This window comes from Anser anser (genome assembly GCF_964211835.1).
Source record: "Anser anser genome assembly, chromosome: 25".
Taxonomy (NCBI): Eukaryota; Metazoa; Chordata; class Aves; order Anseriformes; family Anatidae; genus Anser; species Anser anser.
Genome location: NC_139746.1, coordinates 2,838,386 through 2,960,281, shown reverse-complemented (window position 1 = coordinate 2,960,281; position 121,896 = coordinate 2,838,386). Strand labels below are relative to the sequence as shown.

Genomic DNA, 121,896 nt, shown 5'->3' with positions numbered 1-121,896 from the left:
CACTGTGTGAACAGTAAGTCACAATTATCCCCACTTTTAAAATTCTTGCCTAAAGAGTTTTATTCCTATAAAATCAAATAATTTCCCCTCACCCCCGTCTTCTTGTATTGGTGGAGCAGCAAATGTGTGCAGTTGTGATTCTCTCTTTACTCTGTTTTTGGTGGTCCTATTAAATCCACCTCTATATAGTTTTTATTATCATGTGCAATAAGACCACTTACGGTCAGCGAGTAAAACGCAATGGTGCTGCTGAGACTCTCCAAGGAGCTTGGCAAATTGGCTTTAGTTGGTTCCTTAGGATTACATTACACTTTGCAGTCCAGTGCTGTCCATGTCTGCATATGGTGCATTCTTGCAGAGAGCTGGGATTGGGCTGGGACCCAGTTACTTCTCATTTCTGCTTTCTCTCTGCTTCCAAGTCTCCTGTGTTAACTTCACTGACATGGATAAAATAAGCCTTTGGTACATGGTAAACAGAGTTATGGAGGCTGTGAGCAATAAGTAAACTGGAGCTTTTGTTTTTGTATCAACAACACAACCATCAGGTGCATCCTGGCTGCAGGCATTTATTCCAGGTGATGCTGTAAAGAACAGAAACCAGATAGGAAGACTTTGCATGCTACACAGAATCTGCAGTGCCAGCAATGAGAAAGCTCTCACAAATTAAGTATAGCTGACCTGCAGGAATAAGCCTAAGCAAGAGTAAGCCATAATAATCACAGCTACTTGAAAGCCTCTGTTTCATTTGAGAGTCCTGAATGGCTTTATAAAATCAGGCAAGTATTTATTATAACAACTTACAGATGGGAACATAAATGCCCTGAGAGGTAGTGGCTGGCACATTCAGATGCTGGTTGAGATCCGTGTGTGCTTTGTTGCTAATGACCCAGAAAAGGGTGATTGCTCATGTCTCAGATTGAACACCTACGCATGCAAGCAGTCATAGAGAGGGGCCACTTGTGAAAATCTTGGCCAATTAACTTCCTGAAGATCCCACAGAAAAAACAGTGGAAGAGTGGGAACAAGTGTTGCAGACCAGAGTGCTCCCCTACCTCTTCTGCCCAGGAGACTGATTGCAGGTGAGTAGCAAGTCCCTTGAAAGAAGGGTGTCCAAGCAAACAGTTATCCAACTTTCAGAGAACTCTTTTACCTTGAAACATTCTCTGTAACTGTGACTACTATTTTGGGTGGTTACCAACAGGATTTGTATTTTAATAATGTATTTGAATTTGAGTGCTTTGCCCTTCCCTGAGTCCCATCGACTTAGGGCTTTGTGCATCATCGTCTTCTCTTGTTTTAGTTCAGATACATTTTCCTAATTATCCAAGAAAAAAAAAAAAAACACAGATTAAAACCTGAATGGTATAAGGAGCTGGGGTAACTGATATTCAAGGGAAGGGGCTGACATGGCTGTGCTCTTCCTCGGACATTGTGCTTTTCCAGTAACTTTTATCCAGGAAGCCTAGTTTGCAGCTCAGACATTAATTAGCCCTCTCAGCTCCCCCATGAAGAGTGCCCCATCAGCAACAGGCTCCCATGGCCAGCTGCACAGAGGCACAGAGAGGAACGGTAACTTGCCCAGAGGAACAGAGTGTGACACAATTTCCTATTAGACACATTAGGGAGGGTTACAGCTCCTTTCTGACCATCCGAACACAGCAACAGCAGAAGTATGGTGATATTTTGCTTATCTACTGAAAGGTCTCCTGTGTATTCTAGGAAATAGCTGGCCCTGACCATTGCTGGTGATGATGGGAAGATGATTTGGTGTGCTTTGGGGAAAAGAGAATAGCAACAGTCTGTTTTCACGTGAGCTCAACCGTACTACTGCATATTGTGAACAAAGAGGGACGGGAGCAAGTTTAAGTGACTCCAAAACCAAGCTCAGTACTTTAGACTCATCATTTAGATTCTGAACGTGCTAGTGAGAGCAGGGGCTCATTTGTTGATGTTTGTTTGCAGGGGTTTATTTGTTTGAAAAGGCTAATCAGCTATCAGGATGCAGAGGCAATTGCTTAAATGTAAAGGGAAAGGAAGAAATTGTTCAAAGCTATTCAGATGAGGTAGCATGGTTTGTGTTTTGATGTCGGTGTGCAGCCAACTGACAAATGCTGAGCCACGGTCTGGTGTAAATCCAGATGAATTCCATTAGAATCGACAGACTTGCTTCCAATTTATTCTGATGTAACAGAGAGCATGATATTTCCATTTAGATTTACATTTGATTTGTTTTCTGTTTCCCATAATTCAGTCAGTTTCCATTGTGTACAAAAACAGCCTGCGCCAGATTTTGATCTCATTTGCATTGGATGAAAACAGTTGTTTCAAATGGAACCACACTGGATTTATAATTGCATAAATGAGAGCAGAATCTGATCTATTCTGAGTGAGAATTTCCCAGGGCGTCGCCATGTGAGAACACCCCTGCCGTGGTGAAGCGATCAGGTGCTTTGTCATCAATTTCCGTGGAGAATTTTCATCTAAATCCTGGACCGGAGCCCTGAGCTTGACAGCTGCTGCATCGCAGACCCGAGGTATAGATGCCCCTCTTTCCTTCAGAAGATGAGCTAACAAGCCAACACTGCCACCATCCCATCAGCTGGGGATGAATACCACGCTTTGGCTTAGAAGGTCAGAAACAGAAAGAGCTCAGTCTTGCCTGGCACAACTCTTCTTCAAAAGATATGTTGGCCCTGATATATTTCACTTGTCACACACATCATTTATAAGCCAGGTTCTCCATGTTGCCTTTTGCTTTCTTCCTTGAGGCCTTTCTGACTCCTCGTGTTCAGTGGCAGTTCGAAATGTTAGGAGCAATGTAATTATTCTCTGGCAGATAAGGCTGTTCTGGTGGCTACAGTGCTAGCAATAGGTTGGGTTATTACTAATAAGTAATAAGATGCTTATTCCCAGCAACGTGGGCAATCAAATGGATTTACTCCTCCCCATTGAAGCTGCTTATTTCCCTGCTAGCGGGAAAACATTTGGAGTCATTAATGGCAGTTGCAAAGGTTTTTCTGAGTAGACAGATGAGCTATGGTGCCATAGCTTCTCAGAGGACTTTGATCCCCACTCATCCGTCTGGCTTCACAAACTCTCATTCTTGTTCCTTGCTCTCTTCTAGAAGTCACTGTTTCAATGGGATGTGAACAATCATTACTCTCACTCCGAATCTTACAGGTACTTCACAAGCTTTGCTAAGCCTTAAAAAACTTGCCTCCTGACTACCAGCAATGACATATGAAACATGGATAGTCCACCTCGGTCCTCAAAAATGAGTTTTGCTATGAAAACATGCAGCTCAACTCTTCGTTGCCAAGGGCTTGGGGAAATGCAAAGCTGATGTGCAGTAAAAGCAGCTACACCAGCAGCATCAATAAGGCTTGGCATTTTAAACGTGCACTCTTCCATGTGCATTTGCAGGACTCCTGTGTGTTTAATTCCACAGAAACTTTAGGTTCCTCTTAATTTACAAGGCTTAGCACCAGACTTGGGAAAGATAACAATGGCAAGAACTACAGCAACACTGCTGATGACAACACACTTATTAAGACCATCAGTATTAGGAGCACATTATGTGGCAGATTGAAATTTCAGCATCTCTACGCTTCTCTCACCACGTCAGCTCAGCCCTGTGCAGAGAGACTGGAAATTACCCCATGGGTTTGGCCTGCAGTATATAAAACAGAGCCTTGGAAAAAAACAAGGCAATCATCAAATTTCCAGTGTAGGCGGCAATCTGTCTGTTAGGTTTGCACACATACGTATTATCGGGGCCCGCGAGTGCCTAAAGGCAGTCTTACCCAGAGCAGCTCGGCAGCTTGTGCCTATAAAACACAAAGGCACACCAGGTTCTCCTCTGTCTAATGCTTCACAGCGAGCAGTAACTGAGCGGGACCTATCACGCGGTAACAAAGGCTGACATAAATACTTATTTGTGATTTTGTTCCCCACAGTTTTTATTCCACCGTGCAATTTGCATTACAACTGGATCCTAATTGTCCATTTTAGCAAGCAAAGAGCAATCTGATACAGATTATAATACGCAAGGTAAAGCGGCAATGTCACAAAATAAGTGCTACCAGCCAAGGACAGCCTGCTTGTCTCCCAGGGTTTTGACACTGGCTGATTAAGCAACTGGGCAATACTGCGAGGGAATATGCTTAACCAAAGCAAAAATGCCCAAAATCGTTTCATCGGGGCTTCCTGATAGCCCTGAGTATGAGGCAACGAAGTCCTGAAAACATTTTTGAGGTGATTTGATGCAACTGTCCTTGGTGAAGGAACACCAGAGGCACCATAGCATGACAGCCTGGCCTGAAGGCCCTGCAAAGCCTTGAGAACAGAGCCCATGTGAAGCACCGCTGGTCCCGTGGTGTTGCTGGAAGCCCCTGCGAGGTACTGAGGCACATCTGGCATCAGCAGCCTGTCTGAGGTAGGATGGCAGAGCGACTGCGGGGACAGAGCCCCAGAAAACAGCGTGGCCCTGCAGAGAAAGCCACGTGGCTGAAAACCAGGAGCACCTGGAAGGAGAGGAGCAGTTTCCAGGAGGGGACACCACACAGCCAGCCTCCCTCAGCTAACGGGGCACAGCTGCCTGGTGCCAGCGGCCCCTTGAAGGAAATGCAATGCAGCTGCCATCTATGTGCAAGTGCCTCTGGGGCAAGGAACACCATTATGAAGCAGCCTCAAAGGAGACATGACACAGCCTGCTTGAGACCCTGAAAGCTCAGCTGGAACAGCCACCACATTGAATTCTCCTGTATATGAAAAAACTTCTGTATTCCCAGGGCCAGCAGTGCAGACTCATTGATTAGAAGGCAGGGCAGGAAATTAAATGAGGCAGGTGAATTAAAGCCAGACTTCACAGACTGCATCTGTTCCTCCGTTCCCTCTGGGTACAACACTGATGTAACTTTAAAAAGTAAATTTAGTGCTGAGGAAAGCTGCCAGACTGATGGCCCTGTAAGCTGAAGCACTTGATGCATCCACAACTCGGGTAGAGGAGAGGCACGGAAGAGCTGCTGAGACATGCCTCAGCCTGACCTGCCTTGCTGAAATACAGCAGCTGGGGGAGACGGCCCTGCCTGGGCTTGTCTTCTGCTCATGAGGCTCAGGAAAAAGCTGGTTGGGAAGGCCTGGCTGCAGCTGCGAGGTGGAGGTGAGTGCAGCAGCAAACAACAGTACTCGTGGTAATCCTGGCTGTGATGCCTCAACAATAGGAGGATCCCAAAGATAAACACTCCTGGCAAGAAGAAAGCCCATCCGTGGTGCAGCAGGCGAAGTTGCAAATGTCTCCATCTTACGATACGCCCAGGCTGATGTGCAAACAGGAGCTTGCACACCTTTCAGCTTTGGTCATCGGTCTTGTCCACACCTGTGTTTGCAGAGAACAAGGAAAACATCTATTTCAGAGCAGTTCTTAGTATCTTTCCTGGTATTTGGACATACAGCAGCAGCCCTGTACTCTGCAGTCTGAAGAGACTGGCTGTTTCTTATGCACCTAGATGAGCAAGAAGAGACAGGACGTCTCAAATGAGACCCATTTTTCCACCTAAGTGGCATTTAGATGATTTGAAGCCAGCCTCTGCCTGTTTGGAGACCCAACCTTCTTCTTGACCAGACTCAGGTAAACTGTAAATTATATTGTAAAAAGAGCTCACCTCTTCTGTGAGCAGCTGAATGGTGTGATCACAGCATTTAGCAAGCACTGAGGATGCCTCAAACTATGGAGTAAGGCAATGTGGGGAGGATGGGCGCTAAAAGGGGACCAAAGGGGGACCAAATGAGTTTAAAAAAAAAAGTTGTCCCACTGCCTTCTCAGCCCTCCCGTCCCTGGAGGGTGGCACAGTGCTATCTGCAAAGCATTCAAAATCTCTTGAAGGGAAAGAACAACAGTCAGATAAAAAGAACAGTCAGCTCTTGTTCCTCAGAGTATAGTCTCTTTTCTTTTATATCTTGCACTGGATTATGCCATAGAGGGAAAAGAACAGAAATAACTCAAATAGCTCCAGTTAGTTTTACCTCTTTTTGTGCTGTACCTGTGGCTGTTTGCAGGTGGTTTGCTTTTTTTTCTTCTTTTTCCCATGTGATAAGATCCATCATTTGAAGGACAGCAACCCAACCAGCTCTTCTTGCTCTGAAGAAAGGCAGCAACTTACACTTAGAATAAGAGATTGTCAGGCAGATCTGAAGTGTCAATCAAAGCCTATCTCTGAAAAAAACATTAGTCCAAGCAGTTCCCCACACTACCGCAGTTAATTTACTCTTTCCAGATATTCCCCTGAGCTGCAAAAAGGCTTCCGGAGCTGACCAGAGCTGCCAGCTACAGGCATGAGGTGTTAGAGCAGATACTGGACCTAATTCTACTCAGGTCAGTTTGCCTTCTACAGAGCATAAGACTGTGATTGTCAGGTCCAGAGAAGAAAATACTGGTCCCCCAGACTTTGTGAGACAAATTGTACATTTCATTGGAAGGGAGACACTGATTTAGGACTCTGTTGCTGAGTGTGTCCCATCTTCAGTGGCACGCCTCCACTTTAATATTATTATTAACATTTAAATTATTATTTATGACTGCACCTAGGCTGCACAAGGCACTTTCCAAGCTCTCAGGAAAGTACTGGCTCTGCTCCAAGAAGCTCATTATTTCAGGACAGACGGATGCACAGAGGCGCCGCATGGTCAAGTGGCAGAAACGCTGACCCAACAGCGCCAGCACACTTTCCAGCGTGCACCCAGCTTGGTGGTTGACCTTGGAAAAGTCACATTCCTTCTTCCCATGCTTAGTCCCATCCCAACCTTTGTCCATTTCTGTTGCTTGGGCTGAAAGATCTTCAGGTGTGACTAAGTTCACAGCTTTGTCTGTCCTAGAATCTCTAGTCCAGGGAAGTACCTGGGGAAATACTCTTTGTTCCTAGGGGGGAAAAAAACAACTCCTGGAAAATGAGAAACTCCATTTTATATGGCATTTCTTCAAATGTTTCTATTGGAAGAAAAGAATCAAACATTTTCTTGTTGCCAAAAAAAAATCCAGAAAGGCATGTGTTTCCGCTGAGCAACAGAGCACGCAGGTTTTATGGGGGTATTGGTAACACAGATAACAATCACTGAAATTTTCTAGGGGAAGTACTGTAGTGGTTAAAGAAACATCTATTTCATCCTGAATATAAGTTTGAACCTAAAAAGTGAGTTGTTCCATGAACAGGGGAACTGGTGAAACCCGTTCTCCTGACTTATATTTTACAACTGCTTTTTATTTCTTCCTTTCTTGATGCTCCCAATATCCCCAGGGCACCCTTATCCCCTTCAGACCTCCCCAGCAAAGCCCTTAGCTCTTCTGAGAGCTTCCTGCTTTGCCAGCAAGGAGCAGCAGGTGCAGTAGCTGGTTGGAAGTCAGGCAGGTACTGATTGACCAGCTGGTATGTCTCTCTTATATCATGCTGCTGGTTTTTGTTTGTTTGTTTGTTTACAAAAATTGCAGGAATCTAGGGTCTGTGAGACCTCTCTTCCATCGAACTGGATTGAATCAGGTCAGCTGGTTCAGAAGTTATTGGAGTGGGGCAACTGGCACACAGTGGGATGAGCAGCACAAGGAGGCTCATTGCTCTCTAAACCCTGGCTCAAAAATATGGCAGTTTTGGTGTAACAGTGGGGCCCTAACGTCAGGTAAGGTGGTCACTGTAAGAGCAGCGAGCCAGTCTCTGTCCTTTGGATATATAAAGGCTCCAGGACTGTCTCTAGTGCACTTACCACTTATTTGCTGTATAGAGCCTTCAACCTGGAAATCAGGGCCCCGCCTCATAGGAACTGTTCAGAAGCACAGTCAATCCCTAACCTGAGTCACTTAAAGCTGGATGGATAAAGAGTGGGAGAGAGGGAAGGAGAAATTATCTCGGAGTTGCACATAGGGGAAAAAAGAAAGGCCAAGACCAGCAACTTACTGAGGAATCCTGTGAGCAGGTTAGAGGGAGGCTCAGATGTCCAGTGTCCCCATCTAGGGCCCTAAGCAAAGCCCACCTCAGCTTCTTCTTGCTTCATCGCCTGGGCAGAATTCACCCTTTCCTGGGCATTTCGCTCTGATTCACTGCCCCCAGGAGCTGAGTCAGTCTTACCCACGCTTCTCCTTTGGCAGCTCAGACCACATGGTGAGCTGGTGAGGAAACGGTATTTGTAGTTTGTTTGGGTTAATTATTCGTGAGCACTGTGCTGAAAACACTTGGAGCTGCTTTCTGAACAGTCCTGGAGCTGGCGTGCAGGGAGGGACTTACCAAACGCCTGTGGCTGGGCTGCCTTTCCACGGCCAAGCTCTCTTCCATCTGCTTCCTTTCAGCCCTTGTCACGCTCCCCGTTTCTCATGGCTTTGGCTGTGCTCTTTGGCATTATCTGAATAAGAAAGAGGCAAGTACTTGGAGCATTGTAGACATGCAATCAAAAATGGCATTTGACCAAGGAGGCACTGACCCAGGCGTGGGGAGAATATAAACCTGATCCTCTGACTGTTTTGTTTTTCCAGTCACACTAAGCCACTTCCAGGTTTTCACACCTGCTTTTCCTTCTGCAGGAGATGCCCTCACCCTTGCTTCTGACAATCTGCAACTGCCTGGAAGTCTTTTTCCCATAAGCAAGGCTCTGCTTACTGAGTGCGTGATCCTGAGAATCCATTTTTCATCTCAGAACAGGGCAGCCTGTAGCTTTAGGAGCACTCTAAGGATGTTTACAGTGAGACAGCTTGAATTTCTCTAGGCATGCTCACCCCCATACGTTAGCACTAAACAGTGGTTTTCAGCCTTTCTGGGGTTATGGTTCCATAAACATTTTCTGACAGGGGTACAGACCCTGCATAGAATACTTAAACTTGGCAAAATTAGGATTACTTTCGTAGTTACTCTTCTGAAGACCCTTAAATATTATGCAGGACTACCCCCGGTGTCTTCAGAACAGAGGCTGAAGCTCTTGAAAGTTTCTAGGGGTACCTCTTCAGGGCCAGCATCTGCTTAGAGAGCTCATTATCATGGCTTGGACGGCAACCAAGATGCTGCTCATGGCCCGTAGGCAGCAGCTCTACCAGGCAGCCACCCCACCCAGCCGAGCCAGTAAGTGCAGGGCTGAGTCTCTTGACTCCTGTGAATTGCTCTTTCCAATTATGCAGACGAGAAACCGAGCTTGTGCTGCGAACGTTTAATCGGGAATTAGAGAAGTTCGAAGTTTATGTGGGGTGGGGTTTTTTTGTTGGGTCCTACCAAAGGACACTATGATTCTGCTTTGGCTGACAACAGCTGCTGGCTGGGTTTTCTGCAAATGCCAAAACAAGATTTGTATTCCAGCGCTCAGTTATTCACCTGAAATTTCAGGGAACTGTAATAGCCTAGGATTTGCTGAGAGCCCACCCTGTAGCACATATGCCCCATAAAACACCAGGACACAGGAGAGAGGATTTATCCCAACTGGGTAAAATCCTCATCTGGTATAAATCAGCACAGCTACAGAGAAGTCCAGGAAGCTGTGCCATATCACACCAGAAAAGAGCCTGGTTTAGAATATACTTTCAATTCATTAATTCTTTGCCTAGAGCCAAGATAGATGCCCCCTGCCACCATGGGATGCGTGTTAGTTCAGTTTCATCTACTGAAATCTCATGCAACTGCACAGGGAAAGAATTCTGACCCTATGGACTGTGTTCTCTGCTGATGCAACCCTCAGCTTTTGTTAAATGAGTTTCTTGGGCTGAACAATAGGTAACTGAGCTAAATAAAGGTGTTGTTTTCTGGCCTGCGCTATACTAGGGGTTACCAGAGGTGACTGCGCTGGTCCTTTCAGAATTTAAACATTGATTTCAAGGCGTTTACACCAGCAGAGAGCTTGGCCCATTAGTAATACACATAAATATTACTTTTAGCCACAGAGATGGAGAAGTCAGTCCCCCACCTGGCTGTTGCCTAAGTAACGCATCTCCAGGAGGATATTTTTTAAGCCAGTGTTATTTATCTAGTAGATGGAAGCAGGCCTGTTAAGGCGTACCAGGTCAACATATGTCTAAGCATGTGCCGAAGAACTTAATTGGTTCTCCCTGAGAAGAGAGACTCCCAGTGCTATTTAAAGGATCGTTATCCTACTGCGAGATGCCTTGGAGCCTGCTGCTAGGTCTAAGCTTAACAGGGCAAGTCCAGAGTAGCTGTACGGGAGTGGAAAGTCTCCCCTCCATGCTGAGGAGCAATTGCTGAGCAACCCCAGGAGCTGGGAGGTCAGTGCAAGGAGCAGGCATCAAAAGATCACACTGAAGCTCAGCGTAAGGGGCTTAATTCATGCTTGGCTGTAATGTTGGCTTTCTGTACAGGGTCAAACTGTGTAGGCCCCATTTTTTTTCTGATTTCTCTTTATAGAGATTTGGCAACACCTGTGGTCACTGGTGACTGCTTCCCAGGCGATTCCAGTGAGAGTGAGCAGGGGTGACAGGACGGTGGAGTAATAGAAGCCTGGAGGGAGCCACCGGTGAGTATCTATGGAAAACATTGATCCTTATGTCATCATCGGAGTCAAACATGGAAGCGGTTTCTTAGCATCAGCTAAACTGGACCTTATGGAAGTGGCTCAGTCACAGTTTTCATGCCAAGCTATAATTTACGAGTCCAAAAATCAGAGATCATAAACTGGATGGCAACAAGGGAATTAGCCGGGTTCCCCAAAGATGGATGATTTTGCTATTCTGCCAGGAGGTAGCTCCTTTAGTGGGTGGACCTTTGGAAAATCAGGCTGAGCAGCCTCTGAGTGATAAAGCAGGGTCCCAAGCATATTAAAGCGTGTGTAAGCACTGACGCTAGGGACGCTGAGGCTGCATTGCAGAAGAGGGGGAATCCTGGATATGCTTATCTTGACCTAAGGGTGGCTTATATACCACCTAGCACCTCTGTCTGCTCTTTGAGCTGTCAGAAGTTATTCCTAGATGAGTTGTTATGGTAACTGAGCTAATGCCCCGAGATAGATGTTTTCAGGTGGCTCCAGGCCAAAAAATCAACACCAAGAGATTCCAGATAATAGACTTCTACTAAATTCAGTGCTGGCATCTACTTTATTTAACCTATTCACCAATGACTTACTGAACTCCATTCTCCACGCAAGCCATATGTGATGACAATAGCTGCTTGACCTCAATGAACCTTGTCTTTCAAAAGACTGAGGGGATCCTGTGTGCTCTGGCTGGGTCTATGCCAGTAAAATAAATGTGCCTGGGACTTTCCTCTGCACTGAGAAGACAGCTGGCACAGAATGGCCGTTGTTTTCATAACAAATTCTTACCCTCCAAACCTGTGTGGTCACAACCAGACGGACCATAAAGAAGAGTCTTTGACCCATGCTAGCGCTTGAAATGCATCTGGACTGGACCAAGCTGCAGAGCAATACTCCAGCAGTGTAACAGAGAGCAGTCCTGGCACTGGTTAATTTATTAGTACAGACCTTGTCTGACTGACTGCAGTCACCTGTAAGAAAGGAGCCTGAAACCAGGCGTGAAGGCCCTGTCAATGTGCTTGTGCTCGTACCATGTCCAGAGCCAGCTGGAGCTGTGCGTCCTTAGGAACAGTCGGTGACAGGCACACAGAACGTCAAGGAGTCACTCTGGATCACCCATTTCTATCCTCCATTTGAAATAGCTCATGAGGTCACAGAGAGAAAAGCTCCCATGGGTTAAGCGGTGGATTTGCCCCTCCAAGATACCTCACTTCTAACATGGAAATTAGCAGCAGGGGGCAGCTGATGCCCTGTGGCCGCCATCCAGCCCTGCTGCTGAGTGCACCACGGAAGGCCTCTTCGGGCAGTGCTCCACAGCCTGCAGCCGGCGGAGAGCACTCGGGCAGCTCCGACAAACTTCAGGAAGAGCCGTGCCACTTTCAGAAACTCCCACATCACCACCAGACCAGCTGAGCAGCTACCTGGCTCTGGGGCCCTGCGCCTGCCGCCTCCGGAGCGAGCCAAACAGGTTCTGCCATGGCGTGGTCCGCAGTGCCAGCACTGATCACGCCTCGGGCATTTGGGACAGCCTGCTGCATGCCCTCGTGGATGCTGTTGCATCTCTGCTGGGTGGCTGCTTTTTTTCATGCCGAGTCTCCCTGGTGGTCTCCTTGCTTTGGACACCAGTAGCTCAAACACCACGAGGCCCGAGGCCTCTGAGCTGGGGGGATTCTACCTCGGCTTTCTCTTTGGCATTTCAAGTCTTGTTTTGCCCACTTGTGAGCTGTGTTATTGTAATATGCAGCTCTCTAGGGCAGAAGCTGTTTTTCCGCATGTTCTTTGCTAGGCTTCCACTGCAACAGGATTGCAATCTTAATCAGTGCAGCAGTAATGTGATTAACAAGCTTCTGCACAAGTGGGAATTGCAGCCTCAGTGGATGTGATTTTCCCAGTTCTGGCCTGCCTGGGTGTTTTCCCAGGATGAGAGGTCATGTTGACTGAACTCCAAAATGGCTTGCCCGAACTTTTGAACACTGAGGTCCAAATAAATTTTCAGCATTAGCTGGTATGCTGATCCCTTTCCTGCCAAGCTGCAGCCTTAAGTGATTTTTTATGGCTAAGATATAAACCCCAGAAAACACGAGCAAGAAGTGGAAATGCTGACTTGGCCGTTGCTAAATGCCAATTATCTACAAAGGCATTAAGGGTGGGGGGTTGAAAAATAGGGTCATTTTCATGTTTTCTCTGGTTCAAAGTAAACTGTCCCGTGAGCCCCTTATAGGAACACATAGCATACAGAGTGACCATTAATATTTATAGGCACGACACTGAGATGCAGACCTTGGCAATCAGAGCAACTCCACTTTTGGAATTAATATAGCTCTGCTTGGCTGGCCTCTCAGTGCAAAATACTAAGTAGGGACACCAAGTTTTTCAGGGAGAAGTTAAGAAGCAGATGATGACCTTCGATGGCGAGGGTCCATACTTCACTGAGTCTGTGAAATAATAAAGCCAGCTCTTAAAACCTTGGGGCTGCTGGCCAAACCCAACACCAGGTTCTTTGTTCCTCTCTGCTCTTGTGGCTCTTAGTCCCAACGCTGCATAGGCTACTCTTGTCTTATTCCCTAAGGTTTCCCACCATTGACCAGCTGATAAAGACCAGCATATCTCCACGGATGCTACTGGAGCAACGTAGAATAGATCATTGAATGGTTTGTGTTGGCAGGAACCTTTAAAGATCTAGTTCCAGCTCCCCTGCCATAGACCTGGACACCTCCCACTAGACCAGGTTGCCCAAAGCCCCATCCAGCTGGCCTTTAAACGCTTCCAGGAATGGGGCATCCACAATTTCTCTGGACAACCTGTTCCATCGCCTCAGCACTCTCGTGGTAAAGAATTTCTTTCTTTTCTCTAATCCAAATCTACCCTGTTTTAGTTTGAAACCATTACCCCTTGTCCCGTTGCTACAGGCCCTAGTAAAAAGTCTCTCCCCACCTTTCTTAATAAGCCCCCTTTATGTATTGAAAGATTGAAATGTGGTCTCCCTGGAGCCTTCTCTTTTCTAGGCTAGGTTAGCCAGCGTGGTTTTATAATACCTAAAGGTCTGGCCCAGTAATCTTAAGCCTCAAAATGGTGCTGTAATCTCAGTTGCGATGCAGCACCTGCCTTCTCCCACCCTGTATTTCCAAACTCCGACTTCAACTGATAGAGAGAGCCCTCTAAACCTGTCCTCTGTATGCTGAGGATCTGGCAAGGTGCTGAGTCACGGAGGCTGCACTGAGCCCAGGACTACGTACTGAGCAGGTGGTGACTGCTGCCAAGGCACACACACGAGCACGTCTCAGAAATACCGAATGGGGGGTCATGCTGCAATAACAGCCCCGTCACCCCCGCGAGCCTTTAGAGAAATGTATCCCCAGTACCTGGGCATTTACCACTCGTGCCACACAAAATAGTTTGGAATTGTCTGAGGTTGTCATAACCCACTAACCCTCCATGCCCAATAAATCAAGGAGAGATGTGACTTCAGGGAGAGACTGTCTACCCACCACAGTGCTCCCAGCCCTGGGAAAAGGGATCAGAGAATACACAAAGGTGCTTGTTTGGGAGCTGGGAAGGTTTTGATTAAATTCAAGACAAAAACATTATAAATCCTGCTCCCTTTTTCATATACTCACAGAAATTGAGCCTGAACGTTAAACAAGAGGCTTTAAATTCTCAGAAATGGCTAGCAGCTTCAAACATGTACCCAGAACTCAGCACACTGGGGTCAGGATCTCCTGGTGATTCTTGCATTGCTGCAGTTACAGCCCTGCTTTTGCAGCACATGGGAAGGCCCACAGCACATTTTTGAGCACCAATATGTGCGCTCCATCAACCGAGCCCCTCTGAATCCTTTCCTACCACAACAAATATAAATGCTCCTGCTGTTAAAAACAAGGTGAAAAGGAGGAGCTGTGTGAAGTTAATCAGAGAGTTGAAATGAGATGCTGGAGAAAGGGGCCATGGGTGACTTGAGGTTTGCAGTTAGCTGAGCGATGTGAAATCCCTTGTGTCTGGCTGAGCTCTGAAAGGAAATGCTTTATTAAATCTTCTTTGTGTGAGATTTCAAGCTGCCTCTGGACTGGAAAATAGGACCATTCCAGTATATGGCATCTAATCAGAACTGAAGTCTTTAGTGCAGGTTTTTCTGCAGAGCAAACTCTGATCAGCACAGATGCATAACTCAGATGGCTCAGGATTCAGAAAGCTGAATTAGACACCGTACACCTGTGCTCTGCCGTGCCTCTCTTCTACCCAGTAGCCCCGAAATGCTTCACAGAATGAATCGTGATGACAGCAACAAGCCAGGTATTAGCAAAGATGGTGCAACTGGGCATAAAATCACCCCACTGAGCCCAGGCTGGCCAGAGGGGCTGAGGTCCATTATGTCGAATTGCATTCCCACTGGAACGTAGGAGTTGCCCTTATTGAAAAGATTCACTGAATCTCCTTTATGCTGCCTGTCTTGGAAACCTCTCGCATCACTGCTTTGTGCCAAGATCTGGCCACATTTGGGGAAGTCGCCGCCTCTCACCATCTCTGTCCAGCACTCACCAAGCTTTGCTGCTAGCAGGCGGCTCACTTCTCTTGCCTGTCAAAACAGGGCTGCGCCACCCCCAAACACTTGCCGAAACTAACTACTAAAAAGAAATGGCGAGAGCCAGGCATGACAGCAAAAGACGAAGAGAAGGGATAGGCTCCCACAGCACTCCCCTGGGTCGCACAAGCTCCCATTTGCACGTCTTCTCTCTCCCTCTGGCCATGTTGTCAGGAAAGTGAGACCTGATCGGAGACAGGAGTGGCAATATCAACCAGATTTCCTCCCCCTCCTCTTTCTCTCTTATTTCGCAGTGCTGCATATCTGGGGTTGAAGAGACTTAAATCTCAATCTGCCTGCTGGAAATTGCAGGTTTTCAGCTCCTGATCTGCTTTCTGCAAACCCCAACAGGAAAGCGTCCCAAAGTGCTGAGATACACAGAGTATTCCCCTTCCCTTGCACCACCCCTGCTGCAGATGAGCTCCTTGCCTACCTTTTATTGCTGACGAGAAGCAGGACAGAACCATTCTGGATATTGGCTTCTTTGAGAGTCTCGTGTTCTTCGAGCTGCCTGGAGTTGTAATAAAATGTCTTCTTCCAGGAGGTGACGCCCTCCCGCACCAAGTGAGCCCGCAGGTCCATCACCGTGTCTCTGGGTTTGACGGTCAGTGGCATCATCAGGTCCTCATCGGCCAGGTGCACCTTGATGTGGTACCTCTTCCAGCGAGAAAGACTCCTTCGCAGCGTGTCCATCCTCTCCAGCTCTCCGGGGACAGTGTGGCAGAGAGGAGCATCCAGCTGGGAGGTAGGTAAGGCAGGGATGTGGCTCTGAAGAGGCTGTCTGCCGTGAACAACTTAAAATGTCCTGCCAAACCTGTTCCTCCCAGTTGCTAAGCTGCATGCTTCACATTCCAGGGAAGAGCTCACCTGGCTCCAAGAGCCTGCTGGCTGGGAAATGTCTCCATGAATCATTTCCACACACCCCTAAATCCCTTAATAATTACTGCGTCCTCACAAAGTGCTCTTCATTCCAATGGCTTTCACAGGACTTTAAAGATGGATCTCCACAGCCATTTGAAATGTGGGTGCCTTTGAAAAATGAATGGGTTTAGCAACCTCATGTCTCCTGCTCTAAAAAGCTGCCAGCTGTGGGATAGCTCAGTTCAAAAAGTAGACATTGAGAAACCTCACAGCTATTTAACATGGCCATTTTAATGAAGAACAGAAAAATATTCTGCATAGAGAAAACTTCCTCATGGGGGAGAGCCAGAACATCCTGAAGGAGACTCAGAGCCGGTGTGAACACCCCTCACTAGTGCACTGCAGTTTCATGTTAGGAGATCTGTACAGTTATTGTAGGAGAACAGGCTGGGACCCCCCGAAAGGGCATTCATTCATTGCTCCTCATACCATCATGTATCTAATACTGACTCACACACTCCTCGGCAGTTCATCATCTTGATTTCCTCCTCCTTGAAGATCCATGCCTAATTGAAGTATTGGTCGTATCCTGCTCTAACACGTGAGCAGAGATAGCATCACAGGGCTGCAGGCACATGCGAAAAGGTGACAAGAGAGGCCTCAGAATACCAAGAGGAGCAAGTGATGCTCTGGTAAATACAGTGACACCTCCAAAAGGAAGGAAGCAATGCCAGCTGCGGGAGCTGGCTGTAATTGAACGATCCTGCAAGGCAAAATCTGACAGTCACAAGATGGTACTTCAGAGCAAACATCATCAAGATAAGGAAGTCATTTTTTTTTTCTCAAAAAGATCAAGTCACCCTCTTATCTTGCAGGTAGTTTCCTGCAGCCCGTATTACCGGAATTAATTCCCTTATCCATTCTTCTCAACACACACCAGTATTTCTAGACCAAAGTACTGCAATATAGTTGCCCTCAGAGTGTGCTCTTCACTAAAAAGGGGCTGCTCTTGCCTATTAGATAATGAAACAAATTGACAGATTTTCAGATATGGCAGCAGTCAGCTCCCATTGAGAACAAGAGATGTGTCCCCTCTCCCGCTGAGAAACAATGAGGTCTCTACCCTGTCTTCTCACGTCTCTTCTTTTTTCCCTCCCCAATACGTTAGGTCTCTGTCAAGAACAACAGCTACACTACAGGCCATGGAGATTTCCCTGTGCACTTGATAGGAACTGAAACTTCTGCTAGCAAGTTTTTCGTTCTGGATTTGTTCACCATAGAGGTATGATTGTTTTGGTGGGGACTGGGATTCCTGGGTCCTCACTCTGCCACTGAGTTACTGCAGAGGTTTGAGATGAGTCACGTCACGCCTTCATGTTTGTGTTTGCTCATCTTATGATTGTTGCGTGGTATAACACGTGTCCTTCAAGCACCTCATGTGAAATAGGAACAGCTTTTAGCACAGCCATGGCCCCTTTCATGGAAGCATTTATAAATAGAATAGATCTGCAGATATGTCAATATTTTTCTCAAACACATGACACCACCACCATCATTAGTGAAGGAGAAACGGAGGCACAGAGCAGTGCAAAGCTGTTTAAAAAAAAAAAAAGTAAAAGGCTCATGTCCCTGTGTCTAAGAATCTCATAGGTTGCATTTTCAGAGACCTACAGAATCTTACAAGTCTGGGGCATGGTGCATCCTTCTCCTTTGGGGCGTCATTCACTTGGGGAGCCAAAATTCATCTCTGGTGTAAATCCAGAGTCTCAGGGGTAAATCCGGGGTCTGATCCAATTCCCACTGCCATCCAAGGGCAGACTCTCATTGACGGCAGTCAGAACTGGATCGTGCTCCAGACACACTGAGGTCTGATGGCTCCGGCCAACAGAATTTGCCCGGTGAGTGCCAAGGGAAGCATAAGGCATTCTCATTTCAGCAGAGCCCGTCTGGTGTCAGTGAGTCCATCAGCTCCATCCTTCTAGCATACGTGACAGCCTGACAGCTGCCAAATACCTCCCTCAGACACCTTTCAGACGGCTCCTGTTTATTTTTAGGACAGCTCTTTCCAGTCAGGGCTCAGATGTGTGTATCATTACATAGAAAAGGGGGATGGTGGCAGAAAGAAAACACACAGCTATTATTTCTATTATTTTTCTTTCTTTACCAATTACGTGGCTGGAGATTTTCTCATGTACCCCTATCCCCCATCTGACCATGTTGGGACCATTCATTTTAAGAAAAGGGGTGATATTTTAGCTGATGAAAGCCAGCAGAAGGAGAAGCATAGCAGTGAAGTCAGCTTATGAAATATTGAAGCAGTGAAACCCTCACTGGAACACGTGAATGGCTAATGCCAGTTCCAATTAATTTTGAATTTTTCATTAAACCATTATTAAAAGCAAGAGGACAGCAGAAATAAGGGAAATTGACTTGGGCAGTATATTAAGTACCTTAGTTTTGCTGGAGGATGTTTTATTATCTGTCCAAAGCAATTATTTCACAAGCTCCTGATAGTTTGTGGGCTAAACAGAGGTATAGGTTGAAGTTCTAGATCGTCTTTTCTTAAAGTTATTTTAATCCTCATCCTCTACCCTGTGCCTCACAGCCTAATTGGGTGATGTCTCTGGTATGTCATATCTGGAGGACAAGACATGGAGTCAGAGTTCTGAGAATCTGTGATAATGTGTCACTCTGGCATTATTTACAAATCAAATAAAAACTTATTGACTTAAGCTTTTCCCCATATTGAGGGCAAACAGAGAATGTGCAAACATTCAGAGAAGCATTCATTAGGAAAGCCTGAAAAGCAATTTAAAACCTAGGTGGGCTATGATTTTTTTAAGAACTAAAGCAACAACATTTAATAAAACATAGTCTCCTCCTCCCCTGCTCTCAGAGCTTCCCTACTCCATTGACTAGAGCAAAAGAGAAACACCTGCTTAAATTAGGTGCTTCATTAAGATGTCTCTTGTTGGTTGAGATAATCCTAGGCCTTATAATGTCTCCTTATAATACCAGAATAGAGACGCATATTTCTTAGCCTTTTTTTGGCAATGGCTGTGTTTTCCTGCCTGCTGTGCTGCTGTCCTTGCAGAGGAGGACAGAAAAGTGGGATGTTGCTCTATCAGGTAATAAAGGTTTCTTCATTTCCTGGTAGCAATCATATGGAAAGTGCGACATCTGGGGAAAATAAGACCTCAATTGCCCTGGAAGATTCTTTGGGGAAACCCCTCTGTCAATGCTGGCCTTTCAGGCAAGTAAGATACTGTGCTGGTTCCTGAAGCTGTCTGATCCCAGGACTCACAGTCACTAAAGCTTAATACTAAGCATTAGCTAGCAGGCTCATTCTCTACCCCATGGTCATTCTCCTGTTCCATTACTCGATGGCGCAGAAGGAGGCTGCAGTGTTGTGACCTCTGAGACCCACACTGGCTGCTGGGGAGCATGGGGCTGGGAAAGGTTCACTCACTGTGAATGAATGGCTGTGCAGAACAAATCAAAAGGTTCAACAGTGATCGCTTACGGTTAGAAATCTCCAGTCCAAAATGCAGCCTGCCACCTAATCCACTCAGTGCCCCAGATATCTTCGGTAATGGGGCAGCTTAAGGTGCTAATATTTATATTTCTGAAAGCCCAGAGGTCCCGACTAGAGCTGTACCACCATGTGCCAAGTGCTTTACAGATAAGAAAGATGAGTAAGGCCTTTTCTATCACCCAGTGCTTCCCTCCTCCTGAGATGTGCTTGATTATAAAATGACTGGGCTCACTTTAGATGTCAAGTTACATCTACAGGAAATGAACAAAGAGCTAATAAATGATTAATAAATGCTTTGAAAAATGGGTAATTAAATGAAACAGCTTTTTAGAGTTCAACAGAAAAGCACAAAACATGTAAGCCCAAGCGATAACACTTCTCCTGATATAACTTATCTACAGCATACTGCTCACATCTGGAAGAGTGCTTAGAAATACTATTAACTTCTCGTGCACCACGAATAAAGAGAGCCTTTGTGAAGGAGGAGCAATTCTTCTCCTGGGGATAAGGGCAAATTCCTCATTGTTTAGACCATTTAAAAACCGTAAAAGCTGGAAGGTACTTATGGTAACGTATACTGGGAGGTGTGCGTGATGATGGAAAGTGGCAATCTTTGCACTGACCCTATCCTGTCATCTGCCTGTCAAGCTATAGGGTCCTATTCTCCCAGGCCAGATGTCCTTTCTGTTACACTGTATTCCTATCCTACATCTCCTTGCCTGGCACAGGGGAAAATGTCTTGTCATCTTGCCCTGCTCCATACAGCAGTCAGGAGTTCTGATCCCATGTTTGGCATGGGATTGAACTTAAAACAGGCTTCAGAAAAAGCTGTGTATTTTCAGCTTTGAAGGAGCAAACTTGTCTGGTTTTGGAACTGCAAGTTTCTAAGTGAAAGCTAGTTGTGAGATGGTGACATTTTCTGGTGGAAAAGGAAATGTGAAGGAACAAAAAAACACTAACGCACATGTTAAATGAACCAGTCAAGTGCAGACAATGGAAAAGATGAAAAATGGATATAGGGGAAAGCATTTTGCAGTGGTAGTTACTTCTTGCTGCAATTCTTTATAACTTCCCAGATAGGAGATTCATGACCCTAGGAAGCAGTCTGTATCCTCCAGGGTTTGGCCTGCAGCAGCCCATGACTCACTCACCTGCCAGGTTTGGCAGTAAGCTGAGAAACAAGCAAGATAGCAAAACATCTTGTGGAAACAGCAAAACAAGAGACGAATGAATTAAATGCTGGATGAGTGAAAAAAAATAAACCTGTGTGGACAAAGGGGTGGGGGGGGAGGGGGCTAGATAGAGCGAGCGAGTGCTCATGCCACTGGAAACTCCAGAGGAGCCTGCCTCCAAGGCAGCCAGCTCCATTTATTTGCAGGCAAAACAAATTCAGGATGCCTCGGTCTTAAAAGGTGAGGTAGGCGGAAATAAAAGATTTGAGGCTCTACCAGCCATTCCACCAGCAGCAAGATGGTTTTCCAGGAGCCCAAGGAAGGAAGAGGATTTGTGGATCTACATTGCCATCTAATGGTAAGGAGGAGCGTAAAGCTTTCGGTACAGCCCAGAAATGGGCTACACTAGCAAAGTAACCGAGGAAGGAATGGTCCATAGCGATGACTGTCCTTTGGTCTAAAAGGAAATCCTTCCCTGTGACAGAATGGCAGTCCCCGGTGAAGGCAATACCGCTAACCCAGATAAAGGAAGGGTAGCCAAAGTCTTGGGATAGAGGCTACTGATTTCTCCTCTTCTGGCATCCTCTCCACTCCATTCTGAATTAGCCAGGAACATGCACATAGGATGGGATTTGCTTTCCCCTTTGTTTGTACCAGATACTGGCATAGATATAGGCTTCCCAAGCAGGTGCTGAGTGAATCCTGACATCCCATTCAAAACAGTTAACTCAGCATCTCAGGTGTTGAAGACTCTGTTGAAAAATACAGATAACCAGGATTAGATATGAAAAGAGGTCAATTCCCTTTGGATCTAGGCACAGGAAGAGTAGATCTGTCCTTTTGCTCACACCTAGCCCAGCACATTGTCTGCATCAGTGGTGAGTCATGGATACATAATGAGACAGTAGCTGAAAGAGGATACTACTACCCTGCCATACCCTTTACACTGGGTGTTAGCCCTGCAGGGAAGACATACAAATAAAATTCAGTGAGATGTGAGGTTTTATGGATTTTGTCATTTCTAACCAAACATTTAAAAGGAAATGCCAGGAAGAGACCAATTTGGTGTTCATTCTGGTGCCACCTTTGTTACAGCATGCTGCTAAGGATGCACTGTATTACATAGTTTCTAGAACAGAAACTTTACAAGGGAGAGTTGAGTGTTAGGAGATACCTACATTAAGAAACCAAAGGAAACTTGGTAAAGGATTGTCAGAAGTTTCTTCTACTTTGACACATTGTAGCCTTGACACATGCAGCTTTGCATATAAGGAGGGGTTGGAGCTCATTCAATGTGAAAGAGAGGAAGGTGATATTTTATAACCATGAGTTTCAAATAAGCAGAAGCCAGAGAATAGATTAGGGATGTAAAGTATCAGCTCTTTCCGGATAGTGAAATGGGCCATGGTGTCAGTACCAATTAATTAAAGAAAGAAAGAAAGAAAGAAAGAAAGAAAGAAAGAAAGAAAGAAAGAAAGAAAAGAAAGAAAATAAAAAGAAGAAGAAGAAAATAAAAAGAAAAATGGAGTAGGGATTGAGAATATGGAAAAAAATGGAGAACTGCCAGACCTCAGTCCACAGGACCAAAAGGACCCCCCCAGTCTGTTAAAACGCCTGCTGTGACATGCTTCCCATGCAGTGTGCTGCCAAAGAAATGAGCACACTCCCAAACAATCCAACTTCATTTCCTTCTGATATCGTCTCATATTTACACACAATCTTGCCAAGCCTTGCTAGGCCCAAACAATCATACTGAAAGAAGAGGAATAAACAAAGGAATTCCTACAGCCTATAAAACACTCTCCTGCCTGCCCAAGAAAAAGGAAATGGTTTGGAGGGAGGTCTCTTTTTTCTTTCTTGGTTGCTCACTGTTTCCCAAGCTAATGAAAGCCAGAGGCTGTGGGAGTGACGGGATTAACGTTGCTGAGGGACCAGAGTGGATTTTTCAGGTATTTCTCTCCAGTTTGTGAAGCAGGGAGGGGAAGAAGGGAATGTACCTGGTTGAAGGGCTACACAAGATGACATGTTCCTTGACGTTCCTTTCTAAAAGTGGCTCTGAGTCATGCTACAGAGTTGATATGAAAAATGTTTCTCCTGCAGTAGAAATACAATAGTAAAAGAGCCTTTTGAGCGTTCAGTTCTCCAGCCCCAATTCTGAGCCTGCCCAAGCCTGCAGCAGGAGAGGGGCTGGTGAGCTGTCTGGAAAGCCTCCTCTGCCCCCCTCAGTAATCAGAAATTATGGAGAGGCTGTGAGAGCTGTCATAGAAACAGCTCAAAGCATGCCGAGGGCTACATGCAGCTGTAGTCCCAGGGAAAGGCATGCACGGTCTTGCAGCTACCTCCATTGTATGGGTTCCTGTAAGCGCTGGGTCAGATGGGGTGAACACCATACTTCCCCCACACACACCCCCACCCCCCATTTTCTCCCACACTTAATGTGTTTCCAAAGCTGTACCCCAAAACCTGCTTCTTTTATTAGTTTTTAACATCATTCGTGAAGGTTTAACAGCACTGCTACTTAAAAGCCTCACCCTGTCTGCTTAAATCGGTTCCATGCTCAGAACTAGCAGCTCTTTGTTTTGGCTGCTTTGTCTTTCACTGTTCAAATCATGGAAATCAAAGTACACCCATGGGGTCACCTTGCCACAATGGTACCTGTGGGACAGAGAAGGGGAACAAGTATTCTAGTTTCTGTGAGGAAAAAAATACATTTAATTATGTCAGGTGTACTGAGGAGTCATCCGCAGTGTGGGCTGGCAGCGGACACCACACTGGGGAAACGCAGGGCTGGTGCCCAAGCATGCTGCTTTGTGCTTCCAAGCATACACTAGAATTATATCTGTTAAAAATTCAGATAACATTTTCGTAAAGGTTAAAACCCTGTAGTCAGGGTTATTTAATTGCCCCTGATGAGGGATAGAGGCACGGGCGGCGTGGAACGCGCGGGCAGGAAGGGGGCGCACAGCCCTCTGGGAGCTGTAGTCCCCGGGCGCTCCGCCATCTTGGCGCCGCCAGAACACCGACCCCGGGACGCTCCCTGGCCGCCATCTTGGGCGGGGGGCGAAGCCTCCTTATGGGGAAGCGGCAGGGGCTGCCGGGGTGGGGTTTTGATTTGGTAGCAGTGTGAGCAGCGCTTTTATTTTGAATTGGGAGAGCTGTAAGTCCTTTACAAAAGGCAAACTGAGCAGCCTTGTGAGTGCTCTGGCTGGCCTTGTGGTGCTAAAGTATGGTTTGTGAGATTCTAATCTTACTTGTGGGTGTTGTGGTAGCTTCATGTCCATTCTACCACCAGAGCAAGCTTAGATTAATAAAGGTGGCTTGCTTTTGTCCTTTTTTTTTTTCCTTCACTGACCTTCCTTCACTGAGGTCTCTTCTGAAGGTCTGAATAGCGCTGAAGTGCTGTTCGAGCTCACCTCAGATGGCAGGGGGGCTGCCAGGCTGGAATTTGTGGTGCCCCCATGTCTGGGGATGCAAGTGCTTCTGAGGGAAGGTCTGTGAGGGTTTGTGTAGGTGTGGGGAGCTTGGGCTCTGTGTGGCCTGGGAGGATGAAGGCTGGGGAGAGCACGCCAGGGGGCAGAATCAGGGAGGGGGAAAGGCTAAGTGGAGTGGGGAACAGGGCCTGAATTTGGTGAAGCAGGGGCAGATGAGGGTGTGGAGGTTCCTGCACAGCAAAGTCAACAAGTGCTTCTGGTCTTCCCTGGAGGGTGGGGTAAGCCCTTACTGTGGTCAGGGCAAAGCTGATCATGAAGTTAAGTTAGAGCATATGAAAGGATGTGAAAGGGTAGCTGGGCTTTGGGGATTTATGGGTTTAATAGGATTGGAGTAGGAAATAGGGCTCATCCCAGGGCCATTGGATGCTCTTCTTGGGTTGCCTGAGGAGCTGCTCCTGATGCTCTTCCCAGGGCCTGCTATTGCCTTGCTTGACAAGACAGGAGGTGGCTGCTGCATATAGGAGAAGATATTTACAGTGCTTATCAGGCTGCAGTGTCAGATGTATTGTTCAGTCCTGAAATATTTAGCAAGAGAAAGTTCAAAGTCAGGTGCTCAAACTCAATGAACTCCTTTGAGCCTGAACTTGGAATCCAAATCTGAACTCTGTTATGTATTATACCATTATAGATTACAGTCGGTTCCTTAAAATAAGTGGATACTTTTACAGCACAAAATAAATAAAAAATCGCTCTCAGCACATATTCTACATCTTTTTATGGTGTAAGTCTAGCTATCTGTTAAGTTTTTGTTGTTGTTGTTTTTAATTTTTAGTGTGGTTTTATTTTGCAGGAATTAAAAAAGACACTTCTTTGTACTTATAATAATGGCATAATAGTAATGAAGTCAGGCCATTCCCATTAGATCTACGGGGCTGTTTAATTGCTCTGCAAACACTAAGGGGTGCTAATAAGCTTTCTTTCAAGCATGTGTTCATGTGTCAACACTTCTGCTTTGTCAGAAGCTTAAAAATGGAAACAGTTTTCTCTTTAAGAAAACAGGACCCAAATAAGGATATGATGGAGTGGTGAAGATTCCTCTAGTGAGTCTGTTCCAGCTCATTCCTTAGAAAGGCTGCATATGAAAGATCAGAGAAGAGGCCAGTAGATCTGGTTTTTGTCCAGGGGTCTCCAGGTTTAAAGCTCTCTACAGCTACTTGAGCTCAGTTTCCCTCTGACTTGGCTGGGCACAACTCCTTTCTCTGCCCAACTCATAAAAAAAAAATTAAAAGTTTAGTCTTCAGGATTTTTTCAGTTGTGTGACAAACACAACCTATCCTTTAGCAAAAATGGAAGCTATCAAGAAAAAAATGCAGATGTTGAAGTTAGACAAGGAGAATGCAATAGATAGAGCAGAGCAGGCTGAAACGGATAAGAAGGCAGCTGAGGACAAATGCAAACAGGCAAGTAGAAATAAAATCACAGATTGTGCATGTGCTGTGGAAATAAGTGTAATTAAATATCATGTTGCAACTCTGATTCAGAGAAAAATATAACTTGAACTTGGGTTTTTTGTTAATCTTTTGCCTTTTTAAGATGGTATGCTCGTACAGCCGGTGCTAGGTATTAACTTTTCAGCTATATTTGCAAATTTTTAAAGACTATCTTGTTTAAGTTTTTTAAATCATACATAATTGCTTTAATTTTCTTGTGCTTATGATTCCATGGAAAAGACCACACAGACTTTAAATCAAAACTGTATAGCTTGAACACCTGTAGGACGAGTGTTAATACCTCCTGCAGTCAGCTGTGTCTAAAACTTAATTGAGCCTCTCCTTGAAGTGAATTAAGAAAGTTCACTTGACTAGTCTTTGGTATATAGATGCCACTTAGAGGTGCTGGCTGTGACTTGACGGTAGGTATGCTGTGTTATTGTTTTGTTAGGAATGATCAGCAATATCTTAATTTGAAAGCCCTAATTTTATCTGAATTACACAGATAACACTTGTATATTCTGTTGCTTTTCAGTGTGCTGTATTCTGGGTGTCTACCTCATGTACTTTCAGAATGATCTTGAAATGGATGTTGACTACATTCCAGTTTGTTATAGAACTTCTTATAAAATTCTCATGTCTTTTCCTTTTATATGCTTTAAATATGTTTGCTTCTGCTATATGTTCCAGATTGCTCTTACGCATTGTTAGCGTTCATTTGGCCAAATGTTGCTTCTGTTCAAGTTCAGTTTGAGAACTTTGGGTAATAATCTTTCATTCATGTAGCTAAAACAACAGGAAAGATGTTTCCAAAAGGGTCGGCTGCTGCTGTCTTTCTCCCACCCCCAGCTTATGGAAAACTACTCTTCACTTCTGTTCTCTCACAGTAAGCTTCTGCAAGCTTCGTACACCACCACGTCAATGTAGTCACTGTTTCTTTTGTAGCCTCTGAGGTGCTGATCAGATGCAGCTCTGCTGGGCCACACTTTTTCCCTAACAAATGTTTCTGCACTCAGTGGCAGAGGAGCCACAGCAGATTGTTATTCAGAATAGTTAATGGTGATTGAAATGCTCAGCCTTCCTTTGCATTTAGTTAGCAAAAGTTTCCTACTAAGTGACACACTTGTGGGAACGTTTTAAGTACATGAGGATAATTCACAACAAAAAGCTAAAAAGAGAAAATAAGTCTTTGATCTTATTCCTTTTCTCTGAATTGTACCCAATTTTTTATCTTTTTTTTTTAATATAGGCACAGTACTCAAGTAGTGATTTTAATGTCATACACAAAGGAAGCATCACTTCCTTCATCCTGCTAGTTGTACCCCTGTTAGAGCATCCAAGTGAGCATATTCAGTTCTCTCACACTATCTGGTTACTCTAAAAGTATAGCAACATAAACAGTGTTCAAGAATAGCTCACTACCAAAAATGCTGTTAAAGCTATCTTTGAAGCTAGAATGAAGAAAATACGTGCCCTAAAACATACACTATTTTGAGTGAACTATTTTGATAGCCTAAACTTCTGTGGGGGCGGAGTTAAATTGTTAAATCTGTTTCTGTACAGACTGAACTGTTTTGTATCGCAAATGGAGCAGATGGGCTTGCAGGCGCACCCTTATCAGCAGCAAGCCTCCTGATAATGCAAATTCTAAAGGGAGCATGAGACAGTTTGTCATTAAACAGTCTCCCAGCAGGTTATAAATAGTACCATTGTAGTGCACGATATGGATTTATATGGTATGGAGGAGAGAGCCTGAACCTCATGGTGGGATGGGGTGTACCTTGTTGGCCCACAATTAGTCACAGAACGATTCAGGTTGGAAGGGACCTCCAGAGGTCATCTGGTCCCACCTCCCGCTTACGGCAGGGTCTGTAGTGGGCCAGACCAATTCCCTCCTGCTTCCAGAGGACCACTTTTGAAGTGTGTCGAATGATGTGCAAAAAAGATTATGAAAGAATGACAACTGCCTTTTTCTAGCTATACAGAAATTGAACAGTTTCCTAATAGATCACCAGGTAATGCTGTTAAAACAAATAAAAAGATCTAACTTTAAAACATTTTTCATCATGCTGTAGAATTAACTGCTGCAGGATGTTGTGGAGTCCAAAATAGAAATGTGTAAAAGGGACTATACCAGGCGTTAAACCAGATCCTGTGTGTGCAGCGATGAGGAGTGTTGTTACAAAGACAGTATGTTTTTAATGATCTTTCCCTGGAACCTGCTACCAGTCAGACTACTTGCAGTAAGAGAATCTGGCCTTCTTGTGACTCTGTTATGATATGTTAAAACCGATAGTAAAGAGGGGTTTTAGCCATGTTAAACTGTAACTGATTATGTGCCACAATGTTTTTATTTTTTTCCTCTTGAAAGGTAGAGGATGAGCTGGTAGCTCTGCAGAAGAAGCTGAAAGGAACCGAAGATGAGCTGGATAAGTACTCCGAGGCTCTCAAAGATGCCCAGGAAAAACTAGAGCAGGCTGAGAAGAAGGCCACTGATGTATGTACCCTCCAGCTAACGTCTGTCTGTAACTACGCTCTGTTTTGCAGTATGCGTATAGTACGTTGGTGGTACGAATCGCTGAGAGTTGTTGTATTGCAGGACTTCAGTCAGGGGATGGGAAAAGCAGTGTTCGGTTTCAGGTACGTAAGCCGCCTGCCTGCTCCAACAGCATGAACGCAGGCTGGCTGCTCAGCACCCAGCGCACGGTGCACGGCTGCCCTAGGGAGCTGGAGCAGGGCCTTGGTGGGCCACGCGGTGACCTCGCAGCCCCGCAGCGGTCGGGGGGTGCCGAGAGGGGGATTTCCAGGCCCCGGCGTGCGGAGGGAGCTCCTTGGCGGCGGTGACGCGGTCCCGGAGCAGCACAGAAGCGGCTGGGGGAGCAGCACGGAGCTGCTGCAGCTTGGCTTTGGCTGGGGGCTCCCGGTGAACCGGGGCGGGGGGGGGCAGGGGGGTCGGGCCCCGAGCCGCGCCCGGCCCGGTTCCTCCGCGCTGACGTCACCAGCCCACCTCCAGCCGCGTGACGTCATCGGCCCATTGAAAGGCGCGGGGCCGCGCGCCGCCACGTGCAGCACCTCCGCGCCCTGCCCGCCGCCCGCACCGCGCCCATGGCCGCGCCGAGCTCCCTGGAAGCGGTGAAGAGGAAGATCCAGTGCCTGCAGCAGCAGGCCGATGAGGCGGAGGATCGCGCCCAGGTCCTCCAGCGGGAGCTGGACCTGGAACGGGACCTGCGGGAGAAAGTGAGACCGCCCGGGCTGCCTGCTCGCCTCTCTCGGTCGCTCTCTCCCGGGCTGCCTGCTCCTTCCTTCCTGTCTCTGGCTCTCTCTCCGCTGGGGGGTCCCGGCTGTCCCGTCCCCACCCCCCCGCCCCGTTCCTCAGCTGTCCCCTCGCTGCTCCGCTCCGCAGCTCCCCGCGGAAAGCCGCGGTGCCGCCGCAGCGCCTCGCCCGCGCCGTGCTCCGGGGGCACCGGGCTCGGCCGGGGCGCCGGCTGCTTGCCGCTCTCGGGGCCCTGCCCTGCGGAAAAGGCAGCGATCGGCAGCGCGGAGCGGCTGGGAGTCGAGTAGGAAATCGGTGCTTAATTAGGGGAAAAGCGCCGCATCGCAACGAGCCGAGAGTTCCCGCCTCGGCGCCGCACCGCTGGCTCCGGCACAGCTGGGAAATGTCCGAACTGCTGGAAAATAACTTCTCCCTCCTGGTTTTCACAGAGAAATGAGAGCTCTCCGCTAGCGTGCCGCTCTCCCGGGGCTGGACAGCTGGTTTCACTTAGATTTGTGTGTGATCAGCCTTCCCGGCATCTTCCTGCTATTTTATCACATGTCAGCGAGTTAGTTTTACCGTATAAGGACTGCGGGCTGCTTCTGGGAGAGGTGGAGCCAGGCTAACTCCAGCTTCCCAGTGGCCCCATCTCCGTAGCTTTGGAATCTTGTTTAATTAAAATGGGACTTAAAAATGTCCTGTCTAGTGGAAGAAGTTGCAGACTGCCACGTAACAGACGCCAGTTTTCTCCATGATCGATGCCTTGTGTGCAAATCTAGTAAGTTAAGTATATAGCACTGGATAGAAAACAAATGAAATGCTGGGTAATTGTGACTAGAGGAATCCTGTGTCAGCTTCCATTTGGATCAGAGTCGCAGAAATCCTTTCCAAGATGGTACAGCTATGAGCGGAAACCACATCCTCCAACTTAGGAGGAGCAGTCAGTAACCAAGTTTCAGAAGCTGCTGCAAAATGAGTATTTTGCAGAGTGTTTAACATAATGCGAAAAACGACTGCTCTTGCAGAACCTATGGCCCATAAAAGTGCATTTTAAAAAAAGCTGTTAAGCTGGTATATGGCAATCATGCTCAGATTTGGGGAGACCTATATGCTAAGTCGTTGAGCAGACTTAGCAACTGTTAAAGTGGGTCTTTTTTTCCTACAAATAACGAGCAATTAAAGGACCCGTATCTTAATAAACATGATGAATTTATGGACACTAATTTGTTCATATTGTGTGTGTGCAAGCATTTCTCCCAACAACCTCTTCATTTGTTACATAGTCTGTCCTGAAACAAAAGGTAACTACTGCTCAGTTTATTCAATAATACATAAACAGACCTTATTATTAAGAAATGTTTATTGCCTAATTCCTTAAGTACCACAGGAAGCAATGAAAAAGGAAAGTGAGCTTATTTTAAGAACATATTTAATTTTGCCCTATTTATGTTACAAAGAAGACTGACTCTCATGCTGTGGCCAACTGTATCCCCTGCCACTTAAAGATTATATACCATTGGCAGGCTTAGGAGGCCAAAGTAGCTTTAATTTCGGCAATGTGCTGTGATAGGATATTACTGTAATTTGTGATGGAACATAGAAATCAAATGTGAAGTTTTTGGAACAAGCCATTATGCAAACCAATTGGTTTTTAACTTTGAATTCTACTGATCTAGCCATGTGAAGTGACCTGAGAACACTTCTCCGTTTGCAATCAGTGTCTAATCCTTTGTTGTGTGGCAGGAATGACAAGTACCACTGAAAAAAAAAAAAAGAAAGGAGAAGCACATACTCCATACCTTGACATTCCTGAGATGCCATAGTTTAAACAAACAAAAAGCAGAGAGAGAGGGAAAGGTTTTCAGAGCTGCCCTGCTGTAGCAAGGAGAAGCCTTTGCAATTAAAAGGAAACTGATTAGATGTGAACATTTGTCAGATGGCAACTGGCATGCACAGAACCTCAATTCTAGGTGGTTATTTCACATAGGCTGAAGGTGAGGTGGCAGCTCTGAACAGACGTATCCAACTAGTGGAAGAGGAGTTGGATCGTGCCCAAGAACGGCTGGCCACAGCCTTGCAGAAACTGGAGGAGGCTGAGAAAGCAGCGGATGAGAGTGAGAGGTGTGTTTCCTTTTCTTCTTCTTTCTTTTTTTTTTTTGGTAGCAAACAAAAAGGAATATACACAACTAAAATATTCCAGCATCTACGTGTGCTAATGTGTATTGGAGGTCAGAGACTCAGAACTAGAGGCATGGGGTTTTTTTCTTAATGGAGTAATTCTGTTAGCCTAGAAGAACATGATAGTATGGTTATAATGGGATGCTTTCTAGTTATAAATATTGAATTCCACTTCAGGACTTAAAAGTGCTAAAATGCTTCTACATTAAACACGCACTTTGATTTCTGCAGAGGAATGAAGGTTATTGAGAACAGAGCAATGAAAGATGAAGAAAAAATGGAAATCCAGGAAATGCAACTGAAGGAGGCCAAGCATATTGCTGAAGAAGCTGACCGCAAATACGAGGAGGTAAAAGGGATGCCTAAATAAGGAAGTGATAAACCATATGGGAGAAGTGGGAGCAACTTTGTTATTCTTCAGTTTAGTCATTCTTTGTACGCTTTTCACTGTGTGATAGCAACCTTTGAATGTTCCCTAAAAGGAATAACGTTAATGGTGACTCTAGCAGCATTTAAGATACTTAATTCTAAGAACACTGAAAAGTAACTTATTTGGGGAAAAAGTCTGTGATGTCTGCATGTTTGTTTTACTCTAGTTTCATTCAGAAGGGAAGCACAAGCATAGCGCTCTGAGAGAAACATGCAAGAAACGATAGCAGCTTGATACAATTGTTTTCTCTTTCCAGGTTGCTCGTAAATTGGTTATTTTGGAGGGTGAGCTAGAAAGAGCTGAAGAGCGTGCAGAGGTGTCCGAAGTGTGAGTAGCTTCACAAACACAGAACTAGTTTAGAATACAGTAAAGGTTAAAGCTACATTTCATTAGAAAAATCTAATGCTAGCAGACAAGCACGTAGTATATTCGGAAAAGCTTTTTGCACCTTATACACTCAACTTTCTGCTTTCAGACTTAATAAGTATTTTGCATCTTATATTTTTAAGACTTCTTGAAAGTAAAATTAAACCATAACAGGAAGAGTAGTAATTTCTCCTTTTTTTTTTCCCTGTAGTAAATGTAGTGACCTTGAAGAGGAGTTAAAGAATGTCACTAACAATCTGAAGTCTTTGGAAGCTCAATCTGAAAAGGTTGGTTCTTTAAGTAACATAAGGGATGGGGGCAAAATCGAAACCTGTAATTAAAATTCATAGAAATAATCCAGAGATACAAAGAAATTAAAAGGGGTTAGCTGAGTGCCTGTTTAAAGAGACTATGGAAAATGCTGAATCGGTTCTCTTACACTGTCAGCCTTTTTTGTGCTGCATATGAAAGTAAGGCAATTACCAGTCTTAAAATGATGGTATTTGAACTAGAGTTTGAGATGTCTTGACAAAAAGGAAAAAAGTATGGGTGTATGCAAAGGGTGTATGCAACTGTTGTAAAAGTGGTTATAAACAGTGGTCATGTTTCCACAAACATTTGTTGTTGCTGCCACAACTTCCCTTAAAGAGTGTTTGTTTTCACAGTACTCGGAAAAAGAAGATAAATATGAAGAAGAAATCAAGATTCTCTCTGACAAGCTGAAAGAAGTAAGTTTATCCATCCCCAAACTGTATTTTGGCAGCTTTTTTTTTTTTTTAACAGCACTCAATTATTCTATTTGTTCTTTTTAGGCTGAAACTCGTGCTGAATTTGCTGAGAGAACAGTTGCCAAACTGGAAAAGTCTATTGATGATCTGGAAGGTATGAAATCACTCCGGTTCTTGTTTTTAAAATCTTCAGTTTCAAGTCAGAAAACAAAATTCTAGGAGTGAGTAATTTTAGTAATTCTAGGAGTGAGTAATTTTGTTAGGAAATGACAGAAGTATTCATCAGGTATATAGGTAAGCCAGCATGATACAGCTGGTAATCCACTGGACATACCTGTCTAGCCCAGTTGGTACCTATGGAACAGAGGGGATTTTCCTGAAAGAGGTTCTCTTCCAAAAACTTGGTAACGATAACCTCATTTTGGCTACCTCACAAACGTATATGCTCAAACACCCTTTCTATTAATAAAATCATAATCCTATTTAGCCTGAATACTGAAAAATAAGTGAGAGATTATTAAAAAAAAAAAAAAAAGGACATGTAGAGACCTGGCAGGTGGGTGTATTTTTGTTTTCATACCGGTACTCAATTACAGATCTGTTTTCTTCTTTTGTTTTCCTCCGCAATTGCTTCGGTCGCTGCCTTCTGCCTGTCTTCGTGTCTTCTGCTATACGCCTTTTCCTCTGGACTGTTTCTCTGCATTTCTTGCTGAAACATGCCTTCTGCCCTCGTGACTGATAGATGAGCTGTACGCTCAGAAGCTGAAGTACAAAGCTATCAGTGAGGAGCTTGACCATGCTCTCAATGACATGACCTCTCTGTAATTTGCACTTGTTTGGGGGGGCGCTTTGACTTGCTGCATTTCTTAAGCTTTTCTTGCCTTTAATACCTGTCACTTCTGTGCAATTCAATCCTCTCTGTAAGAACCGAGCTCAATAAAAACGAGATACCTCTGCCTTTCAGCTTTTGGGTTTCTTTCCTTACAGTTCACCTAAAACAGACCAGTAATGACACTTAAGTTCAGCTCCTCACACCAGGGTGCAGTAGATGCAGTCAGCACGGGTGGGACAGGGAGGGTGGTGTGGCCCAGGATACTGGGGCAACAGGGCCGTGCTTGTCCCTGACAAGTGCCGTAGACCTCGGTCTGTCTCAGCACCCCTGGCAGCCAGGACAGAACCCAGGGGACTGCCAAAGGCCTGGATTTTGCTATTCCCAAAGACAGGCCCAGCGGTGAAAAGCTCTGAGCTTGCTTCTGTGCAAGTGTGGAGCTCTGCGTGGTTTAAAATTGACGGGACAATGAAAACTGTAGGATGTGTCCTACAAGTCAGATGTTAAATCAAAACGCGAGTCTGGCATGTAACGCAAGAGATGCCCAAAACCTCCCGAAATAAAGAGTGATTGCAAAAACAATAAAAATAAAAATGGGGGAATGTGATTGTTTCTCTTGAATGTCAAGGTAAGTTTTTTTTATTTAAAGAGATTTTTTTAAATATATTTAAAGTTTTATATTTAATGAGAAAAGATGTAAAGAGAAATTTATTTATTTTTTATTTTATTTATTTAAAGAGAAAAGGCAGTAATGTGATGTGCGTTTTAAGTCCTGTTTTTTCTCCTTTCCCCCTAGAAAAACTTGCTCAAGCGAAAGAAGAGAACTTGGGCTTGCACCAGACACTGGACCAGACACTAAACGAACTGAACTGTATATGAAGCAGGGAAGAGGAGCTCAGCAGCCCCCTGAGGCTTAAACCCTCACCTCCTGTACCGCGCCACTCCTCTCCCTTTCCCTCTCTGTACCCTGGAAGACAAAAAAAAAAAAAAAAAAAACACCAACAAACTTTAAGTTATGACCAGTACCGAAACACGAAGGGCTCCGGGGGTGACGGGGAGGGAGCCTCGTGCGTTGGGTGCTGCCCCCGGCCCGAGCCGCCCGCTCTGGGGGTGGCCGTGGGGCCGGGGTCGGCGCCACCCCCTCCCCTCGCTGGCCGTGCCCGGCGGCCATTAAACGGTCCTGTCAGCCCCGCCTCGCCTCGGCTCCTTGCTCCGCGCCTCACGTGACGCCCCGCCCCAATCGCGTCGCTCCTCGCCGCGCCGAGCCGAAGCCAATGAGGGGCCGGCTCCCTTCCCTTCCTGCCGGGTCCTGCGGGAGCCGCGCCGCTCGGCTCGGCCAATGGGGAGGCGGCGGGCGGTGATGGGCGGCGGGCGCGGCCTATGAGGCGGCGCGGAGGGCGGGGCGGCGGCCGGGCAAGATGGCGAAGACGTACGACTATCTCTTCAAGCTGCTGCTCATCGGAGACTCGGGCGTGGGGAAGACGTGCGCGCTCTTCCGTTTCTCCGAGGACGCCTTCAACGCCACCTTCATCTCCACCATCGGTACGGGCCGCCCGCCGCGCCTCACGGCCGCTCCCCCGGCCCCCTCACGTCCTCGGGCCGCTCCGGGGCCGCCTCAGCCCCGGGTCGCTGCAGGGCCGGCGGGGCCGTGTCGCCGTGTGCCCGGCGTTGGGCAGCCGCGGGCCCGGGCTGTGGGTGAGGGAGGCTCCGCGTGTGGTGCTCCGAGAAAGTCCCGGCCCCAGCCGGGAGGTGAGAGGGAAACGCGTGTGGCCGGTCTGTGAGGAGGCGGGAAGTAACTCGGCTGTTTCTCGTTTCAGGTATCGATTTTAAAATTAGGACCATAGAGCTAGATGGGAAGAGAATTAAGCTGCAGATCTGGTAAGGCTTTCCTTCTGCGCTTCCGTGAATTAAGGTCTGGTAGCGCGGTGTCAGTGTGGTGAGACCGCGTCTGGGATATTGCCTCCAGCTTGGGGCCCTCAGTTCTAGGACAGGGAACTGCTCGAGAGAGCCCAGCGCAGAGCCACGAGAATGAGGAAAGGAGTGGAGCATCTCCCTTATGGGGAGAGGCTGAGGGAGCTGGGGCTCCTTAGCTTGGAGGAGACTGAGGGGTGACCTTATTGATGTTTGTAAATATGTAAAGGGTGAGCGCCAGGAGGGCAGAGCCAGGCTCTTCTCGGTGACACCCAGTGATAGGACAAGGGGCAGTGGGTGCAAGTTGGAACATAAGAGGTTCCGCTTAAACACGAGAAGAAACTTTTTCCCAGTGAGGGTGGCAGAGCACTGGGACAGGCTGCCCAGGGGGGTTGTGGGGTCTCCTTCTCTGGAGACTTTCAAAACCCCCCTGGATGCGTTCCTGTGTGACCTGATCCAGGTGTTCTTGCTCCGGCAGGGGGATTGGACCAGATGATCTTTCAAGGTCCCTTCCAATCCCTAACATTCTGTGGGTTGCAGTAGCGATGTTATCACCTTTTTTTCTCCCATTATGCTTCTCAGCAGTTTATGTTATCGTAGGAATCAAAAATCTAGTTTTAGCATATTTAAAGACTGGCTCAACAATATTTAATTAAAATTTCTGGTGGCTTTAATTTGGGCATGGGAGCTTGGGTGGTTTGTGTGAGCCCCGCTGTGTTCTGTGTGTTGCAGGGATACGGCTGGGCAGGAGCGATTTCGAACCATCACAACGGCGTACTACAGGGGAGCAATGGTAGGAGCAACGCAGCTTGCACTAAACGTAAACCAAAGGGTGCAGCTCTCACAATCAAACCAGCTGGGTTGTAATGTGGGACGTGTGTAACCATTCCTCTTCCAAAACGTAAACTCTAACCTGGGTAAACACTTACAGTCGTGCTCCTGTTTCTTAGTGCGGTGCTGGAGCTGTACTGGGGCAATGTGGGAGGTCCCAGGGTTGGATTTCCATAGTGACTCACTGTAAATACACATCCGGTACGCCTTATCTAGCAAGATACAAACTGCAATTAAACGTTATGTGCAGCTCTGAACCACCTTTTGTTTTAATAGTGCTTGTTAAGTTGTTCTTTTCTGTTACGGACAAGCCTTTAACTCTTGCTTAAACTGATGCTGAAACAAGGTGTTTATCTCCTTAATCTTTAGGGCATTATGTTAGTCTATGACATCACCAATGAAAAATCTTTCGAAAATATTCGGAACTGGGTCAGGAACATTGAAGAGGTAATTTCTGTATTTACTTACTCGATATTGAAGATGCTGTTTCCCCTCCAAAAAACCTTAGAAGTTAAATGCTTCAGAAATGTTATGTATCTTTAAAATAAATATGCTGAAGGCTATGTGGAAAATAAATTGAATGAAAATCAGTAACATCTTGTAGAATTTCTTGGTTAGCAGTAATTCATTATGCTTACACAGGAGCAAGCTTTTGTCCTTGTAGTGAGTAGGGTTCCTATGAGGTAACGTTTTCTTGCCATGACAAGCAGACTAAGAGCTGTCATTACGCAGGACACACACTGAGCTATCAGTGTCTGCAGTAAGCTGCTGGGATCAGGTGTTTTGGGAGAGCTCATAAATCTACAGAAAATGCTTAGCACCACCGTCTCTATTTTAAGTACTTGATGACCTGAATCATCATCTTGTCAATATTTGTCTACAAAAAAATAAGAAGTCCTTCCTTTGGTCTGTTTCTGCCTCAGCACGCCTCTCCAGATGTTGAAAAAATGATCCTTGGGAACAAATGTGATGCAAATGACAAAAGACAAGTTTCTAGAGAGCAGGGGGAGAAGGTAAGTGCTACAGCCTGGTCTCCACCCTGGCTGGTTGTATTTATAGCTGTTCCTGCTGATCCAACTAACGTGAAACTTGCTTTTGTTCAGCTTGCAGCAAGTTTTGGAATTAAATTTATGGAGACCAGTGCAAAAGCAAATATAAACATAGAGAATGTAAGTACTGCAACCTTTCTTTTATTCATGTTATAATAAGTGCTAACAAGCAACAAGAAAGCTTGCTCATCCTGATCGTATGCAAAACTCAATTGTTAGGTGCATCAGATGTGTTATTAAATACATGTCCTTGCATCCTGTGATGGCATTGTGTTACCAACATTATGCTAAGTAATTTAACTTGAACTTGGTACTTAGACTGTAACACAAGGGCATTACAGTAACTAGTGTTAGAGGGACATCCTAAAAAATCTGGGCTTATGTCTCTGCATGCAATAGTGCCATTTACAAAGGACATCATTTTGCTACAATATAAAACGTGGGCATGATAAGGCAACTTATTATTAAACAGAACTGTTAGAGCACAAGCTGTTAACCATGTAACTTGCAACTGTTTTGTTACAGGCGTTTTTCACTCTTGCCAGAGATATCAAAGCAAAAATGGACAAGAAGTTGGTGAGTAACTTTTACTTAGTCCAATCCCTATTTAAAGAGGGGAAGAAAAAAGCCAAATACCAACTACTTTATCACAGCGAGTCAAAAAACATTTTGTGGCATCTTTCATGGGGGATGCACTGAAGGTTATAGAAATATATTTTTGGTTTTCACAGGCTGTGCTCTTGCCTGGGCTTATAAACAATTGTCTCTGCATTTCAGAAATTAGTTGCAGCAGTTGAGGTTTCCCAAATAAAATTCTTTTGTTTGTTTTATTGAAAGCCAAGTGAGAGGTAGAGCAGAGCAGTTCTTGCTCTTTCTGTTTGGAGAACTGAATTGTATGGATTAGAAGTACAGGAGGCCCACTTCATAACACTGTTCCTTATGAAATGAAGCTAAAGAAGATTTCATCTACTTTTACTGAACATTCTACCTTTATGTGACCAGACAGGCTGGTAGAGCTGTAATATTTTGGGTCTTGCTGACAGTTCTGAGATATTGTAACAAGAACCGAATGTCCTATATTTTTTCTAATCTCGTTTGCCTTTTGATGTTATGGAAAGAAGAATAGGCACGGTACGTGTTAGTCAAAGCCAAAAGTAGCAGATGCAGTTCTCTGACTTCTCAGAGTGAAGGAGTGGAGACTCCTGTTGATTTCTAGTAACCTTTTTTGTGTAATGAAAGGCTTGATTCAACAAAACGTATAGATGAAGTATGGATGCTAGATCTTACAACAGTACTAGAAGCTGTTAAGTATAAAAAAGTAACTGAAATTCTTTGCATCTTCAGGAAGGCAATAGCCCACAAGGCAGCAACCAGGGAGTCAAAATCACACCAGACCAGCAAAAGAAAAGCAGCTTTTTCCGATGTGTTCTTCTGTGAGGGACACGGCCTTAATCTGAGCCTCTGCTCAACTGAACTGGACTGTGCCTGTTCTGAGTGAGACTTCCTCTGTCTGTGGACTTAGCATTTTCAACACACATTGTCACTTTGTGACCATCTGAATAAGAAATTGTTTATTTTAGTAATTGTCTGACTCTTCAATTTTGGAGATGAAACAAGTTTATTTTTGTCAGATTGCCACTGGGCATATATATTGTCTAGCAGAGGGAATACAGATCAAATGTGACCTGTAATAGCACCTTTGCTGACAGGCTTCAATCTTATTGTTCATATCTGTAATGTATCCAAATTAGAAAGATTAAGTTATGATCAAAATAAGAAACTGAAATGCCAATATTAATAAAGTACAGGTATGTGTACATGATACATGTGCATATCCATATCTAGATGCATATAAACCATTTGCATCAAAACATCAAATAAATGCACTTAAGTAAGCAGTACAGGTGTATACCTTTTCAGAAGGTAGAAGGAAGCTTTCTACATCTCCACCTTTTTGCTACTACAGAGTAAATCCTTAATCTGCCTAATTACTCAATTGTGTTTTTCTAGACAATCCACAAGTACAATTAGAGTAAAAAAAAAAAAAAAAAGAAAAGAAAAAAAAACATTCAAATGAATCTATTAAAAAAAAAAGAGTACTGTAAATGTAATGGTTCCTTACCATCAGGAATTTCTTTATCCATGTTAAAGATGGCCATGTTTAAATAATCCATACATTTAACAGGAGATAATAGCTACAATGTGTCCCATGCAAACAATCTGTGGTCTGTTTTTGGAGAAACAGACCGCAGGGACATGTATTTCAGCATATAATATCACAGTGGACAGCTTTTCCTTCTCCAGTTGAGAATGACTCCAGATCTGTCATGATGTAGTAGCTAGTTATAAATTGTGACAAGAAAATGTATTGCACTGCTTCCAGTTGTGTGTTCCCATGCACACTTGCTCACATATGCAAATAAATGTTGCACATATGAACACTTTCTGAAAACAGACTTTTTAAACTGAGATTTGCCTTGCTGCTGTGTATTGATCATTTCAGATTCCAAGCAGCAACAAACCTGTTAATAGCGTGCATCAATGCAAATGATATTTAGTTCTCAGTGGAAATATTTATTCTTATAAACACAGTCTCGTACATTCCGATGTATAAAATGTAACAGCCTAGTGAAGCACCTAGGTAGCCAGTTGCTCTGAGTTCTGAGCTGTAAGCCTGACTCTAGTTAGATTGATAAAAGGAGCCAGTAAGAGCAATCTACTTAGAAGTCTGCTGTCAAGTAATTGGAATTATGGTATATTTGACCCAAATGAACATATCACCTGTGTCCTGCAACTCACTGGATTTGTTAACGTGCTGCTTTGTTTACATTGACAACTGCACTTAAGGGTGAAATTAAAGCTCATTTTAATGTATTTACTTACCAGCTTTGCTTTCTTCAAGGTTGTGGTAGTACATTCAGGCCTCAAAGTAGCACTCGTAAGTGTTACTGTTGTTAATTATGAATCTGATAGATATTTAAACTTTATAAATCTGCAGCATGCAATTGGGCTCAACAGGAATATTGCCCCTTTTTCTAAAATAAAAAGAAATTTTATTGCATAAGTTACTGGATTATAAAAACGCATTTTATATGCCACCAACTTTTTTCTTTTAATAGCTAGCAAATTAAAATGAGCTCTGTTCATTATTAAAATCATATGTAAAACTTTCCTCTAACCAGTACCTTATGATGTTTTGTTCTTGTTTGTTTGTGTGTTTGCTTGTGGCTTTTTAGTGTGAGGACGTGGTGAACACGCACCATGCTGAATTACATGCAGATGTATCTGTAGGGTAAAATCATGTTAAGGTACTGAAGAGCCCTCTAGTCAGTATGTGCTTCAAAGGGTAGGTAATACACAGCTGTAGATTGGGCAAGCAATGCTACTATCTTCATATAAGGATGCTTTAAAAAAAAAAACAACTATGCTTCAAGAAATTACTGGGGCAAAATTGGGGAGGTGATTCAGGCATGGTCTGAATGCTGTTCTACACAAAGCAGATCTGTTTAATGTGTTGTTTCTGGCTTAGTAGTAAATGTGGTTTGTATCACATCTATCCTTTTTCTTTAATATAGCCAGATGTTGCAGCCAGACTTACTTTTGGAAATGACTGGAAAAATCAGTGGTTAATCTAAGTTGATATCGTGGGGCTCTGCACCACGACAGTGGGTCTTGCCTGTTGACAGCATCTAAATAGATAACTTGTCCTGAGATGAGAAAGAAATACCATATTAACTTAAAAGTGGATAAAACTTGAAGGATTGAATTGTTTTTCATTCCCCATTTTCTACATCTTATGTTACTCTTTTGCATTAAAAACTAACTCTGTCTGTGAACAACTTCATTTAAACTTATGCTGGTTGTTGCACGTGTTTATATACCTAATTTATAGCATGATTTCCAAACTGATTGGTTTTGTTCAAGGAACATGTTACTGCCCGATCTCAGGAAGTTTCACGTAGTTACTGTGACCTACAGTCATCACTGTACTTCTAGGGTATACAGACTCGCAGAAATTATATCAGTGTAAGCAATATGAAACCTCAAAATATGAATGCAAATGTAAGACAGGGAAAGGTTAAAGACACTGTAGTTGCATGTATGCTTGGCTATGTATTGCTAAGTACTGACATCAAATGTTGGATAAGTACAACATGCAGTTGATGTTTCCATCGCATAATTAAATTGTGTTTTTTAAGCATGAATGTTATGAAAACACAAAGATCAAAAGAGGTACTGTGTAAATGAATACAGGAATGTATTTATATGTAAGCTTTCTTTAACTAAGATGGAAAAAATCTGAAATTGGATACAGAATTTGTAAAACAGGAATTTAAGTAGATCCGTAAAGCTAACGATGCGCTTGCTACGCATTCTCAGTGTCTAAATACCACTAAAATGTCAGGTAATCAGTTAACACTTGGTTTGTAGAGAAACAAACCCATTTTTGAGCATGTTCTCAAACTCCCTTACTTTAATGAGTATCATAGAATTCTGTGGTTGACCTTATTTTTGAGGCTGATTGCAATTATTCAGATAGTCTTCACCCTTTCAGGTGTAGAACTGTCAGTAGCTTATCTGTCAATAAACAGTGGAACTGCTGTTTTAATGCTCACGTCGTCTAGTTCCTGTGCAGATAGGCACATCTAATGTTCTTTGACATCAGAGCCTTATGCCACCGTCAGACTTTCAGCCTCAGATTTATAAATCCTATGGATTATATTAAGTCTCTTTATTGCTGCTGAAAATTATTCGGTCTCTACTTTCATGTGGGATGCTAATCATCTTACTGACAATTGTTAAGGGTTTTATTGTGGTGGCGATGTGTTTGGCTGATGCTCATACTCAAAAGCTACCGTGATTTCTTGCTCTCTTGGACTTGAAATGGATGGGGGTTTAAGCTGGAGAGGAAATGGACAAATGGCTGCTTAATGGTCTCCATTTCTGCCAGAAGTTCATAGGGGTTGGGAAAGAGTGATGACTAACTTGTGTCCTCATTTACAGATGAAATAAAGATCTGTTCAACAGAACGTTAATGGTAATGTGCAGTCTGATTATTTCAGGCTGCCTTATTCTTTGACCCATTTCTTTCACTGATCATTGGAGTTCTTGTTTCCGTAGTTAATACATGTTTAACAGGCTGGTCTCTCTAGCCTTTCAGCAGGAATCATGCTCTAAATTGAGCATGAGTTGGGACTTAAGACTTTGTTTTTGAAGGGAACTTAAGGGAACCAGCATTTAAAAAAGCAACTGTAAACTGTGTGTTTAGAATGACCACTTTTGACTGCCACCCTTCCCACAACTGCTTTCTTAAACACTTCTCATTGATTTTCATGTTTGTATTAAAAACAAAACTTTTTATTACAGTATGTATGTTTTTACTCTGTTGTACAGGACCCTGAGCACTGCATAAATAAACTTCTTATGAAAAGAGAATTTTAAAAAATTAGTTTGTCAGTTCCGTTCATCATTAATACACATAGATTCTCGTGTGGAAAACAGGACACTTTTAAAAACAGAAAAGAGTGACAGGAATCTGGGATAGGATCTTCTTTTGTTGTTTAAAGTATGTTGACTTTTCATTACAATTTCTGAAATAGAGAGCACTTCCTGATACCCGTCTCAGAACTGTAACGGACTTCTGTTACACACTAGGAGAATACTTTAGCAAATTGCTTCACTGAACCATTTGTTAAAACTGGTAAAGCTGATCAGAGGCGTTGTTTACACAATTTTGAATTAACTGTGATTTTTCTAAAAGTATTTTCAAAGTAGGTGGCGTTCTCACGACTTCAAAACCTGAGCTGAGTGAGTACTTCCTGCACTCCTTTTAAGGAAAACCAAGTTCTGTAGGCAGCAATATGTTTTCCTAAACTAAAGCTAGATTTGTCTCTCAGGGGAAAAGGAGTAGGTCAGTAGGAAATGGTATGGGGATTTGTGAATGTAGAGTGAGTCTATAATGGTTTTGTTTTTAGTGGATAGTAGGGTATTTTCTTAGGATTTTTTTTAGAAGATTTTTTTAGAATTTGATACAAGTTCCTTTCCTATCTGCTTGTATCTGAAATTAAAAATAAGATTTTTTTTCTATATCAGTGTCTAGACCAGACTTGCTCTAGTGGAGGAAGGGGATAGGAATAGACAATTTTAGAAAAACACGCACCTTCTGTGAAATTACAGGGAAATTTCAGTGAAGATGGATTATTCCTTTTAAAGAGGTAAACAAGAGAAAGGGTTCTCTGACTGGTTCTGTTTCCAGAAATCATCATCTGTGGTCCTCTCATTTATCACTCTCATGGATGGTCGTCTCAAGAGAAACAACAGTTGTTGCAGGTTCAAGAAACACTTCTATCATGAAGTTTTTCTAGGTTCAGATTCGAATGTGAAATGTGCTATTAAAAAAAAACCAGGAAGCAACGTTAACTTGTGTACCGGTGTACTCCATTCAAAGGGATTCACTACAGTTAACCCTAGGATTGTAGTTTAAGTTGGAAACTATTTTGAACACTTGCAAGGAACAGTTACATTAAATAAATAGAAGATTTAGAATGCTGCTTTATGTAAGTAATGCATCAGAAACCATGCTTGGACCATGTTACGCATCAGCTGAACTAATGTCATATACTTACCAATGGAGCCTAAGTGCTAATATCAACTTTTACAGTTACTAGGACTTTTAATCGTGTAAAAATATATAGGTTCAAAAAACAATAGTCACATACAAGCCTCTGTGCTTTCTCATGCATCTGGCAGCTCTACTAGAAACTGCTGGGGAAGACCAGTGGTCTGTAATGGCTGAGGAGACAGGAAATGCACGTTTTGGAGACTTCTGATAAAAACCCAGCAATTATGTGTTATAAATTAAAAGCAAATATTACCTGAGGAAATCTGGAGCTCGTATTATCATATGCTGAAAGTCTTCCAAAGAAAGCTTGCCATCGTTGTCCAGGTCAGCTTCATAAATCACCTTTTCACATACAAGGCGAACTTCTTCTGGGGTAAGCTCGTTGCGGGTCAGTTTGTTAACAGTTTTCTCTAGATCTGATTTGCATATGTAGTCGTCATTGTTAAAATCTGTGAAAGGAAACAAAATGAATTCAATGCAGGAAAGGTCAGTATTTCACATGGCTGACTGCCAAGACTTAATAGGAAGGGTTTAGTTTCCAGGCTGTAATGTATTGATGTAAGCAGAACTTTCAAATGAGGTAGGAAGTTACATGTATTTGTATAAAAATTCAAGAAGAACAAAACAAAAATCTTGGTCTCATGTCTCTTTATCATACCTAAGGTAACAATCGTGAATAGTTTAATGGCTAAACGTAGTCTAGCCATAATTAAATCACCCTAGTAAATCAGTACTACTGAATTAAATGGCAGTAACAGGAAGTCAAGAGAAGGGGGCTGTTCAGTTTTGGTGGGGGTTCACTTTAAGATTTTGCTGAATCACAATATTTTACTTATTTATGTATATAAATTTGCCCTTGGAGAAAACTGCTAGAAGTGTGATCCCCACCTAACCCCAGTCAAAACCACGCTGCAGCTTTATGGGCAACCAAATCCTTTGTGGTGAACTTTTCAAGGCAGTTTCTCAGACAGAACTATTTATTAAATGTTTATCAGTTCTTGAAAACTGCAGATAAATTCAAGTTGTAAATTTTATAGTAAATCCTAATTCCAGTTAAATAAGAACAGAGACAAGAGGGTATAAAGGACGAGAAGTTTTTGGAGAGAGAATGGGCATTCGAATGCAATGCAGAGAAAGGCTGTATTAAAAACACATCTAATTAGAAAACATTCTGGTGGCAAAATTAATTATTTTACATTTCCATGTGCAGCTACAGGCTTTTCCCAAAGTTTTTTTTCTGTTGTTATTGTTTTTTGCCTATGTCACTCACCATAAATTTTAAAAGCATAGTAAGCTTTTAAGTCTCTGGGAGCCATTTCACTCAGCACAGAAAACATGTCCAAAAAATCATCTAAAGTCATATTGCCATCTCCATCCTCTGAGAAAACCTCAGCTATCCGCTGGCGGAATGGATTGTCCTGGGAAACAGAACAGAGGAGCGAGGGAAGGTCATTTTTACTAGCATTTATTTCAGTGCAGATAAGATACAACTCGAGCAAGATTGTTTTTGTTGTAACCCCTTTTTGGCAGTCAAATACTCCTTTTTCAGTTCTTATGTTCTTGTCTAATTTATCAGAGTTAGACACAGCCGCAGCTGCCTTCAACCTCTGTTCAATTTCAGGGTATTTTCAAGGAATCACTAGAAGCTTCCAGAAGGACTTCAGTAGCCAAAATTTATTTGTATTTCATCCTCCCAGCAATTAGTACTGAATGAATTATTAAAAAAGGGTAGATTAAACTGAAATGTGTCACTTGATTCTCGTTGTGCTCTTCAGTCTGTACCTTCAGCTCTGGCATGCTGCCAATGAGTTCATAGGGAAGTGTCACGTCTGGTTTATCGGTGTAGTCGAGCGGAACTAGCTGTGGGGCTAGATCTCGGTATCTGTAAAACAGTCTGAAATAGAAAGGAAGGCTCGTTTAGGGAACAAGTTATTTAGACCCCTGAGATTAATGTGTTTGCCTTTTCCATCTCATTCTTCACACTTTACACACTTTCACATTCTTTACCGGAGGGATGATACCATTCTCTAAATAACATTTATTATGCCCTGTAGTTATTGGTGGAAGAGACAAAATTAAAAAGAACAACATAGTATAACTGGTGAAAAATACAAAGCCTTCATGCTTACAAAAAAATGCTTAAACAGGTTGGGCAGCCAAGCCACTACATAAGGTGTATCTAAAAAAAGATTTTTCACATACTTTCAGATTCACTTCTACGTTGCCAGCAATGGTATTCAGACACACAGTGTATTTAGAATTTATGTATTTATGATAACAAGGCACATGACCTTCAGCCTGAAGGTCCACTTAATCAGTTTTCAAACACACACAAAAAATGTTTCAAGGCAAAAGGGATCTGTTTTTCAAGTCCACAATGAATATGACCAAAAATAATGGATTTAAATTGGAGCATGAAAGAATCAGTTTAAATGTCAGAATAAAATCCCAGATGACTAAAGACATAGCCAGGGAAAGACATATCTGGGACCAACTCTAGCAGGTTTTTATTCACTTCTTTTTATCTCTGTTTTTCCATAGAACTGGGGTTTGGAAGACAGAAAACATGCATAGTCATTTGAATGCATTTACTACTTTTTCAGCATGCTATTTGCTTCAGTTCTTTATGCTAAAGGATCCCATTCATAGCTGTTATCAACAAAACAATAGGGTAGAATTTTAAAAGGGATCCTTATCAATAATAAATGTCTTATTCATGACACAGAGGTTCTGGCATCTATTTACTACGTGGAAAGGCAGATAGATTTAGATTTCAGTTATTACAGATTCATTCATATTTTATTTGATATTGAATTCATACATGGATATCAAGGTTCTAAAGAGGGATGTTTGCACAAAATTGTTATTCATGCTCTGTGCTTCAGAGAGATTAGCAAATAATGTCTGATTACCTGTTGAGAGATGCAGGAACTGAATGAACAGTTATTTTTTCTGTTAATATGCCCAATGGTTAGTAAAGACAATGAAACTTCAATGTTATGTATGTTACTATCTGTGTAAATATATATATATTTATGATAGAACAAGTTTTCAGTGAAGACTCTCAGTCTCATATGAACAGAATACCAAACCTGTAGATCTTGTGGCCAGAAATGAATGGAGTATTTGATGAGGCCCATGAAGGCTCCAGGAAAAATGCACTTTAGAGTACCACTGCTAATTATTTACATGAAGACATGAAGAAAATGTGAATAAAATTTGACAAAATCATTTATGATTTCATAAAACAGGCTACATGTCCCAGTGAATAACAGTACACTTTGAAGCACTTGACTATAAATGAGGTGAGGGAATGTGGAAGCCAATGGCAAAGTACGCACTAAGACATACTCTGTTACACTTATTTCTGGCAAAGAGACTGGTACCTTAACATAAAATTTAGAATCCTGTCTCAGTTTATGATAAATTACATTGTTTTTGTAAACTAAAAAAAAAAAAAAGGCACATTGTCCAAATGAATCACTTTAATTTTTAACTTTGTATAAATACATTTTTGGGTTTTTTTAAATATCCTATACGTAACCTGTTTTGTAGCAATCTCCATATTTTATACATAAAACACACACACAACACACACACAAGACTCACCTCAGAATTTCTTTCCTGGTAAAGAACGTGCAGTCCTATGAAATAAGAAATGACATAATATGTAATGACAGTTTTTAGCATGCATTGGCCCTAACTTTTCCACTACAGTGACTCAGATGGAATTATATTGTAATGTATGTGGCCAAGCACTAATACTCTTTCCTTTTGGCATATAATTTATACTTTATAACCCTTCCTGATGTAAGAATCCAAGCATGTTCCTAAAAACCTTTGCTGTAATTTAATACTCTAAGTAATTTTTAGAGAGACTGCTTAAAAAAAAATAAATAAATAAAACTTGCCATTATTCAATATTCTGTCTTAATACCCATTTAGTTTGTTTTGTACCTGATATGCATCCAGTTGCTCTGGAGTGAAAATGGTTTGCTTGTTGCCCATTTCTGGCTCTGACTGCTGAGTCTTGTCCCATCATTCTTTCCTCAAAGTCACCTTTATAGCTGGTCTGGATATTCAGATATTAAAAGCTACAACAATGAGGTTCAGGTAAAGCAGAGGATCAAGTAACCAGCTTCCCTATTCCACAGGCTGCAGAGAGTCATAATAGGAGCATTTCATCAAATCTCTAGTCTGACTACTCAAGGCTCTTATCCAGCATCACTCACCTGTCTCCTGTGTGCATAATAAAGACTCACGTTACAGTATTTAGCCAAACAACTAATAGCTTCTTGTTTGTGTCTTTGGAGCAGCAAGCAGACTTCATGGACTGTACATTTTCATTCCTTCATATGGTAAATTAACTGAAAAGTGTTAGCAATGTCCTTCTTTAAGAATGAACACCAAATGCTAAAAACTAGCAACAGTGATAGTAACCTCTTGTCCTTTTTGTCTCACTTTTCTCTATAATATGCACTGTGCACTGTCCACTAATGTTAATGGTAGTTTGCTCTTGAGGTAGTATCTATGAAGCCCTCTCAGTCTCTTTATTCCTCCATTATCTATTAATACACATTATCACTGGTTAGTGGCTATTAATGTAACATAAATGCATGTAAGTACATATACGTTTTTTACACTGAAAATACATGTGAATATGCTGGTTATACATAAAACCAGAAATGTGCTGGTAAAGGCTATATGAAACATGAAACACAAGGGCAGAGGGAGGACCTGACAGCACTACTACGGCCTGTGGTGGGCTCCCTGATTTATTGCCCTCAGGCAGGCTGTAACATCTTCATTCCTTGGTCCTTCATACTGTCTGCCCAGGAGGTATGTCTGGTGTCTGAAATTTTGGTGGCCAAATCTACTCCCTGCTGTGAAGATATGTAGGCCTTGCTTAAAATAAGTGAAGATCTGAGAATCATTAAGGTTGGAAAAGACTTCCATGATCATCTGGTCCAACCGTCCCCCTACCACCAATGTCACCCACTAAACCATGTCCCCAAGCACCACGTCCAACCTCTCCTTGAACACCCCCAGGGACAGTGACTGCACCACCTCCCTGGGCAACCCGTTCCAATACCGAACTGCTCTTTCTGAGAAGAAATTTCTCCTAATTTCCAACCTGAACCTCCCCTGGCGCAACTTGAGGCCATTCCCTCTAGCCCTATCACTAGTTATCTGTGAGAAGAGGCCGACCCCCAGCTCCCCACACCTTCCTTTCAGGTAGTTGCAGAGAGCAGTAAGGTCTCCCCTGAGCCTCCTCTGCTCCAGACCAAACACCCCCAGCTCCCTCAGCCGCTCCTCACAGGACTTGTGCCCCAGACCCTTCACCAGCTTCGTAGCCCCATTCTGACTTCAAACTCTTCAAAAGATGCCTCACACTGGGACTGTTCGCTGCGGAGCGGGGTGTGTGGGGAGGGGACAGGGCTTTGGGTCGGGCACTTGGCGCTGCCGGGCTCCCGGGGCCGCCCTCTCAGGGCCCGCCCGGTGCTGCCGGTTTCTTCCCTCACGGGGAAAAAAGGAAAGGAAAAAAACAGGGACCGTTCTCGCCGCCAGGGGGCGGGTGGAGCGGCCATGGCGGACTACGAGGCGGTGCAGCGCGGCCCGCTGCGGCTCAAGGGCAGCGGAGCCGGGCTGGGGGCCGGCAAACGGTGAGGGGACGGCGGCGGGGGGGAACCGGCGAGGGGCTGAGGACCGGGGCTGGGCGCTGGGGAACCGGCGAGGGGCTGGAGATCCGGGGCTGGGCGCTGGGGAACCGGCGAGGGACTGGGGACCGGGGCTGGGCGCTGGGGAACCGGGGCCGGGCGCTGGGGAACCGGCGGGGCGCTGGGGACCGGGGCCGGGCGCTGGGGACCCGGCGAGGGGCTGGGGACCGGGGCCGGGCGCTGGGGACCCGGCGAGGGGCTGGGGACCCGGCGGGGGGCTGGGGACCCGGGGCCGGGCGCTGGGGAACCGGGGCTGGGCGCTGGGGAACCGGGGCTGGGCGCTGACCGCCCGCTGTCTTCAGGAAGAAGAAGAAGGCGAAAGACAAGGCCCAGATCCTGGAACAGATCGTGAGCAGCAAGAAGCAGGAGGAGGAGAAGAAGCGCGGCCTGGACAAGCGGACCCCGGCCCAGGTGGCCTACGAGAAGATGCAGGAGAAGCGGGTATGGCCAGACCCTTCCTCTGGGCTCAGGGAGCGTTAAAAGCCCCAAAGGCTCCCTCAGATGCAGCCTCTGAGGGGCTACTGCAAGTAACCGGCCTCTCTTGTGTCTTCTTCCAGCAAATGGAGAGGATCCTGAAGAAAGCGTCTAAAACCCACAAGCAGAGAGTTGAGGTGAGCAGAATTATCCTGATTTGTTCATACTCGCATGTATTTATCAGCACACAGGCTTGCTGGACTGGAGGAGCTCTTTTATTTCTGTGAAACACAAAAGCTGTGAGAAGGACATCTTGTAGTTCAACAGCGGTGATGTCTGCGTCATGTGTTAAATGTTTTGTTTTCTCATCCCCTAGGACTTCAACAGGCACCTGGATACTCTGACTGAGCATTACGACATTCCGAAAGTCAGCTGGACCAAGTGAATGGACTGCTTTTCGAGGCTTTGCATCAGGAGTTCTGTTTGTATTGAACGGGGTTGCCATGTAAATCTGTGTATTCTTGATATTGAGTATTTAATATATCTTCTGAACATTTATGACCTTGTACTGTCTTATTTAATTGTTTTTTTAAGATCAAATATTCAACAAAGTCTCTTCTTGACTAGTGAACGCTGGTTTATAGAGTTGCAGAGAGCTATTTTTTTTAGTGCTCAAAGTCAGATTAAGGCCAAAGTCAATTGCTTTGAGCTAACTGGAAAATGTTCTTTTATTTGTTCAGTACTAACAGTTCGCCTTTTTAGAAGTGAAGAGTCAGCTTTTCTTGTAAGTTATAGGACTTGTATAATTTCTATCTATACATACTGGGGAGGAGGGGTGTGTGCTGTGTTCTAAGATCCTCTTGTACCTTTACCTTTGATGTAACTTCTTATTAAAATACTGCTTTCATCCTTCATTTTGGTGCTGACTTCCCTATGAAATGAGGGGCAGTGCACTGATGAGGAGGCAGTGCACATGGAGGAGATTTTATGTGGATTAAACATAACCTAAATCGTATCCTTTGTATTTGCATTTACTGCTGTGCTAAGTGCTCCTGTGGAGTTCTTTGTGCCGTTTTTGAAGTGCTTGCCTGCGTTTACAGTTGTTACTCTGAGGGGTGATGTGACTGATGTGTATTTACACATTGCAAACCCTCCCGTTTCTTCATCCCGAGTGTTTTTCCTCTTCTATCGCTGATCCAACCCCGGGCTCCCCCCTCAGCCTGCCCGAGCCCCCCCCCCTCTGTGGGCTGCGGCTCCGTTTCACGGTGGGGTCGAAACGCAGGGACCGCCGGACTATTTAACGTCGCTGCCGCCGTGTTCTGCTGCCGTGTTCTTCCGCTGTTCCGACGACGCCGTGCGCGGATCCCTCCGCGCCGCCGGGCCTCGTTTCGCCGCTTCCCGCCGGAAGCGCCGACGCCGGAAGCGGAAGTGGCTGTGGCCGTGGCCGGGGGCACGGCGGCCCGGGCGGCGGCGCGATGTCGGCCAGCGCCGTCTACGTGCTGGACCTGAAGGGGAAGGTGAGGCCGGGCTGCGGCCGCCCCCCGCCCCGGGGGCTCCCCTCGGCCCCGGGATGCCGCTGAGGGGCCGTGTAAGCTCTGGGCCCGGTGCGGTGGGGCTGTCCCGGCCTCTCCGGGGCGTGCGGCAGCCCCTTGCCCCTTCCCGGGGCTTCTCTGCCGGCACCCCCGGTTTGATCTGGCGCTGGGGGGTCGCGCGGTGACAGGGGAGCCGTGGCCTGTGTCTGCCCTTCGCAGTTACAGCTGCTGGGAGCAGCAGGGCTCTTGGGCATCCCGCCTCGGGTGATTAATCTCCGCTGTAATTGGCGGCGGTTTGTCCCAGAAGACTTGATGTTTTCCCATCTTAAAAGTTGTTGTTAGCGCGTGTGCAGCCGTAGGTGAGGAGTAACACTAGAAAACAGCACTGCGCAACTCCGGGATGAAAAACTAGGATTTGCATTCTAACCAGCAAACTATTTTGCTGTTGCGGTTTGCATTTATAGTGTGCAGAGAGCGTGCTGATGCTTGGTGGTTTTTTTTGTTTGGTTGGTTTGGTTTTTATGTTACTTAGAAGCATTTTAAATATCTCACGTGTGTTGGTCTTGCATGGTAACATTGAGTCTTGAAAGACAAAGTGTAAGGAGTTTGATATTTTTTTGTAGGTTCTCATCTGTCGAAATTACCGTGGAGATGTGGACATGTCAGAGGTGGAGCATTTTATGCCAATCCTTATGGAAAAGGAAGAAGAGGGGACGCTTTCTCCTATCCTAGCCCACGGAGGAGTTCGTTTTATGTGGATTAAACATAACAACCTATATCGTATCCTTTCTACTGTGAATAGCTTGCGTTTACTGATATGCCAAGTGCTGCTGTTTTACTTTCATTGTTTGTGTCTAAATGCAAAGCTGGAGAATGGGTGGAGGGGCATAAGGAGGCTCATACTAAATTAAGTGGTCTTCTGCATGACGTATTGTAACGTCCACCAGTGGCATAGTGCACAGAGAAGTGTTTATGTTAATTTCACTTTAACAAATTATTTTCTGAAGGTTTATCTTTACCTCTCATTAGGCCAGATGCACTGCTAATTAACTCTTAGTTTTTTGGCCAACTGCAGTCATCTAGAGGCTTTTAAAAACGCACTCATTAAACTTTTTTAAATAGCAATTTTGAATGTATGTTCCTGAACGTTCTTTATCAGTTGTTGCGACTTCTAAGAAGAATGCTTGTGTATCACTGGTGTTTTCATTTTTATATAAAGTAGTTCAGGTGAGTAGAAAATCTCAAAAGTAACCTCCATCTTTTTTTTTCAGTGCAGTCTAAAGCTGGTCTAAACAAAGCATATAGGGATTTCCCTTTTTTTTGTTTAAAGAATTCTTTGGGTATTTTGATTTTATATTTGGTTATTTTGTAGAAATATCTTCCCAACACTAGTAGTGGAATTGATATTCTCTAGCCGAGTAGGCAAAGGATGTGACACGTTGCTGTAAGTAGTTGCACAAGACCTACGAACACAGAATAAAACTGAACTTGATGCAGGAGTGGTGACATGTCACGTATAAATTCTGTTTGGTTCATCTGTGCCTGGCATGAAGCATATCTTCCCCAGAATAAATATTTTTTTATAATAGTTAAGCTGCTTCTAGGATTCTGTAGCTCTCATTTAATTGAGGTGGGTTTTCCTGAGGCTAATCTTCTAAACAGAACGGTGTTTGTGAATTCCGGGCTTTGGTTTGGGGCTTTTTTGAAAACTATTTTAGTTGTAAGAATACATTCATGTGCTGTAGTTCCTCGGCTAATGTTCTCCATTTTCCCCTCCCTTTTTTTGTCGTTGTTCTCTCAGGTTTTTTCTGAATATTTCAAGGAGTTGGAAGAAGAGAGCATTAGGGATAATTTTGTTATTATTTATGAGTTGTTAGATGAGCTTATGGATTTTGGTTACCCGCAAACCACTGATAGTAAAATTTTACAAGAGTAAGTATATGTTTGCGTTGCTTACAGTAGCAAAGTCCTCGGGAAAGTTTTAAGTATCCTTCTATATGCAAACAAATGTTCCGGCTTACTCCAGTTATCAGAATATTTAATACTTGGTAAAATGTAACCGTGTAGTATCCAAGGGGTAGGGCTTAAAGGGTTATGGTGAATGGGGCTGCATCAGGCTGGTGACCATCGCCAGTGGGGTCCCCCAGGGCTCCATTTTAGGGCCGTTTCTCTTCAACGTTTTCATAAAGAATTTGGATGTAGGACTAGAAGGTGTTTTGAGTAAGTTTGCTGATGATACTAAACTGAGAGGAGCTGTTGAGGGTGGAAAGGCCTTGCAGAGAGATGTGGACAGATCGGAGGCTGAATATGAGCCAGCAGTGTGCTCTGGCAGCCAGGAGGAGCAACCCTATCCTGGGGTGCATCGAGCACGGCATTGCTAGTTGGTCATGGGAAGTGATTGTCCCGCTCTGCTCTGTGCTGGTGCGGCCTCACCTCGAGCACTGGGTGCAGTTCTGGGCACCACGGTACAAAAAGGACGTGAAACTGTTGGAGAGTGTCCAGAGAAGGGCTACGAAGATGGTGGAGGGCCTAGAGGGGAAGATGTACGAGGAGTCATGAGGTCACTTGGCCTGTTCAGCCTGGTAAAGAGGAGGCTGAGGGGAGACCTCATCACAGCCTGCAGCTTCCTCACGAAGGGGGAGTGGAGGGGCAGGCACCGATCTGTTCTCTGTAGTGACCAGTGATAGGACCCGAGGGAATGGGGTCAAGCTGCGACAGGGGAGGTTCCGGCTGGATATCAGGAAGAGGTTCTTCACTGAGAGGGTTGTCGCGCACTGGAACAGGCTCCCCAGGGACTTAGTCACGACACCAAGGCTGTCAGAGTTTAAGAAGCGTTTGGGCTGTGCTCTGTCATAGTTTTGGGTAGACCTGTATGGAGCCAGGAGTTGGGCTCAATGATCCTTGTGGGTCCCTTCTAACTCAGGATATTCTATGAACTTCTGTTTATTGCTGATGTGAGTCTGACAGTGAAGGTGCTTCAAACATCGCAAAATATCATTTGTTTTTCACCCCCATTATGTGGTTGTAAAGGTACATCACTCAGGAAGGTCACAAACTTGAAACTGGAGCTCCACGTCCACCCGCCACTGTTACAAATGCTGTTTCGTGGAGGTCAGAAGGGATAAAATATAGGAAGAATGAAGTGTTCCTAGATGTTATAGAGTCTGTTAACCTTTTGGTGAGTACCTTCTGCTAGAACTTTTAATGAAAACTTAACAGGAAGTCTTGAAAAGAGCTTATTGTCTGAAAAACCTACGAGGTTATCATAAAAAATCAACCTAACTCTGGTTAGTGCACTGTGATGCTTGAAACAATTTGTCTGTCATGAAGACTGAGTATATCTAAGGACATTGAATAGACCAATAATGCTTTACTTGGATACATGCTCTATGCCTGACAATTCCAAGTTAATTTCTGACATGTCCTTTCCTCCTCCTTCAATCTCTCCCCATCTTGTCCCTCATGAATTATACTCAATACTCAGGATTGATTTCTCAGGAGGAAGACATAAAAGAAAATGTGGGGCGTGAGGATGGGGTGGGAGTGTTGTTCAATGTAATGTCAGGCCAATCTTAACGTTTTTTTTCTTTGCCGTTCAGGTCAGTGCCAATGGAAACGTGTTGCGGAGTGAGATAGTTGGATCCATCAAAATGCGAGTCTTTCTTTCAGGAATGCCAGAGCTCCGCCTTGGTTTAAATGACAAAGTTCTCTTTGATAATACAGGCCGTGAGTATTTCAGTGATAGCTTGGTAATCACTAAGGCTGTTCTCTGAAACCTTAAGTTTTGGGATGCGTGAAGTTCAGGTGAAAGGATTTGTTCTAAGGTGATGGAAATATTTTTTTTTATCAGAAAGCCACAGAGAAAACCCCATTAGGTTTTGCATGCTAGTACCAGGAAAAGATGGAATACCGCTGTGAAGATGGTAACCATCTGGGTGGGCTTCCTTTTCTCTTTTCATTGGGAGTTCCATCGTCCTAAAAAACTACAGCAGGCTAAACCAAGGTGGGGGAGATAGCAGCAGGCAGCTGCTTGGCTGTGTAACTGGCTGTGATGAGGCTTCAGATATAACATGAGCAGCAACTTCAAATTTTGGGGTGTGTTTTCTGATAGGTGGCAAAAGTAAATCTGTAGAACTGGAAGATGTGAAGTTTCACCAGTGCGTTCGTCTCTCTCGCTTTGAAAACGACAGGACGATTTCTTTCATTCCGCCTGATGGAGAGTTTGAACTCATGTCATATCGTCTTAATACCCACGTAAGCCTGGACGTTTGGGTTTGGACTAGAGCAATTTTTTGTATGAGAATAATTTAGACTGTAGGTGAAGTTGCTAATGGCTTTCCCTTATTTTTTTTTAAGTATGGGCAGCATTATGAAGTCAAACATTAATAGCAAAACTTTGTGCTTGCTCTTTTTGGAGGAAATAAGAATGAGTTTAGAAATAACTTGGCAGCAAGTCTCTATCTTTTCAACTACTGTTGAAATTGCTCCCAAAACACCATTTGGGTGATTCTTTTTTTTTTTTTTTTTTTTAAGCTAACCATGTGATGAAATGATAGTGTGGCAATTCATTGTGCTTGACAACATCAGTATAGAGTATGTTAGCCACAATGATAAAGATAGCTTTCCTTTGGGAAAAGGAAAAGCTCAGTATAGAGGAGGTCTATAATTTGCAACGATGACGGGAGACAATAAATGAAAAGTCCTTAAGTTTTCACATGAATTTAGTTGGCTTTTTTCCTTCCTTTTAAAGGATGGTAGTTCTGAATTAGAGTTGTTTTTAGGGATTGTCATTGTTTAATCTCTTAAAAAAAAGAGCTACAGGAAAAAAAAAACACATACATTCCAAAATATTTGATAACTGAAGATGTTTGGAACTAATCAGAGAATGCATTTTTTTTTCCTTAAGCCTGTCATTTTTGCAAGTTTGGTTTTATGTCAATTCTTGCTTATTTGTATAATTACTTCCCAAAAAACACCTGTCGCTTCAAACACCACAATCTTTGTTTTTCTGTGGGATTCAGCTATTGAGTGTAATTTTATGTGGAAATGATATTTTTTTGACCATGTCAAAGTAAAACCTACAGCTGTTGAATGTTTTTTCTGATCAGGTAAAACCACTTATCTGGATTGAGTCTGTGATTGAAAAACATTCCCACAGCCGCATCGAGTACATGATCAAGGTCAGAAGTTCTAGAATAATTATGGCTACTTTTAGTCTTCTCTCTCATTTGATTTCAGTGCTTGGCCAGCAGTGCATGTATTTTTGTACAAACATCTAACATTTCTGTGGGACTTGCATCTTTTTTGAGAAGTTCATTTGTTCTCTGTCGCAGTGCTTTCTCAGTAGATTGGGGTGGAGGGGAATTGTGTGTCTCAAAGCTCTCTGAACTCGCTCACACAATGGAAATATTTAGAGACTGCCTTTTCTCCCTTTCCTTCTTTAGGCGAAAAGTCAATTTAAGCGTAGATCAACTGCCAACAATGTAGAAATTCACATTCCAGTACCAAATGATGCAGACTCGCCAAAGTTTAAAACCACTGTTGGAAGTGTCAAATGGGTTCCAGAGAACAGTGAAATTGTCTGGTCCATTAAATCTTTTCCAGTAAGTATTATTCTTAGTCTTATCACCCAATAGTACAATAATTACTTAAAGGTAACATTTTACGAGTGTTCAGACTCAGCCTAAAGCAAATTTTAGCAGTATTGGACGAGTAGTACTGGCCTCTTCTTCCTCATATGAAAGATTGGAGCTTGCGAAAAAATAGAATAAAGTAGAATAGTTCAGTCGGAAGGGACTTTTGAAGATACCTAGTCCAAATTCCTGGTCTGTTCAGGGCTAACCAAAAGTTGAAGTGTGTTAATGAGGGCATTATCCAAATGCCTCAAACATTGACAGGTGTTGAGCATCAACCACCTCTGCAGGAAGCCTGTTGTAGTGTTCGAACACCTTCACTGTAAAGAAATTTTTATGAGATTAAACAAATCTTTTTAGCTGGGATAAATTTTTCAGAACAATTTAGAGAGTAGGTTTCTGGGCAATACCTGCGGATGGTGTAATCCCTTGGCCTAGATGTAGCAGCAGCTGTTTTAGTTTGTCAGACTGTGCTTCTTGGGTGGTGCCATGAGCGTTACAGCTATCTCACCATTTAATCAGAATAGTCAGAAGGAAAACTTCTTACGTTTTCTTAGAGTATGAAACTGGAAGAAAATGAATTGTGCCTCAGGCTGGTGCTAAATTGATCTGCATTTAAAAGCAAGTGCTTACTTCTAAGCTCTAGAGAGGATCTGAAATGGTTAGTGGAATTCAACAATTTGATACTATGCACAGAAAACAACTTGTATTGTTGGAAGCTCTTTTGTTTGCTTCAAGAAGAAAAACACGTCTTCTTTTTTGGTAAGGGTGGAAAAGAATATCTGATGAGAGCTCACTTTGGACTTCCAAGTGTTGAAGCTGAAGATAAGGAAGGAAAACCTCCCATTAGTGTCAAATTTGAGATTCCATATTTCACCACTTCAGGAATCCAGGTTAGTAGATGAAAATAGAAATACTGGTAAAGCTTGCGCTGGGCTTTTAACACAAAAATTGTTGTTCAGCCTTGTAGCATTGTCTGCCTTGTCCTTAGGGCTCCTGACTTACCTCCTTTGTTCTGTGTTTTGTTTGCACGTGCATCTCCTTGCACCTCGCATTAAAGTACCACGACTCCTTGTTTATTAGTGTAAGTCTGGATTTCTTCTACTTTAGGGGAACCTCTTAATGAGAATAATCAGAGAACTGGCTGCGTTATTTCAGATGGAAAGCATGCTGTTAACGCAAGTGTCAGGAGTTTATATTTACATCCGAAAGTTTTGCTTTTCTAGATGATTTCTGTTCATTGTTATCCATAAAACACACCTTTGACCATCAGTACTCCCCCAGTTTATTTTTTTCTAAACCCTGCTTGGCTGACATGGAAGACTAACGTAGCACATCCTTCTTTCCAGGTTCGCTACTTAAAGATAATTGAGAAGAGCGGCTATCAGGCTCTCCCATGGGTTCGTTACATTACACAGAATGGAGGTAAATTGGAAAGCAATGGACTGTAGACATCTCCGTCCTGCATATTTTGTTTCTCCAGGATATACCTACAAATTGAGATACAAAAACAGTTGGCTCATATTCTTTGATGTTAAACTGTACAGTATAATGCATTACGTTCATGTTTGCTGCTTTTTCTAGTCACCTTTTTATTGCTGTCGAAATGAAAAACTCAATAGGATAGCACAGTAATGCTGTTCACTGAATCCGAGCTTAATTACCAAATACTTGAATTTTGGGGGAGTGTAAGTTAGGAAATGTCTCATACGTATCATTTTGCCAGCTTTGGGATGAATAAATACTGTATACTAAAAGCTGCTAGATCTGTTAAACAAAAAACCCACTTCCACTTCTTTGTTTTTGTTGACTTTTTCTGGCTTGGAAGCTTGTAATCACCTTAATTGTTTTAAAGCCCATTTTTGTGCTTACTCTACATGAAGATCTGTCTTTTTCTGATTTTCTTTATCTCTTCATCCCAATTTACTGATCAGCTTTATTACCTTTAGTGAAAGACAATGTACTAAATCTGGTTTTGTTTTTTTTTCCCTTTACAGACTACCAGCTTCGAACACAGTAAAACACCTTCCAAGCACCACAGATGACAAAACTTCAGGCCTAGAATTTGTTTGCAGAAGCTTCTGTGGTACTGAGAGCTGTGAATGTTCTTGCCAAGGGTCTTGTTTCTGCAAACTTGGATTGGGCAGGATTGAAAATTTACTGTTTTCAATGTGTTTGAGCATTTGAACCATTAGTATTGATTGTGTGAATATTTATTTCATTCATAGAACATGCTGATCTTGCTGCTAAATGCTAATTACATTAGGAGTAGCCATTACCATGAAGAGCCAGGAATACAGAATGAACCTTGAGAATGTCTTGTCAATGCCTTGTCCATTATATTCACGGAGTTTCTAGTATTCATATTTTAGGATCTTTAAAGTCATTGGTAGTGTTATCCTGCAGATTAGCTAGACAATTGTGCAATTACATGACTGCTGAACAGTTAGTTGTATTTAGCCCGAGGTATTTATTTTTTTTCTGGGCATATGGGTGCCTTAACTCATTCAGAGCTCTGTTAACTTATAAAATTTTAAGAAATACGAGTTAAAACTATCAGGAGTCCAAAAATACTATTTGCTCTTTTTGCATGGTTTCAAACCAATTTGTCTGACAGAACAACTTCAAGTTGTGGGTTTGTATACAAATAAGTAGGTGTGTTAACTGAGAACAAGAGATTGTGGAAAATGTCTATGAGAACATCTCTGTGGAAGCATGATTACTATTTGATATTAGTTGGGACGCACACTGGAGAGATTCAACCCTGTGGTACTCCTTGGGTATGAAAACCCTATGCCAATTAACTAGTATTTGCTTTTTCTTTATTCATAAATCAAATTCAAAGCTGTAAAGTGTGAGACCTTTTCTTTTAAAAAAGGGAAAAAGAAGATTAAAGCAATTTTGCGGGTGATGAAATCTTGTAGGAAGATATTTTTTTTTAATAATTTTGTAGCTAGTATTTACTTTTCATCTCCCCCAGATAATGATATACTCCAGCCTATTCTTGATGATTGTTTACAGAGAGGCTGATGAAAATACTGCTACCATTCTTCAGGCTTGCCTTTTTGTTTATTTAGGGCAAATACTTCCCTTTTTGCTAGAGCTTGCTAGAATTGCTTAACTTTATTTGCTCTAAAGGGGATGCTTTCTTTCTCAGTCTCCATTTGTAAGTAACTTATAACCTCCTGGCAGAATGGACAACAGATGAGAATGTTATACTTAAAGGTATTATTTTTTTTACATGCTGTTTCATTTTTCTGAGAAGCTAAGGTTGGCATGGGTGTACATAGTTATTTTGATTTCAGAAAAAAATTGACAGCTATCAGTATTTTCTTTAAACAATTTTTATTATGGTTTGGTTAGAATTTAGTACTCCAGACACATGCTAAATTTAAACCATCAAAAGTTAAACATATGTGCACGAATGTGATGTATACACTGTGTGCAAGGTTCTCCACACTACTTTCTTGACAGTTCATGAGTCTCCCACAAGATTGAAAAGTATTTCAGTCATAGTCCCCGCTAAATCCTTGTAGGTTATATATCTCTGTATACAGTTTATATTATTAGTTTAAGAAAATCAGCTAAATTCCCCTGAGATGCAGCTGCTGTAATCTTATAGAAAGAGCAGTCTCAGAAGAGCCTGACATCTGAAGGTATCTAGGCAGTAACAAGACAGTTAGCCGGTTAGGCAAAGGTAGGTGTGGACATGTATTTTCTGGAGTAAGATTACTGTATTTGTCACCCATCAAACTTGACATCGAAACAAATTAAATGATCTTGTTCAAGATACTGGTTCCACTACTCACTTTTGTTTGAACAACTGAGCTTATGACTGGACTAAACATTTTATATTAAAACCGTAACTGGTTGACCAATCACTTTACCTGGTGACTATTCTTCAAACTGTTATTTGCCTGTGAAATGTGACTCTTAAAAGCTTCATTTGTTTTCCTGTTGAAGGTTATGTCTTACAGACCAGAACCATGTTTTTCTTGTATTTTGTAGCAACTTGAGTCTGCTTTGATGATGGGGCATCAGTCCTACTTGTCCACAAGTAATAAAGAGCAAAAATTCCTCTTTGAATCAATTGCATCTCAGTCTTTTTTACCTTTGATCTACAGCAGGATGTAGCTTCTAATCCTAGTGTACCTTCAATTATTCTAATATGAGACCCAAGTAAGTGAAACTGAGCTTCACAAAAGCTGAAAGTATTTTTGTTCCTAATTTGTTTACTAAATAGTGGAAAAAATCTTTGTGGTGGTGTTCTGTGCAAAATTTGTACACCATAAAAAAAAAAAGCTCCTAATTCACTCATTGAGATGCAGGGTCCCAGCATACTTACGCAGGCATAAAGACAGAAATAGAGATGTGGTATTATTCTAGCACTAGGTTTTGTTCAAGGAGTATCTTTAGTTTGTAAGTTTTGTTCTTAGAGCAACTGCTAATTTTTTTTTTAATCTTGGTGGCTTCTGCACTCTGCCTAATGTGGGGAAAATGTAAATTTAATGGTCTGCCAGTGTTACACATAACTGCCCGATATAAAATACTTTGTGAAGAAAATTTGCATAATTCAAATAAGCAGTAAGGTATCTGGTCTGTATTTTCAGCTCAGTGTGGTTTCATAGCTGTCTCTTTTACATGGAATTTGAAACATCGAAAGGCTCGATTTCTTAAGTGGCTCTGAAAACACGCCTGTTCCTAATACCAAGCCAGCAATGTTCAAATATTCTCCACAGTCTTGGTTTTCTAATACACAGTGAAGCAGGGTATTTTTTTTCCCCTCAGTGAGCTTAATTGTTTTCCCTGCTCTATGCTTAACACAGGCTTGCTCAGAATATTTCAAGAGCAGAAAACGTTGCCCTCCATCCCTAAGGTATGCAAAACTGCATCTCATCTAACCATTAGATAATAAATATTTAGCTGTGCATCAAGGTGTGTCAGCGGCACTGCTCCACTGGATTAAATAGGTAGTTTACTTCCTGTAGTGGCATATGTGTGTATCTGATGTCTTGGCTTTCTCAGAATGGAAGATTGCAACAACCAGCTATGGTTTGGTGGTTTTTTTCTTTTCCCCCTACTCCTCCATGGCCAGTTCTGCCAGTAGATGGCGTTCTGAGCACGATGCATGTTCTGAGGGCATCATTTCCCATTAACTGTCAAAAATAGACACACACTGAACAGTATGTACTCATGTATGTTTTGGTTTGGAAGGTACAGCTATTTTATTGCCTATAAAAAAAAAAATACTAACATTTCTTAGGCCTATTCAGTATGGTGGTTCTTTTTTTTTCTTTTTGGAAGTTCAGTAACTTCAATTTCATTTGACAGTTTTCTCTTAACGTTCTTATTTCTTTCTGTTATTCTCATGTGCCCGACAATAGTAATTCTGCTACACTGAGTAGAGGGCATCAGCACAAAGGGAAGGGAAGAGCCACTGCAGTGCTACGGAAGTAACTACTTGGAGTTGTATGGCAGTGTTATGGGACTTCAAGACGTTGCTGCTGCACAACCCCAGCTAGTTGAGCAGGACAGTATGGTGGTGTGAGGCTGCGCCTCCAAACTGCTGACAGAATCCAGACTCAGCAGGTGCTCTGGAAGCTCCTCAATGTAAGAGGAGTACCTTTTTTTCACTCGATTACCCCAGTTTTTTGTCATAATGAAAGAAACTGAACCTATGTCCCAAACAAATAATACAGATGCATTGGAAAAGCTTCATTCCCCATCAGTATTCCAGGTCGGGTGGGTCTTTCACTGTTGTTCTCTTGTGTGTTGATGCTCTTCCTTCCTTATTGCCATCCCTTAATGACTGTGTACTGTTGGACTGCTTATATGTGCTTCCTGACTGCACATATCTGAGCTGGCTCTGTCAATAAAACATTCTTACGCATAAAGAGAGACAATGAGGCTTTATCCATAGTGGATTTGTCTTCGGCTAAGAGATTGCACCTGTTTATTTCTGACTTCATATTCTTTGACAAGAAGTGGGCTAAACCTTGGCACCTCTGTCTTTATCGTGTGCCAAATGCAGCGTGTTGCAATTCTTTCAGTGTTTTTTTTTTCCCCTTTGTGGTTGACACCCACTGCTGTTTGTAATTGCAGCAGCCCTGGCACTGCGAGGGTTGACGGCCTTGCAGAAGCTAGCGTGAGAGCGCAACATTAAGGGACAACATGAATTACCATAATTGTTATGGTAATTAATTACACAGCAATGTTGTTTATGCTACAGGAGGAGTTGTACTGAAATCATAAATGATTGTAAACCGTTTCCAACGAATTGTGTGTAATCCAGACTGTTACGCGAGCGATGCTCTCCCTGTACACAGATAAAACTTGTTTCTCCTGTAGCTGGGGCATGTTGTCGACTCAGCGTTTGTGATAGCACAGGGCCTGCGTTAGTCACATCTCTCGTAGTCAGATCCAGGAGGTTCCCTTCTGTAGTTATTTCGCTATGTTATTAGTGCATTAGTTAAAGACTTTGGGTACTGATGTATTTCCTGCCTTCCTGGGGCTGGCGAGCTGGGCTGTAACTCTTTGATCTCTTTGGCTTTGGCTGCACAGGGTCTGTGCGCGGCTCGTGGCCAGCTCTGGGTGTGGGCTCTTCCCCTCGTAAAGCTTTGCAACACAACCGTTCCTCTGGGCAGCAGCGCGTTCTCCTGTGTTCCTTGCACACCAGTTCCTAAACAGAACAACGTCATGTGTTTTTAAAGATAGGACTTGTAGCTAAACTCAGTTCTGTATTTGTTCTCCTAAAAATGAAGGATTCTTGTTTTTTATTAGGACATGTTCTGGGCTATGTTCCCAGGAACTTGGTGCAAAAAGTTATCTGAAATTGAAAGCTTCAAAACACTGCAAAGGCGATGGTGTTGCACAGGAAGGTTATAACCACTTTTCCCACTTCACCTCTTCTACCACCCTGGGGTTGTTGGCGGACTGGTTGAACTAGAAGACGTGGATAATTTTGTGCTTAATATCAGAAATGATGCCCGGCTTAGCCTTACGACCTTCCTCTCCTTCCTCTTCTGTCACGCACTCTTCCCCCTTCGAGCTGCCAGCATTTCTTTACGCTTGTTCTGGTCTCGTTGACTTCCTTGGCAGTTGGCAGCGTTGCACTGATGCAACTGCATTGTCCTGTCGGTGGAATTACTGGCTTATTGTTCTCAAAATACTACAGACGAGAACGTGGATGGCGGGAGCCTCCAAGTTCGTTTGCAGGCTGATGGTCAAATAAGCAGAACCAGGCCTGAATCAACTGGTCAGCAACGTGAAGAGCACGACGCTCCCCGAGTCAGCGTGCTGGGCTAGGGCCCGTTCTGGAGAAAGTTTTGCAGGCTTACTTCAAATCTTGGCTGTGGATTTGTACCTTGGATCAAAGTTGTGCTGCAGGCCCTTCTCCAATATAAAGCAGAGAAACGTAAAACAACAAATATCTGGTGAAATCCAAACACAATCTGTTCTATGTTATGCTACAAAAATGAATGAACTCTGCCTCCCACCCTCTCCCACTGTGGCTTGCTGTGAATAAGCACTGCTCAAAGGAAATTATCACAAGAAGTTCTGCCTCTTTCCAGCAGAAATAATAACGGAGCAAGGAAAAAATGCTGACTGGCTGTACCTCTGCTCTTCCACTTGGGCAGCTATGGGTTAACAGGGGCTGGGGTGTTTGAAGCAGCACTTAAAGGACTTGCCCTTAGCACAGAACCAAAGCCCAAATATTCAATAATAAGGCTCTAAAAGAGATTATCTATTAAGTTAAAAACCCAAACCACTTTTCTTTCCTTCATAAGGACATATATTAAAGACACAAGGACATACAGAAGATATGCTCTGTATACCTCGTATTCAGCTATGCCTCATGTGAGACTCAAGCAGCATGGTTGTTGTGCCAAGGCTTTTTGAAGGACAGAAGAATATCTAGGTGAAAACAGGCCCACGGGGCTAAATCCATGTTAGTTACTTATGAATCTTGAAGCCAAGGGCTACAAGTCACTGGTGTACCTGTTAGAGCCAGTTGGATAAGAAGGAAGACTGCAGAGGAACTCCTTACCAGTGTGATTTTTGGATTGCTCTGGATTGCACGGTTCAGAAGCAAGGTGTCGAGCCCATGCTATGAATCAGAGAGGATCAACCTCACTCTGGGTTCTTCCACTTTCTGCTTTGGTTTGAGAGCTTGTGGAAGCTGCTGGTTCCTGCCCACGTCCTGCTGCGTGTACGTGTGGTTCTGCACCAGCAGGGAAGGAGGGGTCTGGGAATCCCACAAAGTCCTGGGGCAAGCAGAAGCACTGGGTTTTTTGTTGTATTGAGATTTAGGAGGGCTCGCATGTGCCCAGGGACCCCGTTAGGGCTTTGTAGTGGGCTGGTGAATCCGGTTGGGTGTTTGGTGGTGGGTTGGAGATCTCAGCTGTGCATTAGAAGCAGATGGTTAGGAGGTAATGTAATCTACCCAAAGCCAGCTGCAGTTTCATGTTTTCAAGAAGTTCTTCCTCGAAGGTCCCGGAGTGCTGCGTTCCAGGCTCCGGACCTGTGACTGCGGCATTGAGCCACTGGACTAGCTGAGGAGCTGTAACGAAACTAAAAAGATGGGAGGAACTTGAAGAGACCTCAATGTAAAAGTTGTAAAAAAGGTGTGGGGGAAAAGCCATGATGAATTAGGTCTTTTTGAAAATTCCGATGTTATAAACAAGTGAAATCTGCTTTTTAATCCTCAAACAAAACAAAACAAGCCTACAAAGTTGGAGCGGAGTGCATTTAACATTGACAAAAGAAAATGGAGTGTAAAATTCCTCCTTCTCACCATATTTGTTTAGAAAAGGACTCGGTGAAGCACCGCCCCATGTCAGAGGTAGGAACCCTTTGCTATTAGAACTGAGCTCTCCTCTGCGTCCCAGCCGCCTCTAATTAATCCCTGCCCAATAGCAAGTGCATGGCTGCAGAACGAGTGTTTATTTTCCTTCTTGCTTATTTATTAAAACAAAAGCACAAGACAGAGCGCTTCTACGTGTTGTGAACTCTACAATTGTTAAAGTTTCCGAGAGGTCACAAGGGTCCCAGATAACATTAGCAGCTAAGTGCTATGTTGTCCTTTTGTGTTATCAACAGGAAACATCTTTACCAGCACAGGAACTACAGCTTTGTAATTGGCCTGGCGCAAGAACATGACAGTATTTTCTCATCCTATCAGGACTCGGATATTTTGGGAGCTGGTATATAAAGCACACAGCACACAGTGTCTCTTGGACATTAGGAACAGGTTCATGGCAGAAATCAGTGCGCTTTGCTATTTTAGTAGTTGCTATAGCTGCAGCATGAATGGTTTTTCTTGCCCGGCGTGGTTCGGAGTGATATTTCGTTACAGTTCATATGTATATTTTTATTATTTGAGTGCAGATGGACATACTTAAAGTAATTAACATGGTGATATAAGTCTTGTAAAGAAGCCTTTAGCAAATAAACAGCAAATCCATAAATCATATAAATGGAGGCCTTGTTTAGCTTTCATTAAATGCTCGTGGACTTCTATGGTGCAGGATTGAGCTCTATCCAAGCAAATTTCAGATTTCACTGGATGATAAAATGTTATATTTGGGCTCTGAAATAAGAAGCGTTCATTGTGCTGAATGATCTATGTGTTGAAAGGAACAGCCCTTCTGCTTCATGCAGTTAATGGCAACAAAGTCCAGTAACATCTATAACTAGTATTAGATCAGAGTAAATAGCATTTAAATGGAGCTGTAAAGAGCTGAGCTGGAAGGTGGCCAACATTGCAATTAATATTCTGTACGGAATTACACCACTCTGGTTATAGCAAACCTCATTTAGACTATTTGATAAAGCGGTAGTGGTTTTTTCCATAGCTACTGTCACTGTTTTGTTCCAAAGTAACTGTAACTACTGAAAAGGAGGAATGACAACAACAAAACCCCACCGGGGGTTTTGGGCAATGATAGCCCAAAATTTGTCCTACAAAGTGTATCATGAAGAATTCATGAAGAAGTGGGAGGTTTGTTTTATTCCTTCAGAGTAAACAGTTTGACCTTTACTTCAATAATCCACGGCTGCTTCTTTTGAATTCCCAAAGTCAGATTTTTTAACTTCCACGCTTGCTAGAATTTTTCTTAAATATCTCCTGAGTTCATAAATAGGAGTTATTTCTCTACAGCAAATTCTTTGGTAGAGATGGGGGAAGGTGTCAGTTTGTTATTGGTAAGACCAACTTCTACCATGAGGAAAGTCAGGATTTTGTTTTTCTTTTTATTCTTTAACACCAAGAGAAAAACCTCAGCAGCTTGCAGGCTTGCTTCAGCCCTGGGTCACACGAGCTGCGTTTGGCACAAAGCAGCGTCCCTTGCTGAAGCCAGTCCGTGCTGCGTCTGTCCCAAAACCTCCTGACATCTCTGGGCAAAGCTGAAGCGAGAGCCAGAGAGCTGCAGTGCTCAAAACGCTCTGGATTGCTGCATACAATTATGTCCCCAAACTTATCTCCGTGCATTATGTCAAATACCAAGAATATCGAGGGCTGATGACAACAGGAGTTATTTCTGAGGGACTGACACACCGCATAGATGGGACATTGTAAGAGCTTTTTTTTCCTGTCTTGCTCACTCTTGCAACATGCTGGTGGAGGTGGCGGGAAAGGAGGGAACATTTTGGTCTTCCTGATTTAAGTAACTGAGCAACTGAGCGCTCCGAGGTAGCAGTGTTGAAGCAGCTTTCTTCTTTCCAAGCAGTGTTTTGTGACAGTATAGCCAGAGGGGTTTAGATTAATGAAGTGATTTTTTTTTTCTTTGTATCAAACACAAGATTATTTTTTTTTATTGGGGTAGGAACATGAAGTCAGCAGAGAAAAGAAACAGCAGCTGCAATGGTTGGAAGCTACAGCTAGGCAAAGTCAAGATAGAAAAGACGAGTTTGCTTCCAGCACAGAGTGTGTGTGTTTGCGTGCACGTGTTTGCTGCTGGAAGAGCTGAAGCAGGGGAGAGCTCAGAGCTCCTTGCATGAAGATGGGGCAGCTCCTCCAAAAGATGCACTTTCTCCAAAAGCTGCTGCTGCAGCTCGTGCACATGTGCACAAAGGGGACTCTGAGCAGCATGCTGTGTTAAAGGTGACGCTATACACAACCGCACCAGTCCTTTCCCTCCAAAACTTCAGAGTAATCTTTCCTAGAAGTTTTTTTCCCCTGCTGAGCTCATCAAAGCTCCTGCCCTCGCGACAAGCCGCACACCTCCACACTCTGATTAAATTTCCTGCAGGTGCCATGGGACGTCCCCAGCTGCGAGCGGGGCACCGCGCTGAGTCAACGCGCTGCAGGAGCCTGGTGCCTCCGTGGGCAGCCCACAGCAGGAGCCCGTCTGCTCTCGGGGAACTCTTCACCCACGTTTCCTGCACGAATCCTGGGTGAGAGCAGTGGCTGAGCGAGGGCACGGGGGAGCCGGCAGCGTGGGAAGGCAGGGTGGCCCAGGAGATGCCCCGTTGGGCAGCTGGTACACAAATTGTGCTGTTTTCCCCCACGCCGTGCACATACACACACCACTGCTGGAAGTGCCGCCTCTTTTTTGGCCTGAGTACCAGGTGTTTTCCCCTTTCCCCCTCCAGGATATCAGTCACCCTGCCCTTTGCCATGTGGGTCAGAAGCCGTTGGCTTTGTGCTTGCATGGGGGATCCCAGCCTCATGTCTCCTGGCTCCTGACCATCTCCTCTCCCCACACCCACAAAGCATGTGAGAAAATAAATATTGCAGCTGCTTTTCCCTGCATCCACAGCACATTTCTAAAGGGAGGCTCTCAGCATGCCTTGTTATGGTCTAACATTTCATCTTGCCCCATGCAGGATCCCATCAGCCATGCGATGACAGCCTCCGATTCAGAGCCATTAAAGTGCTCCTTCATCAGAACAAAGGTTTCGAGACCATCTCGTGAATGCGGGGCCATCTCGGGGCACAGGAGAAATTAGCAGGTTGTCGGTCGCAACAAATTTCCTCCATGAGCTCGCCCGCAGCGGTGTGAGCTCTGCTCGCCAAGCCTGCCAGGCGTGCAGCAGAGGTTATCTGCAGAGCAGGGTGCTGCACCACACACGGTCCTACAAAACAGACCTTGAAGGACTCGGGACAAATCTGCTGGAGCTTTGGGAACAGGCATGACCGAGCTGTGCTGAACAAGGGCCAGCATTTTGGTGGAGCCTGACAAAAATGGTTGCCGTTAACCAGGAGGAGCAGTGCGGTGTCAGGGCTTTCTACGAAGGAAGCGCGAGCACGAGCCCCGGCTGCGCTTTGCTCATGAGAAGGGTGAGGCATCCTATTTAGATTTAGCAAACCAAGCCTTCTGCAGGGCTTTGTGAGGCTGCAAAGCACAACGTTTGTAGCACCCTGACTGTGGTAAGGTGTCTGGGGCTGCAATTCTTCGCTTCTTGTTTTGGGGAGTGGCTCCGTCGCTGCCTTTATCTTGGTCTACAACAAGGGAAGGCCGCTCATAGCTGATACCCAGGGCCTGCAGAGCATCAGAGCAATAAATTGGAAAAGCTCCTTAGAGAAAGGCAGAGAAGAATTGTTGCTATTGGTGTGGTTGAAAGTGAAAAGGCTGAAGCAGCCTTTGGCCCACATGGGGAGGGGACCATCTTCTTGTTTTTCTGATACTCTTGAAAAGAAACAAACAGCTGCTCTAATTTTCTGCAGTAACCAGTACAGTGGCTTCAGCAGGGCTTGGTGGTGGGGCTGCTGCTGCAGCAGGCACGGTGCTGCACGAAGCTGAGCTGAACCCAGGTCTTGTGGCCATCAGCGGCACCGCTCAGAAATAGCAGCGGGACAACAGCACGCAGGAAGAGTGGCTGGGGCACGGTGCTGGGGAAATGTCCTGAGTATTAACTTAAAAATATAGTAAAAATACAAAAACCAGCTTGTTTTAAAGCTGGATTGCCTTTTTAGCCATCATTAGAACGAAAGCAATTGGACACCTATTGATTCCCATTCCCATACTGGGGCGTTTATCTTCAATTTGCACTACCAAAGAGCCAAGGCAGAGTGCTAAGGACGAGCAAACCTTTCCTATTATTCTGTATAAATATTGAGGTCCTCTGTAGAAATCACCTTTGGGCGAAACAGATTATTTTGACTTTGGACAACATCATTCACGAAATGCCGCGCCACAAGTTTGGTCTGAAGGAAACCACACACGATTTGACTCTTTTTATCTTGTATCAGCGGCGGAGAGCTCGGTGCGGTTACAGTTCTCCTCATTTCTGAGAAGAGAGGATCATATTTAATCATTGTGTCAGTTGGCACAAACACTGTGTTTGTAGTGAAATGCTAAAAAACAGCACATTTATCTTTCCCTTGATCAAGATTTGTATGATAGAAGCTCTTAACGTTAAAACTCATCAGTAATGAAACTTTTGAAGGGCTCAGCTACCCAGCTTGTTTACTGTAACATATTGTAAAGAATGGTCTGACCTCTCTTGCCTAATATAACAAATACAATATTAGTAATCTCCACCCAAGGGCATTCGTTCCCTGACAGACTTCTGCTTTGGCTCTAAGATATTATTCCTGGACCTTTTTTTTTTTCTTTTTTTTTTTCTTTTTTTTTTCAGGGGGGAGAGTGACAGGGGACTATCTTGCTTCACTGAGCAGCACATTTCAAAATACAAAGTGCCTGCAGGGGTTGCCTCATAGCATGTCCTTATCAGCTGCAGAAATGGAGAAGCCAAGAGTCCTCTGGAGGGAGAGAGATTTTGGAGCCCGGGGAGAGCACTGTGATTCCTCCTCTGACCCAAACGAGAAGGCCAGAGGATTTCACCCACCATTTCCTGAAGCGAGCCCATCACGTCTGTTTGGAGCATTGCAAATCTCAGCAAGCTGCTATTTCATACAGTGATGTTACATCACCCAGCACTTGAACCGTCCTAGTATTGGCGTGCTCTGATTCATATTATTTTACTGGTACTGTGGTATCAAGAAGTCCCAAGCATAGAAAAACCTCCTCTATGCCATGAAGTGAAAGAACACCAAGGAGAAAAGGCAATCTTTGCCCTAAAGACCTTGGTTATCATTCGCTTCTAAATCTATCTGGGTTTAATCTCTTTTGTAGCACGCATTTCTGTACTACGCCTGCCTTGCTCAGAAGTGGCAGCAGCAGCCAAGAGCTCAAGGAGGAGACAGACAATGGCACCAGTGAAATGGCACTCAAAGCCACTCCAGTTTGCGCTGTGTCAGCTCAGCCTCCCCGTCAGGTACTCTACAACAGCTCACGTTTTGCGGGACCATTGCTTTCGTGGAGGTTTGAGTTTCGGTGGTTTCTAACGACTTGTTCAGTTGCTACCGAACTGTGGAGGAGTTGAAAACTCAGCTGTGCTCTTGGAAAACCCAAGCCAAACAGGTAAATGAAATGCCAGTACACAAGGCAGTGCTTAGCCTGCACCATATCCCTAGAATGACTCTTTACATCCCTGAAACTGCCTCTTTTCCTCCTGCTGCCAATATCCCATTGCTTCCCTGGCTCCAGTTGCTCCCTGAAGGTGTATGGCTGTGCTCTGCAGAATTGTCCCTTTGCAGAAACAGCTGGGATGAAAAACTGAGTTTGCTCTTCTGCTGCCACAAGCCCATTTACTTGGGAAATGCTGCTGCATGGGCAAAGGCACAGTGGCGCGATGCAAAAGGCATCTAACAGCTGTGTACAGCTTCAGCCCATTCACCTCACAGTCCACTGCCACACACGATTCGATTCGGAGCAACAAGGGTTTTGTTTGTTTGCTTTTTCTCCCCAAAATACATTGAAACATTTAACTCCAAAAAAAAAAATGATGCTATAGGTAAATATCTTCTTTTGCACAGACATCTCTATCTATAAACTCAAGAGCCCTTCTCCTATTGTAGCCTTCCACTAATGCACCTCTCAGATAAAATCCTCGTTTTTGTATATATATATATGTGTATGTATACATGCAAATATATGCTTACATATAGATGTTTTATATATAGTATATATACAAATAAATATATAATTTAATCAGAATGCAATGAGAACTATATTTGCTTTAAAAATGAAGGACCAATAGAAGACAAGTTATTATATTGTAAGCTTCTATGAAGGACCCAGTAGAAGACAACTTATTACATTATAAGCTTCTATCACTCAGGAAACTGGACCTCCCTTAATATTAACAATTCCAGCACTTTGTCCTTATTGTCCATGACAGATTTTTTTTTAAGGAAAAGCATCAAGAACTGACTGAAAAGAAATCCCAGCCTGACGCCAACACAGGCAGCTTTTTCACTGACTGCTCACAAGGAGGGAAACAACTTTCATTTACTTGGCGGCCGAGACAGAGCAGGTGTGCAGAGAGCTGGAACTGAGCCTCATGGCTTGGCCTTCAGGGAAATGGGAACCAGAGATGTGCACGTATCTTGCTTGTACAGGCTGGATGGTATTTTATTGTAACCAGGAAGCTTTTCTCTCTCCAGAGGCCGGCCTCTCTCCCATCTCGATGTACCAAGAAAGAAATCAAATGTCCCGTTAGAATAAATGGAGAGCTAATGCTCATCTGCTTGATTTAGTACTTTGATACTACGTTGATTGGACCCAGATACAAACCCTAAAGACAAAGTCAAACATCGTGCAACATTAAAATGCTTTCTTTCATCTGTCATCCTGGACTGAAGTATTCTAAGCATCTCAGGAAGGCTTCTTCAGACATGGCCATTTGATCTGATTGCCAAAGGAGCATCTACAAACCTAGATAAATCTACCCCACAAAAGGTCATTTCTGTGCCATAGGCCCCAGGCTGGGAACCCAGGAAAAGGGCAGCTTGAGCATATGTTGGCCAAAAGAAAGAAAGAAAGAAAGAAAAGAAAAACAAGACTTGAGGTGAGAGACGGGGGGAGGACCAAACACATTTCTTCAAGTTTTTCTGCAGGTGGCTTCAGTTTCAAAACCACTTGTGTCCTTCACTACAGAGTGTGTGGCTGTCCACAGCCCCTTGAGGTTTACTGATCTACTGTTAAGCTGCTGAAGCTAACAGCACAGTGCTTTGTACACACAGCCGCCAAGAGAGCTGACAGCTCAGAGGCCTGCAAAGCAGCCTGGGTGGATTCAATTACGGCTTCGAGATGAGCAAGTAGAGCAACAACAAAGGACAGTAGCTTCAGCCTTTGAAATGCCAGCTTAGAGCATGAAGGCAGTGAAAAATAATACTTTGTTAACTTCTTGTGTAGGAAAAAAAGCAGAACACTTCCTTTAATGACACATTAGCTGACAGTGGTGCTTTTATGACGGTTTCATAGTCACTGATGAATCACTGGATGGAAATGCGAGGACAGACTGTTCCTATCTAAAGGTTGCTGTCCTGGTGGTTCACTGTCACCTGCAACAAGGTGCTGCTCCTCCTCCTGCTTCGATGACCCAGCATCGTCATCAGAAATTCAGCTGGTCCAAGCTTTTTGCGGGTCTGATTAGCCCGAGATCACCTCCGAGCACCCGGAGGTTTGCGTGTCACCAGCAGAGCCACAGCCAAAGGCAGCTCGCCAACGTCACTGCCGGCGTCTCGGCCGTGTCACTGCCACCACAGCTCGTGCTTCCCACCACAGCAAGCCAAGGTGTCTCTGGAGGTTATCGGGCTTTTCTTCCATTGTATTCCCTCCTAATGCAGTTCACATGTTTAGACATTTCCTTTCACAGGCAACCGTTCTTTCCAAATTCCTTACATTTTAGATTATATATCCTTGTTTTTGATCTGTTGCATTAAAAAATGCTTTCATTTGAAGCTTAATAGTGAGGGCTCAGTGCATCTGCCAGAGTTCCTGGCACAGCTAGCGTCCTGCAGGAGCAATTACTTTCCAGTGAGTCTCCAAAATTGCTTATTTACTTTCACTTGTATGCCAAAAATACTTTAAAATCAGGACAGTTTTTTCCAGTTACACAATCACCAGAAATATCTTGAATCCATACGCTTCCACTGTGGTTCAATAGTTAATCTGAAAATAGTCAAAACAATTTATAAAGTATGCAAAAAGTGTTCTGTCCCAGGATGAAGGCTTCTGAAGCACAGCTCCATGTGGTCAAGTCAACGAACGCTACAAAGCAAATTCAGTTCCCCCCTCCCCGTTATAACAACACAGGGGAAAAGAGACGGCAAACGCTACAGCAGCCAGGCTCTGCTGCTCTTCGGCAGCTTCCTGAGTGGAATTATCGCAGCCAACCACTTCTAGAAAGCCCTTTCATGTCTATTCATGTTGGGTTTATTTACTACTCTTGGCAAAACAAAATGACATTTGATTTCTGACAAGAAGAGAGATTTAGGATTTTTTTCCATTGGTGCTTTTCAATAAATTATAGTTAATTAAGAACATTAGTGAGCAACAGTAGCTGCTCCTACCCCTTTTGATTTACCAAAAGCACTAATAAAATGTAGATTTCGGCTCTTCTGGTTTAAGAATCAGAGTCTGTCTCCTCCCTGTCCTGGGGGCACAGGTAAGGAAGTGTACTACACCCACAACACCCATCTTCTGAAGCATCTTCTCAAAGGACTTTTTGCAAATTGAGGGCACCACCACTTGTTTTCCTTACTCATGCATATTTTAAATTCCCTTTTAAGTTTCAACGGTTTGCATGGGTGTAATTCAGAGCAGACTGGGGCCTTACATATTTTGCATACCAACTAGTTATGTGAGTCCAATTTCTGAAAAAAAAAAAAGATTATATGAGCATTATGATGCAGTTGAGGAGTAACCGGCTGGAGAAAAAATTACAAGAAAACCAGAAGGATTTACTTTTTAATTTTAAGCGCATGTTCACAAATGAAAGCAAGCATTGTGTCCATCAACAATGGCCGGAATGGAATCAGTCTTTCTTCAAACCTACTGAAGAACCATGGTCTTAATTTGTAGGTTTAAGTTACTAGCACTCTTTTTTTTTATATATATATATATATAAGGCATCCAGACTTTAAATGATATTGCAAAAGTAGAAATAGCATGATAAACCTTCAAAGCTGAAATAAAAAAGAACCTGTGTTTTAACTTAGCGTTGAGTATTTATACAGCCGGCACCATTTAGTCCGGCATGTTTGAGTGAGTGCAAGTCTGTGGTTGCAGTTGTGTATAAAAATATTGTAGCCTGCTCCTGCTTTAGGAACTAAACTTCAGTTCCCAATAGCTCCCTCTGTAATTCTCTTTCCAAATAAAAGGAAGAACTATTCCTGGCTCGTAACGGTGTATTTCTGTGGCTTCTTGAACTATAATGAAGGCAGTCTGGAATGTTAAAAATTACATGCTCAATGCCAGTTCTTAACCCAGGGTAATTTAGGCTTTAAATGTTTTGAAGTTTACATTTTGAGTCTGTTATTGTACAACTTCTTAATTAAAATGTTGCTATAGTCCAGATCACTAATGCTTCTTGCTCAGAGATCCATTAACATCTATCTTAAAACCACTACTTAGGGAGTTCGATAATTTTGGTATTGAGGGCTAAGGCCATCTGCTTGGAAAATTATTTGGTTTTTATTTGGCTGCTTCTAATTGTAGAAATTCAAAGACATCTTTGATATCCACTGGACTCCAACAACAGAAACATCACTTCTCTTTCAGTAAATGCTTCAGTGCTTGTCTTTACTGCAGACTAAATCTTGGTGCAGTTCAGGAAATAATCATCCAAGCTTGTCACTGATGAATCAGGTTTGGATATTCCCCTGTGCACTATAGGGAAAATATTTATCATTGATGCTCTTTATCATCTATGTGTTTTCCCGTTGAAATGCTGCTAAAAGATCAGAAAAATGTGCCAACCTCACTTGGGGCTTCTGATGTCACCAAAACACAACAATAGCTATTGTTCAGACTAATATTGTCCTGGACTCTTCTTGTTATGACCTGTAGCAGAGTCATCAGACTAGCCTCGAAATATACTTTCATATGTACATCCTATGTACAAAGAAGTGTGACTGTAACCTGACTTTAAGCCTCAGCTTAAGTTAAAAATCCTCTCATTTGACATGTAAACGGAGGGAATTTAGATCAGTATCAGTGACAGATAAAAAAACCTGAATGTTGACATCACAAGGATTTTTTTTCGTTCTTTTGGTGGGGGGTGTCAGAACTGGACCAGGTTTTGAAAGAGATTCCCTGAAGGATTTCTCAGCCCAGACCCAGAAATATCCACCAGCTGTAGGAATAACCCAGCAGGACAGCAATGGCTTGGTGATAATTCTGAATATTGAGGGGGAAGTCAGAGCTTTCCAGCTGAAAAGACCCGTGTGCTTTCTCGTACCAAATAATGTGGTAATTATTTAATTATTTTCAGCCCAGGTTTAGGTTCCTCTTTGGCCTGAGGCACTTGAGTACACATTGTGCGCATATATGTGTGTGTGCATTTACATAACATACGTTCCTCCAGGACAAAGTTTTAGTCCCAAGGCTTTGGCCATTTGACAGTGGTAGGCTCTTACATCTTCCACCTGAAGCACGTCTGCTTTGTCTGACAGCTCATTAAAACCTATGGGACCCCACAGTGGAAGGACCCTAAAATGTGAGACAAGACACAGACACTGCAGTCCAGGAAAGCAGCTTGTTAACAGCAGAGGACACCCTGTCCACCCTGAGCCTGCATAATGCACAATTACACAGTTATTATCCTATTTACATTTACTAATTATTGTGCCATAATAACACCTTCCAGGGAGCATCCTTCGGATTCTCACAACTCCCTCCGTGCACTGTAATGTCCACTAAGAGCCTAGGACAAACCTCGGGGCTGCTCTAGCAAACACAGTTCTTTCCTGTCACAGACCTCAAGCCCTCAGTCGGTCAGTTGAAAGGTATGCTAAAAAATACAGTTGACCTCTTTAACCTCTTTATATGGAGTTTCAGACCTTGACTTTTATCACCCTACACTTTGGTATGATGTACTGAAGACACATCAGATTAAGCACTCTCTTCGCACCAGCCACATGCTTTTATCCACAGCACATCTCCGAACAGGACATGGTATCTGACCCTTCAGCTCCATGCCTTATTTTTAGCTCTGAATTTTGTTTTTCAGGTGTAAGTAGAATGAAGTGTTATTATTTCCACATAATCAAGGCAAAAACAGTTTCACTTTCTTTGAAGCTTTTTATCTCCCTACAACTGGATTTGAATCTCTGACTTCATCACCACAACCCCAGAGCCATAACCACAAGGCCACATGGTCCCAGAGCTGTTTTTGGAGGTGGTAGAGATGTGAGTTATTTTAGAAGCTGCTAGCTATAAATTTCAGTTATATTTGAAGGAGGGTAAGTTAGCTTTGAAAGTCCTTGGTGAGTCTGTCCTTCAGAGACTAGTGGGCAATTACTGAGGCCACTGGCACGAGCTCGAATGGAAGGCTGTCCTGCAGTTTCTACCATAAACCATCCAGTACAAACAAACAGCAATTGTGAACAACAGTTAAACTAATTGTCCTTGTTGGTATTACTATCCCAAGACGGGTTGTGACGCAGAAAGTCAATCTGCACAAAGTCAGTTTTTCATTACAGTGAACTCCAAATAGCATCAAAACAAGTCAATTTTAGACCGCTTGACTACGCTTGATAAATGCAACCCAAACACCTTGATTCTGTTTTAAAAAGCCTTCACCCTGACCCTTCAGTTCATGATGCATTTTTGCACTCTTGGTTTCCTGCCTGAAAATAAATGTGAATCTGCCATTGCACACCACTTTTTCCATAAACTACACAGAGAGGTAGGGTGGAAAATGCTATGAGCTCTGATTATAACTGCAAAAACTGCATTTGCAAAGTAAAGATCATTTGCCATAATGATATCCTGAATTTGAAAGGCTTGCTTGCCAGGATTCATCCAAAGGAGGTTGCCCCTGGCACACCCAAAGCCCAGTTGTTGACATAAGATAAAAGACCTAAACAAGCAAAGAATGAACAACAGAATGAGTTGCTAAAACTACAAAACATGGGATTCATCTTTCACATTTTAAAACTGTTTACATTTTTCTTGTTTCACAGCAGTAATTTTCAACTGCAAAAGTTAACCACATCTGTGTGAAATGTAGATAACTTTGGGAGTGAAATGATTTCAATCAGAATAAGGGTCATCTGAGAGATGGTGGTAGTTACTCATTCAAGATCGTGCTTGATACCTCCAGCTCCCAGTTCAGTATTTCATTGTCACAGATAGAGCAAACCACAGCTGCTCGAGCAGTGTTATCGATATCAATAACATAGAAACTAATTTTACTCTCTTCCTCGTGCTATACCTGATTCTTACCATTGGAGATGCCCTCACACAATAGACAAGGTCCAAGGGAAAAGCACATGGCAAAAATGCTGCTGGCTTTCAAAAATACCAGAGATGATTAACCTAGAAAATATATATATATATATATATTTATAAGGCATAACCTAGTGATTTAGGGGAGTGAATGAGGATAATGAAGGACTGAAGAGAGCCCTTTAAAAAGGAAAAAGAAAAAAAAGGAGTTTCTCAAATCTGTGGAGCTGGAACAGTATTACCTGCAATTGCCTTTAGCTGTCCAAAAACTGGCCATATCATCCCAGGGTGGAATGAATTATCTCTCACTTTCTCCTTTAAGCACAGTCTTTCAGTTCCTTCTCCTACATGCCCGGGCTGTGAATGTTTAAAATGGGGAGAATAAATGCACATCACTGCCCAGCTAGGGCAGCGCAGGGCAATCATCCCATGCCAGTGAACCTGCTCCTGCAATGATCGTGTTTGTGCCTCCAGCGTCTCAATAAATACTTGGTCTAGAGAGGCCAGGTAGATGGTACAGATGGTTCTCGTTCACGCCTAGGGTGCGCAAATAATCCTTAAGGTGCTGATGACTCAGATAATGATGAGACTACTGGAAATGCTCCTAGAAAATTAGAAAATCACTTAGCTCCACTGTCCTGGAGTTATCCACAATTCCAGGTCATTCTTACTGACAGACATGAGAAGTGGTTTGATGGTAAGATTTCTTAGCATGTTGTAAAATGTAAACTCAGGAGAAAATAGCATTCTCGGTGTTGAAGGTCACATCTATTTTGATACATGGAAGCATTTTTGGAAGCAGCAGTCCCTTTGGAATTGCAGTGAAAAGTCCCAAGAAAAAAATAAACCATGGAAGACTAACGTTATGCCTGAAACACGTGGGCAAAGGCACCGATAAAGTGCAACTGACCTCTTCTGCTGTCTCTCAGGAAATCAGAAGTCAGTTGTGCCTGCTATAACTATTATTTAATAGTTGTGGAATGGCAGCGGTTGGAGACCTGCACTCAGCGCTGGACACAGGCCTTTTACTGAAGAGCTCACAACGGCCATTTTGTCCTGGTTTCCAGGAAGGAAAGGTTGTTCCTGGAGCCTAAGAAAACCGTCACAAAAAATCTCGAAGGAAAAACTAAAAACAAACAAACAAACAAACAAACAAGGAAAACATTTCACTAGAACCCATCTTCGGAAAAAAAATATAAAAATATTTTTCTATCCAGAGAAATAACTATAAATAAAGTTTGTACTATTAAAAGGGTGAACGCAGAAAAAAAGGGCTATTTACATAGGAGCATTTTGTGCTGTTTCAGTCTAATTTGTCACCGATGTAGGAGCCTCATACGTTAGCTGGAGGAAATCCAGAGCTTTCAAAGGTTTTCTGTCAGGGCTTGAAAAGTTGCCAGTTTTTTTAATGGAGCCGAGCAGTCTCAGGCCTGTTGTTCTCAGAGATTTTGCGAGCCAGGGCCGCATGTTAGCAGGAAACAGAGCCAAGTGGGCTTCCTGAGCGTCTGAGAGAGGAAACACTGTAATAAGCATGGAGGCTGTGGTTAAAAATAACTCTGGTATATAAAGGCTGCAAAGGATCCCCTCTCACTCACACACGCCACTGCCTCTTGGCTGGCTGCTGCGCGCTGATTTCATGTGAATGAGACACTTTGCCATCTCCGTGGAGCAGGTGGTTTTTAAGCAAAAGAAGGCAGGAAACGGCCCAAGAAGAAGTAAAGCACACGATGGTCCATATTTTGCATGTTTTCGGCAAACGCTGTCGTAGTTTTAGTGGACGAGCATTGTCAGGCTGAGCGAAGCTGTAGTTACAGGCACAGCGTTTCAGTATCTAACTTTAGGCTGAAGTAAAAGTTATGCTGAAAAATAACTCGGTTTTCTGTGATCTGAAACTCAGAAAAAGGGAACAGGGTGAATCATGCGAGCTCTTGAGCAACAGGAGAAAGGGCCCCTTAAATTGTCACCACCAGGCCCAGTGTGGCTTGTACCACTTCTGCTCCGAAAGCTTTAATCCCACTCTGTGCCCCCCCGCCGGTGCTGGCCAACTGGAGAAGCTAAATGTGGCAACCACACGGAGCGGATCGGCAACCATCAATCTGTGTTCTGCAGTCCTGGTGCTCTGCTTGCCTGCCAAGCAGAGACTGCCTGCTTCTCCTCTCCACATTCAGCTTGTACAGAATGAGCCCCATCTCTTTTTTGCTTCCAAAGGCAACGATTTTCCTTGCAAATGCGGGATAAAATCCTAGCAGTTGTTTGGCAAATTAATGCCCTCTTTTTCCCTGCTGTAACCTGATCCTAACATCCATACCGAACTCCATTCTGAACGCTTCTTTGTAGCCCACATTATGCTGTAATTGGCAAAACACGTTCTTCCCAGGCTTGTATTTTTATTGCAAACATTTATTTGGCACTTTATGTGGCAAATGAAAAGAAAATTTCACAACTCATTCTACAAAGTTGCATTGTACTAGGCTGTCCCTTGAAAAGAATTTTATTGCTCAAGAATAGCTGTAACCGTTCAAGGGATTTCAACAGCGTTATGCTCTTGAACTATAATTGCTGTGTATACTATATCTGCTATAGCACCAAGTATGAATAATTTTGATCAATATCAACCCTGAAATTTGGCACTTAATTTCCCCATAGAGCTTAGTGTCAGTAATAGGTATGACATTCTTTGAAGGCATATCAGTTCAACACTTCAGAGTAAATTTTCAGGGTGCATGAAAAAATAAGTTGAACTGTTGTTTCTGAATGGAAAGCATTTTCTACAAGACACAAAACACTGCTCCTGAGCTGAGAGGTATCCAGGAATTTAAATGTATAAATATCCTAAAAGGGTAGGCATTAATAGCTCAAGGAAAAAAAAAAAAGTGTTCACAACAACAGTCATAAGCCTCTGGAAAAAGTCTGTCCCAAAATATCTCAGTGAAGTTTCAAAGCTTAATCATAATGATATAACAAATTGTGATCATGGAAAATATATATACCATTCTGAATACTTCAGTGATCTAAGTCTGAGGACTTCACAGTCCAGGAAGACAAATGAGATCAGCTGCTCTATACATACAGCCTATCATGCAAAGATGCCTGTCTTCCTCTCACTGGCTAATTCACTAAGCTCTGATTCATACTTCCATGTATTCAAACAGGGAAAGTAATTCCAGGCAGCAAGCAATACCAATTAACAGTGTCACAGTTAATGAAATGCTTGCTGCAGTATTTCCCATTACACAACTGCAGGACATATGACTAATAAATAATACAGGTGCAGTACAAAGAAGGCATTCTATAAAGGAGAACTAAACCCCACATGTTCATCATGTTAAACAAGGCTTACCACCCTACACCCTATATGAACTCCTACTTTGAGTGTTTAGTGACTTATCCTCTACTTATCAGATAAAACCATAACCTATAAAGATACAGTGCACATCAATGAGGGGGAATAAAAAAAATAATAAAAAAAAAAACCTTCCTCACTTCTAAGTAATTCTCTGCTTGTGGCTGGTTTTGAGCTTTGTCCAGTCTTCTCTCCCTCCCCCAGTTACAAGCCGTGAACTTCAAAGTGACAAAAAATCTGCTAAGAAAGCCATCTGCATCTGCCATGCTGACTCAGACTGGAACAGATCTTACAAATTAAAAAGAAAGAAAAGTGCATCTGATTAGCTCTTTGAAGTTCCCTCAAACAGATTTTTTTCCTGCATTAATTAAACCCCAAACACAGTTCTCACTTCCAAAACCAGTTAACTTTGTATGTCTTACAACATTACTAATGGTTCCGAGTGGACATGAGAGATAATATATCATTTTACTTTTTCTCCTGTCATCTCCAGTAAATTATGTAAAAGTTCTTTCCTAAAACATAGACCAGGAAAGACATGACAAGTATGAAACCTCACGATGCAATACCCATTCTATTCCAGGATCAAATGGGGTTTTTCAATCTATTATGCTCTCTTGGGGTTAATGGAAGCTTTTACTTCATAACTCAAGCACTATTACCCATGGCCCAAGTTAGTGCCACTGTGCTGACACAACTCACTTGTGTATTTGCAAGGGGGAAGAAGGCAGAGTTGTAAACCTTGCCCAGGGAAGGCAGGCATGTCCAAGGAAGCTGTTGATAGGCAAACAGTTTGTTCAGGCTGTGCTTCCACTTTCTTACTTACACAGAATCCCATTTCACTTCCCTGCCCCATGCTGGTTCCCAAACATTATCTGCAACTTGCTAGGGCAGAGACGAGCTCTGCCTTTCAAGTTTCATCTTACCGGGCTTTCGACCTCACCTATTAAATGTTTGTTAATAGCAACAGTTATTTTTCTGAATGAAACCAAATAAGTACCTTCTGGCCTCTGCCACACCCTTACTTGTACATCTCTTTACTACTGATTCTGTAATGAAAACTATTTGGCAGCAATTGAAAATTGCTATACATAATCAGAGCCCAATAATTTAGGCAGTTTCACTGATAAAATTAAACGTCAGTATGGTTTTTGAAACTGTGGTATCATTTCACAGTTCTGTAAAAAAATGAAAGATCTGTCAAATGTGTTTTTAATTGACAGCTGAAAGGGACATCTGCAATACAACATATGTGTGTTCAACACACATGTCAGTAAATGTTGGCAGAAACGCAACTACATACCTAATCAGAGCTGATAATTTAAAAACTGGCATAAAACGTTTTGGTCTAAAGACTCCCCAAATCAAAAATGACAAAGAATAATTTACAGCTGAATACTACTCTCCTTCACATAGCAAACTCGTGTAACAATACATACTTAACCTCAATTAAATTCATGAGACATCTGACTTTTTGCATGATTTATTGAACCATGAGCTTGCTTTAATGACAGGAACAGCATTTCCTTGAGTATTTCTGAGACAGTTTTTCTTTTTATAAGTAGACTTATTTATTGAAAAGGACTTTAAGCTTAATTTTACTTTGCATCTATGGATGTCTGCATGCAGTGCTTTAAAGTATCAACAGCTGACATTTGTTAATCTTTGTGAAATGAGCTAATAAGGCTTTCACTAAAACAAATTAAGATTGCCATCACAATGAATGGAAATGATAGACCTGTCAATAATAATGCTGAAAAAGCAGAAGTGCTAAAAAATACTTCTGTTCTCTCTTTGGGAAAAAGCCAGATGCTGTATTCAGATCAGACAATAATGATGTTGAAATACTTTCCATTCCAGTAACTAAGGAGGATGTTAAAACAACTGCTACTCAACTCAAACAATATTAAGTTGCCAGGTCTGGGTAACTTATAAGTAAGTGTTTCAAAAGAACCAACTAAGGACATATCCAGATGGTTAATGTTTATTATCAATCAATTTCAGAACAGTGGGGAAGCCCCAGGTGACTTGAAGAATGTTAATATTATGTCAATATTTTAACAGGGTAAACAGAATGACCCACATAGGCTCATCTGTGTTATATAAACCTGGGCAAAATACTGGAAGGACTTAATACAGAAAAAGAATCATAAATAAAGAGAGTTGGTTTAGCTAATGACAATGGCTTTTGACAGTGTTTTAAATAAGGCAGCAGCGCTGATGTAACAAGCAAATCTCTGTAAGGATTTGCCTTATGCAATATGATTTTCACAATAAGAAACAAGAAAATGACAAATCAATATGGTGTGCACACGCAAATTGGTCCAAACACAAGCTGATACATCTTGAAATCTAATTTAATTTTAATCAAGCAGGTTTATTAGTTCTTGATCTTTTTTATCGTCACTTACAATTCAACATTGCTAACAATGACCTGGAAGAAAACAGAAACTGTTACTGATAAAGTCTTAGATGACAAAGATCAAGGAAGTGCTATATAATTAGAAGGACATGCTATTGTTTAATAATTATTATAACTGCTTCACTATCGATGCAGAAATAAACACCATGCATGGCCATACAGAGAAGCTTTAAAGATTCTAGGAACAAAAAACGCAAGCAGCTCTGCTTTTTGGCATAGGCAAAACCAGATTGTTACCTGGGTCAACAGAACAGTAATGGCAGCAAAATTGCCCTGCTAGAGATGGCCGTTGCGAGATGCCTATTTTAGTGGTACCTTTTCTTACAGGAAGTAAAGGCAACACACTAGCTGCTGCCCACACACGCAGTCTTCACCTCCTCTCTGTGCAGCCTTAATAAGCTGGATTCCTCCCAGTTGCTCCAAGCCTCTGGTGATGCCTCACAGCCCTGCATCGTGGCCCGCTAGCACTCCCACCCGGGGCTGTCTTCTACTTTTTGGTCTTCCCTTGTGCCCCATGTATTCTGGTGTCACCAAAACTAAATCCAAGGCTTTTCAAGCCTTGAGCCAGCACTGAGTGCTGAGCATATTTACATGGTGGTGGTAACCTTGGCTGGGAAGCTGAGATGCCATGAAGGAGCTGGGAGAGAGGAGGGCTTTGTGAAAGTCACTCACGTGTGTGAGTAACTGGAAGTGTGCAAGTTACCCCTCAGCTAAAGAGGGGTAACGCATTTGTGTGCTGATTCACGTTTCTGGTGCTCAATCTTCAAGAAAGATTTTGAAAATATGCACACAGTTCAGAGGAGAATCACAAAAAAAATAAAATTAAAGGAAAAATATGTCATATCAAAAGCTTCATGAGCCCCATCAGTTTAAAGTTATCAAAGAGATGAAGGTTCACCTTTGTCTTTAAGTTCTTGTATGGGAACAAACTCCAGGCATGAAAGGTCTGGTCAAAAAGGCTCCTTTATCAAAATAATTTGTGATGTTACTTTAATCAGATAAAAGGCTTACAGGATTAAATCACTGTCCTGGAATTATGAGATGCCTATCTTAAAAATACTCGTATATTTCATTTTATGTGGTTGTTTACATCATTTTACCAACTTCTTCTTTGAGATTAGACTTTTAAAAGTACCCTTTCAGAATCTGCAGTTTGAATTAACCAAAACCTTGTGAGTCAACAGAACTATGGTAATTTGAGATACAGATACGGGCAAACAGAAATCCTATGATAATGTTTGTCTCATTTAAATATGTAGTGATTGGTCATAGCATTACTATCACTGTGATTCTGAACAGTGTTCTAAGAGGTCTAATTCTCATCTTGTTTACCCTGCTGTTATTACGTTAGCTCTAGGTGCAAGTCAGGGCTTTCTGAGAACAATCTCATGAGAAAGGAGAGCTTCTTTTGTTTGTTTATTTGAGTTCAGCAATGACTCAGAATGCTCTAGAAGCCAGGTGACGTGGGCATTCTCACCAACTGATCCAGCTGCAGTTTCACCAAAGGTGCAGTTCATCACACAGCCCCGACTCTGAATCTTTTATAAACTTGTGGAATCTTCACTACAATCCCTTCAAAAGTTTCTCTTGATGTAAAAGCAACAACAGAGATCAGCAGCAACACCTATAAAAATCAACTTTGTCATACAAAAATGGTAGAGCCTGTGTTTACTTTGGCAGGAAGACAAATCACACTTCATTTAGTTCTCCTCTACCCACAGCAGATTAACAAATACCTTTTAATCTCACATTCTTCACATTTATACACCAGTGGCATCACTCCTGATCTGTGCTGTCATAAGTGAGATCAGTGCCAGAGTCTCGATTTTAGATATTTTAAATAAGCGTTGCATACAGGAGAAAAAAAAAAAAAAAGAGCCAGAAAATTTAGCACAACCACAAACCAAGTGGAAGGTCATGGCAACGTTGTACTCAATTTGTACAGAACTAGTGACTCACAACGTAAATAAATTCTCGCATTCAACTTACCACGTTTAATATAGCAACATTTTTTTTAGCTTTGCAGCTTTATTTGAAAACAAAAAGAAACTAAAGGCGGTTAAATTATTATTTCATTAATTTGGCTTTCATCCTCACTACCCACTAAGCATTTCCTTTATGCATAGAAAAAACACGACAGTTAGGTGACAGAGTCAGTGCAGGGCTAGCAACGAATGTCCTCTCAGTGCCTACTAGAAGTAAGCATCTGACTAGACTTCTCAGTGAAATGTACACATACAGTTGTATATCCTAGAAACAAAATATTTTGTTATAGCTGTTGCTGAAATCACAAGCACATAAACTGACACAGACATTCAGGGTGTGTTATCAAGGGAACATTCACATTCATTCGGAATTCATCAGAGTATATTTTCTTGGCTGACTCACAGCACCATATATACGTATTGTACACTTACTAACATTTTATTAGAGGAAAAGAGTTTACATTGAAAGATTACACAAGTGTGACATTACATAGCTATGAGTCATACATCTTTGTGTACTTCGTTACCATGCATTCAGTGTATTGATTCTGCTCCAGTCACAGAAGTTTGGCTGCTCCTCCTGGCCATCCTGTGAACTTTTAGAATAAAAACTATAGAAAGTTATACAAGAGATATTCATTATTTTAAAACACGTGTAGCTATTGAAAAGATCATTTATTCACCCTAGCAACTGTGCTTTCCCGAGATGGCTGCATACAGCCACAAGCCTGGGATGGGCTCTACTGAACATGTACAAAACGTTTCTGAGAACCAGAATCCATCAAGGGCCATCGCTTTTTCCTCTCCCAGGGCACACAGCACATAAAAGTGAGAGTTGTTCTCCTACACTCTTCTGATCTCCAGCTCACTTAGAAATCCTTTCAGAAGTGATTGCAAAGGAAATATGGAGGAGGTACAGGGAAAGCATAGCTCTTTCTCTGAACAGGCTCTCAAAGAATCTGTCTATCCTGTGATAGATAGTCGTTTTTCCCAATTTCAGAATTGCCACTTTTGCTCTTTTGGTCTTGGCTGGCTGCCAAGCAGCTGTGATTCTCAAAAACAGGAGTCTGAGCCACATTAGCAAAAATTGTTGGAGAATAGCTCCTTCAGACTGGGCATCCGAGCTAGAGGCCAAGGCAAGGGAGAAGAACAGTCTTCCCTTCTAAAAAAATTCAGCACAGGACCATAATTTGGCTATGGCCAAAGCAGATCACAGAAGCTACTTGCATTATTTCTCTCATAATGTCATAAGGAAACGTTGATTTTGGCAATCTTTGTGCAGCAAATGGAAACTCCGCTAGAGACCCGAGCTTCCATTAAATGCAAGCCTCAAGCTTTTTCCTCGCAGGGAGACTGCTTGCGAGTGGTGCAAAAAACCTCTCCTACAGTACCGAAATGGGTCTGTGAGGCTGGAGGGCGAGCAGTGCGTTCATCCACACAGAGCAGTGCCTCTGCCTCCCGTGCTGTGCTTGTTGCACCTCCTGCTCCCACCCAGCTCAAACTTTTTTCCTGGGGCACAGCCCAGGGACGAGCGCAGGCTGTGGGGCAGCTGCTGTGAGGTGGGGGGGGATCAAAACCCTCCTTCACATCTTCCTCAGCATCCATGGGGCAGGGAGTGTTCCCTGCTTCACAGCAGGTCCCTCACAGTGTCACTTGGAGCACAGACCCATCGGCATCCCCTCACGCCCCAGAGAGTCCCCTCAGCGATCCCGGGGCAGGGACACCCTCCGTGGCCCCTCATCCCTCAGCATCCCCAGGGAGGCAGGATCCCCTCAGCTCTGGGGTCCCGAGGGCAGGGTCCCCTCGGCGTCCCCTCAGCTCGGGGGGGTCCCGAGGGCAGGGAACCCTCAGCGGCCCCCGGGGCAGACCCCAGCCGGAGGCAGCGGCCCGAGGCGGGGGTCCCGGCTTCGCGGTCGACGGACCCCGCGCTGAGGGGAGCCGGCGAGGGGGGACCCGCGTGGGCCCTTCACGGCCCCGCTCCGCCCCTCTCCGCCCCGTTCGGGCTCGGTTGGAGCTGTTCGCGTCCTTTTATACCGGGGCTAAATTTAGGCTGCGCCCGAGCCGCTGCCTCCCGCCCGCCCCGTCCGGGACGCGTTTCCTCCGCTCCCTGCAATTGGCTTGAGGGCGCCCGCGCCCGCGTTATAAGGTGGGGAGGGCGGCTCGCCGCGCCGCGCCGTCCGCCGTCCCGCCCGGCCGCACCATGGCGCTGAGCGACACCATCCTGCCCTCCTTCGCCACCTTCGCCAGCCCCTGCCGAGAGAAAGCCCTCCACGAAGTGAGTCCGGCCCCTGCCCCCCCCCCCGCCCCGCCGCGCTGAGGCCGGCGCCGCTCATCGCGGGGGTGTGCGGCGGTGCCGCCGCCCCGCTGCTCCCTAGCCCCGCGCCCCTACAAACCCCTCCGTGTTCCCCAAACAGCACCGCTAACCTTCTGCCTTTTCTTTCTCCCCCAGAGGTGGAAGTGCGACCAGGAGGCCAAGGCCCCCGCTGGCACCTGGGGCAGCCTCTCCCCTCGCAAAGAGGATGAAGACCTCAACAACGTGCTGGATTTTATCCTTTCCATGGGCAGCGACAGCTATGGCCAGGGCGCTGCCGGCGGGGACTATCCCCCCACGCAAGGGGAGAGCAGCGGCTTTTACCAGACAAATCCATCGCCGGGATGCTACAGTGCCCTGGAGCAGGGCAGCCCTCCGCCCTACAACGCCGGCCTCATGCCGGAGATGATCCGCTCCGAGATGGACTCCAACTACTGCCCACCTGGCAATGTCCACGGGCGGTTCTTCGTGACGCCCAGCTTCGGGGGCCCGCAGTTCGTCGAGAACATTAAGCCCGAGCCTGACATGGACAATTACGGGCCAGTCATGGGTCTGGTGCCCCAGGCTTGCCCGAAGATCAAGCAGGAGGGCAACGCAACCTGCATGATGGCCTACGAGCAGCCCCGGGTGGCCAGCTCTCCCCAAATCCCTGGGGCAGAGACGCCCCCGCTGAGCCCCGATGATCTCATGGTGAGTGACTGCCACACGCAGATGATGTGCACCTCGTCCGTGTCCTTCCAGCAAAGCTACCACCCAGCCTCCGGCTTCCACCACCCGCAGACCCATCTCCAGTACCAGAACACCTCCCAGTTTGGCCTTTTCGAGGACAGCCTGCCCTTACAACCCTCTGCTCCCAGAGGCATGCTCACCCCTCCTTCCTCGCCTCTGGAGCTGCTGGACTCCAAGCCAAAAAGAGGACGGCGCTCCTGGCCTCGGAAGAGGACAGCCACTCACACATGCACCTACGCAGGCTGCGGGAAGACCTACACCAAGAGTTCGCACCTGAAGGCCCACCTCAGGACACACACAGGTAAATACAGCTGGATACTTCATTTGTAGATATGTTGCTTTCCGGTTGGGATAGCCACCTGTGTAAAACAGTTTGCATGCAGAGCACAGCCTGAGCTTTAACCCTGTAACCTCTAAACTCCAAAAACTTTCACAGTTGGGCTGTGACAGCTGATCACAGCTATAGTATCTAAGTGTTTTCCAATGCATATGTGTGTCAAAGCTGTTGTAAGGGCTCATTGTCCAATGCCCTTTCTCAGAAGACTCAGTGCAGGTACAGGATAGTAAAGGAATTGCTAGAGTAGTCTTGTGGTTTAATATTACTTGGATCTTACTGTAGAGAGCTTGGTAGGAAATAAAAGGATATGCTGAGATAAAAACAGAAAGTTGCCTAGCGTGTGATGCTGTCTGTATGTGGGAGTGCCGTGCTGAGTCACAGTCTCTGTGATTTCTCCAACAGGTGAAAAGCCCTATCACTGCAACTGGGAAGGCTGCGGCTGGAAGTTCGCTCGCTCCGACGAGCTCACCCGTCACTATCGCAAGCACACCGGCCACCGGCCCTTCCAGTGCCACCTCTGCGACAGAGCGTTCTCCAGGTCAGACCACCTGGCTTTGCACATGAAACGGCACATGTAGCCCCAGAGACTCTGACCTGCGAACAGTGGACGCTATTTAACTGCTCAGGTGCAGAATTGTTAAAAACCTGTAGCTGGTACTACGTAGGGAGGCACCGACACTCTAGCAGTGGAAGCCGAGGAGGATTTGACACAAGGAGACTTAGCCAGTCATCTCCTGCAGAGAATTTGACGTGACTGTATCAGTGAACCTGCCCGTTCCATTCAGGAGAATAGGGGTTATTTATGCAGCTTCTGTGAAGGGTAAACTCCATAAGACTCCATACAGATTGTATAGAAGCTGTAAATATGTTTTTTTCCGATTCTAACTGCCCAGTCCTAAGCTTTATGAGACAATGTTTGTATGGAAACTGCCTGAAGTTGACCCTAGAAGAGATTAAATGAATGTTACTGTAGCTACCGATGTTATTTTAGATCTCAGTTGAAGGCATGGCTAAGAGAACACTCCTATTGTTAGACTGTTTGTTTCACAGGTGCAATAATATTCTTGTTTGCCATGATCTACACTAGAAGTACAGGGCTTGATGTCTTGTAAGAAAATAACCTATTTTACTGTAATTTTTTTATATATTGTAAATAATTTTATACAGTGAGAAATATTGTATATGTAAATAGAAGACAAATGGGTATTTTGCCTATTTCTGTTTTTATAAAAACGTAATTTTTCAATGTTTGAAAACATTTCATCTTTTTAATAAAATAAATCTTTAATTCCTGTGATTTTTTTTTTCTCCTTTGAGATTTCCCTGTTACTTCTTCCCTGATGGCTGGACCAACAACCACCTGCTTATGTTTTAAAATATCAGTGATTGTAAGAAGACAGTGAAAAAATCTGAGCTATAGGTTTTTCTAGAATAGATAACAGAGGACACAACTCATTCTCTGGAGTAAACAAGACACAACATGGTGTTTTATCAAAAAAATCAAATAGGAAAGTAGATCGTATTCAAAATATACTTCCTAAAAATGGTTAAGTAAGCAACACTGTAATTTCAGTCTCATTTCTAGTTTATGCTAGACTATTTTAATAGCATCCTTAATGTTTTCCAGATGCAGTTATAGTTTTGCCAGCAGTGTGTGGGTTTTTACTATAAATTTAAACACTGCATTTTTGTAATTACGGAGGCTTATTTTAAGGCATCCTTGTACATAAATTATCCTTGCTCTCAAGAGCTCAGTGCAGAATTCCAATAGAACAGTAGTGGAATTTAAACATAAATTCACAACACAGGTTAAAATACCTTCATAACTCATTCTCAAAAGCTTAAATTCACCTAATAATTTTGAACCCTACCCAGATTTCAGGAGTTAAGAGAGATACTTACTATTTTGGAGGAAAAGTTAACCAGTAATCCAGATTCTGAAAACTAATCTGACACATGCTGGATACTGCAAGAGCTACAGAAGTAAATATCTGCAGCAAGTCAAATAGAGCCCCCCCCAAAAGTTCTTCCACAGCTGTAAATGAGATCATAAGTCCAAGTAGTATATTTATGCAATTACTTTGAAACTCTGATGAGGCTTCTTTATTTTTGCAGCAACAGTTTAGCTGTGAGCCTTGATACTTCTCAAACAAAATCACTGTTAGTTAAACACACAGATTTAGCTTAATATTAAAGTATTTTTTTCTTAACATCTGGATACTGTGAACTTGATTTTAATCAAGATTGTGACATTTTTCTGACTTTACAAGTTAGAATACAGGAATGAAATCAACAGGAATACATTTAAAGAAAGCACTAATATAGCTATTCTTCTGTGAAAGCAAAGTCTGCAGTTGTTCATGTGGAACAGATGTATTTTAGGCTTCTAATCATTGACATGGAAGAATGAGTTCCACATTTCACTTTTATAGCTCTTTCAAAGTGAAATATAAGGGAGATTTAACATTTCTTCATTAAAAACAAAACTCATTTATTTGCTAGAAAAAAAAATTGCACAACCTAATTCCAGAAAGTGAGGATGACTTAAAGATGTTCTAAACTTAGCACATGCATTGTTGCAACAGTTCTAGGTATTTCCTTCTCTTTCCCCATAGCCAAAGATTTTCATATTTCAGCATGCCGTTTGGTGGTTATAGCCTTAAGAATGATTTTTTTTTTTGAAATTAATTCTTACCCTTACCTTTCCATAGTGATCTCTTTCCCTTGCTCTTTCTGAGGAATTGGGACTATTTTTTAGTCATTCCAGGGGTCAGTGGTACAATGCTATCTTACACTATTCCCCTTTATTAACATAATTAAAAAAAGGAATGGAGGTTTGCCACCTCGGTGCACTCAGTACAGCCACCCATCGGTGCACAGTCCCACATCTGGCTCAGGAAGGTCCCGAGACAGAGATGTCCAGCAGCAGGAGAGAGCCTGGCAGCATCACGACCTCCTTATCATGCTCTGCTCGTCCCCAGCCACCTGTGCTGACCTCTAGTAGAGGCTAGGTGAGCCTGCAGTCTGGCCACTTTAATATTTTCCCAAATTACACTTGTGGGAGACAGCTACAGCCAGTGGACTGTCACAAAGGACACGAACCCTGCACTCTGCCTGCGTGCAAAGAGAAATTTTACTGCATTCACCACCCCTTAAGCAAATGTGTGTGGCTCCTCTGCAGGACCCACTGCAAGAGCTTGCATGGTCCTCCTCCCTCCTCCATTACCTCTGCACGGGAACGTCCAAACTTCCCTGTGCTCCAGTGAAAGGTCTGGCTGTGAGGCTCAAAACCTCCGCTACCTCTGCTCCTGTTCACTAGAAGGTCTTCAGACAAGACACTTCTTATCTGCACACTGCCGTGTAACCAGACAACGCTCAAATCATGATGAACAGCGGGGACATGCTCTCCTGTGTTGCTGTTCCCCCTGTAAAAATAAGCAGGTTGTGTCCTCGGAGCTTTCAGATTTGTTGCGACTCATCTGAAAATAGGGCAAAGCCATCCTCTTATATATAAATATTAAAAAAAGAAGAGATCTAAAGATATATAAACACAGGCCTCTGAAAGTGGGGAAGGATTGGGGGCACAAAACATTAATAAAAGCCTATGACCAACTTTATTTTAATTGCTGAAGGGAGGGCATGTATGATAATATTTGTGTGGTCTTCACAGGAAACTGCAGGTTCTTGAATTTCAAGATAATCTCTTAGCGTAAACAAAGAGATGCTGATCTCATTCTTCTCACATTCTATTATGAGTAATTGTCAACTCTTTTTTTTTAATTGACTTAAATTAGTACATCCAAAGATGTGCTGGTGTGATTCCACCACGCTAGCAAGCTTCCCCTGGCCAGCAGGAAATCACTAACGCTCTGCAACGTATTTTAATAACAGGACGTCAGCTCGTAATCTTGTACATGATTTTGGTCTAATTAACATGAAAGCCCCAGCATCCCAAGCATCTCCCGGGGAGCCTGCAGGAAGCATGAAAGGGCAAGGAGTGCCCTTCCAATCTGCAGCTACCCTGGATTTGACTTCGACACGCTAGAAAAAAAAAATCGTAGTCGAACACGATAGGAGGAAATGTAGAGTCCGTTGTAAACAAGATTTTCACACATATTCTTATAAGATACCACAGTGATGGGCTCACTACACTTGCAAGATAGATTGCCAGATTAGATAGAGCTAGTTAAGCACAGAAACTAACAAATCCTGCACGATGTTCCAAGTGAAAGTTTTAGCTAACAGATCTGAGCGCCAGCCACCATCCAGCGCCGTTTCTGGTTGAAGTCAGTTAATTCCACGCCGGGTTTCAGAGCGCTGTGTTTCGCTACGCTGAAAACCGTTTTCTCTCACCTGCTGACTTCAGAAGTGTCAGTTAAGCCCGAGCTACATGGGAACTCTTCTTCAGCAAGCACGGTAACACGCTCAGCCTGGTGCTGCTGAAACAGCACCGAGCCCTGACCCCGCGTCCTGCCGCCCCGCGGGGCCGCTGCGATGGCTCAGCTCTCGAGGGAAAAGCAGCGCCCTGCCGAGACGAGCATCACCCCAGCACCCTGAGCGGGCAGGGCGCTTTTTTCAGGGGTTTTAAACCCTGAAATGGAAGGCTGGAATGGAAAACCCTCGTGCTTTTCTGGGAGCTTGCTGCAAAGCATGGATGATCACAGCTGGGGGAGTTTGAGCATTAATTGTGGCCGTGGCTCACCCCATGCAGGGATGGGGGATTTCAGCTTGTGTGAGTCCTTGGTTGCTTGCAGCCGTTTGCAAGCTGCCTAAAAACACTCCCTCACGCTAAACTTTGGTCCTCCATCCACAAGAAGTGCCAAAAAAAGTTTGTCCATTCTTCAAATTATAGGATTGTGCGGTTCTGTGGTTTTCTGTGGTAGAAACTCTGTGGTTTCCAAAGCTATTTTGTGCACCTATAACAGAGAGTAGCTGTTAGGCTTTTCTTAAATTTAATTTTCTAAGCCAGAATCCCAAGCTCTAGCAATTTCTTCTGCTATATTTAAATAAAACAAATGCAACAAAGTCATGTAGCCATCGCTATGGTAACTGGCAGTGTTGGGGGGAAAACATAAAGAGGTAAATTCAATCCAAACCCCGTGTGATTCAACAGGGAGAAAGCTATCCCTGTTGCTAACATTGGAAACATACTTGGTGGCATCTACAAACCTTAAAATTCCTGCGTGTCCTCGAAGCAGTTGCTCTCAGGTCCCACCTGCCCGGGACTCATCCTGATCTGCCCCGGGGTACAGCAGCAGCTCCCTGTCAATAATGAAGACCCAGGCTTAGGCACACGTCCTTTCAGAAACGTGCTTGCCATAGATTCAGAGAAGGAATGGATTTACAGGCCAAACACTACTAACCCACAGCACGTAGCCATACATGATTTACAGGCCCTTGAGGTAATGGGCTCGACTTATGGACTCCCAGAGACTCCTTAAAGCTCTGCACTGTTTGATCCCGAACACCCAATTCCCCATTTCTCAGGCTGAGATTGGGAATAGCCTCTGCCATGAAATAGTACTCTACACTTCTAGTGCACAGAGGAGACAGGAATTTATCCTGAGCTTGCTAGGCAGAAAATATGTTTGATTTAATCTTTTGAGGTCTGACTTTTCAGCCACAATTATTTGATCTTGTAACATTTTATGTAAACACAAAAAATGAGTCACATGCACTGCTTTATAGGATGGAAATGTATTAACTTTACAAAAAACACCTTTCCAAGGACAAGGAGAGCAGGAACAACAAAGTTCTCATTTACGCTGCAACTATAGTTAGCATTAGTTACCTCCTTATTTGCCTGCTTCAATTAGAATTCCTTTTAGTAAATCAAAAGTATTCCATCCTTTGTAGTAAGCATAAATTCAGCAACACAGAAATTGCAGATGAACTTCCTTACCTGTCCCAGGTTTATAATTAGATATGGTATCCCTTTAAATCACTTTTACTTTGGTTTCTTGCACTTCTTACAGCTCAGAGCATTCCTGGAGTTCTGACCTATCATTATGTCATCAGGAAACATCTGGAATATCACATTGGACATCCCCTGTGACATGTAATATATTAGAGGAGAAGCTACTGAGCCTGAGGCTTAAACACAAAGCAAAACACAACAAAAGATCCTCAAATCCCAGCAACCACTATTTTTTACAGCCCATGCATGATGACAGCATAGTTTTTTGATATTTTGATGATTTTGTATCTTGAGCACTTCCAAAACTAGGGATATGGATGCCTGGGTGCCTTTCCCACAGGTGCAAGGGATGGGCAGAGAAAGCCTGCAGTTTTGTTCTCTGCACAGCTTCCTTGTGAAATGCTGTGATTGAGGACAACGTTTATGGGCAGTTCAACAGCCAAAATGTATTATGCTGGCAGTTGGCAAAGAGCGTTACGAGACTTCATCAATAGGGAAGGCTGCAGCATTTGTAAGAGGTGCTGCATCAGCACCAATAAAAAGTTATAATTGCGGTCATTAAATGAAAAAAAAAAAAAACGTTCACACTGCCTTTGCCAGAAAAATCGGCACCTAGAACCAGACAGGAGGTAAAAAATGTTCAGTGTGACTAAACTCAGTCCCGTAGAGCAGCCAGGAGAGTCAGCAATTTTCTCCCAGCAGCCTCTGACAGGGAAAAATGCGACTGCAGCTTCCTTGGCAGGGATGGCAGCAAGGCTCTGAGAGCTTCGACTTCCACAATCCACGCTGCTCGTGGGCCGTTTTTAGGTCCAGGCAGCAATGCCACATTTGCTCTTGAGGTTTAACAGCTGGGCCGGTTTCTTTGTGTTCCTTTACGTTGGAGTTTCCACTTGTAAATATTTCTTCCCGAAGAGGGATGCGTGCGTTTTCCTCCCTTCCTCGCCGAAGAGGCTCTGCCTGGAACCTGGAGTCCTTTCAGATTACGCCTGGATAATGCAGATCAGGCAAAAATTTGGAGAACATTAGGATCAGTATGTTGAATAGGTCAGACTCCAAAAACCAAGCAGGAGCAAAAACACCGAGCTGTGGCCCACATTTTTTTTTTTTTTTGGTACAATTACATGATGAAAGAACCTGGTTAGGAAGTTGCGTCTGTTTGTGACATGCTATAGCAAAATCCTGGCGTTAAAATGTCAACGTACTAAAAATATTGCTGGAGAGCAATTTCAAGATAAACCTGCCTTGGCAAGCTGTCGTTAACCATGCCAATGTGTGCAGAAGCTGAGTAAATAAAACAAACACATGGGAGCGTAATGAGTCAAAGTGAATAATGCAGAATAGCATGAGAGTGAGGTGTGTTTTTCCACTGAGCAGAAAGGGCTTGTCTCTGGTGATCTCTGTAACCCCTCCCAGCGTAAATTGCCTGGATGTTTAGCATTGCGGCACACAAATTGTTTTGGAAAGGGTGCGGCATTGGATTTTCTGACTGGTCAGTGTAGACCAAATGTGCTCGGGACACGGAGGCGAGGACATAAGGGAAAGCAGCGTGCTGAGGGCTCCCGCCAAAAGGAGGAAAAAAAAAAACACAACAGACCTCAGCACCGACAATAAAGCAGTTGTTCTAAGCAAGATCCACAAGTTTGACACGAGAGCTTAGGAAATCATGGACAGAAAAAGTAAAGAAAGATTGCCGAAGTCTCAGAGCTCCAAAAAGTAACTTTTCATTTATTATATTAAACAATAACATTTCTCTTATTATATTAAACAATAAGCACATGAGATGGGTTAAAATTAAAATACCTTTCTTTCAATTTGTTATGGATAGTCAAGAGATAAATATAACTATGATAATGTACATATTTGGAGATATTAGTCAAATTTAGGTCAACATTGCAGTTTCCACTTTATGTTTCCACTTTTTTTAGGTCATACTAGAGAAAGTCGTATTAACAGGGACACCAAGAAGAGCACACTGTAATTTTAACAGCAGAAGGAACCATATTCACTAGGAGTCTTCGTTTTATAGTTAAAATTAAAAGTGAAAGGCAGAAGTTGGAGAAATGAAAATTCCATTTTATAACAAATTAGCCTTTATTTATAAAACTTTCAAGTAAAAAGAGCATTATATCAACTGATCAAACAAATGTGTCAATGAATAATAGTTAACATATTTACTCTAAAAATAAATCTTCTATGATTCCACCATACTCCAAGCAAAATTCCTTTCTAAGAAAAGGTGTTGTGGAGTCTACAGAGAGATGCAATGGTTGACATACAACAAAAACTTGGCTGTTCCTCTGGTGTAGGAAGATATTTGAACTAGATCATTATTAGCACAGATAATTCACTTTAACAGAGTTCATATGCAACATTAGGATTAAACAGAAGTGAAATTCCTGAGAGGGAGGAATAAAACACAGGAGGAGGCAGAAATCAAACTCTGACATGAGGAAAAGCAACAATTCTACTTGGACCAAAATTCCTTGGGCCTTGGTTCTACAGAATAAATACTCTTCTCAATGGAGAAACACTAAAGAAGAAATAGTAACCCCAAAAGGATTATAAGAAGAATCCAAGAAAAGTGCATTATCTTTCAGCATAAGATGACAAAATGATTTCTACAAAATTTCTGACAACAGACAGGAATTTAAAAAAAAAGATACAAAGTTGGACACGGCTTGGAATTTCCTACACTTTGCGAGCACGTTACATGAAACATAATACAGTAAGGACAGATGATCCTCATAGGGCAGAGATTTCATAAGGATAAATTTGCCAATATAAAAATATTTCATACAGCAGTATTATAGGAGTACTGCTTTTATGAGCATCTGTTTTTATTGCAGAATGACTGGTATGTTTTACAACAAGAGCATTTGACTATGTCTCAGGGAAACCACTTGAGGCAAATGCGAACATACTGGTCTATAAAGGAATAAGCGGGTAATTCAATATCTGTCCTACATGCAAAGTTTGCATGCGTAGGTTCAATGTGAAAAATTATCTGTCTTTCCTGTTTTAACTGTTGTGCCTTGGTGCTGTATGCAATTCATGGTTTTCCATGAGTCATTCCAGCAGTGACGGTACTCTGTATAAAATACACATGTGCCACTATAAAAGCCTACTAAACTCTTTGTGATTGCTCAACGTACTACAGAGTCTAATAATTTATCCAAGAAGAAAGTAGAATCGCCTCCATTCTTTCCTCAAAGCCAAGAATGCAATGGATAGTCATTCCTCCTGAAGTAAAAACTTAGGTGGAAATGGAGGAAAAACAGAACTGAAATCCAGATGACAATTATGTGCAACCCATATAACTGGAATGAGGCAAGAAAAACACGTTTTCCACCTTAGCATGTGCCTGTTTGATCTGTGTGTGTGTGTTTGGGGTGGGGGGTGGGGGTGGGGATAGCTCCTTAAATACAGTATTTTTAAAAGGCGAAAAAAAAGAAAAAAGCAAATGTAGGAGAAAAATCATTGCCTCAGCCTGAGAAAAAGTTGACATCACATGACCCACACATGCAAAAAGATCAGAAATTAAGTCTACATTTCAAAAAGACACTTGAAAAACTCAAAAGAATGTGAAATCACATCCAGTGCAGATGATACCTACTTTCTGCCAGGTTTCTCTCTCACACTTGGCACAACTAATGAACACAGTTTTTCATGCCAGTAGAAGTAATCTTGAAACAAATTTATTAGTAGTAGTCATTCCTCCTTTTTTTCTTTCACCAGAACTTTGAAATTCTAAGAGCCACGATCTAATCTGTATTTCTGTATAGATTCCATTTCTGTATCCATCTCTCTCTAAAGAATACATACATACACATAAATGTTAATATATAGAATATATATGCATATTCTACATATTCATTGTATATACACATTTTATGTACAGCACAAGTAACTATATACTAGACATAGTATGTGGACATATATAGTATATACACACACTATTATTACATTATTCAATACACTATATATATATATACACACACAAATAATATGGATCTCAATGTACACTGTATATGCATTGTGTATACTCACATTTTATATATCTTGCATTGTACATATTTTATCTGCCCAAATAGCAAAAGGCCTATTTGTGCTTTAAATTTCACTGTTCTGGAGGAAGAATAAGATCAGCATCTTGCAATAAATTTTGTCTTAGAACAAGTGCAGTTATTATACAAAACACTAAGTTACAAGCATAAGGGAAGAATGTGGGCAATCTTCCTCTTTACAAGGAAGGAAAACTGTATTAAATACAACAGAGAGAAATCACAGCTAAGTTTTCCTCTACCACAGTGCCTAAAATGTTGAATCAAAAGTGTTTCAGTAAACCTAAGGTCACTAGATCTTACACACTGTGCATAGAGGACATTTGCTTGATCTTCTGCTATTGTCCAAGCAAATAAGGAGAATGAGTCCATAAGGAAACAGGAAAATAATCAGTTCTAACACTATGTGGAATGCTAGATTAATTCACATTTCTGGCTTCCTGCTCAACATCTTGAAAACACCGACTCATTGCCTGAGAAGCATTATAAATTACAATATTTTTCAGCACTGACAAAGCAGCAGAAAGTCTTGTTATGGTACATAACACAGAAAATGAATCAAGCTATTTAGCTCATCCACCCTGTCCCACTGGAGTGACATCATCCAAGTAGTAGTCCAAAAGTGGTTTTCCTTTCTAAAATGGCACTACATATAAATGGTGTTTTATTCTAGCAGAAGAGACACTACAAAGACTCTTGCCCCAGTGAAAATGAAAAGGAGAATCTCACCCATGAATACAATTTGTTTAACTTCACTGAGAATCCTGCACTGCAGTCATTCAATTATGAAAATTGCTCTTTCACAGCAAGTTTCATCTCATGTTAGCTATAGACAGACCATGTTTGTTTTCAGAGACTTTGAGTCTTGTAAACCAACAGAAAAGAGAATTCATTAATGTTTTAATATGTTTGATCATTTAAGCTGACGTATTTTAGAGAAAAGTTATTTCAATGGGAAGCATTGGGAAGGGAAAGCAAATTGGATTCTGTAAAACTAGAAATCCTACTGCATTCACTAAAAAAAAAAAAAGTACTAAAAATCATCAAATGGTTGTTTTGATACTAGAATGCATCTTCTCCCCTTCTGAGGCAAATTAAAGATTCACATTATTTGTAGTACCAGTAGCACAGGAGACACACAGAAAACAGAGCATTGTGACTCCTAACACTGCATTTTGAGATAGGGGTTTTTGGTTCTGTCTTACATATTGCTGCATGTGTAAATGAATAGATTTACATATGTGTGTGTGCACGCACACACAGACATGCACTCACCCATATAGCTAGTCACAAGATCCTGAGACAACCAGTGCTATGTTTTAGCGACGTTTCAGGATTGAAAACTACTAATAAGATTAAAATAATCCAATTTGATTGTTATCTCTGTGCAAGGAAAGCATCCAGAATAAGGCAATTACAATAGCATGGGGAAAGATTGCTTTCATTCAATGAACAGGCACTATCATTGTATTTTGAAAAATAAAATTAAGGAAGCAAGGGCATAAAAAATGTAAATGCATTAAAGATGACAAAGGAATAGCACATTTTCCAGAAAACAGAGAAAATGTTACAAGATAATGGCTGCATGTGTAAAAACAAAGAATGTTAAGTACCCAGTTTGTATTCCTACAGAACCAAGGATAGGAAAGCAGATGCATGTAAAGAACATTTAAAAAAAATTGTGCTAGATGCCTACACTATTTAGACATAAAAGTGCAAGGCAAAGACAACTGAAGTCTTAGAATTCCTGTAATTACCAGAAAAGGCATTTTAGTAAGTAAATAATTCACAGATCTATCAGAAGGGCTTTCTATATGACATGTAAAACATGTTGTGTTATCCTTACCAGGTGGAAGTTTTGAGTTCTGCAAGTGTATATAAAATCTGCTCCTACTTGGACTTACTACTGCAAGACATATTCAAAAGCCAATCCAGTTCTATAATTTATGCATGAACATGTATTTTGCAAATAAAATCTGTTTGAATTTGGCCTTACTTCAGCTAAAGAATGCTTTATCTGCAACCCCATATTATAAGATAGATGGAAATAAAGAAATAGAGGTAGAGACTATCTCACACTGTCAGTTGGATAACACAAAAAATATGATCTTTGTTCTGGCAGACAGAGCAAAAGAGAGTAAAACGACTTGTAGGGGAGAACTCAGCTCAACCTTACTAAGTTTTCAGTTGCTTGATTTTACATGAAAGAAGCACTCAGACTTTTACCATAACCTTGTAACCACATTTGCTTATGAGATAAAGCAAGATTTTACCTAGTTATTTAACTGGCAAACCATCATATTTGTCCAATTTACTACAATTGAATTAACTCCCTCTTTTACGTCACCTACAATTAAAAGCCAATGCAAGTAAGTGTTTAAATACGGAAAACTACTCATTCATACAGGTTTCAAATTTGCAATATTTTATACACTTCACTATGTTTGTATTCATCATATATAAATTGCCAGATTCTTTCATAAAAGCCATATATCCTGGGTAAAAAGGGAATATCTAATAATGAATTTATACTGAAGACTTTGATGTAGATAACATACCCATTAGCCTACTATGAATAATTAAATAAATGTAACAAGTGAAAGCTAATTCTATAAATATCTTTTTATAACATCTTCTTTGAAAATCATACTGCAGCCTCAAAAAACAATGGAAGTCAGGTAATAAAAAGCCAGATTCACAAGTTGCAGGTTTCTATATGCAACGTTGTCTTCAAGATAAAGAAACTTTGCTTTCGGTATCTTAGGATCATGTGTTAAATTTCTTACAAGCAGTAAATTTTATCTAGAACATATAATACAGCTTATACAGTGTTTCTTGCATATTGCGCATTTGAAAAGCCACACAGAGCCCAGTTTGATTGAACCAGACAGCCTTGTTTAGAGTTGAAGGTGACTAGAATAATTTTCACAACAGAAACGAAGAATTTAGTATTTTATAAAAGCCACGTTTAAAGGATTCACTCGGACAGGGTGGAGCCAAACAACCTCTAGGAGCTTGGCATATCAGCCTTACTGAGCGCAATAGCCAACTCAAGGTCTTCTTGTTCTTGTCTCCGCAACCGAGCTAGTCTTTCTTGCTCTGCTTTTTCACTCTCACGCTTTGCCCAAGCCAGCTGCTGTTCTTCATTTCCAAACTAAAAAATGAGAATGGAAAACAAATTAATAAATTTACCAAAAAGCTAGTAGAAAAACACAATGAATCAGACTCATTAAATAATATATGAATCACGTATACCAAGCTGTCTTAGGGTAGCTCTTCTGGACTAAGACAAAAATTCACTCACTCATTTCCTCACTCCATCCTTTCCTTTATCTCCTTAACGTCTTCCTCCTCCCACCAGAGGACTAACCCATCTGGGCTGCACGTCCCTGCATCCACCTCCCAATTGTGTATGGACATGGCCAGAAGACTGGAGCCAAACAAAAACCCCACAAACACAGAAGTTAGTTAGCGGTTTGGGAGCATCACAACCTGCATCCATTTTTGAGAACAGTAAATGCGTAACCCTTAGCTGGTTAAACCAAGACTTATTTACTCTTCTGCAAGTCCATGGCAGAGTTTTATTGCAGTATTTCCTGCTAAGGGTGAGGGGCTTCAGTAATGACTCTGGAGACTGCTGATTTGTGGGAAGCTTCATCACTCAATCAAAAGTTACAGAAGCACTTCTTGCAACTGTTCACAAAATACAGGGTGAGTTTTTCCAGTAAGAAATAATGTAAGAGAATCCAATTTACTTCAGCAGAAAATACTAATATAACACATTTTAACATTGAGCTTCCAAGCCTGTTTGAGCTTCCCAAAACACATTAAGCACTATTAAACAAAACAATTCCAAAATTGTGGTCTGGTATTACCGCTGAACTATGCATAAGTTTGTTTGGTCAAACCTTATACATAAAGTACTATGAAATATTTAAATAATAACAATTTAAATCTAAAATACAATCTGTTACTGTTTAATTTTAGCATCCACCAAAGAGGATGATGTTAGCAGAAGTGTTGGCAGAGGTGCACACAAATGTTTGCATTATATCCCACTTCTAAAATTTGCTTTGTTCTTTTTATAAATGTTCAGGAAAATCTGTTTCTTTTTTTTCCCCTCTTCTTCTCTCCTGGGAGAGAGAACTACATGGAATGTATAGTTTTAATTTCAGCTGAATGTACACTGCAAAATTGCCCTCTGGACCTCAACATAGTAACTCTGAACACAGCAAAACAGGCCACAGCACCAGCTGGCACAGCTACCCCTTCCCAGACAAGCTTGAAATACTGAATTTTAAATGCAACTTTAAGTAATAGACCTATGCCTAGCTGCGTATGTACTACATGAATGCTCCCACCTTTGCCTTTTCCATTCTGCATTGTATCTATAATCCATATTTTTAAATAAATGCAGCTATTTGTATTTGTTTAAAGTCCAATTTGCATTTACTCAAGTTAAATCATGCTTTGTAAATGTATGCTTCTGTATGCTCACGCTTCCTCATTTTATTTCTCACAATACCTGCAAAATCATGATAATTTGATGCAAAGCTACTTCTAAAGCTACTTTTCTTCAAACAATACCTCTGCTTACAGCGCCAGCAAAACTTCTCTGAGAACCTTTGCACTCAATGTTATTGGCATACAACAGCAGAACTGCACATTTAATATCTTACAATGAAGAAATCCTACTATCGTTACTTCTTTTAGTATTTTCAGGGAGCAGCTGACAGGTAAGATTTAAGTGCTAACTAGAATTTTAAATAGATTTTTTTCAAGATACAGTGAAGACAGGCTCAAACAGAAGTAGGACTTCTCCACGTATTCCAAGGATTCAAAAAGAATATCCTATAGCTAGGACCAAGAAAAACAGTTATTATTTTCAGAAATACAATAAGCCTTGGTCAAACGTTCTGGGGTGCCTTTTTTTTTTCTCTTTAATGTTGAGAGAATAGATTTACTTATGTAGCTTGTATGTTTGGATAAATCTTTGGATAAAGCTTATGACAGCCCAACTTATGACTTGTTTACAATACATAATTTATTTTTGTGGATAGAAAGGGCTGAGTACCAAAAAAAAGTAAGAAAAAAGTTGGAAACAAATCTGTATGTGCCTTATTATAAAGAGTTGGCATGAAGTAAAATTTTCAGGAGCATAACTGACCATTAGATAGTGAAACAATTCATTCTGGCCACTGATTCTTGCACAGATGGCCTATAAAAAGGTCATGTAACTCAGTTACAAATCATTTAAAATAATAACTTTTTTTTTTTTTTTGATACGTCCAGGTTTCAAGAAGTCTATAAATATGTATCACTTATGTGTCATTTCATAAAAACTCTCGTATCTTTTTTTCAAAAGTATCCTCAGACCCAATGCATAAATGAGGAAAACAGCAGGTTCTGCAGCAAAAGTAATGACATACAAAAACCAAAAAGCTACACTGACTTGTGTTTGCTAAATTACCAGCTTATATTAAGAGAAATAAATTAGCTTGGTTCTAAGCGCTGTTTTTTTGGAAATTTAAATGCTTTCTTTGCATTAACAGATTGTTTCTCTTGTTATTCTGTAAATTGAAGCTGGAAACTAGATATACTTGAAACATGAGCTACCAAAATATTTTGGTTTGTTCCAAAGAGTCATATTCAATGCCAGTAAAGAAGTTAAGAATGCAATGAGAATATACTTGAACTCTGGGTGCATGATTTGGCCAACATCTTTATAAAAGAGCCGTATTTTCTAGAGTACTACTAAAAACTAGTGAAGGTCCTCATGTTATTTCTTTGCAACAGTAAAGAATTCCAATTAAAAGTCACACTACTCAATTATTCAAACCTACATTATTCTAATAATCTGATCTCAGGTTCCAATGACTCAACCAGTATGTCAAAATACCTTCTGCAATTAAAATTGCTTTTGATTTCCTTTATGAGCAAAATTTCCCAAAGAATAGGAGAAGACAAGCACATCTTTCCTGATTACGAGGTAACTAGTACACTTAAGACTTTATACAGAAGGATTAAGAATTATCAGGTGTAGCAGAATAATCGTGTTATAGGCAAGCAACAAATAAACACTGAAAAGAACCAGGAAACCCATCTCTTCCCAAATTGTTAACATTTTTGTTGTTGTTCTTACAGGAGTAGAAAGCAACTCACAAAATAAGTTAAAATTTAATTTTATTGGATGAAGTGCCACCTAACAATAGTTAGAAGTGGCTGCTACTCAAGATCTCGCTTCTCCTAATTTTTCCTCATCTTTTAAAGTTACTCTCACCTCCTGGAAACTTGATGGCACAGAGAATTAAACACTAGAGCACCCAATGGGACAGGGATCAGAGCTTTTGGTTAATCATTTGATGCAATCCATCAGTGTAAGCCACTCTTTTAACTTAAGAAATGCAGTCTGTAAATAAGACAACAATAGCTGGGAAACAGTCATTCCATTCCATTCCTTGTCTTTCATTCAAGGATGAAACTAGGTGGTGTTCAAGAAATTTCAGATAAAGCAAGTTTTGCGTCTTATTTTTATTAAGAATGTCACCATTTTGTATACAATCACAGAATTTAACTGTGCACCAAATTCAACAGGCTAATACTAACTGTGGTAAAGCATACATAGTATCTTCATCTTTGACATCTTCAGTATCATAGATAAATTAAAGCACTGAGGCCAGCTAGAAGTATGCATAGATGACCTCAACTAACAATATAGAATAGAAAAGTGATACACATTTACTAGTAACTAATAATCAGGGGAAAACATTTAAAAAATCAGCAACCTGAAAGGTTCAGCTTAAAGATCTCCACTTACTGAACACTGAACTGCGTTCGTCAGAGGTGAGTGACAGATTAAGCTGGCAATTTCACTGCGTGGCAATGTGACAGCAAAAACACATGAAAGAAGGAAGAAGCCTGAAACTGTGGATGGAACAGATTTCTACCTACGTGTGGAAGCATAAGAACCACGCTACTACTATATTTACATTGATTTCCAATTCAGTAACATACCTGCCAGCACTTAAAACAAAGCCAGGCTTTTAGAAACCTGGATATATTTAATGAACAAGTACTTGGCTTCGCCTTCTGATACTGTCTTTTGGAGTGCAAAATGGATGCTTCTGTATTGGTTCTACAAAACAATCGTTTTCTTTGTCTAACAAGGGCTTTTCTACAATACCAGTAACTGGAACAAAATTCAACAGCTAAATTTTCAATCTCTGTCTCGTTCACGTACCCTTAGCATCACATTCCATTGTATACAGCAAACATTGTGACAGGATTGTCAGAACTTTTTTCACAACAAATACAAATACGTTAGGGAATCTTTCCCTTTAAGGATTCACTTCTCAGGATATGGTGAAATTGCTATATAAATGTCTCCAACAATTATTTTTGAATCTTTACATCATTGGCTCCCCAAAACCAGTTTACAGAATAGCCTCCATGCAACAAAAACAATACACAGATTCTGCTACAAAGAATTTGTGAGTAAAGGCACACTGTACTAAAATAATTTAAATGCAAATAAACCCTTCAAAATTTAGTATGAAACTTGAAACTCCTTTTTTATTGAAATAATACCTTTTTATTACAGAAATATTAATACAAAAACAATGAGGACAGCATGAAGGTACTAAGAGACAGAAGCCAGTGAACAGTAGGTTTGCAGTTAAAACAAAAACCCAATAGATTGCTGCAAGCAGAGCAGAAAGTGGTTTGCTCAGAGACAATGAACTTAACTTACAGAGCTGAAGTCTGCAAACCCCAAGGAAGAGTCTTTAGAAGTTTTACTTGAAGAGGAGGGAGCAAATGGATCTTTTCCACTAAATGGGTCCCCAAACCCCTTTTTACTCTGAAACGGGTCACTGCTGTCAGCCCCAAATGGCTGGAATGGATCATGGGGCTTGGGAAAATCTGAAGACCCAAGGTGGCTTACAGGAGTACTTTTACCTGGAAAGTTTAGGGAAAAAAAAAGGAGAAAAAAACAGAAGTTACTTACCACGGACAATGCAAACCCCTTAAATAGGAAACTTGTGATGCAATTTAGCATCATCCATTCTTCCTGGGGTAGTTTAAAACTTAACCAAATACAATACTATTCATTTCTCAATGCAAATAATCTCAAATAGTTGGTTTAATTGATTATCTTTCTTACAAATACTCCATATTAATACAATCAAGGTTTTAAATTATAAAACCCAATGTAAAGACATTTGATCAGAAAAATTTACAAGCATGACTTTAGCTCAATTTCCAGGATTAGAGACATTTCAGATTGTTTGGGATAATATAAAAGACAAAATATTTGGAAACATATTACTAACGGTAAGTAATTAATCATGTTAAATAGAACAAAATAGTAACTTATCTGTGACTTTACAGAATGCATGCTTTTTTTTTTTTTTCCTGGAACTCGTTTACATTTGTACCACTATGTGCAACGGAAAACAGTGTGATGAAGAAATCACCTTGTTCTGGGGTGCTTGCTGTGCAACCCAGTTTCTGTAGGTGACTTCTTGTTCTTATACTCTACCCCAGTAACAGATGCAATCACAGGAGCTATTTTGTATGCTCATGAATCGTGGTTGTAAATTTTGGTTGTTGCAATTAGAACCTCAATGTTTACTTTTAAATTCCCCTTGAAAAAACTATTTTGTTAGGTCAAATAACTAAACAGAAAAATGTAATTCTTTCCCCCTTTTTTTCTTTTTTAAAAAAAAGGTCAGTCATGATGATAATGTATACTTGACAAATGATAAAGGAAAATCTGGAAACATTTTAAAAAGAAAATATATTTACAACTTCTCACATAACAACCTGAATTACATACCTAATTTACACTCATAAAACTATTTTTTTTAAGTTTCCAATTGTCTGAACTATAATTTAACAGGAATCTTATAATTTACTCACATCAGAGCACACATACTAGGAAAGCACAAAGAAATGGAGTTGAAAACCCAGATTTCAGAGTAGGTACTTGCCATGTTTAAGATACAGGCTGCTATCTTTTAAGAAAGTACTTTCAGTCAATGACAGGTGCTCATAAATGTTATAAGCTGTATACATCAAATAGAATTTGCCTGAATCTGTGGCAATCTTCGTTTGTCAAAGACGAGAAATAAAAGGTCAGCAGACTTCCATCCAGCAGCCTGCCTCCACCTGCCATTAAATCCCGGCTCAGCCTCCCCCAGTCCCAGAGGCCAGCCATAAGCCCACCTCCGTGCGGTCAGTCTGTAGGACATATAGAATCACAGAACAGCCTGGGTTGAAAAGGACCTTAGAGATCATCTAGTTTCAACACCCCTGCTCTGGGCAGGGTTGCAGCAGGCTGCCAGAGCCGCATCCAGCCCGGCCTTGAATGCCTCCAGGGATGGGGCATCCACAACCTCTCTGGGCAACCTGTTCCAGTGCCTCACCACCCTCTGAGTGAAAAACTTTCTCCTAATTTCTAACCTAAACCTCCCCTGTCTTCATTTAAAACCATTCCCCCTTGTCCTATCACTACCAACATGCAAACAGGTGTTCCCTGTCCTGTTTATACGCTCCCTTCAAGTACTGGAAGGCCACAACGAGGTCTCCCTGGAGCCTTCTCTACTGCAAGCTAAACAAGCCCAGTTCCCTCAACCTTTCTGCACAGGAGAGGTGCTCCAGCCCTCTGACCATCTTAGTGGCCCTCCTCTAGACCCGTTCCAAGAGCTCCACATCCTTCTTGTGCTGCCCTCACCATCAGCGGGCTCCACACAGTGCTGGCGGCACCTCCTGAAGGGCTGCAGGGGCTTTATGGTCCTCAGCCTCAGCCAGGAGGAACCAAGCAGACTCTTACCTCAGTAGCAGTACCATCAGCCCTGCTCTCCACTGAGAAGGCATTCAATGGATATTTAATGCCTACCAATAAGCCAATGGAAAAAATGGGAAACGAGAGCTAGAGGTACAAATTTCCTTTTCAATCTCTGGTAAGACCACATCAAATTGCTCGATATCCTGAGTTGGAAGGGACCCACGAGGCTCATCAAGACCAATTTCTGACTCCACACAGGGCAAGCTAAAAGTTTAACCATCTAAGAGCATCATCCAGACGCTTCTTGAACACCAACTGATCACGGCTTGCTAATCAGCAACAAAATCTTAGAACATTACATGCAGGCATTCATCATACTGGAATTTATATGCAAGAACGTTGTACCCTACACAGGGAAAATTATTTTTTCCACTCAAGTTAGGCCTCAAATTGAATATGGCAACCACTTGTTGGCACTGTGCGTCAGGGAAAATGCAAAGCAAGTTAGGAAAGCCCTCAGGAGAACAAGCATACAGAAAGAGGTGTAGGAAACAAGACACGTGCAGCAGGAGACATAACTGGGTTTGTTTAGTCTTAAGAATATTCAGGAGGAACCTGATCATAGTCTTGGCTGCAAACTGGACACCAAGAAAGACTAACAGATTTAGACGTTATAGAGACAGATTTATATTAGACAATTGCTAAAATTTCTAAAAAACTTAAGAATACTCAAGACTACTTAGGGAATTTGATGCATTCCACATCATATCCAAGGGGTTCAAGAAACAGTATCTAGAAGGCACGCTGGTTGTGCTGCCTTGAAGCTGGAGGATGGATGAGCTCTTAAATGGTCACTCCAATACTATTTTCCATGGGGAATTTTCCAACTATATTCCCAACTAATTTTCCATTATTTTCCAACTATATGTGGGGCTTCTAAAAGACAGGCAGATCACACCAAGGATTTGTCCTTCATGGAAGGAAGTGACAAAATATACAGGAAATACCAGCAGCATTTGCTCTCCCCACAAGCACGGACCCTCTTTTGCCAGCGTTTCAATCTGCCTTTGCAGAGGCCATGTTTTGTTCACTGGAAACATTTTACTGCATTGACATACCGCTCATCTCCATCAGACCTCACCTTCTGACACACCTATGCAATGTAAGGAACAAACTTGGCAAAAGATGAACAACTCAGCATTCTTTTAAACGTAATTCTTCAGATAAAGGAGCAAATAATTTTTAAATTACGGAGAGAATTAAAGCATCTGTATTTCTATTTTTAGGTCAAGGCAAAACAAGAGCCTACATTTTTTTTCTTGTTCCCCTACTGCTAGATATAGCAAGCAAATTCTCTCCACCCTGTATTGTTCCAAACCAGATTTGATGGATGGAGGAAAGACCGGTCCATTTTAAGCTGCTCCTTTCAGAGGTTAAATCTTCTGTTGCTGAAACCACTTTGTGGAATTGGTGACTGTTAATACGAATGCAGGTTTTGCAACGTATTTGCTCAGCAAACCTGTTTTTTTCTAGGTGGCCTGTTTAATGTTTTTGCACAAAGCCCCTAGTGGTTTCAGAACATAAACAAAGAGCATCAGGGGTTTCTTGTGCTTCATCTTCAGGACAGATCAAAAAAGAACAACTTGTCTGTAGGGGAAATGTCACCGTGAATACTAGAGTTACTGCTAATGACATAAAATGTTCATTTTATGTTCTGAGTGCCATTTTCTTTAGTTCTGTTTGTTGAAGAATAGAAGAGGATTTTAATGCTGTTATTTTGAAGAAAAGCAGAAAGGGGGCAACCTTTATGAGCCCTAGGTTACTTTTTGCAGAGAAATTTAAGGGCACTGCCCACATGGAGAAGCCAATCCTAACACTTGCAACAGACTCCTCAATGAGTCCTCTTTTGCTCCACTCTGTATGCTGCTTATAGCCTGTTCTATCCTGCCACACTCAGCAAACATGGTTTTGAAGGCCTGGCAGAAGTTTGTTTGGTTTTAGATGTTCAAATTTACTAATTTATTGGCCACAAATTAGTAATAATGACACCAGAGTTCTCTTTCTTATGACACATCCTTGCTGGCTTACCCCAAGTGTGAATCCCCCAATGCAATAAGTATATATTTAAATAAAACTTTTGTATTTCTATGATTAGCATGTCAAGGATGTGGGTTAAGTATTTCTAAAACATAAAGCAAAAATACAAAAATCATATTAAAAAAATCACCAACTGAACTGAAGGACATTTGTAAAATACTAAGATTGCAAAATGTACTATCAGTAGTTATTGAGGTGCCACTAATCTTATACATACTGGTGACTAAAAATACTACATTTTATAACGATACTGCTTAACATTTTTGAGGTATGGCAATACGAAAGCAGAGGCAAACAGTTGTAACCCTTACTTATTTGATTTTTCTGCTAATAGTTTCAGGGGAAAAAAGTTTAGAAAAAAGCAAAACAGGTCCTATTCTGAAACCACAGCAGTTTCAGCAGTTACCCAAGTGGTGCACCCAAACCACACCGAGGACTCACTTCAGCAAAAAGAGATGATGAACAAAATGGTTTACCACAGCAAATGCTGTTAACTTATAGTGAACTCCACCCATGTGAAGGGTTTATCTAATTTCATACCCCACAGCAAACTTCAGGGTTGAGATCTATAGTTCAAGGCAAATATAATCTCACTGGTAGGATGCCATTACAGAATTTGACTTATTACATTACAAGATATTGCCAGTGAAACAATGAAACCTTTAGAGTTTTCACTATATTCCATGTTTCAAGGATGATCCTAGCTTTTTGCTTAGAAAAGTACCTTCTGTATTGCAAGAAACAGCATGTCTTCATGTGTCTGAAGACTTGTATTATGCATACTGACAGGCAAACATGGCAGAGTTGAGGTGACATGGCTTTAAACTTTCACTACACAGGTACTCCTTTCCAGGAAACGTTCTAAAGTGAAAAATATGCTTTAAGAAGTCAGAGTCATGCTATGTAGGATAGGTAGTGACAGTATGAGTGAAGTCCATACCTGCAATTACATCTGAACAAGTAATGCCAAGGTTCCTCACACACCTTGTATCTGCCCGAGGAGGTGTTACTCCAGCAAATTTTGAAGACTGTGCAGTGCGTAAGGTGCTTCCCAGCAGAACTCTCCCTTGGCACTTAACCAAATTTATCTATCATTCCTAACTTACTCAGCATGTTTTTTACCATGCTGTTAAACTATCCAGCTCTTCCACTGATGCAGAATAAAACTTTCGTAAACTGTGAGCTTTAGGAACTTACAGAAAAAAATTATTACCAGCTTTCAAAATGTCCTTGAAAGTCCACTAAATTAAAACCAATTTTCTACAGAATACTCAAAGGTATTTGTCCTCAACAGGGGCTATTTTTGCACTGTATTTCAAACTCAACTGTTTGGCTATCAAGCTGTTTGCACAAAATCATAATATATATTTTTAGTAACAGAAAGTAAGAATTTTTCCTATGCAAAAAAAACTCAAAACAGTTTTTGCTTATTATTTCCAAAATTCTCACCTTTTGCTAGCCAGTAACTCTGAACATCTTAGCTTAAGACAAATACTGTTAAAATTACAGACTTCTGAAAAGGTGAGGTTAGCAGAAGAATCGTTGTATGTTCAGATAACGAACTGTTCTGAAACAGATTCTGAACAACCTATTTCAACAATCGGTACTGAAATACCTTTACTGTGAGAGATCAGCATAAACAACAGAATCAAAGCGTGAATGGAATTTTTAGTTTGTGGCTAGGGCAGGTGCTCCACCCATGAGTCATTTATCCTAAACAACAAGGGATGCCTGTATTCTAACGCAACTGTCAGGTCTTCTAGAAGGTATGAAAAAAAAAAAAAAAAGTTTTCCTGTCTGTCACAAAGTTTTAGGTTGAATTTTTCACAGTCAGCTGCAGATGAGGAAAAAATAAAGGTGAACAGGCACCGTGCTACTCGTGAGTAACCTTGGGGACTCAAGAAGCTCTAAGGAAACAGGTGTGTGGTACCACTTAGAAATAAACAAAGCACTCCTGTGATCACACAGTGAATAACAGCGCTCTGTATTCCCCTTTAGACCAACAGGTGATCCAAATGACTTGAATATGCCCATGCAAATTTAAAAAAAATGTTCAAATGCGAGGAAATTCTTTTAATTATTTTTTTCTCTCGTTAAACTGAATGCTCAACAGAGGGCTGTTAATAAGACGTCAGTGGCCATGTAAACTGACTGTACTTTTGCACTGCTTTATAGATGAAAAATAAGTCTAAAATTATAAAAACAGTCAAACCATAAAATGCCTTAAATTTAGAGAAGTGACACACAGAAAAAAGAACTATATTTATCAGAAAGGACATAAAGGGGGAGGAAGCATCAAATACAAAGGCAGGCAGCAGCAGAACAGGGCTCTACAAACATTGTCATTCCGAGAGCTGCCTGCCCTGCCCCTCCGATTCGTGCAAGAAAAGCTGTGGCTGACAGCATGAAGGATCTGATCGTGCACAGTGCTGCGAGGCATCTACAGTACCTCAGGGGTGCAACGAAGTTCAACAGTTTGAGTCTAGCTCAACAGCTTCTAGTTTTCAGGGTAGTTCAATAAGATATTAAGATCTTACTAGATCTTTACTAGATCTTGAAGACCCCACCCGTTCTCATTTTTGAAAGCCATCAGCAGATTTAGATCTCTTTATCTTCAAACTGGCAAGATGAAAAAAAAGTCACATAAGCCAAATCTGACTGATTGAGTCCTAAGTCAGTGGGGCCTTTACAGACTTAACTGCTGGCAACAGCAAAATACTTCTATCAGCTCTGCAATTTGTCATTTGGTAAAAATACTGAACTCTACCACCTTAGCTGGCTAAATTTATGATTAATAATATCGTTATGTAATAATTTCTAGTCACTCAAATTAAACACTGGGCAAACCTTTGTGTTGGCATTCAGCTCTTTTGTGACTCCACACAAGCGAGGCATCTCTGAAAGAGGAGAACCATACTTACTAATTCAAGGAAGGCTAGTTAGTCCCCTATTCTGTCTTCTCAAGATTTTTTGCAGTATTTTGACATTTCAAAAAACACTGCCTGTCAAAAAGGCCACGTGAGAACGGAATCGAAGTCCTTAACTTGAAGATAGAGGTGTTAACCACTAACCTCTGAAATGCCAATTTATAAATTCAGTTTCCATAATACATCAAAGCTACCAAGAATAAATGGATCAAGAAACAAAGTTATTTGATGAACTGACTGTGTGCAGTCTGGAATAACAAATTCTCAATACTGCTTATTTTAATACCTGTATTTCAAATAGCTGCTAAGAAAATCCACTAATTTCTTTTTTACACGGGATGAACTCAGTACTTAGTCCTTTGATTACCCGTATTATGATATTTTTCTGCTATTTAAGTTTTTGTTGGGAATACCAATACATAATTTTGTTAAGTACATTATCATTGAATAAGTCCATTATTAATACAACACTCACCGCCCCTATTAGTTACTAATATTCAATATATTTAAAATAAATCCTAATATTTACAAAGACTGAAAAAAGCTGGAGTGGTAAAAACAATTGTTTTTATTAAATAATCACTACAAGAAGAAAACACACTGAAACTACAATTTCTTCCTGCATTTTTTGGACTTTTATATTCTTTCAAGGTTAAAAAGGTCAAAACCACTATAAGCGAGCAATAAAAATTTAGAAGAGGTTGAAGGTTACACACTGGTTAGTGGTGAAGGTTCTTCCACTAATATCACTGGTTAACAGTACTGTTATAACCGCAATGTGGAATGCATGGTGCTGCATTTAAAGGAAGTGGGTAAGGGTGGGGCAAATGCAGTAGGTCCCACGATCAAAGCTCTAGAGCATTGAATTTTACTTATAACCCAATCACTGACACCCACACAGCAGCTTCCTGTACTTTAAAAAAAAAAAAGAAAAAGAAAAAAAAAATCTGTTTCTCTCTTTTTGTAATCAACAACTTTTACCTAGAAACTAGTTAGCGGTGAACTCTGACTGATTTCAATCTGCAGCTCACGGCAGAAAACATAATTGTTAATCTGTGAGAACCTGCATAGACCATTTTAACTGCCAGGTTTCAGTGTATCGTCTCTTTCTGACTATTTATTCTTAATTACACAACAGTTCTCCAAAACCCAAGAACTAGTCTAAAAAATACAAAATGACCAGAAGTTCTGTAGTGCTAAATAGCACACGGAACGCTTTAAGTCAGAAAATAAAATATATTTATAAATCTACACATATACAGTTTTATAAAACTACAACTTCAGTTGTTTGTTAGGACAGCTCAAGAAAAGAAGTTGCACTGGAATTTAGATCCCTGTCATAGGGCATCTTCGCTTAAGTACTTCAATATACACTATTATTTTTCTTAATATAAGTAGCAATCAACGTTGCCTTGTTTTCATTTAATAGGCCAAGGAGAAGACAAATACAAAGCTCATGATGCAGAGCACAGACCTGCTTATATCTGGATAACCTTTTTGTGCTTTTTGAGCGTTATTAAAAATACAGCATCAATAATCAGGAAAAATTTTCACGTCTCTCAGAAGAAACCTTCAAGTCGTCCAGTACCACCTGGTGAACATCAAATTAAGTCAGCCAAGTCCCAGGGGAGCTGTGCTGAACCTAATGTCCGTCAGGAACCTCATGGACTATGAATGCATTCCTGAAGAAAAAGAGCATGCACATACTCCTTGGGGGATTTTTATTAGAACAGTCTGGTCAGAGTAGCTGAAGAGCTTTTTCTTAGCTGATCTTCCTCAGCCTAAAAAGAATCTTAAACCAGGCAGGGGACAGAGACATTGATTTTTCAAATCTTTCCATGTAACAAAGGGGTGTTGGAGCTTTGACATACACCTGCATCTAGGCTCGTTGCTTCTAAAATACTTCTTGTCATTCTTTGTTTTTACTCACTGATTCATTAACCTTCCTCCAACTCTTTAAAGACTGTACTTTAAATAGTTACGTGGGGAAAAAAAAAAAAACACATTTAACCAGAAAAACAAACATATGGAGCTTTCTCTTGGATCAAACAAGGATCAGTTTAAGACTGAGAAACATCTGAAAGATCTTGAAGACTTTCTTTCGAAAAAAGAGAATCAAAAAGAAGGAAAGTGATTTATGAAGAACAGAACAACTGTAAGCCTGAGAGTTGGCCTACGATACAACTTTTTAAACTTTAACAATCTCATGATTGTTATCCCCTCTCCTAACCTTAGTTTTTGAGAAGGGAAAGATACAGATCTCAAGGGTGTCTAATCCATGCCACACAGTAAGCGTTTGCCTATCCTTGCCAGATAATAACAACCACAGACAGCTGTGAACAGAAGTGCCTGCTAACACAGCCATCAGATCATTGCTGCTTGTCAACTTCCAAGCTTCAAAAAAAAAAAAAAACTAAACAAAACACCAGCGAGTACAAAAACAGAAAAGAAAAAGAAAAGCAACGAATCTTTCAGTTTATAGGTCATGATTTATATGGTGAAACAATGATTGCCCACTGCAACCCTGCTACGGACAAAGCTTCCATAACTGAGAAAGTCCCTTAAGGACGATATGAAGAGCATCTCCAGAGCCCATATTTGAGAGCAGCTGATCTGAACTGCACATTCCTTTTGCAGGTTTCTGCAGGTACACCTGAAGACCAAAGGTTAACAGAGGCTATGTCTGACTTGTTTCCCTGTCCCGGTGCTCAGTTCCAGAGGTTAGCTCTGCCTTTGTCTTCATGAAGAAACCAGACCTGAGCCCCAACTCCTCATTCATCTGGACAAAACATGGACGTGTGGGCAAGGAGGGAAACCATGGCACACTTTGGCCACATCCTGATTGTCCAGCACACTCTGCAATACCTTGACAGATGGATCAGATAATGCTTGTGTGTCACTTAAGTCCTAACGAACTCTGGATGTTGAAAAGCACTCAATTGGGAACAATCCCTGATGGATTTTATTAGTTTCCCATATCAACTACTACTCTGGGAAACCAGGCAGCTTTAAAGCTCTGCAAAAATATTAACTAGTATTTTCTACTTGATTTTTGAGTGTTGAGGACAAGTAAAGCTTTATGTGAGATCTCTATTGCACCTAAGAAAAAACAACCAAGTCACACAAGGAATTTTCAATATTAAGATCTGACCCTTCAACAAGTTTTACCAAAACAAGTATGAACCGGGAACAGAAGGGCAACCTATAGATTTGTCTGTTAATAACTAACATTTATCCATCTTTCAGCAAGATCTTTATCACATACTTTTTTTTTTAATTAAACAGACCAATGAGAAAGGTAAGAAACAACGGAAGTTTCTTTTCTGTTGTTTGTTTTCTGAGCAGTGTTCCCATTTCTAACACATATTTGTATGCTTCTATCTCTTGTTTGAATCGCAGTATATTACTATAAAATTTCTCATGCTCTAAGTAACCACTGAAGATTGCTTTAGTGTGGAAGGAAGGGAGGAGTATAACTGCATAAGCACATGAGGCTCGTTTGCTTTAAAAAAAACCTGCTTTGTTTCCTCCTCAGTCTATTTTATCATAACAACATTTGCTTTTGGTAGAGCAGCGGAACCTTAAAAATACTGTGTCTCCCAATGAGAGGGAGAAGTACACATTTAAGCAAATTTTTGAAAAGACGGATTAAAGGCTGAGTGCACACAACTAAATTCAAAACAAATTATTAAAGCTAAATGTCCAAAATTCTTCAATATGCACAAAAGAAGGATTGAAAAGAGACAAATACAACAATAAAAAATACATAGGTGAGTTAATTCTATGGAATGTATTGCTCATTTTTGCTGCTAGTATAACACTCTATTTGCTAGGAATAATCATGTTTCAAACAAAAAATACAAAGAAACCACATGAAAAAGATAATATAGGTGTATTTAGTACTTGACTCTTTCAACTATGGAGCCCCTTTAAACACTGAATTGTTTTATGCAGACATTTCCTAAAAAGAAAAAGATGGTCACTTACACACCTCCCTTGAAAACCAACGAAAGAAAGAAAAAAAGCATCATTTGTGATGGCAAGTAAGATTACCTTCAGCTTTTATACTTCTGCTTCTATTGACATGTGTCCTATTTGTTGATATTTGTCAACATCACATATTATGTCTTTTTCAAACTACTAAATACCCTCTAGTATCTCTAAGTGGGAAATACTTACACAAAGCAAGCATGGAACAGACTGCTTCAAGAGCTTTTCCACAATCCTAGAGCATTTTCTGGCAAATTTTCATCAATACTCACCTACACAGAACCTCATCATTTGACTTCAAGGTTTTAGTGTGCATCATAATCTTTTGAGGAATAAAGTCATAGTAATAGGAACAAATTAATGCTGCTGCAATGGTCTGCTTATAACTCTGTTCTATTAAACAGTATTTTCCAAACCTGGGATCAATCTATGGGACTTCCCTGTGACAGCACTGTTTCATGTTATCCAAGGAGCTAGTTCTAGCACAACTGGTTTGCAAAACCAGTCAGAACAACAATACCTGTTATAAACAGGATGAGTGCAGAGTGCATGCTTTTCTCCAAAATGCAACTGCAGAAAGGTAGGCAATTCTCAGTAGTATTACTATTAGACCAGTAGAAAGGTAGACAAAACCTTCCAAATTCTAGACGTTGACCACCATGTTTGGTGAAAACTTATGTGCCTATTCATAAGAAGAAACCTGAACTTCTTTATATTTTTTTTTCTCTTCTTCCCTTTTTTTTTTTTTTGGAAGCCAACTAAATTTTCACTGCTAATATTAACTGAACTACATAATTGCTGTTAAAAGTAGACTTGAAACTAACAGTTCTAAAGTGGCTTCAGTTCTTCAAACAGTTTCACTGGTATCTGAATGTTTTGACAAATCAGCTCTAGGAGTGCAAACAAGTTGAAGTTGAATCTCCAATCAGTTCCAGAGTTCCAGTCTTTTTTTTTCTTCTTTTTTTTTTTTTTTTCTGACAATTCCTGCCAATTTACTGATAATCTCATACCTTCCTTCATGGTTGAAATATGAGATAGAAGACTGTCAACTTGTCCTTACTTCCAAGAATATACAGTAAATTGGGGGAACTGGTTATTAAGAAAGAAAACCTCCTTACCACTGGGTGGCTTGGGCCGTGGAGGGACATTTTTCTTCGGTGGTAATGCTGGTGTGTCTGATTTGCTTTTGAAAGGGTCATCTGAGAATCCCATCCCTCCAAAAGAGGAGGTGAACGGGTCTGAAGCTACTGACTACAACAGAAAAAAAATAAAACAAAAGGAGTGTAAGCACATTGCAGAAAATCTGGTGTTTCACAGAGGCTACAAGTTAACTCATGGAAAAACATTAACTTCAGTTGTGTAGGTCTGACCTCATTTTTTTATGTCACTAGCATAGATACAAACATCCACTGTCAGAGGTACTAGGATTTCATTAACACTAAAAGATATTTACACTCTTAATCACTTAAGTACTTCTAGAACTTTTACTCCTAGCAAAAAGCTGATAAGAAAAATAAAAGGAAGTAAAACTCTATTTTTATTAGTTGGCAATGAACAGTCATACTACAGTGTGGCCTTCAATCTGTGATAAGCAGAACCATGAAACAAAGCGGTAACTGGAGAAACATGGTAGCTTGCAAAACAGACAGCCTTCTTCCAAGCTTTTCTTAAGTTACACATGCCTATTTGTTGTTTTTGTTGTTGTTATTTTGTAAAAGCTCAGGGAAAATTCTAAAAATTTATAATTTTAATATATTTCCTATATTCACCTGGCTTTTGCAAAAGACTAATAGTAATTTAAAAAGGCACAAAAAACTATACCATGAAGGAAAATTTATCATCCCGAAATGAAAAAGGAGCTTTGTAGGCAAAGTTAGGGCTCCGTCAGAGCTTCACTAAAGCCTCCAACTCAAGCGAAACACACCAATATCAGTAAAGACTGCTGCCACCTAGTGGGGAGCTAAAAATCCCACAAATCAGTAAGAAAAGTTAGGAAAAAAATACAAAATATTTAATTAGCCAAAAAGATAATATATTTTCTAGTAAACATTTACTCTACAATATTCAAGCGTTCTTGTGGTACAAAATGTAAAAAGTTAGGCAACTGTAAACTACAAGTCTGTCTCAGAAAACTAACAGCAGAATGACTATCCAGACAAGAAGGTAAGGACATAGCTCTATTTAGAATACCCTATATACTCTGTTTTTAACGATAAACCGAGAAATAGCAATTCTGTGCAAAACTGAAATATAAGCACACAATGTTTTCCACCCTTCCTGGTTTCCTAAACTCAGGGAGAAGTTTAAGAACAAGTTAGAATATGATGAGAGATGCAGCATCTAAGTGGACCTCCGAACTTAGCAATATATTGCTGGGCCCAAACTTCCTTTATCTGGAACAACTACTTTTGCTTACAAGTTCTTTCTTTCGCTCCACTGGTACTTGAAAACGTATGTGAAAAATTGATTCTCCCCACCCCTTGAATCTACTGGTCTTGGTGAGACTTCACTGTACCCAAGATGGATGGACACTTTGCTAAGAACTTGGTGAGAGCAATTGGAATAAACACAGAAGAAATGGGTTGTCAGCTCAAAAATTTGAATCTTATCACACCCTTCAAAAAAAAAAAAAGTACAATTTTATTTTTTTTTAAAGGACAGTTGTTTTCCTTGTAACCTTTACCTTTGACATCTGACTGAAGTCTGCAAATCCCTCCCCACTACTGAAAGCGCCACTTCCAAATGGATCCAATGTTCCAAATGGATCTGAAACGGATGCAAAAAAAAAAATGTATTTAAAATAATACATAAGAATTCTGAATAACTTATTGCCAATAAGTTACGAAACTGGGTAGGTGATTAAACACTCGCATTTTACCCTGCCAAGTGATGTTAAGAAAAAATTGCACAGAGCAACAGGTTTTCTATCAGTTGTTTGAAAGAAAAAAAGGAGCCAAGTATATAGTTAACGCGAGGGCTTTATCTTCATACAACATAGTAAGAGCACAATAGTATTTACCACCAGTTCACAATATACTTTGTTTATTCTCAACTTTAACATTTGATTTTTCATTCATAAAGAGATACCTACTTATTCATCTTCACAAGAAAAAATGTTCTTCTTACCTGGACCTTTTGAAGAGACACTGGAAGATGTAAAAGGATCACTGCTTTCAAAAGGGTCAGACTAAATAAGAACAGATATAAATAATTATTGTTCTGCTGTACTGTGAACTAGTCTTTCTGTGCAAAGAAAAATCTATTTCTTTAAGACAAATTATTTCTAGTTTCAGACCACTCTATTGTGGACATGTGAGAGGATGAAATTGAATGAATAGATGAAATATGTAGCATTAATCCATTTGGCTATTGACAGCATTGAACAAAAGTAAGTAAACTAAGTATCTACAAGCAAAACACATTCAAGTGAAAGTGTATCACACAAATGATATTAGTTCCTAAGGCAAAATTAGAAATTACACTCAGAATTAGAATCATTGAATATTCTGAGTTGGAAGGGACCAACAATGACCATCAAATCCAACTCCTGGTTGCACACAGGACCATCCAAAAAATAAAAATAATAATTTTTTAAAAAATCAAACCATATGTTTGAGAGCATTGTCCATATGCTTAATACCGACAGTCTTGCTGCCATGACCACTTCCCTGGGAAGCCTGT

The 121,896-nt window shown here is 42.1% G+C and overlaps 8 protein-coding genes and 1 long non-coding RNA gene across 37 annotated transcripts in view; 5 read left to right on the top strand and 4 right to left on the bottom strand.

The window, feature by feature from the left end:
- Positions 1-2,162: 2,162 nt before the first annotated feature.
- TINCR (TINCR ubiquitin domain containing) lies at positions 2,163-15,778 on the bottom strand (the record flags this gene model as incomplete). Of its 7 annotated transcripts, none has more annotated exons than XM_083811358.1 (4): positions 2,163-5,377; positions 6,042-8,152; positions 8,271-8,385; positions 15,519-15,778. In XM_083811358.1, the coding sequence occupies 2 exons, from the start codon at positions 15,776-15,778 to the stop codon at positions 8,382-8,384; spliced, it is 264 nt and encodes an 87-aa protein (XP_083667484.1). In that variant the 3' UTR covers positions 2,163-5,377; positions 6,042-8,152; positions 8,271-8,381. The 7 variants fall into 7 exon arrangements, 3 of the variants coding, with proteins under 3 accessions (XP_083667484.1, XP_083667485.1, XP_083667483.1); XM_083811359.1 differs by having other exon boundaries at positions 6,042-6,139; XR_014575361.1 differs by lacking the exon at positions 15,519-15,778 and having other exon boundaries at positions 6,025-6,139; positions 8,271-8,387.
- Positions 15,717-34,364, top strand: TPM4 (tropomyosin 4). 10 transcript variants are annotated; one of them, XM_083811340.1, is made up of 10 exons: positions 15,717-15,830; positions 17,115-17,228; positions 27,946-28,071; positions 30,815-30,948; positions 31,237-31,354; positions 31,692-31,762; positions 32,013-32,088; positions 32,467-32,529; positions 32,614-32,683; positions 34,155-34,364. In XM_083811340.1, exons 1-10 carry the CDS (start codon positions 15,732-15,734, stop codon positions 34,235-34,237), a joined length of 954 nt encoding a protein of 317 aa, XP_083667466.1. In that variant the 5' UTR covers positions 15,717-15,731; the 3' UTR covers positions 34,238-34,364. The 10 variants fall into 10 exon arrangements, with proteins under 10 accessions (XP_083667466.1, XP_083667468.1, XP_083667470.1 ...); XM_083811342.1 differs by lacking the exons at positions 15,717-15,830; positions 17,115-17,228 and adding an exon at positions 22,522-22,602; XM_083811344.1 differs by lacking the exons at positions 15,717-15,830; positions 17,115-17,228 and adding an exon at positions 25,107-25,548 and having other exon boundaries at positions 27,950-28,071.
- Positions 34,365-34,767: 403 nt separating this feature from the next.
- Positions 34,768-39,215, top strand: RAB8A (RAB8A, member RAS oncogene family). The gene is made up of 8 exons (XM_083811350.1): positions 34,768-34,900; positions 35,176-35,236; positions 36,002-36,062; positions 36,470-36,547; positions 37,024-37,113; positions 37,204-37,269; positions 37,675-37,725; positions 38,494-39,215. The coding sequence occupies exons 1-8, from the start codon at positions 34,777-34,779 to the stop codon at positions 38,584-38,586; spliced, it is 624 nt and encodes a 207-aa protein (XP_083667476.1). The 5' UTR covers positions 34,768-34,776; the 3' UTR covers positions 38,587-39,215.
- Positions 39,189-49,197, bottom strand: CIB3 (calcium and integrin binding family member 3). Of its 4 annotated transcripts, none has more exons than XM_083811354.1 (7): positions 49,090-49,197; positions 47,729-47,843; positions 47,381-47,415; positions 45,554-45,665; positions 45,042-45,189; positions 44,025-44,220; positions 39,189-43,538 (listed from the first exon to the last, which is right to left on the bottom strand). In XM_083811354.1, exons 2-7 carry the CDS (start codon positions 47,777-47,779, stop codon positions 43,517-43,519), a joined length of 564 nt encoding a protein of 187 aa, XP_083667480.1. In that variant the 5' UTR covers positions 47,780-47,843; positions 49,090-49,197; the 3' UTR covers positions 39,189-43,516. The 4 variants fall into 4 exon arrangements, with proteins under 4 accessions (XP_083667480.1, XP_083667479.1, XP_083667478.1 ...); XM_083811353.1 differs by having other exon boundaries at positions 47,729-47,865; positions 49,090-49,178; XM_083811352.1 differs by having other exon boundaries at positions 47,729-47,865; positions 48,996-49,128.
- Positions 49,198-49,276: 79 nt separating this feature from the next.
- FAM32A (family with sequence similarity 32 member A) lies at positions 49,277-50,816 on the top strand. Its single transcript, XM_083811356.1, has 4 exons — positions 49,277-49,434; positions 49,791-49,929; positions 50,046-50,099; positions 50,279-50,816. Exons 1-4 carry the CDS (start codon positions 49,358-49,360, stop codon positions 50,345-50,347), a joined length of 339 nt encoding a protein of 112 aa, XP_083667482.1. The 5' UTR covers positions 49,277-49,357; the 3' UTR covers positions 50,348-50,816.
- Positions 50,817-51,263: 447 nt separating this feature from the next.
- Positions 51,264-61,153, top strand: AP1M1 (adaptor related protein complex 1 subunit mu 1). 2 transcript variants are annotated; one of them, XM_083811337.1, is made up of 12 exons: positions 51,264-51,419; positions 52,058-52,214; positions 52,594-52,661; positions 53,236-53,366; positions 54,465-54,612; positions 55,034-55,160; positions 55,546-55,688; positions 56,543-56,614; positions 56,879-57,037; positions 57,835-57,960; positions 58,417-58,492; positions 59,065-61,153. In XM_083811337.1, the coding sequence occupies exons 1-12, from the start codon at positions 51,378-51,380 to the stop codon at positions 59,085-59,087; spliced, it is 1,272 nt and encodes a 423-aa protein (XP_083667463.1). In that variant the 5' UTR covers positions 51,264-51,377; the 3' UTR covers positions 59,088-61,153. The 2 variants fall into 2 exon arrangements, with proteins under 2 accessions (XP_083667463.1, XP_083667464.1); XM_083811338.1 differs by having other exon boundaries at positions 51,354-51,490.
- Positions 61,154-72,083: 10,930 nt separating this feature from the next.
- On the bottom strand, positions 72,084-79,481 carry LOC310886626. Of its 2 annotated transcripts, none has more exons than XR_014575393.1 (3): positions 78,552-79,472; positions 78,307-78,399; positions 72,084-72,537 (listed from the first exon to the last, which is right to left on the bottom strand). It is a non-coding gene; the product is annotated as an uncharacterized lncRNA (long non-coding RNA). The 2 variants fall into 2 exon arrangements; XR_014575392.1 differs by lacking the exon at positions 72,084-72,537 and adding an exon at positions 72,687-74,732 and having other exon boundaries at positions 78,552-79,481.
- Positions 79,482-88,175: 8,694 nt separating this feature from the next.
- Positions 88,176-90,733, top strand: KLF2 (KLF transcription factor 2). Its single transcript, XM_083811321.1, has 3 exons — positions 88,176-88,334; positions 88,509-89,400; positions 89,839-90,733. Exons 1-3 carry the CDS (start codon positions 88,260-88,262, stop codon positions 90,012-90,014), a joined length of 1,143 nt encoding a protein of 380 aa, XP_083667447.1. The 5' UTR covers positions 88,176-88,259; the 3' UTR covers positions 90,015-90,733.
- Positions 90,734-102,287: 11,554 nt separating this feature from the next.
- The window catches only part of EPS15L1 (epidermal growth factor receptor pathway substrate 15 like 1), a 38,287-nt gene continuing 18,678 nt past the window's right edge, over positions 102,288-121,896 (bottom strand). For 8 of the 9 annotated variants that reach the window (XM_083811293.1, XM_083811296.1, XM_083811294.1 and 5 more), the window contains 5 exons: positions 121,342-121,402; positions 120,899-120,981; positions 119,334-119,466; positions 107,165-107,370; positions 102,288-102,568 (listed from right to left, as the gene is read on the bottom strand). In XM_083811293.1, coding sequence (XP_083667419.1) covers positions 102,422-102,568; positions 107,165-107,370; positions 119,334-119,466; positions 120,899-120,981; positions 121,342-121,402 — 630 coding nt within the window. In that variant the 3' untranslated portion in view covers positions 102,288-102,421. The remainder of the gene's footprint in view (positions 102,569-107,164; positions 107,371-119,333; positions 119,467-120,898; positions 120,982-121,341; positions 121,403-121,896) is intronic. The other variant, XM_083811298.1, reaches the window with a different exon arrangement.

Coding starts and splice junctions, on each gene's coding strand:
- TPM4 (XM_083811340.1), top strand. CDS start 15,732: ATGTGGTACCTCTTCCAGCGAGAAAGACTCCTTCGCAGCGTGTCCATC. Junction 17,229..27,945: donor TGGATTTGTTCACCATAGAG/GTATGATTGTTT, acceptor TCCTCTTGAAAG/GTAGAGGATGAGCTGGTAGC. Junction 32,089..32,466: donor TGGAAGCTCAATCTGAAAAG/GTTGGTTCTTTA, acceptor TTGTTTTCACAG/TACTCGGAAAAAGAAGATAA.
- RAB8A (XM_083811350.1), top strand. CDS start 34,777: ATGGCGAAGACGTACGACTATCTCTTCAAGCTGCTGCTCATCGGAGAC. Junction 35,237..36,001: donor AGAATTAAGCTGCAGATCTG/GTAAGGCTTTCC, acceptor TGTGTGTTGCAG/GGATACGGCTGGGCAGGAGC. Junction 36,548..37,023: donor GGGTCAGGAACATTGAAGAG/GTAATTTCTGTA, acceptor TTTCTGCCTCAG/CACGCCTCTCCAGATGTTGA.
- FAM32A (XM_083811356.1), top strand. CDS start 49,358: ATGGCGGACTACGAGGCGGTGCAGCGCGGCCCGCTGCGGCTCAAGGGC. Junction 49,930..50,045: donor AGAAGATGCAGGAGAAGCGG/GTATGGCCAGAC, acceptor GTCTTCTTCCAG/CAAATGGAGAGGATCCTGAA. Junction 50,100..50,278: donor CCCACAAGCAGAGAGTTGAG/GTGAGCAGAATT, acceptor CTCATCCCCTAG/GACTTCAACAGGCACCTGGA.
- AP1M1 (XM_083811337.1), top strand. CDS start 51,378: ATGTCGGCCAGCGCCGTCTACGTGCTGGACCTGAAGGGGAAG. Junction 56,615..56,878: donor GCATCGAGTACATGATCAAG/GTCAGAAGTTCT, acceptor TTCCTTCTTTAG/GCGAAAAGTCAATTTAAGCG. Junction 57,038..57,834: donor GGTCCATTAAATCTTTTCCA/GTAAGTATTATT, acceptor TTTTTTGGTAAG/GGTGGAAAAGAATATCTGAT.
- KLF2 (XM_083811321.1), top strand. CDS start 88,260: ATGGCGCTGAGCGACACCATCCTGCCCTCCTTCGCCACCTTCGCCAGC. Junction 88,335..88,508: donor GAGAGAAAGCCCTCCACGAA/GTGAGTCCGGCC, acceptor TTTCTCCCCCAG/AGGTGGAAGTGCGACCAGGA. Junction 89,401..89,838: donor CCACCTCAGGACACACACAG/GTAAATACAGCT, acceptor TTTCTCCAACAG/GTGAAAAGCCCTATCACTGC.
- CIB3 (XM_083811354.1), bottom strand. CDS start 47,779: ATGGGCAACAAGCAAACCATTTTCACTCCAGAGCAACTGGATGCATAT. Junction 47,416..47,728: donor AGCAACTGGATGCATATCAG/GTACAAAACAAA, acceptor CTTATTTCATAG/GACTGCACGTTCTTTACCAG. Junction 43,539..44,024: donor CGAGCTCCAGATTTCCTCAG/GTAATATTTGCT, acceptor TTTTTTTAATAG/CACATTTCACATTCGAATCT.